The sequence below is a fragment of the Cupressus sempervirens genome, chromosome 9 (genome assembly GCF_028749045.1).
Source record: "Cupressus sempervirens isolate cs-2001-9-10 chromosome 9, ASM2874904v1, whole genome shotgun sequence".
NCBI classification, from domain to species: domain Eukaryota; kingdom Viridiplantae; phylum Streptophyta; class Pinopsida; order Cupressales; family Cupressaceae; genus Cupressus; species Cupressus sempervirens.
The window spans coordinates 668,911,193-669,055,371 of record NC_143126.1 but is presented as its reverse complement, the minus strand read 5'-3'; the positions used below and the strand labels follow the sequence as shown (position 1 = coordinate 669,055,371).

Sequence of the window (144,179 nt, the reverse complement as noted above, 5' to 3'; positions counted from 1 at the left end):
TGACCTATTCTTAAAAAATAATCGGGCTTTAGGAGCACTAGCAACTTCTACCTCTTTATTTTTCTTTTTGTTAATAATGGAGGGTTCATCCTTGTAAAGTATCTTCTTAGTTAATTTAAGAATAGAGGGAGAGGCTTTAGGAGAATTTTTAGATCTAGGGATAACTTACAAAATCCTATGGGTGTTCTTTCCCTTCATCCTACACCTTGGCCTCTAGGGATGACCAACTTGGGTTCTACCCTCTTTAACTACGAAAATTCCTCCCACAACCCAATTTCTTTCTTATTTAATTCTCTTTCAACAATTAATTTTATCAAACCATCATGAGAGACCAACTAATTACTTCTTGATTGTACTAGAGAAGCTTGCTTCTTAATAATGTTAAACAAGAAGTTGGGAAAGTTTACCTATCTATAATCATGTCGTAGGTGAGCCAAATTTTTGAAATGTAAGGCATGTAGGTATTTATAACATCCCTCAGACATGAAATACTGGATACTAAGTGCAACATTTTGGCTAAAATCCATTGTCAAGGATAGCCTTGAAGTTCCTTGTTTCTTATCAATGTCTAATGGTGGGTCCTAGTGTATATTGAATTGTGCCCTAGCCATCTTCAAGTCAAACTCTTTCTCCCAATTTTTTCATTCATGGGGAACCTAGTGACCTTGGCTACCACATCCTCTAAGAACTCAATTCTCAAATCTTTAACCATTGCAACACCATCTCTTAAGGTGGTCATAAATTGAAGAGCTACTTCTTCATTAAATCCATTCAAACTAAGGCAATAATCCAACCATCCCCTTCTCCTAAACATTTCATAACTAATGGCATCTCCCAAAAGAAATTGATGATCAATAGGCTCATTCCTCTATATACCTGCACCCATCATTAATTACAAGTAAGTTATGGAAATACTTTAAGTTCAAAGCTTACTAGATCAACTTTTACAACATTGGCTCTGGTTTTTCAAAAGAATGGTGCATACTTGAGAAGTTAAGTGCACCATATCTCATAATATCCTTTTTGCATCAAATTTCTTTATTTTCACCTGTGTATAGGTTTGTCACCTAAACATGTTTCAAATCATCATTAAAAGTTAATTAACTAGTTTTAATGTCCTTAATTTCATAATGATGCAATTGTAGAAGAACAAGTCACCAACATGTAATATTAAATATGTACTTATTTCTAGTCATCTCAATGCACTTTGAAGGTACATGCAATTTTTTTTTCTTTAAGAATGTCCATTTAAATATTTCCCTCCCACCAACTAAATGAAGGCATGGGTCCCACCTAGCTAGGATAAGAAAGAGTGAACAAATATAAATATTACTGAATTGTTAAAAACCATGAATAAAATAAAATGCATTAAAAGTTACGTAGGAGGTACCTAGAAAATGCTTTAGGAAAGATGTTCTAAGAAGATCTTCAGAATTGATAGAGTAATGGGATGGAATGGTAAGATGGAAGAGAGAAAAGTTGAAGAGGAATGAATGCAAAGAAAATACTTCAAAAATAGTAGGAGTTATTATGAATGTCTTGATCAGTGTTAAGAACTAGCAGCAGTGAGGGTAGAAGACCCAAACTTAATGGCTACAAGAATGATGATATCCTTATTGTGTTGAAATTGTTGTAGAAACTCTTCACATCTAACTATTTATGGTAATTCTTGAGACTATGCCCATTAAAAAGTAGTTTGAAGAGAATAGGATCAATGGTAGCTATAAATCATAAAACACATCTATCTAAGTGTGCAGTTCCTCCCAACCGTCAATAGCATCATTAGGCCATCATGGGCCCTAGCCATCCCTCATGCATAACATCCCAAGCCACCAAAGAGATCATCAATATTAACATAGTAGGAATGTCACTCCTAAAACATACTACATTATATGTAGAAAGCAATCTTACATGCTACAACATATGCATCAGAAATCTAATCATGCAACAGAAGGCATAAGATAAGTAAATAAAATCATCTAACATATGTTAATCACCAATATAAGGATACCTGTCCACCATCATAATCAAGGAGTACATCAGCCATAGTTGTAGACACCTAAAAATCCTTTAGAAAATAAAGTTTTTTTATTTTTTGAAAAAATCTCTGATGGATCATCATTTATTAATTAATTATTACTTTTTAGGAGGCCTGCTTGGGGATTTCATCACCCCTTGGGACGACCTCAACTCCAGCATTCCGACGGAGTATAAAAATTGGGAGGTGAATCCAAAGACAGGTGGAATCAAGATTTTGTCACTCGGGCTAAGCCTCAAGGAACTTTATACCCTTGAGAAGTGAAAGAGGAGAAGTGGGTTACTGCTCCTCTCGGCTGTGTGACATCTTTTTGGTTTCATCTATGGATTTGGGCCTCATGTACCTTGTGTATATCGAGGACTCCCTAGCTAAACCAAATTTCATCCTTGTAGAAAGCTTCCTAGGATGTTGGTGTATTTGACGTGCTTGCTCAAAACTTTTGTTTGCTTGTTTGTTCATAGCTTTTGAATGAATATTTGCCAATTTTGGTCGAAATCCCAAAAAAGCAGAAATCTCCCAGCTCAAGGCATACTTAGCATAGTCATTGCCTTATCAGAAAATCATCCAAGCTGCCCCGCTGCAACCGAATCTATCTAGTTCTTTGCCTTAGAACAATCCCAAATCCAAAGTCCATCCAAATCATCCCCCCAGCCAGCTAGCAACCCAATCCAAAATCACCCAAGATTTTAAAGAGTTGTTGTTACTCTACCAGAGTTTGCTATCCAATCAATCCTACCAATCAACCAATCTCACCAAGGTTATCCCTCTGACAGAGCATTGTCTAGGGTAATCTAGCTTTGTCACTTGCATCCCTCATCACCTTGAGCTAAAGCTTGGGATCCACAAGTGGTCAATCTCGTGTCATTCCCATAGGATCATTAGTCTATCCTCAAGTTGACACAGCCACCACCAAATCTAGCACATAGGAAAGCAAAACTCTCACTTTTTGACAGCATACCCTTGAAGTCTTCCACCCACAAGACAGCCAAAAATCTCTAGCCAATCCTCCTTAGGTCTGTCATGCAACTTTGACTCTCCCTAGGAAATCTTTCATCAGCCAATCCAAAACCTGTGCTTAACCCAAATCCAACCATGAGCTTCCGTGTTCATCCAAACGCAAGACCCCATCCCCATCAAATTCATCATCAAAGCATGAAGTACCAATTCTATCATGATGTGTTTGGTCACATTGTCCTTGCTCCTGCCACCTCCTATTCCAATGATGATGAAAATCTTGTTGACTATGATGGGTATATTGAAAGCCTTAGAAACATTCCCCCAAGCATCCCCCAAAATCCAAGAGTTACTCCAAACTATCTAGTCATGCCATCTGATATTCCAGCTTCCCCTCCATCACCCCATCAAGCAAGCTTCCAATCTTCCACCCCCATCACACTAGCTATTCTTGTCAATCCTCCTCCACCTTCGACACACGAGTCTCTAAGGAATCTCCTAGAGGAAATACAAGAAAAGTCACCTCCAACAGTCGATAAGCCATGTCATCTAATCCAACCATGTGAAGTAGTCAATGATGAAGCTTCCCCATCTATAATATCACCTCCATCTCCCATAGCTATCATCCCCATACCATCCATCAAATTTCTTAAAATCCTTCCACTTCCCGCAAGCATCAAAATCCCACCACCTGTCAAATCCCTCCAAATCCTATCCACATCGCCTCCAAGCATTTTCCAAATCTCTCGTAATGACCCTTATGCATCCATCTTCTACTCACCCATCTCCACTACTAAATCTCCCATCTATCCATCCGCTACCTTTGAAGAATCCATCCCTTCACCTCCTATTGCACCATCCACTCCAAACCAATCCTAACAAGATCCTGCCCAAAAGCATGTTGACATCCCCCAAAGCATAAATGAAGATATCATCATACCATGTCTTCCATCCATAGTGCAATCACCATCTTCTCCATCTCCAAAACCTCAAGCCATATCTCCTCCACTACAAGATATCTTGTCATCCCACCAGCTACATCAAGATCCTATCCTTCCATCTCCCCCGCTCCATGCTTCCATCTTACCACCTATCCAAGCTATTCCACCATCTATAATCTATCCTCTTGGTTCACTTACATTCATCCACGGTGGCCCTCTCTTAGCAGAAGAATTAAGAATAGTATCTCCCCATTGCAATACACCTAATAAATCACTTCTACCATTTTCTGCAAGCAAAAAGTTTCCTCAGCTTGTTCAAATGCTCAATCGATGGCATTACCAAGGTCAAGGTTTAGGACCACAAGAGCAAGGAATCAGAGAGCCTATTACTGCACAAAAAAATCTAGGATTTCATGGTCTTGGATATGTATCCAAAGGCTCACCATCTAAAGGTGTTGGTACACCACACCCCCAAACCAAGCCTATCTCCAAGCCCACCATGCCAACCTCCCATCACTCCTTCAAGAAATCTTACGTCATCCCCCCTCCACCATCTTTGCAACCCAAAACAACCTACCATATCCCCCCTTCATCCACTAAATCCATTTTGGGTCCGTATCTCCCAAAATCTACCATCCTCCATCCTCCTATTAGCCATCATAAAAATCCTATTCCATCCATTCCTATGCAAGATCAACAAAGGCACATATCAGGGCATATCATCCATCATAAACCCCCTACATGCTCTTTCATGTCCTCTCCATCTCACAAAGCTTCTCCTAACCATCTTCCCAAAGCTTACCAAAACAATGTAAATGCCAACTTCAAAATGCATAAAGCTAAAAATCCACATCCTAGGCAATCATATGTCTATTCTAAAAGACATACTCCAAAAAGGCAAAATCCAATCAAAGAATGCAAAACAATGCAAAATCCTATGAAAAGAAAATCCAAAACCATGTGGATCCCCAAGAAAAAAGTTGAAACCCAATGCATAATGAAATCCACTATTGCTAATCCCCCATCTAGTGACTCATGTCCCACATCTCCTAACTCCATCTTGGGTGCCTATATCCCCAAGCACACTTCCACAAATCCTCCATCACGCCTGCATCTACCATCTATCCCCCATATGCTCTTTTCACACCCGTTCCAACATGTGCCAATGTTGCTCTTGCAAGCATCCCCATCTCATGCTCCTTTCTAGCATTTTCATCCCTCTATCTCCTACCATCAATCCCATCTAATCCGATCTATTGCATAAATCACACATCTGGTGTACCAACAGCTAGCAACAAAATTGAACATTCCAAAAGCCAGTGAAAAATCCCAAAAAAGCCAATACAGTTGAAGAAAGCCAAAATCATTCCAGCTAAGTCCAAAGTCAAAAAGTCAAAAAAAAAAAAAAGTAAAGAAAAATAAAGCGTCCACTGGTGAAAACTTGGCAATCCAAGTGCCTTGGACAAGTACCATGATGAAAACTTGGCAAACAAGCATCATGCGTAATCCTTCCATCCCCAGCTTAGCCTATCACCCTCATGCTTTTGGTCATCTCTTGACATCCAACTCCATCTTCCAATCTATCCACCTATCCTCCATCCTCTAGCTTCCATCTCACACCATCCACTAATCTTATGCAGCTTCAGCCAATCATCTCAGCTATCATCCATCTCCCTAGCCCCTTCAACTTTTTCCATCCTAGCTTCAATCCTATCACATCCATCATAAGACTTCCTTCCACATGTTATCTTCTGATTGGGGGCACTATATTCCTTGGATATCTTTTCTTGTCCATCCTCCATTGTCATTGGTATCTAGCTCTAGGCTATCCTCATGCAAACCCAATGTCATCTCTTTGTATCCATCATAATCCTAGCTATCTACCATCCTATCCAGCCATCTCATCCTGCTCCTCTAGCTATCCTTGGTCACCAAATCTCTCATCATCATTGGATGCATCCTACCAAATCCATATCTTTTTCTATCACCCCACCCTTAGCTTTCGCTTCTTGCACAACATCGAACCATCCTGCTATCCTATCATCCTAAGCTTTTGCCTGCTTGTAACTATCTTGGTTAGCTTCAACTTGTAAATATCTTGGTCTGTCATCTTGTACATCCTCTTTAGCTTAGTACCATTGCATCTATCTAGTGTTCGTGTCAGTTCGTCCTTGACCAGCATCTTGCACCCATCGCACATCTTGGTTAGCTATTCCAATGCATCTTTTAGCTAGATTTCCTATCACCAAAGTGTTATCTTTCTTAGTTCAGCTTGCTAGATGCATCACTCATCCAAATCCACCAGCTTAGGTGCTCTCTGATAGGTCCTTGTAGGATATAGCTTTCCTCATGTCTGATCTTGGTCCGTTAGTACCTCGTCCTACCCATCTCGTTGGCAAACGGTTCTCTTTTGGATTTTTGTTTTCTTTTGATTTGGACTCTTCCCTATTAGGTCTTGAAATATCTTTTCCAAGCAATCTCCTTGTTCCCTCCTCAAGGTTGCTACGATCTTCCATATCATGGTATACTATGAATGGGGCAATCAGAGCGTAAGGTCTTGATCATGTCTTTTGTTTGTTTTCTTTTTTGCTTGTGGGTTACCCAGTGTCGTTTCCACACTTCTTCCTCTGGATTCATGTGTGATACTAGGGCAATCTTTGCGTGTTTGTTTTGAGTCAATTTTTCAATCCTCTGGATAGTTGGTAAATAGGCCTTGATGTTCTTGGTAACCTTGGCAATTAACCAATAGTCCTATAGCAAATCTAGTGCTCAACTACATGGTGGTAGTTCTCTTTGAAGTATCCCCCTGCTCAAAAAGCTTCAATGGAATCTCTTCATCTCCATTATCCCCCATCCATATCCAACATCTGTCTCTCCTACCCCAGCTTGTGCAACCGTATGTCTCAGAATCAATCATCACTCTTAGCTTTAGGGATCCACAATCCTAGTCTTAGGGATCCACCAATCCAATAAATCCACCAAGCCTCATCTTTCGAGATCCACAATCCTAGTCCTAGGGAACTCCAAAACCCATCTTCTACCAATCTGACTCTTTGAAATCCTATTGCATTAGCTTTTTTAATCCCCTCATCCATCTCCCTATCCTGGATTCCTTTTTATAGCGCTCCGCTCCTTCATCCTCTGCAATCCTTGAGGTTTTAAGCTTGCTTCCTCTTGTGCATCTGTTTCTCCTTTATCATTCTCCCATAGTGAGAGTTTGAGCTAATTCAACCCCTTCTCTTTGCCAATCTGAGTCTCCTTGCTCATCCCAGATTCTTGTACTTTTCAAGAAGCCATCGACCTTCGCTTTCTCTCCCTGCTGCCTTCTTGAGGGGGCATCTCACAGCCCATTCTCTCCTCTTCTACTCTAGCCTTGGGCATCTTATTTTCTTATCTTTGATGCCATGCCACTTGCGGCATCACATCAAAGAGGGGCAAAATGTAGACACCTAAAAATCTTTTAGAAAATAAAGTTTTTTTATTTTTTGAAAAAATCTCTGATGACATCATCATTTATTAATTATTTATTTAATTAATTAATTAATAAATTTTTATGCCATTAAATCCCTTTATCTTAATTAAAAATATTTAATTAAGGAATCCCTCCCAAAAATGTTTAAATCTTATTTAAACATTATTTCCTTATTTATTAATTATTTAATTAATAAATTGACCAAAAATCCTTTAGAAAATAAAGTATTTTTATTTTCTGAAAAAGTCCTGATGACATCATCATTAATTAATTAATTAATTATTTTTTATGCCATTAAATCCCTTTATCTTAATTAAAAATATTTAATTAAGGAATCCCTCCCAAAAATGTTTAAATCTTATTTAAACATTATTTCCTTATTTATTAATTATTTAATTAATAAATTGACCAAAAATCCTAAAATAAATAATTTATTTATTTTTTGCCCAAAAGTTGGCCAATTTCCTTAAGACCACTAACCTCTTCCAAAATCTTCTAATCCTTCTTTAATTTTGATTAAAGGCTAATCCCATCATTTCTTACCCCTAATCCCAACTCAAAATATTTAATCAAGATTAAATATTAATCCTCATGTTTATTAAAATTATTTTAATAAATATCTCCTCAACCCAAACCCTTGAAATAAATAAAACTTTATTTATTTCATAAAATCTTATCCTAGGAAGTTCTAGACTCTTCTAGAAAGTCTTCATCCTCATCCAAAGCCTAGACTCTTCTAGAAGATGTCTTTAACCCTAATCCTAATCCCCTCCTAACCTTGTCACATTCCCTAAACATGGGTTAAAACTTACTAACCCAAGCCAAAGTTAGCAAATATCTCCTCCTTCACCCACCCTCATTAATTGCAATCCACTTGCCATCCACTTGCCTAGTCCTAAGCCATCTCTAACCCTTCCTCTAATCATTTTTACAACCCTAAGCAAGCTTAAAACCCCCCTAAACCCTCAAATTCGAATTTCATGGTATCTCTCACACATATCCTCAACCACAAAACTTTATAAGGCCCACAAAGTCATAAATGTTCTTACAAAGCACTTATGAAGGGTCTTTATGAAGATTTTATCTCTTGAGCCTCCTTTGTTGACTCATCCTTGCCCTTTCCTCCATCCTCTCACCCTGTGACATGTGTCACTCCCTGATTGGTTGTAAGGAAGCACAATCCATGTGCTCTCCTCTCATGCAATCTAAGCTCTCTATGAGTTTTTTCCCATCCTTGCATCTTAGCCCTCAATTCCTCAAGCCCTTAGCCTATCAATTGGATCCCCTCCCAAGCCATTTTAACACAATCCATGAAGTAAAGTTATAATGCTATTTTGAGAGCCAAATCCATACTAAAGCCATCTATCCACACCAAAAATCCACAATCATCCATTGAAGCCTTTGGAAGCATATTGAGCATACATCCTATCCATTTAGATAAAGCCACTCAACAAGAGAGCTTCTCATTGAGAGAGCCCATTAATGGCTCATATTTTCAATTAAGAGCTCATCTTAGTCTATCTTCAAGTTTATGAATTTTGTTTAGTTTTTAGAAGCTTTATTTAAATTTGGTTTCTATTAGCATACTAACATTGCTCATATACAATAGTATCTCAGATGGATCTCAAATGATAAGACTAAAAAAGCACTACCACCCAACCGTGTGGAACCTAAATGGCCCACTCCCACCGCGTTGAGGAGATAGTCTCAAGACCCAAACAAGATATCAAATCACATAACAAAAGATAAAAAATCACATAACACAAGTACTTTCTAAGTCTAGGAATCTTAAAAGTATACTAACTCAAAGGTTCCAATCACAAACTGACATCTAATCATAAAGGCACAACAAAGACATGTAGGAAACCTACTATGTAAGCGGGAAAGTGTCATCACATGAATCACACTATAATTTATTATCATATATTTTTTCTTATGGATACTTACCTTGTACTTGCATGTGTATGGTTTGCATGTTTGTTTTCTTTTTGTATGGTGTTTCTAATGTGGTTAAGGAAGAAAGTCGTAGTCACCTACTAGTCAAGATCTACACGATCCACCACTTCCTGCCATTGCCTATTTAGCTTAGTATATATATTGTGCTTGTACATGTGTGGGTTTTATGTAGGTTGTAGATACTAGGTATCGACTTCCCTAAATTGCCAGGATGAGCGTACCATATCACATTATCTCAATGGTAAGAGAGGGGAGATAAATTCTCAAGTCCAAATCCCAACCCTTTAAGCCATTTGTCCTAATTGAAAATTAGGACAAGTATCTAAGTCGAGTACCTTCTAAATGCGTCGAATGACATAATTCGTGATATTAACCCTTGACCTAATTTTTTATGTGTTTTGCTATGATGGGTTTTCGTATTTAATTTTATGAGTCTTTGGTGTATTTTTCTATTAATTAAGTCTAATTAAAAGATTTCATTAATGATTTAATTTAATAGAAACTTATTATGATATTTTAATATTTAATTTAATTTAATTAATTGGGAAATTAATTAAATAAAAAGAATCAAATTTGAAGATAAAAGTTATAAGTTTAAATTTGGAATGTGACAATAATTATTTATAGAGGTCATTTTTAATAAGTGCTAAATAATATTATTATTTAAGTTAATAAATATTTTATCAATTAAAGTTTTGAAAATAAATTTAAGAGTGGAAAAGATATTAAAATTATTAAAAGATTCTAGGTCACGTGATGTGTGCATGTGATTAAAATATATTAAGATAAAACAAGTGGATTTAATAAAGTGAGTGCATGAGATTTAAAATTAATTTAAAAATAGTCAAGTGAATATTAAATAAATTAATATGTATTATTTATTCACATAGGAGTATGCAAACTCTTGTGAGTTGTCATGTTGACAACATAGGGGTTTTTACTCTAATTATGCATGTGTTGTCTACAGCACAGGAGTTAGCATACTAATTAAGCACATGGTGTCTAAAACATTCTAGACACCTCATCATCTTTATCTTCTTATCGTGGAAGTTATGTGATTACTTGTCATGCTTATCCCCTAGTTCTTTCTAGACACATTCTAGATGCATCTTAGAGGCCTTTATATAGGGGCTCTCGTAGTGTGTATGGACAAGCTCAAATGCTTCTACAAGTTCATATGCTTCTACAAGAACTCCTAGTCATTTGGGAGGGGTTCGGTTCTTGGAGAAATTGTGAATGTTGGAGAATGAAGGAATTTTTGAAAAGCAGAAGGTTCTAAGAGGAGGAGCTTCTCTACAATTTGTTGAGGCATAGCGAATTAGCATCAGTGTCTAGTTAGGAACTCATGATTATTTTGCATATTTTATTACGCTCTTTCTTTTTCTATCTTCATCATGTCTGTTATGTGTGTCTGAATAATTCTCTATCAATGAACCTTCAATTTTGTAATTTGGATATGCATATTGTTTCATCACATTATAAGAATTAAAATATTATTGCAATCTTCCCTTAATAGAATCAAGATTTTGAAATTGATTTGGGTTTGGGTTTGAATTAAAATAGAATCTTATTGTTATGCATTAGTTTTATATGATTTATTAACTAATCTAATTTAATTTAATTAAGACTAGTTAATAGTAGAAGAAGTGTAATTAATTATTAGTCAATTTAAGTAAATGGATTTTTAAATGAGGGAAAATTAAAAGAAAAGATATTAATAAGTGCTTAGTCGAATTAAATAATTGAATTATTAATGAGATTGATTTTACTTAAAATCAATGAAGATTAGTTTAAATAAATGATTGTCCTTGAAGTGTTTTAAGGAAATTATAAACTAATTGTTTGAAAGTTGATATGTAATATTTTTATGATTTGAATAATGGGAGATGCTCTTGGAATTAAGGGAGTTTCATTTAATTATTAGTAACATTGATTTTAGTAAATAATGCAACAATTTTATTAAAAGTCAATGGGAATTGGTTTAATATTTTTAATAAATAAAAAATTATCGTTTGATTATTTTAGAAAATTGTTTTAAGATAATGGAAGGATAATTCTATGTTTTATTCGAAAAGATAAATGGGTTGACTTGGAGATCAAATGGAGAATCTTATACTCTTGAAATATTCTTGAAACAAAAACTAAAACCTCATATTTCTCTTAACCATGTGATTGCAAAAGCAAACCAAAACATGTGTTTGTATCGTGTTTCTCTATGCTATACATATTTGGGGATTGGGTGGTCCTAGAGTGTTGACCAGTTATAGGATGTCAACCAGAGGCTTGGGATTTATGCAAATGTGATGGCATGTTGATGTTGTATGGTCTCGATTATTTTAAAACCCAACCATGGTAATGTGATTGCATGCTCTACGAGATGTTTGTTTGGCTAAGGCGTATGTATTTGAGATACTAACCTAACCATTTTTGAGTCAATGATTAGTTATACTTGGATTACTTTCTAGTCACCTTAATGGGACTAAAGTGTTTGTTTTTATCTTGATGATGTCATGTTGTGACATATTTTGACTTGACCATTTTTGGAGTCTTTGATCAATATTACTTTGAGATACTTTTTGGTTGCTTGTTGAGAACCAATGGATATTGCAATTATCAGTGATACCTTTAGTTGCCAATAGAGAACTGTTGTGGTCATGATTATTAATGGATTATTTTTAGTTGCTCAAGGAAATTTGATGCTTTTATTGTGGATTATCTTTTGGTATTTTTCCAGCCTCTTGTATAGGACTGTGGTGATTTTGAGATTTATGATTCCATGAGCTTAGGGTAGGTTATCTACTTGTAGTGTTGGGAAGTGACTTGCAATGTGGGCTGGGGCCCTAAGTGGCTGCTAGGGTAACTCATTGTAAGTTGTTTTAACAAGTGAAAAAATTTACACTAAATGAAGATTAAATGAACCTAATAAGATAATTGTTTGTTCTCGCCCATGCCTTGAGTGCTAGTACAGACTAGGATGGGAGTAGAGAGAATGCTTGGTGCGACATTGCATTTTTTAGTATGCCTCGTCAGTACAAGACGATACTAGTGGCCGCACAAGGATCACTAGGGGGTCGGGGTCTATTGAGAGACTACTAGGGTAACTCTAGCGTGATCCTTGTGATGACACTTTCTTGCTTGCATAGTAGGTTTCCTACATGTCTTTGTTGTTCCTCTGGGATTAGATGTTGATTTGTGTTGGAACCCTTCAGTTTGTATACTTTTAGGATTCCTGGACTTAGAGAGTTTTTGTGCTGTGTGATTTGATAACCTATTTGGGACTTGAGATTATCTCCTCAGTGTGGTGTGAGTGGGCCATTTAGGTTCCATGCATTCAGGTGGTAGTGTTTTTTCACTCTTATCATTTGAGATCCGTCTAAGACACAGTGGCTGATGCATTCCTTGTTACCATCTATCTTCATTCTTTTCTTGGATTATGATGATGGACATGTATCCTTATATTGATGATTAACATATGATAGATGATGTAGTTTACTTATCTTATGCCTTATTTTGAATGATTAGATTTCTGATGCATAGGTTGTAGCATATTAGATCACTTTCTGCATATGATGCAATATGTTTTAGGAGTTTTGTCCCTGCGATGATTATACTAATGATCTATTTGGTGACAAGGGATGTTATGCATGGAGGGATGGCTAGGGCCCATGATGCTCTAATGATGCTATTTACGATTGGGAGGAACTGTGCATTTAGATAATTATGTGTTGTGTTTATGATTTATGGCTATCTTTTATGATGGATGTTTATATCTTTTACGATGATGTATCATGTATGAAATGTGGCTCATTTACTTTATAGCATTATGGATCAGAATATGATGATGTACTTTATGTCACATATGTATACTCTTTTAAGACTTTCTTACCCTATGTTATGTACAATGGATGATTCAGCATTCAAAATTTAATTTCCAAGAAGCATTCAAAAGAAATGTGGAATATGCACATTGGACATTCTATTTATTCTTTCATGTGGATGTGGTAGTGGTTAGACTTAGTATTAATTAGATCAAATGTGACTCAACATCTTGAGATCCTTAAGGAATGTAACTTGTTATGAATGTTTTTAGTTGTATGTATTTTATTACTTCTGCTACTATGTGTTTGATATGAATGGTTTATCTTTCATGTTTAAAAGAAAATTTTTTTTGGAAAACTTAGTAAAATTTAAGGTTAATTCTTTTGGATCCCTTGGCAAGGTATTACAAAAAGGCTTAAAAGAATATACATATGTGAAAATGAAGTACATCATCCTATTATAATCCATGATGCAAGTGAAATAAAGTAAATAAAACCAAATTCCATACATGATACATCATCATAGAAGATATAAACATCCATCCTAAAAGATAGCCATAAATCATATAACACATCTATCTAAGTGTGTAGTTCTTCCCAACCCTCAATAGCATCATTAGAACATCGTGGACCCTAGCCATCCCTCGCGCGTAACATCCCAAGCCACCAAAGAGATCATCGATATTAACATAGTAGGAATGTCACTCCTAAAACATTCTACATCATAGGCAGAAAGAAATCTAACATGCTACAACATATGCATTAGAAATCTAATCACGCAAAATAAGGCATAAGATAAGTAAATAACATCATCTAACATATGTTAGTCATCAATATAAGGATACGTGTCCACCATCATAATCAAGGACTGCATCAGCCACAGTGTCTCGAACAGATCTCAAATGGTAAGAGTGAAAAAGCACTACCACCCAACTGTGTGGAACCTAAATGGACCACTCCCACCACGCTGAGGAGATATTCTCAAGACCCAAACAGGATATCAAATCACATAACACAAGATAACAAATCACATAACACAAGTACTTTCTAAGTCCAAGAATCCTAAAAGTATACTAACTCAAAGGTTCCAATCACAAACTGACATCTAATCATAAAAGCACAATAAAGACATGTAGGAAACCTACTATGCAAGCGGGAAAGGTCATCACATGAATCATGCTTGAGTTACCCTGGTAGTCTCTTAATAGACCCTAACCCCCCGGCCACTAGTATTCTCTCATACTGATGAGGCATACTACGGAATGCATGGTCACAACCAAGCATTCTTTCTACTCCCATCCTAGTCTGTACTAGCACTCAAGGCATGGGTGAGAATAAAAAAAATCTTGTTAGGTTCATTTAATCCCCATTTAGTGTAAATGTTTTCACTTATTAAAACAACTTACAATGAGTTACCCTAGTAGCCAATTAGGGCCCCAGCCCCCATTGCAACCCACTTCCTGACAGTACAAGTAGATAACCTATCCTAAGCTCATGGAATCATAAATTTTAAAATCACCATAGTCCTATACAAGTGACTAGAAAATATTAAAAGATAATCCACAATAAGAAAATCAAATATCCACAATATCAAAGATAATCACAATATCCATCAGTCCTCATCGAGCAACCGTATAAACCTCAATATCCATATCAATGATAAATCACCATATCCATTGGTTCTCAATGAGCAACCAAAAAGGCTTTTCAAAGAAAATAATACTGATTGAAGACTCCAAAATGGTCAAGTCAAAACATGTCACAGCATGACAACAACAAGAAATAAATCAACACTCCAGTCGCATCATGGTGACTAGAAAGTAGTCCAAGGATAACTGATCGATGAATAAAAAATGGTTAAGTGTCTCAAATACATACACCTTAGCTTCACACAAGAAGATTGAAAAGAAATAATAGTCAATAAATACAAACATCTCATAGAGCATGCAATCACATTACCATAGTTGGGTCTTAAAAAGATCAAGATCAAGTAACATCAGCATGACATCACATCTCATAACCCCCAAGCCTCTGGTAGATGTCCTAACTGGTCAACACTCTAGGACCACCCAAACCCCAATCATGGATAGCATAAAGAACAAGATACAAACACATATTTTAGTTTGCTTTTGCAATCACATGGTTAAGCCAAATATTAGGTTTCAATTTTTGTTTTCAAGTACATTTCAAGTGTATAAGATTCTTCATTTAATCTCCAAGTCAACCCATTTATCTTTTTAAATAAAACATAGAATTATCCCTCCATTGTTTTAAAACAATTTTCTAAAATAATTAGAAGATAATTATTTACTTATTTAAATCATTGAACTAGTTCCCATTGACTTTTAGATAAAATCAATTGCATTATTTAAAACATTAGAATGACACTTATCAACTTTCAAATAATTAGTTTACAATTTCCTTAAAACACTTCAAGGATAATCATTTATTTAAAATAATCTTCATTCATTTTAAGTAAAATCAATCTCATTAATAATTCATTTATTTAATTCCACTAAACACTTATTAATATCTCTTTTCTTTTAATTTTTCTCTCATTTAAAAATCCATTTGCTAAAATTGACTAACAATTAATTAGACTCCTTCTACTATTAACTAATCTTAATTAAATTTAATTTAATTAGATTAGTTAATAAATAATATAAAACTAATGCATAATAATAAGATTCTATTTTAATTCGAACCCAAAACCAAAAAAAATTCCAGATCTTGATTCTACTACGGAAGATTGCAATACTATTTTTAATTCCCATAGCTGGATGAAACAATATGCATGTCCAAATTCCAAATTATAAAATTGAAGATTCATTCATAAAGAATTATTCAGACACAAATAAAAGACATGAAGAAGATAGAAAAGAAAGAGCATAATAAAATATCTGAAATAATCATGAGTGCCTACCTGGACACTGATGCTAATTCCCTACGCCTAAAAAAAATTGTAGAGAAGCTCCTCCTCTTAGAATGTTCTCCTTTCCGAAAATTTCTTCCTTCTCCAACATTCACAATTCCTCCAAGAACTAAAACCCCCCAAGTGACTAGGAGTGCTTGTAGAAGCATATGAGGATGTCCATACACACTAGGAGAGCCTCTATATAAAGGCCTCTAAGATGCATCTAGAATGTGTCTAGAAAGAACTAAGAGATAAGCATGACAACTAAACACATAACTTCCACAATAAGAAGATAAACATGATGAGGTATCTAGAATGTTGTAGACACCATGTGCTAAAATAATATGCTAACTCCTAAGTGTAGACAACACGTGCCTAATTAGAGTGCAAACTCTTGTGTTGTCAGCATGACAACTTACAAGAGTTTGCATACTCCTATGTGAATAAATATTAAAATAATGCACATTAATTTATTTAATTAAATTTCTTTATTTAATATTCATTTGACTCCTTTTTAAATTAATTTATTAATTTTAAATCTCATGCACTCACTTTATTAAATCCAATTGTTTTATCTTTATATATATATCACATGCACACATCATGCAACCTAGAATATTTTAATAATTTTAATATCTTGTCCACTTTTAAATTTATTTTTGAAACTTAATTGATAAAATATTTATTAACTTAAATAATAATATTATTTAGCATTTACTTTAAAATGAACTCTAAATATATTATTATTAAATTAAATAAATATTATCACGTTCCAAATTTAAACTTATAACTTTTATATTTAAATTTAATTATTTTTATTTAATTAATTTCTCAATTAATTCAATAAAAATAAATATTAAAATACCATATTAACTTTCTATTTAATTACATCATTAATTAAATCTTTTAATTAGACTTAATTAATCAAAAAAAAATACACCAAAAACGCATAAAATGAAATACGAAAACTCATCATAGAAAAACACATACAAATCAAACCAAAAGGGTTAATATCATGAATTACGTCATCCAATGTATTCAGAGGGTACTCAACTCAGATACTTGTCCTAATTTTCAATTAGAACAAATGGCTTAAAGGGTTGGGATTTGGACTTGAAAATTAATCTCCCCTCTCTTACCATTGAGATAATGCGATAGGGTATACTCATCCTGGCAATTCAGGGAAGTCGATACCTGATACCTGCAACCTACATAAAATCCACACATGTATAAGCACAATATATACTAAGCTAAATAGGCAATGGTATGAAGTGGTGCATCATATAGATCCCGACTAGCAGGTGAGTACAACTCTCTTCCTTAACCACATCAAAAATGCCATACAGAAAGAAAACAAACACACACACCATACACATGCAAGTATGGGGTAAGTAACCATAAGAAAACACATATGATAATAAATCATTTAACTAATTATCATCAACAACTACAAACACTAAAATAATCATCATACATACATGAACTATAAAGTACGAAGTAATCTCATCATATAATAAACTGAATGTAAAACAATATTTGATAATCTAAAAACAATGTCACTGTTAATCATCAACATAAAATTAGCCCTAAAAGAGTTTGACAATAATAGCAAAAAATCGAACTAGGGACAAGCACTACATTCACCCCCCTTAAATTAGGTTTACTCCTAGAAGCCAACATGAATGATAATACTCAAGAACTCACTATGTAGGTCCCATCGAACCCTTTCCCTCCTATAGGGGAATATGATTCCATTGATGACACTATAACACACTTAGATAAATATGATTCTGGTTTAATGATAAATCAAAAACCATATTGATCCAACATTTTTTTTTTTTAAAATACTGAAATAGATCTCCTAAATATTCTAAACAAGAGCAACATAATGCTTGCAACGATAATCAAAGGCATACTACATTAAAACATAGATAAAAGATACATGTTTTGAAAATAGTATAAGTTTCAATTTTTAGTTTTTCTCATGTTTAGGTTTTAGTATAATTTTAGTTTTGAAACCTAAGTGTTGAAGTATGAAAACTATGCAAGTAGCAATTTAAGTCGTGTTTTAGCTCAGCTAGTTTCAAGTTTTAGTTTGAAAGAGATACACGTGATAGTTCAAAGTTTTTGTTTTGTTCAACTATTTAACACTAGTGGCATTCCAATATACCCGGAGCTCCCAATGTACAAACTCGGGCTTCGATACCGGATGTAACGCCCCACCAAGGGATCCAAAAAAATTAACCTAAAATTTTACTAAGTTTTCCAAACAATTTAAAAAAATAAAAAATAAAAACAAGAAAGATAATCATATACATCAAACACATAGCAGCTAAACTAATAACATATATACAACTTAAAACATTCATAACAAGTTACATTTATTAAGGATCCCAAGACGTTAAGTCACATTTGATCTAATTAATACTAAGTCTAACCACTACCACATCCACATGAAAGAATAAATAGAAAGTCCAATGTCCATATTACACATTTGTTCCGAAAGCCTCTTGGCAATTAAATTTGGAATGCCCAATCATCCACTATACATGACACAGTGTACGAAAGTGTAGTGTCTACCCCTAGTTCAAATTTTACTATTGTTACTGAAATCTTTTAGGACAATTTATTATATGATGAGATCATTTGCTATTCTATATTTCATGTATGCATGATGATTATTATAGTGTTTGTAGTTATTAATAATGATTAGTTAGATGATTTATTATCATATGTTTTTTCTTATGGATACTTACCCCGTACTTGCATGTGTATGGTGTGCATATTTTTTTTCTTTTTGTATGGTGTTTCTGATGTGGTTAAGGGAGTCGTAGTCACCTACTAGTCAGGATCTACATGACACACCACTTCCTGCCATTGCATGTTTAGCTTAGTATATATATCATGCTTAAACATGTGTGAGTTTTATGTAGGTTGTAGGTACTGGGTATCGACTTTCCTAAATTGCCAAGATGCGTGTACTCTATCACATTATCTCAATGGTAAGAGAGGGGAGATAAATTCTCAAGTCCAAATCCCAACCCTTTAAGCCATTTGTCCTAATTAAAAATTAGGACAAGTATCTAAGTCAAGTACCTTCTAAATGCACCAGATGATGTAATTCATGATATCAAACCTTGGCCTGATTTTGTATGTGTTTTGCTATGATGGATTTTCTTATTTTATTTTATGAGTCTTTGGTGTATTTTTTTATTAATTAAGTCTAATTAAAATATTTAATTAATGATTTAATTTAATAGAAAATTATTATAATATTTTAATATTTAATTTTATTTAATTAATTGGGAAATTAATTAAATAAAAAGAATTAAATTTGAAGATAAAAGTTATAAGTTTAAATTTGGAATGTGACAATAATTATTTATAGAGGTCATTTTTAATAAGTGCTAAATAATATTATTATTTAAGTTAATAAATATTTTATCAATTAAAGTTTCAAAAATAAATTTAAGAGTGGAAAAGATATTAAAATTATTAAAAGATTCTATATCACATGATGTGTGCATGTCATTAAAATATATTAAGATAAACCAAGTGGATTTAAACTTATAACTTTTATCTTTAAATTTAATTCTTTTTATTTAATTAACTTTCCAATTAATTAAATCTTTTAATTAGACTTATTTAATAGAAAAAAATAGACCGAAGACTCGTAAAATAAAATACGAAAATCCATCATAGAAAAACACACACAAATCAAACCAAAAGGGTTAATATCAGAATTACATCATCCAATGTATTCAGAGGGTACTCAACTTAGATAATTGTTCTAATTTTCAATTAGAAAAAATGGCTTAAAGGGTTGGGATTTGAACTTGAGAATTTATCTCCCCTCTCTTACCATTGAGATAATGTGATAGGGTATGCTCATCCTGGCAATTCAGGGAATTCGATACTTGATACTTGCAACCTGCATAAAATTCATGCATGTACAAGCACAATATATACTAAGCTAAACAGGAAATGGTAGGAAGTGGTGCATCGTGTAGATCCCGACTAGCAAGTGACTACGACTCCCTTCCTTAACCACATTAGAAACGCTATACAGAAAGAAAACAAACACACACACCATACACATTCAAGTATGGGGTAAGTATCCATAAGAAAACACATATGATAATAAATCATCTAACTAATTATCATCAACAACTGCAAACACTAAAATAATCATCATACATACATGAACTATAAAGTACCAAGTAATCTCATCATTTAATAAACTGAATGTAAAACAATATCTGATAATGTCAAAACAATGCCACTATTAATCATCAACATAAAATTAGCCCTAAAAGAGTTCGACAATGACAACAACAATTTGAACTAGCGGCAGACACTACATCCACCCCCACTTAAATTAGGCTTACTCCTGGAAGCCTACATGAATGATAATACTAAAGAACTCACTATGTGGGTCCCATAGAACCCTTTCCCTCCTCTAGGGGAATATGATTCCACTGATGACACTACAACACACTTAAAGCAATATGATTCTGATTTAATGATAAATCAAAAATCATATTGATCCAACATTCATTTTTTTAACAAATACTGAAATAGATCTCATAAACACTCTAAAAAAGAGCAACATAATGCTCGCAACAATAATCAAAGGCATACTACCTTAAAACATAGATAAAAGATACATGTTTTGAAAATAGAATAGGTTTCAATTTTTAGTTTTGCTCATGTTTAGGTTTTAGTATAATTGCAGTTTTGAAACCTAAGTGTTGAAGTATGAAAAATATGCAAGTAGCAATTTAAGTCATGTTTTAGCTCACCTAGTTTCAAGTTTTAGTTTGAAAGAGATACACATGATAGTTCAAAGTTTTTGTTTTGTTCAACTAGTTAACACTAGTGGCATTCCAATATACCCAGAGCGCCCAATGTACAAACTTGGGCTCTAATACCAGATGTAACACCTCGCCAAGGGATCCAAAAGAATTAACCTAAAATTTTACTATTTTTCAAACAATTTATTTAAAACAATAAAAAAAAAAGATAATCATATACATCAAACACATAGTAGCAGGAGTAATAACATACATACAACTTAAAACATTCATAACAAGTCACATTCCTTAAGGATCCCAAGACATTGAGTCACATTTGATCTAATTAATACTAAGTCTAATCACTACCACATCCACATAAAATAATAAATAAAAAGTCCAATGTCCATATTACACATTTGTTTCAAATGCCTCTTGGCAATTAAATTTGGAATGCTCAATCATGCACTGTACATGACACAGGGTACGAAAGTGTAGTGCCTGCCCCTAGTTCACATTTTGCTATTGTTGCCGAACTCTTTTAAGACTATTTATTATATGATGATATCATTTTGTATTTTATATTTCATGTATGCATGATGAATATTGCAGTGTTTGCAATTATTAATGATGATTAGTTAGATGATTTATTATCATACGTGTTTTCTTATGGATACTTAACCCATACTTGCATGTGTATGGTGTGCGTGTATATTTTCTTTCTATATGGCATTTCTGATGTGGTTAAGGGAGTCATAGTCACCTGCTAGGCAGGATCTACATGATGCACCACTTCCTACCATTACTTGTTTAGTTTAGTATATATATTGTGCTTGTACATGCCTAATTTTTATGTAGGTTGTAGGTACTAGGTATCGAATTTCCTAAATTGCCAAGATGAGTGTACCCTATCACATTATCTCAATGGTAAGAGAGAGGAGATAAATTCTCAAGTCCAAATCCCAACCCTTTAAGCCATTTGTCCTAATTGAAAATTAGGACAAGTATCTAAGTCAAGTACCTTCTGAATGCGTCAGATGACATATTCATGATATTAACCCTTGGCCCAATTTTGTATGTGTTTTGCTATGATGAGTTTTCGTATTTTATTTTATGAGTCTTTGGTGTATTTTTCTATTAATTAAGTCTAATTAAAAGATTTAATTAATAATTTAATTTAATAGAAAATTATTATGATATTTTAATATTTAATTTTATTTAATTAATTGGTAAATTAATTAAATAAAAAGAATTAAATTTGAAGATAAAAGTTATAAGTTTAAATTTGGAATGTGACAATAATTATTTATAGAGGTCATTTTTAATAAGTGCTAAATAATATTATTATTTAAGTTAATAAATATTTTATCAATTAAAGTTTTGAAAATAAATTTAAGAGTGGAAAATATATTAAAATTATTAAAAGATTCTAGATCACGTGATGCGTGCATGTGATTAAAATATATTAAGATAAAACAAGTGGATTTAATAAAGAGAGTGCATGAGATTTAAAATTAATAAATTAATTTAAAAATAGTCAAGTGAATATTAAATAAATTAATATGCATTATTTGTTCACATAGGAGTATGCAAACTCTTGTGAGTTGTCATGTTGACAACATAGGGGTTTTCACTCTAATTATGCACGTGTTGTCTACAACACAAGATTTAGCATACTAATTAAACACATGGTGTCTACAACATTCTAGACACCTCATCATCTTTATCTTCTTATCGTGGAAGTTATGTGCTTAATTGTCATGCTTATCTCTTAGTTCTTTCTAGACACTTTCTAAATGCATCTTAGAGGCCTTTATATAGGGGCTCTCGTAGTGTGTATGGACAAGCTCAGATGCTTCTATAAGCTCATATGCTTCTACATCCTCATATGCTTCTACAAGCACTCCTAGTCATTTGGGAGGGCTTCAATTCTTGAAAAAATTGTGAATGTTGGAGAAGGATGGAATTTTCGGAAAGGAGAAGGTTCTAAGAGGAAGAGCTTCTCCACAATTTTCTAAGGCATAGCGAATTAGCATTAGTGTCTAGGTAGGAACTCATAATTATTTTGCATATTTTATTACGCTCTTTCTTTTCCTATCTTCATTGTGTCTGTTATGTGTGTTTGAATAATTCTCTATGAATGAATCTTCAATTTTGTAATTCAGGCATGCATATTGTTTGATTGCGTTATAGGAATTAAAATATTATTGCAATCTTCCGTTAGTAGAATCAAGATTTGGAAATTGATTTTGGTTTGGGTTTGAATTAAAATAGAATCTTATTATTATGCATTAGTTTTATATGATTTATTAACTAATCTAATTTAATTTAATTAAGACTAGTTAATAGTAGAAGAAGCGTAATTAATTATTAGTCAATTTAAGTAAATGAATTTTTAAATGAGGGAAAATTAAAAGAAAAGATATTAATAAGTGCTTAGTGGAATTAAATAATTGAATTATTATGAGATTGGTTTTACTTAAAATCAATGAAGATTATTTTAAATAAATGATTGTCCTTGAAGTGTTTTAAGGAAATTGTATACTAATTGTTTGAAAGTTGATAAGTAGTATTTTTATGATTTGAATAATGGGAGATGCTCTTGGAATTAAGGGAGTTTCATTTAATTATTAGTAACATTGATTTTAGTAAATAATGAAACAAGTTTATTAAAAGTCAATGGGAATTGGTTTAATGTTTTTAATAAATAAAAAATTATCTTTTGATTATTTTAGAAAATTATTTTGAGATAATGGAAGGATAGTTCTATGTTTTATTCGAAAAGATAAATGTGTTGACTTGGAGACTAAATGGACAATCTTATACTCTTGAAATATACTTGAAACAAAAACTAAAACCTCATATTTCACTTAACTATGTTATTTCAAAAGGAAACCAAAACATGTGTTTGTATCTTGTTTCTCTATGTTATCCATATTTGGGTATTGGATGGTCCTAGAGTGTTGACCAACTATAGGATGTCAACCAAAGGCTTGGGAGTTATGCAAATGTGATAGCATGTTGATCTTATTTGGTCTTGATTATTTTAAAACCCAACCATTGTAATGTGATGGCATGCTCTACGAGATGTTTGTTTGGCTAAGGTGTATGTATTTGAGATACTGACCTAACCATTTTTTAGTCAATGATCAGTTATACTTGGATTACTTTCTAGTCACCTTAATGGGACTGAAGTGTTTGTTTTGATCTTGATGATATCATGTTGTGACATGTTTTCAATCTACCATTTTCAGAGTCTTCGATCAATATTACTTTGAGATACATTTTGGTTGCTTGTTGAGAACGAATGGATATTGTGATTATCAGTCATACCTTCAGTTGCCAATAGAGAACTGTTCTGGTCATGATTATTAATGGATGCTTTTCAGTTGCTCATAGAGATTTGATGTTGTTATTGTGGATTATCTTTCGGTATTTTTCTAGTCTCTTGTATAGGACTATGGTGATTTTGAGATTTATGATTCCATGAGCTTAGGGTAGGTTATCTACTTGTAGTGTTAGGAAGTGGCTTGCAATGGGTGTTGGAGCCCTAAGTGGCTACTAGGGTAACTCATTATAAGTTGTTTTAACAAGTGAAAAAATTTAGAATATATTGGGATTAAATGAACCTAATAAGATAATTTTTTGTTCTCGCCCATGCTTTAAGTGCTAGTATAGACTAGGATGGGAGTAGAGAGAATGCTTGGTTGTGACCTTACATTTCATAGTATGCCTCGCCAGTATGAGAGGATACTAGTGGCCGCATAGTGATCACTAGAGGGCCAAGGTCTATTGAAAGACTACCAGGGTAACTCTAGCGTGATCTATGCGATGATACTTTCTTGCTTGCATAGTAGGTTTCCTATATGTCTTTGTTGTGCCTCTGGGATTAGATGTCGATTTGTGTTGGAACCCTTGAGTTAGTATACTTTTAGGATTCCTAGAGTTAGAGAGTTTTTTTGCTATGTGATTTGATAACCTATTTAGAACTTGAGATTATCTCCTTAGCATGGTGTGAGTAAGCCATTTAGGTTCCACGCGGTCGGGTGGTATTGCTTTTTCACTCTTATCATTTGAGATCCATCTGAGATACCGTGGCTGATGCATTCCTTGTTAGCATCTATCTTCATTCTATTCTTGGATTATGATGATGGACATGTATCCTTATATTGATGATTAGCATATGATAGATGATGTAGTTTACTTATCTTATGTCTTATTTTGCATGATTAGGTTTCTGATGCATATGTTGTAGAATGTTAGAACATTTTTTGCATATGATGCATTATGTTTTAGGAGTGATGCCCCTACTATGATTATACTGATGATCTATTCAGTGACATGGGATGTTACGCATGGAGGGATGGCTAGGGCCCATGATAGTCTAATGATGCTATTTACGGTTGGGAGGAACCGTGCTTTTAGATAATTATGTGTTGTGTTTATGATTTATGGCTATCTTTTATGCTAGATGTTTATTTCTTTTATGATGATGTATCATGTATGACATGTGGTACTGGACATAATTTGCATCGGTATTTTTGAAAATCTTCTGCAGTCAATTTTGGATTGGGGTTTTAGTGTTTGCATGGTAGGGCCTGGGATTTCTTCTCTGTTGGTGAGAATAGATGGTTCTTATCCAACTATGCATGCAATGCAATCTGAATCATTTTATTCAGGGGAGAGCTCCAAGCTTTAAAAAGTTAATGGTTGTTTTTCGCGTAGCCATGATCGCCCTGTTTTGGTTATTCTTCCAATGGCTATAATGGAGGACATTGATTATTGGACCAAGCAGCTTTGATATGAAAATTTCTTGGAATCCAGATTTCCGTATCCTCTCTTGAGGCATGGATCCGTCGCTCATGGCAGGTGGAAGGCGATATGGAGATTATGTTGGTGGGGAATAGTTATTTTTTTGTTGTATTCTCTTGCATGTCTGATCGGGATCATGTTTTTGAAGGAGGCCCTTATTTCTACAACCATGTGGGGTTATTTGTCAAACATTGGCATTCAGGTTTTAATTCTGCTGAGGATCTCCCTTCAACAGTGCCAGTTTGGGTTTGCTTGTCTCATCTTCCCTTGGAATTTTGGCGTGAAGACATCCTTCGACAAATTGCTGCTTTGTTGGGGAAGCCGACTATGATCGCACATCAATCCCTCGATAAAAAGGTTATTTATTATGCTAGAATTTGTGTTGAAATTAATTTGAATAACCCATTACCAGATTCTTTGGAAATTTGTATGGGGGATTTTTCTTGGGTGCAACAGTTAGATTATGAATCTCTCCCTTTCCGTTGTTGAATTTGTCATGAGTATGGCCATTTACTGTGTCAGTGCCCCTGTAACTCAAGTTTCAAAAGAGTGGATGGTTCTACAGCTGGCAATACTAGTGGTTTGGCAGATACTACAGGGAAAGGACAATCTCATATGGCTAATACTACCAAGGGGATGAATCTGCAAGATGCTATAGGTAAGGCTAAGGCTCAAATGCAGGATAAGGATTGATTTACCCCTGTTCACCCTTGTGCTAAGGGCCATGGTTAAAAGAGGCCTTTGAAAGAAAGATTATCTAATTCAGGTTTTAGCTGCTTTGAGGTGCTAGATAGTATGGTTCTAGAGGAGGGTATTCCTCCTATCTCTTCTGATCCTGTTTTCCCAGATGAGAGATCTGTTCCTAATGATGCTTGTGGGGCATCCCAAGTTGTAGTATATCAGAACTATGAGGTCCCTGTAGCTCCTGTGAAAGAGGCTCTGGTGACTCCTACAGTGTTGGAGGACAATGATGTTGTTTTAGCTGACTTGGTTAAGGATGTGCTACCATTAGGTAAGAGCAAGGGTTCTCCTCTCCCCTTGGGGTTGATGTCTCGACCCTTTAAGTAGGCTTCTTCTACTCCTCCTCTAAGGAGTGGGCGCAAAAAAGACCAAGAGAATATTAAACTCATAGGAGATATATTGATTGAGTCTGGTTCAGTGAAACCTTTGGATTCTCATTTTCCCAATTCTACCCAATGATGATTATTCTCTCATGGAATGTAAGGGGGTTGAATAGCATCCCTAGACAAAAGGCTATTCATAACTTGGTGGTTAATCATAGCCCTAATTTTTTTTGTATCTAAGAGACTAAGCTCTCTGTGTAGTCTATGGTCCAACATGCCTCTAGTATTTGGTCTTGTGGCCAATGCTAGCATGTTGGGGCAACAAGCACTGTGGGTGGTTTAGCTTTATTTTGGGATCCTCAAAAAATTTCTCCTCTTGGCTGGATGTCTTCTCGCTCAACTCTCTCTATGGTAGCTTCTGCTCTAGACTCAAGAGAGGTAATCATGGTTACTAATGTGTATGCACCTATTGATCTTGTGGGAAAGGAGGAACTTTGGGAACATATTCAATATGTTAGAAATTGTCATCCTTATCATCCTTGGGTGTTAGCTGGGGACTTCAATTTAGTTTTAAGTCTGGAGGAGAAACATGGTGGTTTGGCTAGATTGGGGCCTTCTTCTACTCTTCTTCAACAACATATATCTCTTTTTCATCTCTCTGATGTTAAGCCTTCTAATGGTCTCTATACCTAGAATAATCACAGGACTGGTGTTGTTGCTATCTCAGAACGTCTGGATAGATTTCTTGTTTCTTGCTTCTGGGTTAGTGACACCCTTACTATCTCTTTAGAAATCCTTAATTGGAGGGGTTTAGATCATTGGCCAATCAAATTTTTTGCTATAGGGGCTTATGTTCTGAAGCATCCTCCTTTTAAGTTCTAGTTGATGTGGCTTCGGGACTCCTCTCTTCATCATTGTGTTTTCTGTTGGTGGAAAGATGGTCCTCTTGCATATGGTACTGCAATGTTCTCATTTTCTAAAAGGCTTCAATATGTTAAAAGGCAGCTCAAGATATGGAATAGGGAATGCTTTGGGAACCTTCACTTTATGAAGAGGTTTGCTCAAGAAGATCTCGATGTCATCACAAGGGAGATTAGAGATCGAGGTTTCTCAGAGGATCTTGACAAGGCTGAATCTCTTTCTTCTAGAGCTCTGGAAGAATGGGAACTTCGAGAGGAAATTTTTTGGAAGAAAAAGGCTAGAGTTGATTGGCTCCAGGAAGGTGATCGTAACACTACCTTTTTCCATAAAATAGTGCAATCTCGCCAGAATCAGAGCACTATCTCTTCTTTGGTTAATTCTCAAGGTATCCAACTGAATTCCTTGCCAGCTTTGTTCTAGGAGGCTATTTGGTACTTCTCTACCCTTTTCTCTAAGGACTCTCCTCCTGCTGATAATGAAGAAAATCTTATTTTGTCCTGTATTCCTTCCCTTATCACTCAGGAAATGAATGATTATCTCATGCATTCTATTTCTTTGGAAGAGCTGGAGGAGGTGGTCTTTGGCATGCCTAAGGGGAAGGCTCCTAGTCCTGATGGCTTTCCAGTTGAATTCTTTCAAGAATTTTGGGACATCATTAATCATGATTTGTTGGAGGTGGTTAAAGAATCCTATGCTAGCAAGTAGATGCTTCGTGCTTTGAACTCTACATTCTTGACTCTTATTCCTAAGAGAGAGGGTGCTAATCAATTGGAGTTTTTTAGACCAATTTCCTTATGTAATTTGGTTTACAAAGTTATTACTAAGTTGATTGCTAAGAGATTGAAAAGGTGGCTTCCCATTATTATCTCAGAAGAACAAGGTGGTTTTGTTGCTGGCAGACAAATTTTGGATGGGGTGGTTATTGCTACTAAAGCTATTCACTCTATGGCTGCTTCAAGGGAGAGAGCCATGTTTGTTAAGCTGGATATGGCTAAGGCCTATGATAGAGTTAAATGGAGCTTCCTAAGGAGTATTCTTCTTTCTTTTGGATTTAGCTCTGACTGTGTGAGTTGGATTATGAGTTGTCTTACTTCTGCCTCTTTTTCTATTCTTATTAAGGGTCAACCTTCTCAACTATTTGGTGCTTCTAGAGGCCTCCACCAAGGTGACCCTCTCTCCCCATATCTATTCATCATCATGGCTGAAGGCTTGGGCAAATTCATTAAGCATCAAGTGTCCCATAATTCTATTCAAGGCTGGCGGTGGGGTAATTGCTTACCTTCTCTTTCCCATCTTCAATATGTTGATGATTCTGCTCTTGTTGGTCTTGCTAGGATCAAGGAAGCTGAAGCCTTTTGACATGCTCTGGATGTTTATTTGGTAGCTTCAGGCCAGAAAGTTAATGAGTACAATTCTTCCATTTACTTTTTTAACACTCTTGATTCTATTCAGCACAGGATTGTTGGTATCCTACAGTTTCAGATAGGATCACTTCCTTTGACTTATCTTGGCATCCCTATTGCTATTTCCAGGAAACCATGTCTCTTCTGGAAAAATTTTATTACCAAGCTTCAAGATAAGGTAAATCATTGGACTCATAGATGGCTTTCTATTGCTGCCAAAGTTACTCTTCTTCAAGTTGTTATCCAAGCTCTTCCTACTTATCGAAGCATGGTTCACGCTGCACCTATTTACTTTCTCAAGGAGTTTGATGCTCTTTCTCAACAATTCCTTTGGAGTGGTAATTTGTGTAGTACTGAATGGAGCTTAGTTAATTGGGCAACTATTTGTAGGCCTAAAAAGGAGGGTTTTCTTGGTCTTCGATCTGCTCTATTGAGTAGTCAAGCTTTGGCTGCTAAACTTTATTGGTGATGGTGCTCTGGACAACATCAACTTTGGTCTCATATTATCACTCATAAATATTTTCATGGTGTTGATCCTTGCTCTATTTTTGCACTTCCTCTTGAAGGTTGTGGCTCAATGGTTTGGCATACTTTGAAGACAGGTGCGATGTTGGTAAAGAGGGGTCTATTTTGGATATGTAAAGGAGGTTCTCATGCTTTGTTTTGGTCTGATGCTTGGGATGGATTCCCTTCCATTTTATCCATATGCCCTCATCTTCAGCCTCTTTGTGACTCTTTTCTTGCCGTTGGCTAGGATAAAGTGGCTCATTACAAGACTCCTTATAATTTGGGACCTGTTGTTGGTTATAGATGGAAGCATTCTTCTGATTGGCCTCCTGGAGGTATAGACATGGATTGTCAGGAGATTTCTCAAATTTTTGCCTCTAGAGAGTGTTCTTCTTTGCTTGGTCCAGATGTTTTGGCTTGGGGTGGTACCTTGTCTGGTAAATATCATGTCTCTGCTGGGTATCAGGAGATAACTAGACAATTGTTTGGGGACGCTGAGGTCCCTTGGTGGAAGCAAGTTTGGAATAAAGTTTCTTGGTCCAAGTGCAATTTTTTCATGTGGCTAGTGGCTCACAACTATTGTCTTACTTGGGATAATCTTTGTAAACGTGGATTTTAGGGCCCCTCTTATTGTGTTTTGTGTGGTAATGGAGAGGAGTCTTTTCCCACCTGTTCTTCCATTACTCCTATTCTACTCAGATATGGCACCTTTGGTGGAGCGCTTGGGGTTGCTCTTGTCGGTATGCTTCCTCTTTGCCTAAGTTCTGGGCCCACTTGGGTACTACTCCCTCCAAGTCTTCTTTTCTCCATGCTGCTTGGATTGCTGGCCCATCTTTCATGCTTTGGCATATCTGGTTGGAGAGGAATCGTCACATATTCCAAGATGTTTGGCTTGGTTTTTTGCATCTTTGGTGGAAAATATCACATTCTCTTCAGGAAACTATTCTTGTGAAGTGTGAGTTTGATGGGGGTATGGATCCGGTTGATCTTGCTATCTGTAATCCCCTCAATTTTCATCTACAGGATGGGGCTACAACTCATAGGTTTCCTTCTATGTCTAGGAAGCTTCACCATCAAAGGAAGGGTCAGGTTAATCGGGATGGGCACTGGACTCCTCCTCCCTATGGAGTTCTGAAAATTAACACTAATGGTTCTTCCCGTGGGAATCCTGGTCCAGCTGGTATTGGCGAAGTGGCTCGTTGTAGTTCTGGGGATGTTAAATTTTTCTTCTCAATTCATAAGGGTGATTGTACTAAAAATCTCATGGAAGCTTAGGCTATTTTATATGCTATGGAACAGTGTTGCTTGCAGGGATGGAGTAAGATTATCTGTGAGTCTGATTCCTAGGATGTTAGTTGGTAGCTGGCCACTGTTGTTAAGCAGATTCTTTTCTTCTCTTCCTCTTTTCAGTTCATTAGATTCACATATATTCCTCGTGAATGAAATAGAACTGCTAATTGTTTAGCCAAATGGGCATCTAGTCGTGATCCGAGTTGGAATATTAGGGATAGGAGGCAACTATCCTTTGAGATGGTGCAAGAACTTGATGATCTTGTTGCTCAGGATCAAACTCCTTGTCTAGCTCTCCTTGTTGTATTCCTTTCTGTCTTAATAAATTTTTACCCCTCTTTTTGCATGTATGACATGTGGTTCATTTATTTTATTGCATTATGGATCAGAATATGATGATGTACTTTATTTCACATATGTGTACTCTTTTAAGCCTTTCGTACCCTGTGTCATGTACAGTGGATTATTGAGCATTTTGAATTTTATTGCCAAGAGGAATTCAAAACAAATGTGTAATATGGACATTGGACTTTCTATTTATTCTTTCATGTGGATGTGGTGGTGGTTAGACTCAGTATTAATTAGATCAAATGTGACTCAACGTCTTTGGATCCTTAACGAATGTAACTTGTTATGAATGTTTTTAGTTGTATGTATTTTATTACTTATGCTGCTGTTTGTCTAATATGAATGGTTTATCTTTCATGTTTTAAAAAAAATTTAAAAAATGGCAAACTTAGTAAAATTTTAGGTTAATTCTTTTGGATCCCTTGGTGGGGCATTACAGAAAGGCTTAAAAAAATATACATGTGTGAAAATGAAGTACATCATCCTATTCTAATCCATCATGAAAGTGCAATAAAGTAAATGAAACTAAAGTCCATACATGATACATCATCATAGAAGATATAAACATCCATCGTAAAAGATAGCCATAAATCATAAAACACATCTATCTAAGTGCGTGATTCCTCCCAGCCATCAATAACATCATTGGACCATCGTGGAACCTAGCCATCCCTTGTGCGTAACATCCCTAGCCACCAAAGAGATCATTGATACTAACATAGTAGGAATGTCACTCCTAAAACATACTACATCATATACAAAAAGCAATGTAACATGCTACAACATATGCATCAAAAATCTAATCACACAAAATAAGGCATAAGATAAGTAAATAACATCATCTAACATATGTTAATCATCAATATAAGGATACGTGTCCACCATCATAATCAAGGAGTGAATCAGCCACAGTGTCTTGGATGGATCTCAAATGGTAAGAGTGAAAAAACACTACCACCCAACCATGTGGAACGTAAATGGCCCACTCCCACCATGTTGAGGAGATAGTCTCAAGTCCCAAACAAGATATCAAATCACATAACACAAGTACTTTCTATGTCCAGGAATTGTAAAAGTATACTAACTCAAAGGTTCCAATCACAAATTGACATCTAATCCCAAAGGCACAACAAAGACATGTAGGAAACCTACTATGCAAGCGAGAAAGTGTCATCACACGAATCATAATAGAGTTACCCTAGTAGTCTCTCAATAGACCCCTACCCCTTAGTGATGCCTATGCGGCCACTAGTATCCTCTCATACGCATACTACGGAATGCAATGTCACAACCAAGCATTCTCTCTACTCCCATCCTAGTCTATACTAGCACTCAAGGCATGGGCAAGAACAAACAATTATCTTATTAGGTTCATTTAATCCCCATTTAGTGTAAATGTTTTCACTTATTAAAACAACTTACAGAGAATTACCCTAGCAGCCACTTAGGGCCTCGGCCCCCATTGCAAGCCACTTCCCGACACTATAAGTAGATAATGTACCCTAAGCTCATGGAATCATAAATCTCAAAATCATCACAGTCCTATACAAGCCATTGGAAAAATACCAAAAGATAATCCACAATAGGAACATAAAATATCCATAATATCAAAGATAATCACAATATCCATCGGTCCTCATTGAGCAACCACATAAATCTCAATATCCATATCAATCATAAATCACCATATCAATTGGTTCTCAAAGAGCAACCAAAAAGGCATCTCAAAGAAAATAATAGTGATCGAAGACTCCAAAATGGTCGAGTCAAAACATGTCACAACATGACAACAGCAAGAATTAAATAAACACTTTAGTCCCATCATGGTGACTAGAAAGTAGTCCAAGGCTAACTAATCGATGACTCAAAAATGGTTAAGTCAGGTGTCTCAAATACATACACCTTAGCTTCACACAAGAAGACTGGAAAGAAATAACAATCAGTAAACACAAACATCTCATAGAGCATGCCATCACATTACCATAGTTGGGTCTTAATAAGATTGAGATCAAGTAACATTAGCATGACATCAAATCTCATAACCCCTGAGCCTTTGGTAGATGTCCTAACTCATCAACATTCTAGGACCACCCAAACCCCAATCATGGATAGCATAAAGAACAAGATACAAACACATATTTTAGTTTGCTTTCACAATCACATGGTTAAGCCAAATATTAGGTTTCAATTTTTGTTTTTAAGTACATTTCATGTGTATAAGATTCTTCATTTAATCTCCAAGTCTACCCATTTATCTTTTCAAATAAAACATAGAATTATCCCTCCATTGTTGTAAAACAATTTTCTAAAATAATTAGAGGATAATTATTTACTTATTTAAATCATTGAACTAGTTCCCATTGACTTTTAGATAAAATCATTTGCATTATTTAAAACATTAGAATGACACTTATCAACTTTCAAATAATTAGTTTACAATTTCCTTAAAACACTTCAAGGACAATCATTTATTTAAAATAATCTTCATTGATTTTAAGTGAAATCAATCTCATTAATAATTCATTTATTTAATTCCTCTAAACACTTATTAATATCTCTTTTCTTTTAATTTTTCTCTCATTTAAAAATCCATTTGCTAAAATTGACTAATAATTAATTAGACTCCTTCTACTGTTAACTAATCTTAATTAAATTTAATTTAATTGGATTAGTTAACAAATCATATAAAACTAATGCATAATAATAAGATTCTATTTTAATTCGAACCCAAATCTGAAACAATTTCCAAATCTTGATTCTACTATTGAAGATTGCAATAATATTTTAAATACCCATAGCTAGATGAAACAATATGCATGCCCAAATTCCAAATTATAAAATTGAAAATTCATTCATAAAGAATTATTCAGACACACATAATAGACATGAAGAAGACAAGAAAAGAAAGAGCATAATAAAATATGCGAAATAATCATGAGTGCCTACTTAGACACTAATGCTAATTCCATACACCTCAAAAAAATTGTAGAGAAGCTCCTCCTCTTAGAACCTTCTCCTTTCTAAAAATTCCTTCCTTCTCCAACATTTGCAATTCCTCCAAGAACTGAAACCCCCCAAGTGACTAGGAGTGCTTGTAGAAGCATATGAGGATGTCCATACACACTAGGAGAGCCTCTATATAAAGGCCTCTAAGATGCATCTAGAATGTGTCTAGAAAGAACTAAGAGATGAGCATGACAACTAAGCACATAACTTCCACAATAAGAAGATAAACATGATGAGGTATCTAGAATGTTGTAGAAACCGTGTGCTCAAATAATATGCTAACTCCTAAGTATAGACAACACGTGCATAATTAGAGTGCAAACTCCTGTGTTGTCAATATAACAACTTACAAAAATTTGCATACTCCTATGTGAATAAATATTAAAATAATGCACATTAATTTATTTAATTAAATTTCTTTATTTAATTTTCATTTGAATCCTTTTTAAATTATTTTATTAATTTTAAATCTCATTCACTCACTTTATTAAATCCAATTGTTATATATATATATATATATCACATGCACACATCATGCAACCTAGAATATTTTAATAATTTTAATATCTTTTCCATTTTTAAATTTATTTTTGAAACTTAATTGATAAAATATTTATTAACTTAAATAATAATATTATTTAGCATTTACTTTAAAATGAACTCTAAATATATTATTATTAAATTAAATAAATATTATCTCATTCCAAATTTAAACTTATAACTTATAACTTTAAATTTAATTATTTTTATTGAATTAGTTTTCCAATTAATTAAATAAAAACAAATATTAAAATATCATATTAACTTTCCATTTAATTACATCATTAATTAAATCTTTTAATTAGACTTAATTAATAGAAAAAAAAAATACACCAAAGACTCATAAAATAAAATACAAAAAGCCATCATAGCAAAACACATACAAATCAAACCAAAAGGGTTAATATCATGAATTACATCATCCAACGTATTCAGAGGGTACTCAACTCAGATACTTGTCCTAATTTTTAATTAGAACAAACGGCTTAAAGGGTTGGGATTTGGACTTGAGAATTTATCTCCCCTCTCTTACCATTGAGATAATGTAATAGGGTATGCTCATCTTGGCAATTAAGAGAAGTCGATACCCGATACCTGCAACCTACATAAAATCCATGCATGTAGAAGCACAATATATACTAAGCTAAATAGGAAATGGTAGGAAGTGGTGCATCATGTAGATCCCAACTAGTAGGTGACTATGACTCCCTTCCTTAACCACATTAGAAATGCCATACAAAAAGAAAACAAACACACACACCATACACATGCAAGTATGGGGTAAGTATCCATAAAAAAACATATGTAATGCCCCGCCAAGGGATCCAAAGAATTATCCTAGAATTTCACTAAATTTGGTAACATTTTTTTATTTTTTTAAAATTACATGAAAGTAAATACCACATATAAATTATTCACAATAACGGAAGCAATGGAAATGTCCATCTAAAAATAAACATAACATACTTAACAGATTACATTTTTTAAGATCCCTTAATGTGAATTACATACATGTTTCCATCTAGTACAACATCCACATGAAATAATAATGATAAGTCCAATGTACAAATGTCCTTTCTAAATTACATTCCAGAATGCACAATCATCCACTGTACATGTCATAGGGTATGAAGGCTTAAAAGAATATACATATGTGAAATATAGTACATCACTCTATTCTAATCCATGATACATCAAAGTAGAGATAATCACATGATACATCATCATAGAAGACATATACATCCATCATAAAGATCAAAAAAAATAAACTAAGTGCATGGTTCCTCCCAACCGTTAATAGCATCATTAGACCATCATGGGCCCTAGCCATCCCTCCGTGTGTAACATCCCAAATCATCGAAGAGATCATCGGCATTAACATAGTAGGAATGTCACTCCTAATAAATACAACATCATATGTAGAAGTAATCTAACATTCAAATATAAGCATAAGATAACATCATCTAACATATGCTAATCATCAATGAAAGGATACACATCCACCATCATGAAGGACTCTTCAGCCATGATGTCTCAATGAATTTCAAATGATAAGAGTGAAAAATACACTACCACCCGACCGCGTGGTACCTAAGTGGTCCACTCCCACCATGCTGAGGAGATAATCTCAAGTCTCAAACAAGCTATCAAAACCACATACCACAAGTCTCTAAAGTCCTGGAATCCTAAAAGTATACTAACTCAAAGGATCCAATCACAAAACAGACATCTACTTCCCAGAGGCACAGAATGAGATGTAGGAACCTACTATGCAAGTGGAAAAGTGTCATCGCATTTATCTCGTACAAGTTACCTTGGTAGTTACCTAAACTCCACGGGTCCATACAAATCTCATACGGCCACTAGTATCCTCTCATATTGACAAGCCATACTATGGAATACAAGGTTGCAACCATGCGTTCTCACTACTCCCATCCTAGCCTATACAAGCACTCAAGGCATGGGCGAGAACCAAAACTCTTATCTTTTTAGGTTCATTCAGTTAGTATTAAGTGTGAATGTTATCACTTATTAATCCAACTTACAATGAGTTACCCTGGCAACCTCTTAGGGTCCCAACCCCCATTGCAAGCCACTTCCTATCACTACATGCAGATATCCTACCCTAATGCTCATGCTATCATAAACCATCAAAATCACCAAAGAAATTCCATAATAAAATCATCAAATATCCACAATAAGAATCATCAAATATGCATAAAAAGCATCAAATCTCCATGAGCCACATCCATAGAAAATCATGACCACAACAGCTCTCTATTGGCAACTGAAGTATCACTGATAATCAAAGTATCTATTGGTTCTCAATAACCAAAATATGTCTCAATCATATTGATCGAAGACTCCAAAAATGGTTGAGTCAAACATGTCACAACATGACATCATCAAGAATAAATCCACATCTCAGTCCCATCATGGTGACTAGAATATAACCAAGGATAACTAATTGATGAAAAAAATAATGGTTAAGTCAAGGGTCTCAAACATAAGAATCTCAACTTTAACAATCAGTAATCACAACCAATACATAGAGCATACCATCACATAATCATGGTTGAGTTTATAAAGATTGAGAATAAAACATCATCATGAAATCACAATCACATAACCCCCAAGCCTCTGGTAAACATCCTATACTGGTCAACACTAGTCAACCCAAAACCCAAAACAATAGCATAAAGAATACACAATGTAAACACATGTTTTGGTTTTGCTAAGTTTTCAAATTTGAATGTAAAAGTCTCAATTTACGTTTCCCAATTAATATCAAGTGAAGAAATATCACATTTTACCTAACCCATGTATTTGCTTGATAGATCAAAGTTCCTCCATTAGATTCAATTATCTAAATGTTTTTAAGAATATATGTTATATGTTATTCTGGTATTGAGTTATCATTCTTCACTAACTCAAAATTATAAATTTGAGAAAGACTTAAATATTTGATGACCTAGATGTTATAACTTTTAAATTTACCTTAATTAAACCAAATTCTAATTAAGATAAATTTGATTAAGTAAAACCCATATTACTTATTTAAAAATTCTAATTAACTTTGAATGTTAAAATTTCATTAATATTATATATATATATATATATATATATATATATATATATATATATATATATATATATATATATATATATATATATATATATACATATACATATATATACATATACATATATATATACATATATATATATATATATTAATATTATATATACATATATATATCTACATATATATATAATAAATAACATATAACAATATTTACAATTGTTTATATAACAATTAATATAAATTTCTTAATACGAAATTGAATCATGTCAAATCGACATATCACAAAGACGAATACATTTATATCCATGGGCGAGTTTATACTCGCACGACCGCTTATACATACGGCAGTGTCGTGCGGCCTAACTCTGTCGTAGGCCTGTGATGGTAGTCGCAGTACCTGCGACAGCAGTCTTGCTGCCGACGGCGTCTCAAAGAATGGGTCGACTGGTGTAAAAACCCCCGCCCTTTTAAAACAATTTGCATACGGATTTTCACAAATTGTTTATTATGAATGATTTCAAACGTTTTCAAATAACGACTTATCATATATAATTTTTAAGAAATGTTTGCGAATTTCATTTTAAAGGAATTTACATATATATGCAGAATTTAATTATCACAGTATATATATATATATGTGTGTATATATATATAAATAAATATAGATATATATATATATATATGTATATATAGATATATATATATATGTATATATATATATATATATATATATATATATTTATATTTATATATGTATGTTGCAGGTTTAAAAATATGAACATGTATATTTTTTTGCAAAGGCATATACACAATTTATTTAAAGAACTCAATTTTCAGAGTTTTCCCATAACTATTTGGTCTCAAAATTTATCCATTAAATCATCTAACGGTTTTTTACTATGAAATTAAAACCTTGGCCACATTTTCTTTTCAGATCTATGCATATAAAATTCTCAAATAAATTTAAAACTTCCCATATAGAGAATGCATATAATAAAATATGAAATTCCTCAGAAGCCCTATGGAAGACACGAAGAAGACAAGGAAAGCAAGATGCAAAAATAGCATAAGCAAAATCACAAGAATCTACCCAGATTCTGATGCTAATTCGCTCTTTCTCAGAAAACTTGCAAAGCAAGCTCCTCCCTTCTTCAGAGTTCTTGAGTCCTCCAATGCTCCAATTGCTCTCCCACACTATCCACACTATCCACGCTATGTCTAAGCTTCTAGGAATGCCTGAATATATAAAGAGCTCTTAGGAAACCTCTAGAATGGTTCTAGAAATAGCTGGAAGGTGTCACCAACTAAGCATGGGTATTTTCCAACCTTTTTGATGAGCCATAGGGTTGTAGACACCATGTGCTTAATTGATGCACTAACCCCCGTGTTCTTGACACATGAGAAATAGAGAAATGCGTAATTCCCATTCAAGCTTATAACTCCAATTTACTTTTTAAATAATTTCCATTTAAATATTTATAACTTCCATTTTAATTTTTATAACTTTTATTTTAACTTTTATAACTTTTATTATTATTATTTGTTTATTAATTTATTAATATTTTATAATTATTATTTATTTTAATTACTAATTTTCTTTTATTTAATTCTTTTCTCTCAATTAATTCTTCTTTAATTAATTATAATCAAAATATCAAAGATCATGATATTTAATTTTCTCAACTAATTTATTTATTAATTAAATCTATTTGTTGAGACTTAATTAATAGAAAATTCACCATAGACCTCCAAGATAAAATATGAAAACCCATCATAAGACAATTCATACAAAATCAGTCTAAAGGATTAAAAATCATGAAATATGTCATCCAACACATTCAGTGGGTACTCAACTCTGATACTTGTCCTAACTCACTAGGACAAGTGGTTTTAGGGTTTGGGATTTGGACTTGAGAATTTACCTCCCCTCTCTTATAATTGAGATAGTATAATAGGGTATGCTCATCCTGGCAATTCAGGGAAGTCTTTACCCGGTACCTACAACCTGCAAAAAAACCATGCATGTACATACAATATATATTCCTAAGCTAAACAGGCAATGGTAGGAAGTGGTGCATCATGTAGATCCTGACTAAGTAGGTGACTACAACTCCCTTCCTTAACCACATCAAAAATGCCATACAATAAGAAAACACGCACACCATACACATGCAAGTATGGGGTAAGTATCCATAATAAGACACATGAGATAATAAACCATCTAACTGATCATCAACAGTAACTAAAAACAATATAATGATCATCATACACACATGAAATGTAAAGTCTAAATGATCTCATCATATAACAATTGAATCGATAACATAATGTCTGATAGTGTCAAAACAATACCACTAATCCATTAACATAAAGCTAGTCTATCATAGTCTAATAATAATAGCAATAATATGTCCAGAAAAGATGTGAACGAGGGCAGGCACTACATCCACCCCCCCTTGGATTAGGCTTACTCCTGGAAGCCTACAAACAAGTAGGGATATAACTCCCTCGATCTAGCTGCATCCTCCCAAGTAGCTAAAGAATCATCAGTAGGGTCCCATTGGACCCTTACCTGCTCGATGGTTCGACCCCTGAGGGTCAACCCTCGCTGATCCAGAATATGAACCGGCTTCAAAGCCAGCTAACTGTCCTCTACCTGCAACGCATTCCAATCAAGAACATGAACAATATCAGGAATGTACTGCCTAAGCACTGAAACATGGAAAACATCATGAATGCAAGCTGGGCTGGGTGGTAGAGCAAGGCAATAAGTAACTAGGCCAATCCTCTCTAGAATCTCGAATGGTCCCACAAAATGAGGTGCTAGCTTAGAACCCTTTCCATAATGGATCGGACTCTTTTGCGATTGCACTCTCAAGAAAACCTTATCTCCCACTGCAAACTGCTTATTAGTCCTATGAGCATCAACATACTTCTTCTGCCTATCTTGTGCCGTAGTCAAATGCTCATGGATATGCACTACCTGTTGCTCCATATCATGAAGCATCTCAAGACCCAACAAGATGTGATCCTCAAGGTTGTCCCACTCAAGGGTGTACGACAAGGATGACCATATAATGCCTAAAAAGGTGTCATGCCAATAGAACTATGATACCCATTGTTGTAAGAAAACTCCACTAGGTAGAGATAATCCTCCCAATATGTCTTCCTATCCATCACATACATCTGTAACATATCCTCCAAAACCTGATTCACCCTCTCTGTCTGGCCATCAGTCTCTAGATGATATGCCGAACTGAAGTTTAACTGCGCTCCAAGCTCATGCTGCAATGATGTCCAGAATGCAGATGTGAATATAGGATCCCTGTCAAAAATGATCTTTCTAGGAATACCATGTAATCTCACAATGTCACGCATGAAGACATTATCTATAGAAGCTTCTATGTAGGAAGACCTAATGGGTGAAAAATGTGCCACTTTAGTCAACCGATCAATAGTGACCATGATAGCATCATGACGACGAACAGTCATAGGTAATCCTACAATGAAATCCATAGAGATGATATCCCACTTCCAAGAAGGAATGAGATTTGGCTGCAAAAGTCTAGCCAGGTGCTGGTGTTCTACCTTGACTCTTTGACACTCAAAACACCTAGCCACAAAATCAGCAATATCTCACTTTATTCCGGACCAAAAGAACAAACATCTCAAATCAGCATGCATCTTTTTGACACCTGGATGTGCTGAGTACGGTGTACAATGGGCTTATGCTAGAATCAAGGTGCAAAGCTCATCTAGTAATGGCACATAAATCCTCCCCAAATGTCTCAAAAGACCATCTAATTCTGGAACGTAACCTGCAAACTTACCTTCCAATGGTCTTCCTAAATCTATCTCTCTGCACACTTCTTGATACCAAGAATCTGTAGGAAGTGCCTGAAGAATCCGACTCCTCAAATCAACACTAAGAGTCATAGATGATACCACATGTCTCCTGTGACTCAAAGCATCTGCCACCACATTCTCCTTACCTTGAATGTACTTAACCTCAAAATCATACTCACATAGAAACTCCATCCATCGTCTCTGGCGAGCATTCAAATTAGGCTGAGTAAAAATATACTGAAGACTGTAATGATCACTGTGTAGCTCAAATCTGTGCCCCAACAAGAAATGCCTCCATCTTGTCAAAGCATGAGCTACTACTACTAACTCAAGATCATGCGTAGGATAATTTAACTCATAATCCTTGAGCTTGCGTGATTCATACGTTATCACCCATCCATTCTACATCAACACTACCCCAATCCCTTCAAGAGAAGCATCTATAGACACCATGAAATCTCCCTCTAGATCAGGTATTGCTAAAATCGGTGCACTAGTCAAAAGCTCCTTGAGCTTCTAAAATGTTTCCTCACATTTCTTTGTCCACACAAACTTCTTTCCTTTCCTCTGAAGAGAAGTGATAGGATGTGCTATCCTAGAGAAGTTCTGGACAAATTTGCGATAATAATCAGCTAAAACCATGAAACTATGAATCTCTGACATGTTAGTCGCTGTCGACCAATCTATTATCGCCTGAATCTTTGCAGGATCCACTGAAATATCATCACTTGAGATGACATGCCCTAAATACTGAATCTCTGATTTGAACAATTCACACTTAGCTACATTGGCATAAAGCTGATTGTCCCTCAAACATTGCAATACCAACCGCAAGTGCTCCTCATGCTCCTTCTCATTCTTAGAGTATATCAATATATCATCAAGAAAAACAAGTACAAACCTGTCAAGATATGATCAAAATACACCATTCATCAAACTCATGAACACTAATGGAGTGTTAGTCAATCCAAAAGGTACCACTGTGAACTCATAATGCCCATAGCAAGTTCAAAAAGAGGTCTTGTGAATGTCAGCTTCCTTAATGCGAAGCTAGTGGTATCCTGACTTAAGGTCAATCTTGGAGAATATTGTAGCTCCCTTGATCTGATCAAATAAGTCATCAATCCTAAGTAAAGGATACCTGTTCTTAATAGTCACCTTATTCAACTATCTGTAGTCGATACAAAGGTGCAAAGAACCATCTTTCTTCTTCACAAAGAGCACGAGAGCTCCCCATGGTGATACACTAGGTCGAATGCTCCCTTTGGCTAGAAGTTCCTCTAGCTAAAGACGTAGCTCACCCAGTTCCTGTGTAGTCATGCGATAAGGAGCTTTAGAGATAGGCTATGCTCCAGGAATTAGATCAATGCTAAAATCGATATCCCTCTTTGGAGGCATGCCTGGAATCTCACTTGGAAAAACATATGCATACTCATGCAGAATTGGGTGATCTAAAGTCTTCCTCATAGGATCTTCCTCATCAAGATCATTTACCATAACAACAAATACTTGACATCCCTTATGGAAACTTCGCTTCATTTGCATAGCAGAAATCATCCATAGAGATATAGGCCTTGGTATCCCAACTATCTTCACATCATTCCCTTGGTCATCTTGGCACATAATAATCTTCTTCCTCCAATCTATACTGGCTTTATGAGTTCCAAGCCAATCCATGCCTAAAACCACATCATAGGAGCCAAGGGGTATGACTCGAAGATCCACTATAGAAACAAAGCTTCCTAAGCTAAGCCCACACTTATGAACTACAGAGTTCGTGGAGACCTTGATACCTGAGGCTAGTTCCACTTGCCAACCATGATCTTGCTTCACCACATCCAGCTTATACTTAGAAATTATAGATGGTGAAATAAATGAATTTGTAGCTCCTGAATCAAATAATACTGAAAGAGATATACCTCAAATAGCACCTGTGGTCTCAACCATTGTTCCTTGATGATCTTCCTGATGGTGTTCAACTGCTACAAATACTCTATGAGCTCTACTTGCATCACCAACTATAGGCTCTGAAGCTGTAGGCCTAGGTCCTAAAAACTGAGGTGCTCGTTGTGGACACTGAGCTGCATAATGACCAATCTGTCCACATGAAAAACATTCTGTATTCCTGCCAGATCCTCTACCCATAGGTGGTACATTTGATTGCTGACGGTTGTTCCTACTAACAAACGACTGACTACTCTGAGCTGGTTGATTGGGCTAATTTTGTTTATTGCGTTGAGCATTATGGATGTTCTTAAAGTTAGAACCTTTGCCACTACCTTGAGCCTGAGAATTTGATCCCTTTTGCTTTTGCGTCTACTGAGACTACTGCTGAAACTATTTTCCCTTAGAAAAGAAAGGCTTCTTGTTACCACCTGAATTGAAGTTGCCTTTAGATCCTGATGCTAATGGTGCTCCTACAAAACCACCTTGACCAAGGTTGACACTTTGCTCAACAAGGATTGCTTGATGTACCGCATCCTTGAGGGTTTTTGGCTCAAATACTTTGACACCCCCAATAATATGGTTGTTCAAACCCCTAATAAAGTTTTGTGTCAACTAAGCTGAATTTTCATTGAACCCTGAAAAAGACATGAGCTCATAAAACTTACGCTCATACTCGGTCATTAACATAGTGTACTGCTTGAGATTATGAAATTCATCTGCCCTTTACTATTTCCATTCCTCTGGTAGGAATCGTTCACATAAACTCTCTAAGAATAGTTCTCAAGTGACACTGCTCATATCGATCCCCAACTTCTTCTCCTCAATTGTCCACCAAGTGGCCCCAAAATTCTCTAAATTGGTGATCGCAAATCTTGCCTTAACATTGTTGTCAAAATCCTACATAGAAAAAATCCCGTCAAGAGAAATAAGCCACTGCTCAGCCACATAACTAGAACCTTGCCCATTGAAAGGCTTAACCTTGGATCTTGAAAGATCCTTCATCTGAGTGGACACAATGGACCTCTGATGATCCTTTCGAGTACTTCTAGATCTAGGTCTATGCTCTTGTTCTATCTGATGCACTTTAGGCTATTCTTGAATAGGAGGTAGACATTCTAGAATAGTCTGCATCATCTATCTCAGACCAACCTCTTCAGACTCAGCTTGGTCCTCTCTACGACTCTCTTCTTGCTACCTATTAGAGTGCTCTTCCCTGCTCTCTATATGAGCCGATCCCTCATGGGTAGACTCATGGGCACTGACGGCTCTGCCACAACCACGACCTCTTCCATGGCCTCTACTATGGCCTCTAATAGAATACCTAGTCCCAGATACCATCCTACAATAGTAAAAAGTACTATTACAATCAAAAGACACATGTTTGTAATAGACTAAGTTCAGTTCTATGTTTAGGTCTAAGTAAAATTTCAGTTTTGACAAAATATACAAGTAACAATTTAAGTTTTGTTTTCAGTTCCCCTAGTTTCAAGTTGAAGAGATACACTTAATAGTTCAAGTTATAGTTGTTCCAAAATACCCAAAGCTCCCGATGTAGAAACTCAGGCTCTGATACCAAATGTAATGCCCTGCCAAGGGATCCAAAGAATTAACCTAGAATTTCACTAAATTTGGTAACATTTTTTTTTAATTAAAAATTACATGAAAGTAAATACCACATATAACTTATTCACAATAATGGAAGCAATAGCAATGTCTATCTAAAAATAAACATAACATACTTAACAGATTACATTCTTTAAGATCCCTTAACATGAATTACATAGATGTTTCCATCTAGGACAACATCCACATGCCATAATAATGATAACTCCAATGTACAAATGTCCTTTCTAAATTACATTCCAGAATCCACAATCTTTCACTGTACATGTCGCAGGGTATGAAGGCTTAAAAGAATATACATATGTGAAATATAGTACATCACTCTATTCTAATCCATGATACATCAAAGTAGAGATAATCACATGATACATCATCATAGAAGACATATACATCCATCATAAAAAACAAACAAAATAAACTAAGTGCACAGTTCCTTCCAACCATTAATAGCATCATTAGACCATCGTGGGCCCTAGGCATCCCTCCATGCGTAACATCCCAAATCACCGAAGAGATCATCGGCATTAACATAGTAGGAATGTCACTCCTAATAAATACAACATCATATGTAGAAGTAATCTAACATGCAAATATAAGCATAAGATTACATCATCTAACATATGCTAATCATCAATGAAAGGATACACATCTACCATCACGAAGGATGCTTCAGCCATAATGTCTCAATGAATCTCAAATGATAAGAGTGAAAAATACACTACCACCCGACCGCATGGTACCTAAGTGGTCCACTCCCACTGTGCTAAGGAGATAATCTCAAGTCTCAAATAGGCTATCAAAATCACATAGCACAAGTCTCTAAAGTCTAGGAATCCTAAAAGTATACTAACTCAAAGGTTCCAATCACAAAATAGACATCTACTTCCTAGAGGCACACAATGACATGTAGGAACCTACTATGCAAGCGGAAAAGTGTCATCGCATTTATCTCATACAAGTTACCTTGGCAGTTAGCTAAACTTCACGGGTCCATACAGATCTCATGCGGCCACTAGTATTCTCTCATACTGACAAGGCATACTATGGAATGCAAGGTTGCAACCATGCATTGTCACTACTCCCATCCTAGCCTATACAAGCACTCAAGGCATGGGCGAGAACCAAAACTCTTATCTTTTTAGGTTCATTCAGTTAGTATTAAGTGTGAATGTTATCACTTATTAATCCAACTTACAATGAGTTACCCTGGCAACCTCTTAGGGTCTTGGCCCCCATTGCAAGCCACGTCCCATCACTACATGCAAATATCCTACCCTAATGCTCATGGTATCATAAACCATCAAAATCACTAAAGAAAATCCATAATAAAATCATCAAATATCCACAATAAGAATCATCAAATATGCATAAAAGCATCAAATCTCCATGAGCCACATCCATAGAAAATCATGACCACAATAGCTCTCTATTGGCAACTGAAGTATCATTGATAATCAAAGTATATCCATTGGTTCTCAATAACTAAAATATGTCTCAATCATATTGATCAAAGACTCCAAAAATGGTTGAGTCAAACATGTCACAACATGACATCATTAAGAACAAATCCACATCTCAATCCCATCATGGCGACTAGAATATAACCAAGGATAACTGATCAATGACCAAAAATAATGGTTAAGTCAAGGGTCTCAAACATAAGAATCTCAACTTTAACAATCAGTAATCACAACCAATACATAGAGCATTCCATCACATAATCATGGTTGGGTTTATAAAGATCGAGAATAAAACATCATCATGACATCACAATCACATAACCCCCAAGCCTCTAGTAGACATCCTATACTGGTCAACACTAGTCAACCCAAAACCCAAAACAATAGCATAAAGAATACATAATGTAAACACATGTTTTGGTTTTGCTAAGTTTTCAAATTTGAATGTAAAAGTCTCAATTTACATTTCCCAATTAATATCAAGTGGAGAAATATCACATTTTACCTAACCCATGTATTTTCTTGATAGATAAAAGTTTCTCCATTAGATTCAATTATCTGAATGTTTTTAAGAATATACGTTATATGTTATTCTGGTATTGAGTTATCATTCTTCACTAACTCAAAATTATAAATTTGAGAAAGACTTAAATATTTGATGACCTAGATGTTATAACTTTTAAATTTACCTTAATTAGATCAAATTCTAATTAAGATAAATTTGATTAAGTAAAACCTATATTACTTATTTAAAAATTCTAATTAACTTTGAATGTTAAAATTTCATTAATATATATATATATATATATATTAATATTATATATACATATATATATATATATATAATAAATAACATATAACAATATTTACAATTGTTTATATAACAATTAATATAAATTTCTTAATACAAAATCGAATCATGTCAAATCGACATATCACAAAGCCGAACGCATTTATATCCATGGGCGAGTTTATACTCGCACGACCGCTTATACATACGGCAGCGCCGTGCAACCCGCCTCTATCGCAGGCCTACGACAGTAGGCCTGTTGCTGGCGGCTTCTTAGAGAATGGGTCGGGTGGTGTAAAAACCCCCACCCTTTAAAAATAATTCGCATACGAATTTTCAAAAATTGTTTATTATGAACGATTTCAAACGTTTTCAAATAATGACTTATCATATATAATTTTTAAGAAACGTTTATGAATTTCATTGTAAAGGAATTTACATATATATGCAGAATTTAACTATCATAGTATATATATATATGTATGTATATATGTATATATGTAAATATATATGTGTGTATATGTATATATATGTATACATATATATATACATACATATATACATATATATATACATATACATATATATATATGTATATATGTATATGTATATATATATATATGTATACATATATATATATACATATACATATATATATATATACACATATGTATATATGTATATATATGTATATAAGTATATGTATATATATATATGTATATATATATATATACATATACATATATGTATATATATGTATATATGTATATATGTATGTTGCAGGTTTAAAAATATGAACATGTATATTTTTTTGCAAAGGCATATACACAGTTTATTTAAAGAACTAAATTTTCAGAGTTTTCCCATAAGTATTTGGTGTCAAAATTTATCCATTAAATCATCTAATGGTTTTTGGCTATGAAATTAAAACCTTGGCCGCATTTTCTTTTCAGGTCTATGCATATAAAATTCTCAAATAGATTTAAAACTTCCCATATAGAGAATGCATATAATAAAATATGAAATTCCTCAGAAGCCCTATGGAAGACACGAAGAAGACAGGGAAAGCAAGATGCAAAAATAGTATAAGTAAAATCACAAGAATCTACTCAGATTTTGATGCTAATTCTCTCTTTCTCAGAAAACTTGCAGAACAAGCTCCTCCCTTCTTCAGAGTTCTCGAGTCCTCCAATGCTCCAATTGCTCTCCCACGCTGTCCACGCTATCCACGCTATCTCTAAGCTTCCAGGAATGCCTGAATATATAAAGAGCTCTCAGGAAACCTCTAGAATGCTTCTAGAAACAGCTGGAAGGTGTCACCAACTAAGCATGGGTTTTTCCAACCTTTTTGATGAGCCTTAGGGTTGTAGACACCATGTGCTTAATTGATGCACTAACCCCCGTGTTGTTGACACATGAGAAATAGAGAAATGTGTTAATTCCCTTGCAAGCTTATAACTCCAATTTACTTTTCAAATAATTTCCACTTCAATATTTATAACTTCCATTTTAATTTTTATAACTTTTATTTTAATTTTTATAACTTTAATTATTATTATTTGTTTATTAATTTATTAGTATTTTATAATTATTATTTATTTTAATTTCTAATTTTCTTTTATTTAATTCTTTTCTCTCAATTAATTCTTTTTTAATTAATTATAATCAAAATATCAAAGATCATGATATTTAATTTTCTCAAATAATTAATTTATTAATTAAATCTATTTGTTGAGACTTAATTAATAGAAAATTGACCATAGACCTCCAAGATAAAATATGAAAACCCATCATAGGAAAATTCATACAAAATCAGTCTAAAGGATTCAAAATCACGAAATATGTCATCCAATACATTCAGTGGGTACTCAACTCTGATACTTGTCCTAACTCACTAGGACAAATGGTTTTAGGGTTTGGGATTTGGACTTGAGAATTTATCTCCCCTCTCTTATCATTGAGATAGTATAATAGGGTACGTTCATCCTGGCAATTCAGGGAAGTCGATACCCAGTACCTGCAACCTGCAGAAAAAACATGCATGTACATACAATATATATAGTGCTAAGCTAAATAGGCAATGGCAGGAAGTGGTGCATCGTGTAGATCCCGACTAAGCAGGTGACTACGAATCCCTTCCTTAACCACATCAGAAATGCCATACAATAAGAAAATATGCACACCATACACATGCAAGTATGGGGTAAGTATCCATAATAAAACACATGAGATAATAAACCATCTTACTGATCATCAACAATAACTGAAAATAATATAATGATCATCGTACATACATGAAATGTAAAGTCTAAATGATCTCATCATATAACAACTGAATCCATAACATAATGTCTGATAGTGTCAAAATAATACCACTAATCCATTAACATAAAGCTAGTCTATCATAGTCTGATAATAATAGCAATAATATGTCCAGAAAAGATGTGAACGAGGGTAGGCACTACAACATATATGATAATAAATCATCTAACTAATTATCATCAACAACTGCAAACACTAAAATAATCATCATACATACATGAACTATAAAGTACCAAGTAATCTCATCATATAATAAGCTAAATGTAAAACAATATCTGGTAATCTCAAAATAGTTCCACTATTAATCATAAACATAAAACTAGCCCTAAAAAAGTACAACAGTGATAGAAAAAATGTGAACTAGGGGTAGGTACTACATTCCAGATCCCTATTAGTAGCTTCTACTAGATTATTAGCCTAAGGATGACAACATGATGATTTATTATGCCTGATAGTATATTCTTGCATAAGAGAAGCTATCAAATTTGATTTAAACTAAGTCCCTTCATCATATGTCAATTTCCTAGGAATGCCACATCATGTAAATATGGATTAATACAAAAACTTTTCCATGTTGATATCCCTTGGGAGTTTTGTGGGTTTATCTTTCATCCATCTGGTGACATAGTTAGTGCATACTAGAATGTAAGACCTGCCTTGTGAAGTAGGATCAATGGGTCCTATAAAGTGAATCCTCCATTTGTTGAAAGGTGTGATGACTACTTGAGGTTTCATAGGTATTTCATTTGATTTAGTGGGTCATCCCATTAATTGACACCTGTCACATTTCATTGTATATCTTGTTGCATCCTAGTGCAGTCTTGGCCAATATTATCTAGTTGTTAAATTTTGAAAGATGTTCTCTGGGTTGCAAAGTGACCTCCACAAGGCTCATCATGATAGGATTTTAAGAAATCATATGTTTCATCTTCTCTTAAACACCTATGCATGAGTTGATTAGGGCTAGAATAAAATATAAATCCAATAATCCATGAATAATTAAATCTCCTTTTAGCTAGTAGCTTTTTGGATTTTTTCTTATGGTGAGGTAGTTAGAAATATCTTTATACCATGGGTTCTATGCAACCAATAAAAAAAGGTGCTCATCTAGAAAACTATCATCAATGATTGCAAGATGATCATGATAATGTAATTAAGAGAGAAAGTCACCTACTACATTGGCCTTACTAGGTTTATCATCCATGGTGATGTCAAATTCTTGCATGAGCAATAACCATCGAGAAAATCTTCCTAAGATTGTAGGTTTGTTCGCCAAATATTTTATAGAAAAATGGTCAGTGTGAAAAAATATTTGATATCCAATAATGTAATGTGTCAAATTACTAAGGGCATAAATGACCAAAAGTAATTCATTTTCAGTGGCTATGTAATTAAACTCTGCACCTTTCAAATTCTTACTGATGAAATAAATGACATGTTTAATAGATTATGCTTTCTATCCCAAAACATCACTGATAGCATAGTTTGAGGCATCTTTATGAATGTGGAAAGGCATGCCCCGATTGGATCCTCTCAAAAAATGAGTTGTGGTATGAACTTCCTTAAGTTATAGGAAGGATGTTTCACAATAAAATTCCCAAACAAATTCAGGATCCTTTTTTAGAAGGTTGTAGAGAGATGTTGCAAGTTGACTAAAGATTTCAATAAATCTTCTCTAATATCAAGCATGACCAAAAAAGCTACATACATCATTTTTCTTCTTTAGTGTTGGCAAGGTACTGATAACTTCAATCCTTTCTAGATCTACTTGGATGTCCTTTGATGAAATGAAATGGCCTAGGACTACCCCTTCCTCCATCATCATAAAATATGTCTTACTATCCAGAGAAAGGTTATAGTCCTAACATCTTTTTAATATTGTTACTAAATTTTCTATTACTTCTTCAAAAGTAACACCATAAATAGTGAAATCATCTACATAAATCTTCATACAGTTAGCAGAAATATCTAAAAGAATATGGATGATAGCTCATTGAAATGTGGCTTGGGCATTGCACAAGCCTAAAGGTAGTATTGAATAGGCAAATATTTCCAATGGGTAGGTAAAAGTTATATTTTCTTGATCTTCTAGGGCTATTTGAATTTGATTGTAACACTGTAACCATCCAAAAAAGAAAAATACTTTTTACTAGCTAGCTTGTCAAGGACTTGGTCTATAAATGGAAATGGAAAATGGTCCTTCTTGGTGGCTGAATTGAGATCCCCATAATCTATGAAAGCTCACCATTTTCCTTCCTTGAGTACCATGACCAAGGGTGAGACCCATTGACTATCAGAGATGGGTATATAAAACCATCACTTAATAGTTTCTGTCATTCATTCTTAACAATATATTTTAACATAGGACTAACTCTCCTTTGAGGCTCTCTAATAGGTTTGAAGCCAGGGCTGATATAAATCTTGTGAGTGCATAGCATAGGATCTAGTCCTTTTATGTCCATGTAATCCCAAGAAAATACATTTTGATTCTCCTATAGCAACTACAACATAACTTCTTATTGGGAGTGTGATAAGGCATTGTTTACATTCAATTCCTTGCCTCAACCAATTTCCATCTTAATAACCTTATCTTCCATGAATAATTAAGCAATAGAAGAATAATCCATCTCATGATGTAATAATGAATGGAGGAACTATGAAGCATCTGAATGATGTAGTTAACTCAAAGATGGTACAATAGTTTCTAGGATGCATTCAAATTGAGGACACATTGGAGATTCTACTCCATATTCATTCATAACAATGCATGAAATTATTTCATCTTCCTCCTGGGTAGCTATAAATGATTCTCTACCTATCATCATCAACTAATGGATGAAATTGGCTTCTAGATCATCATCACCCAAGTCTGGCCATTTTACTTGGTCATATAGTAACAATGGTTGAGCAGTGGAGTACAAAGTTAGGTTCTTGGTATGAACACCATTGGATATTGTCATCTTTCCAAATTGGAAAGCTATATAAGCATCTACAATGGCTAACCATGGTCTCCTTAAAATTAAAGGATATCCTCCCATATTAGCTTTTGGGGAGAGAACTATAAAATCAAATGGATATTCCTCAAAATTTAGGGTGACTATAAGATCTTTTCTCATCCCATCTAGTTTAATGGTAGTGCTATTAGCAAGTTGAAGGATGGTGGGTGTCTCTCTGAGGCCAATAATATGCAACCTAGATAGTAGCTCCTTTTTCATGACAATAATAGATGCTACTAGGTCAACCAAAGAATTTTGAACTTGGATCCCATGAATAGTAACTGTAGCTATAGGACTCCCTAGGTCAGAGTATTTGGGTATAGTTAATTTCTCTAGTATTAAGTTAGACAAGTGTCCTAGGACATGACTCAATTTTAGATCTTTCTTCTTGCTTCTTGGCTTCTTATGAAATGATTCCTTAATAGCTTTAGTATAGGGAGGGACTTCCTTAATAGCATTCAGTAATGGTATTTTTACTATAATCTATCTTAGATGATTAAGAAAATCAATGACTTCATGGTTCTTCTTGGACTGACCTTATTCTATCAACCTATGGGAAAATTGAGGTTTTTTTGTTATAGGAGAGGTATGCTAATTTTACTCATCTATATGCTCATTTAGAGGATCCTTAACTTCAATTATTATAGGTTTTAGGGGTGCAGGAAAAGTGGTTCCTAATCGTAAGTGAGTATCATTCAATGAGATGGCATAGGTTTGCTATATGTTATTTAGTATTGATCATATTAGGGTTAGGTTGAAATGGTAGTCAGGTCTTCTTGGAAGGAGTATTAGTGGCTATAGAAGGAGGCACTAGAGCTTTCTACTAAGTTGTTGGAATTAGGGTTGGTTGACTAGATTAGATACTCCAATTTTGATGTTGTTACTAACCTTGTTGAGGTTATTGCTAACCTTGTTGAGGTTGCTACTAAAACTGTTGAGGTTGCTACCAACCTTGCTGGGATTATTCCCAACTTCTAGTTGGAAGGAGTATTAATGGATATAGGAGGAGGCATTAGAGATTATTGTTGATTTGGTGGCATAAGGGTTAGTTAACTAGACTAGGTACTCAAATTTTGAGGTTGTTGTTAGACTTTCTGAGGTTGCTACCAACCCTACTGAGGTTGTTTTCAAACTAGGTTGTTGCCTACCCAAGTTTTTGCCAACCCTATTGGGGTTTTTGCCAACTATGATTTCCACAAAAACTAGTATTTTGAATTTTTTTTCTATTTATTATTATTATTATAGCTTTGAAAAAGATCTTGGGGCATACCTTATCTTTGAGCCCATGGCCTTTTTAGAGTGATAAAGAGTACCTCTTCATTTTCATCAATAGCTTTGAACTCAATTGGCATTGGTTGTGTCTCCATACTTGGATTAGACTTACATCTCCAATGCTTTTTCTTTTCTCTACAATGTGGATAGTAGTCAGTCAACATGAAATCAACTTCATCTTTCTTTCTTTGAGTTTGCATGTTATCTAGCTAAGTTGCTACATCATTAATGATGTATTACTTGAAGTGTTATAGTAAATTAGATAAATCCATCTTGGGTACTCCTGAACTACCATTGGACTTATGTGGTAGGTCTCTAAGTCCCCTACCTTTCTTCATAGTAGTTCTGGAATAATTTAGGTAGGTAAAAGGATGAATCTATGTTACCTTTCAAGTCAACCTATATGAATGACTTAATTTGAGTATTTCTATCCAAAAAATAAATTCTCTCAGCCATATTATCTAGATAAATTCATTCTAGCTAAGTTATATATGGTCTCACACTTTTCCAATTGGAAATTTATACTAAGTGCATATTTTATACTAGCTTTGTCCAATTACTAAAGAAATAATATTATTTCATAAAATTGATGTTTCGATATCTCTTACTATTTTTTATGATATTTTTTAGTAAAATAAAAACTCCATTTTATAGAACTCAAAGCCAAGAATATTCTCATATAGAGTTTACAGTGTTTTAATTGGATATAGTTTATAGCAATTAAAAAGTTCTGCAAGCACATATTTAACACTAAAAAAATGTCAATTTTGAGAAAGAAAAAATATTAAATCATATCAAAAAAATTAAAAACTTATATGGCATTCTAGAGGAGAGAGTCCTCTTTTAAAATGTATAATTTATCTTCTATATAGAGTAGATTTTTTTTTTAAAATGTAGTGGGACATGAAAACTACCAATTTTGGGTGAGTTGAAATTTGAATCACTATAAAAGAGAAAATATAAGTCTGAAGTAAATAATTTACTATTGATTGTTCTAGCTATATGTGTTATCTATAACATACTCTAAGTTCAAATAGAACACATTTATTTCCATGATAGTTTTGTGGTTGGAACTAAACCCCTTAATTTTTAGTATTTTTTAGTAACTAAAAAATAATCTATACAAATTTGGATAATATATATCATTTATTATTCCAAATAATTATTAAAAATTTTAATTCTAAACTTCAACCATTTCTAAAAATTTCATTAGTTTACCTCATATTAAAGTTCTAAATAATAATACCAATTTTATATCATTGAAGGCGAACAATTATACTGTTATGAGACTTTTCCTTTACAAAAGGGTGATATAGGCCTATGATTTTACCCAAGCATATACTCTATATCTCAATCCAAGTCTTTTGAGAAATGTCTCATCCTACCATAAGGTCTAGAGCTTCAATGCTTTCTTCATTTACACCTCTTAGAAAAAGATGTCTCTTTGACTTCTCATTCAATTCATGTTGCATGTTACACTCTATGTTGAACTTGAACTAGGGAACATACTCTTCCAACATTTCATCATCCTTTTGTGGCATTTTAAAAATTTTATCTCCTTCTAAATCCCGACCCCTACAATACTCATACTTTGTGAGAATCAGATTTTTCACTGCAAGACAATCTACCACAACTTAGGCACCCAACCCCATGAACCATCTCAAAGTAGCTTCTTTGAGGGTAGAGGGAAACAAATTCAATTTATGGGCATTAGTTATATAGTCATAACTTCTACATAGTATATCAAATTCAAAGAGAAAGGTTTTAGGCTCATCAATTATTAAGCCATAAAACTTGGGAAGTGCAATAGTGGGTATGCTTTTCAAATTTTGGTTGCCTTGCTGAGGAGGGATAGGAAAAGGAAATGTTGGTTGAGATTGAGAAATTCCTAGAGGAAGTACTATTAATGGTGATTGATATATGACAAGATTAAGTGGATTATCTTGGTATTTTGGCTCAACAAAGAGATCATTTAGATGCAAGGATTCATTTGAGGATAAGGGTACTTATTCTTGAGTAGTAGGGAATGGATTTTTAAAAGGTTATTCATTATTCTTGTTGTGTGATTGATTAGGTCTAGGATTAATGATGTCCTCCTAAATATCATGGGGAAGAAATCTCACAAAAGTGTCTTTTCTTCTATGCATGCAAAATATTGAAAAATCTAGTCTAACATAATGACTTCAAGGTTGAATTAGATTGACACCTTCCTAGGAAATGATGTCAAAAAATGTTTCATCAACTCAATACCTTAGTAATAAAGGATTGGACATCCTTCTACATTGACTCCGTGATTAGACAAAATCATGTATTTTCCTAAGAATAAAACACTAACTTCATTTTATTTGTCAATTGAGTAGCCTAAGCTTGAGAGGGTGGCTGCAAAGTTTATTCTCTAATTCCTCTTTAGGTCATTACAACTATAAAAGGAAAGAAATGATGAATTAAACTAAGCTAGGAATTGAAACAACATTTTCCTTAAAGCTTAGAGTAATGCTACAAACAATAAATCTATTCATGCACCTATGCTGGAGGAATAGTTCAATGATTGTGTTATCAATGGTTGTAGCAATAGAAAAAGTCTACTTTGCAAAGAAACAAACAAAGAAATAAAATTTGTTTGAACAAAGCAGTTCACTAACCAAGTGGGCCCCCTTGGATGAGTGAACATAAAAAATCAAGTCTAAAGGTGGAAACTTGAACTCTCTATTCTATTCATTCATAATAAGATATAACATTTAAAAATAAGATTATACACTACTGAATAGAATAATATTCTATCTTCCTTCTAGTCAAAACTAGGAAAAATCCCTTTTCAAGGTTACAACAGAAATTATTTAAAGGAAAGCTATAATAAATTCCTACTCCTACGATCACTCCATCAATGAGGATAAATTATAGTTCATAAATTATACAATAGAAACACTATTAAATGTGCTTAAACTCCTCCAACAATATAGTAGGTTTAGGAAGCTATCTTTCTGCACTATCATAATAAATTTCGTGCTATAATCTGCTTATGTTGTGATTCAATAATCATCTGGTCAGCTTTGACCCAATGCTGAAATGATGTCTTCAAAATGCATGGAAAACACCTATAAAAAATTAAATGCAACAACTTATAAATAAATTTATTCATTTCATTATCAATGTTAGAAAATGTATAATGTTCAAATTATCACTCTTGCACATCCTATGGTTGTAGGAAGGAACCTACCCAAACATAGCATGGATGAGGAATTATTTACAAGCATGTAATATTCCTTCATTAAACCATAGAATGCCATATATTTGAGCAAACACAACATATCTAAACAATCTATACTTCAATCTTCATGTCTTGACATATAGATAGTATATTCATAAAACATAAGTTCTTTTGCTAAACCATAGAGTCATAAATTTTTTCTAGCAAGACAATTATTTAAAAAAAGATAAAAGGTACTCAAAATAATGGCCTTTAGAGTCTCATCAATATTTAAAATCAACTTCACATTGTGTTGTAACTGTGGCACATTTTTTTTATCCTCAATAGTTTTCATTTCAATATTTCAGCATTCAAGTTTTCAAGTTTTCTCTTCATTATATATTTGGTTTATCAATTATTTCATCTTCTTTGATCTAAAATAGATTTAAAATAGTTGCTACAATGATGCAATCACCATCTATCTCCAGATTATGTAAGCACTTGTTGATTATAGAATCTAGATAGATACTAAGAGTTCAAAAGCCATAAACTAAAGATCATGATGTGTGCATCCCACTTTAGGGAAAAATTAGATGTCATATTTTGCATATATTACAATCACTTCCTCAAACTCAACTAAGGTGAACCCATGGAATTATTTAGGTGAATTATGCTGCCCATGGAAGATGAGGCTTGTTGTTGAGCATATTCTATTGTTTCTTATTGCTACTAAAGTGCCTCAAATTGGCATTTCTCTAGCATGCTATGATATCTTACATTCTCTCTAGCCCCAAGTTTTTCCACAGTCTGCCCTCTATAGCTTGATTTATTATTTCAAGGGCTACATTTAGCTGATTTCTTATCCTCTCATTAGCAATAATCTCAAGGAAAAATAGTCCTTTCCACCCTAAAAACCACTTTGTTACTTCATTAAAATAAGGAATTATGTTAAGATAATGGTTGTTGCACACATTGCATAATATTGTTATATTGTATTATTTTATTATGTAATCTTGCACCTAGATGGATGTGCAACATATAAAGATTTTGATGGGATATACTTGATGAGTTGTATTGTAACATAGTGATAATATTTCATGTAATTATTTAATTTCAGGAAAAAGAAATAAATTTCCAATATTAAATGTGGGGTCAAGGGGTTAGGTAGCACATGGTTTATGTAATACCACTTGGTGGTTTTGTGGAATTTTCTACTATATAAGAAACCACAAGGGTAGTTGTTATAGGAGAAGAAAGGAGAAGAAGAAGGCATAAAGGGAAAGAGTTGAGTGGGACAATGATTGATAAGTTAGCCAAGGGAGAATTTGTGAAGGTTGGAAGCATAGCATGGGATGTGTGGATTCATGCTTGTTCACATGGATTGCTCGGTTGTGGCTACAACTTTGAAGGCTTCCATGGTTGTATTGCAGTGGTGGTTTTGCTAAATAATACATGGGGATGGATGCTTTTGGAGGCTAGGTTTATCCCTCAATGAGGATTTCCTAGGGTATATCTTGTGTCACATTTTTGTGGGTATGTTGTCCATTCAATTGTATGTGGATTTAAATTGCATATTTATTTGAGATCTATTATAGGTTATGTGGAAATGATTATATTCTTTGTTTCTAGTTTCCTTACAACTTGAACAAAGCCAATGATACAAAAGCTATTGCCACTTTTGAAAATATGTTGCCTCCAAAATTGCAACCATATGATAAATGGGAATAGCACATGCCTGAGCCATCACCTAATTAAATTAGTCTAGTTGTTGATTAGCTAGGTTGATTACAAATTCATGTAGAATCTTCATCATATTAGGTATGATGAAATGAGCAATCAATAGTTTCCATCTAGTAGAATCAAATAACATTTTCAAAGGTGATAAAATTGCATATGCAGATGCATCACTTGCATGTTATGCATGATATACATTCCTCAATTTATAATGAATGGTTGGATATAAAAGCTCTATATGCTTGCCTAAAAATGGTAACCAAGGATGTAACCATGCATGTATTGAAGTTAATTTGGGCATCACTTTATGATCCAAAATATTATGAAGTACGGATGCTAGTAGTGACTTCTCTCATGTCTCCAGAAAATACATCATAGGTTTAGGGTTGCTTGGCTCCTAGGAATTTGTAGCATAGGTTTTAGGGTAGTAACTCCTTACACTCAACTCTTCACTAAAGTTATTATCATTGCCATAATGACATTACCTCTAAAACATGCAAAGGATGTTGAAGTGGTTCCCAACCATGAAATGCTCTTATAAGCAATGGAAAAGAAAATGCCATGCAATACATGAAAAATTGCACAACTTGCAATATTTATATACACATAATTTTTTTTAAAAAATGTGCTTATTACATATTAGCAAAAGAGAAAAATTGTTCTAGGTGCACATATATTCCTAAATCCAAATAATAAAACAATAAAACTCACTCAGCCTATGCTAAGTGACAAGCGATAACCTAGTTAAATTTGTCTAGTTATTTATTGGTTCAGTTGATTACAAATTTCTATAGAACTATCATCAGATTAGGTACAATAAAATGAACAATTAGCTATTGCCAGCTAGCATGATCAAATACAATTTTCCAATGTGATATAATTCTATATGTAGATGTATGTATGTATGTATATACATATATGTGTATGGATAAATACATACATATACACATTTGTATGTGTCTATGTATGTATATATGTATATATGTATATATAGAGAGAGATCTTGTGGATTGTGATGATCAATGGATATCTAAGATTTTGTTGTCATGCCCTCGTGATCTTTGCATCTCATGACATGCCCTTGTGATATCTATGTATGTATGTATGTCTATAAATATTTATATATGTATGTATATTTGTATATATGTATGTATGTATGTATTTATGTGAATAGAGAGATCTTGGTATGAAAGTAAAACAATAGAACTCACTTAACAGGTAGCATGGCCATAGATGCAATGAAAAATCCTATTTGTAAGTAGATTCCTCTTTATCTCTCTCACTTTTCATGTGTTTATTTCACTTAAACTGTTATTTCTTAGGGGCTTTTTTGTAATATTTGATTCATTTTATGCAAGAGGTGATGAGGACATTCATGGATGTAATCATGTGATGAACTTATCATGAGAAACGAAGATATAATTTCTTGAGATTAGTACAATGCAATGAGGACATTCCAAGTACTTTAAAGATTGATACTTTCTTAAAGATTTTAGATGTTAACGGAGATTTTAGATGTTGGGGGGGTTGGGGCCAAATGAGCTTTCACCTTCACGTGGTTGGCCCTAATTAGTAGAAAATATTACACTATTCTCAAAACTAAGTGAAGATCAATATTAACCTATGGATTTATGAAAACTGCTTGTGTGAATCTCTTGGTTTTAGGCAATGCAAAAGGATGTCATAGTTCAATATAAAATGTCAATTCATATGCATACTATATTAGGCAGAGCTAAAAAAAAATAGGTTTGCATTTTTGTTAGAGGTCTTTAATTAGGTATTTTAAGTTATAGACCATCACAAACATTGTTCGTGATGGTCTATAATTTTAAAAATCTATAGACATGTATATGTGGAGGATCATGGTACGCCAAAAAATGGTGATTTGAAAAATATATAGTTCTGAAATGCCTCAAAGCACTTCGTAATCTATTCCAACTTTTTCCTCTCCATCCCAATGCTAAACAGAAAAAATTAATACTTTTGTAAGGCCTATTATATCTTTTGATATATCAAACCTATATGGTCAACTTTAAAAACGTCCCAAAAATGTGTTTTTGGCTTGCTCTTGTCTAATTTTTACTTCAAACATCTAGCTGATGACTTTTTTTCACCAAAATTTGATGAAATGAAAAGGGTTTCTTAAGAATGTTCTTAGTTTTTCATAAATGTAAGGTTTGTCAAATTATGAGTTCAATAAGTAATTCTAACTTTTTTATAATGGAGTTATGTATAAAGTGTTGACTAACACACTACTTGAAAAATAATTATAACTTTCAAATGGTACAACATCTTTGAAATCCAAAAGATGCATTACATTCTATGTTTCTTCTACTCTAAGGGAGAAAAAAGATTTTTTTCACATTTTTTTAAACTAGTTGGGGTGGTCAAACACAAAAGTATTTTTTCCAAAAATACTAAAGTATAAAATTAATAACTAATTATTAATTTAGAATAAAAATGCTCAAAAATATGTGTCATATCCAAGCATGATTCTACTTCTTATATTTAGAATATTATTAAAAAATATTATGATTTCATTTTGATTAAGGTGGTCAAACATGCATCTGCTTGATATTTTTGTCTTGAAAACTTTGTACTATTGCATTAAAATTCAAAAAATTTACCAATTTTTATTTTTCTTCAGATAAGGCCTAGTATTTTCGAAACTAAATTCAATTTTCAAGAGATTCTTTTGTCTCATATTTTCAATATAAATCTTTTAGTAAGTAGAAATGTGCACATCAAGTTAACATAACTCTGATTTGCTGATTTTTTATTGTCACTTAATAGCATAGTTTGGGTTAACCATGATCTTGTATGTATACCAACCTATTAAATAAATGTAAACATGTTTTTTTTTATTAGCTCCACCTATTGTCCATGGATTTGAACATAGCTACATGCACATTCTCAAGTCAAAGTGGTTGAATCTTATTTTGGATGCGAAAAAAAAATGACATGCACCAGAAGATGGGAAATGTTGTCACTTTTCTTGGTTTGGAACCTTATTTATATTTTAAACATTGATCCTTTCTTAAATATTTTAGATTTTAATGGGGAAATTAGATGCTATGGGGGTGTGGGACCAAATGATCTTCCATCTTCATGTGGTTGGCTGTAATTAATAGAGAATATTAAACTATTTTCAAAACCAAGTGAAGCTCAATAATAACCTACGGTTGCATGACAACTAACTATGTGAATCTACTATGAGCTGTGAGAGCATCATAGTTGTTCAACTTTTGCCACCAATTTTTTTTTATTAATATAGTAAGTCATCACAATTGTGATAGTGAATTCCAATGGCTAGTCGTTGATCTCATAACATTGCTACCACATACCTGTTGCTATTATGATGGACTATTCTAAGGGCTAACTGTCAGTACTACAACATTGATGTCACATACACGTTGCATGTGCAATGACATTTCTAATAGCTAGATGTCACAATTGGGATGGTGAAAAGAACTCTTGGCCTTTATTTGACTCTAATTCTTGATAGCATTAGCTATCACAATTGTGAAATTCACCCCTACTGTGCCAAATTGTAATGGAAAAAGTCTAATGCCCATCCAATGGACCCCCAAAAACTACTAGTGTTTCTTGGGTGATGGGTGGTTGTCACAATTTCTATGGTATGTCATCACAATCTGGGCCCAAATGCAGTAGAAAGAAAAAAGTAATGTTATGACACTTAGTAAAGGAGACTATAATTCATGTTTATTCAAAGTTGAAAACAACAAAATCCAAAAAAAATCATACATCAAACAAAATCCAAAAAAAATCCAAATATCCAATAAAATCTATATACTTAAGAAAAAAATCCCAAACATTTATTCATCTTTATTTTCTATTATGACATTTAGATGTTGCTAACATTCAATCCAATGATCCTCAAAATTATGAGCTGACTGAAGAACAAAATTAGCCCATGTTCCTTGATATGCCTAGAAGGCAGGCAACAAAGGACCACTTTATTGATCTTTATTATGAAATACAAGGATAGTAGGATTATTTTCCCCCATCATAGTTACACCTTGAGGGATCTCAGTCAATCCACCCAAAATATTTTTTCCTTATCTCCATAGAAATCCTAGGTGCTTCACCATAGGCTCTTTCTCTATGTCTTTGGTAGTCTCCTCCATATGTTTGATCTTCTTCTTGACTATCCTTATAATAGAGGGATAAGACACTAACCTCTAGCTTTACCCCTCTCTCAGAGATCCTATCTACTCCAATTTATTATCTTGTCTTGCAAGTTGCATCACACTCTTTGAGAACATTTGCAGCAGGTAGGATCCTCTTTGTCATCCTTAGTTTGATCTTAGGTTAGATCAAGTTGTCCTACCTCAATCAACTCCCAAATTTCTTTCTTCACATCATGATGAGGCAACATATCCCCTAATTCTTTTCGCTTGTGCTTTGCTCTCTTATTCTGTTTCCTCCACCTTCCATTGGTAAATCTTTCACCATCCTCTTCCCCCCATCATCCCTTTTCCTTCTCCACCCTCTAATACAATTTTTGTGAGTGATCTTGAGAATCATCCATGAATTCTTTGTTTAACTAACTCCTCCAAGATTTATCTTGAGAAATTTGAAGGCATTTTTTAATACTTTCTAACTTGTTTATGTAGTTTGATGCATCAACTTCCAGGAGTCATAAATTTTGACTAAGATATGGGTTTTGGCTAGAATTTTATAGGCAGTCATGTCATGAGGATTTATTTCAATTCGAATGAACTTAGCTTGTTAAGTAGCCATTTCAAAAAAAAAATGGGAGCCTAAAATTTCATCTTTACCTCCGAAATTGAGTTTTTTTCCTATTTTATTAGAAAGTTGTTTTTTAAAAATTTGAAATCATACTCTTGATTTTGTAGATTAGTTCAAAATTCATCTTGCCTTAGTTGGGGGCTTTTATTGGGAAAAATTAAGATTCATAAGATGGATTTTGGAAAAATAGAAAATTCTTTTTATTTTAATTTTTTTGCCAAATATGATAATTTTCAGAATTGTAATAAGTAGGCATTTTCTTTCATTGTAAGGGGAATAGAGTTGGAGAAGCTAAATGAATAATATGGTGTTTTGAAAATCTATGTTGTGTTATTATTTTTTGTGTATTATTTTGAAAGGGGGTTGGGCTACATCACACTTCATGATTGTTTATTTATGGAAATGTCTAGAGAAAAATGTAGTTTAAATCTCATCTCACATATTGACTCATTGCCTCTTAATAAAAGTCCAAATCAAGGTAGTTAAGGAAACTCTTGAGCTTTGAATATGACCAGATAATTATTTTTTAAAAAAATCCCATCAAGCATATAAAAAAATAGACACCTTTATTGCCACATGAATCTAATTAGCTAAAAAAAACAAAATCATTCTCATCAAGGGGTCAATCAAACCCACCTTTTTTATTGACGTATCTCATTTCCATGTATTATTCTATTTATTTCATCCCACTATCTCCTCATTTTGATCTTTTTACTACTATACTATATCAAATCACTTCCAATATCCTATCATACTAATATTTCTTATAGTAAATCCTTTTGTAAATATCATAGTTAGTCTATTATATAACCCCTAGAGTTAGTCCTTCTCTTTGTCCAATTGTACATATCTCAATTTTCTCATGTTAGTTCATCTTTGATCACAAATTGAAGTTCTTTTAGTTAGGTGCTTTAGTGAATCCTCATGTGAGATTCCTTTTCATCAACGTGTTATCCTAAAGATTATGGTTTCCAGTCTCATCCTAGTCCTTGATACTACTGATAGGTCTTTGTAGGATGCATCCTTCCCCTTGTCTAATCTTGGTCAGTTAGTATCAAGTCCTACTGGAATGTCTTTGGAAAAAGGTCACCTTTCTAATGGATTTATATTTTCTTTTGATTTGTTTTCTTTTTTATGATTTCAAATTTGGTTGGTAAAACTATTTTTTTAAGTGTTTTCTTTTTTTCCTCCTCAAAATCACCATAGTATTTTACATCATGGTGTGTTGCATGGGGAAATTTGAAAAAAAGGTCTTGATCAGGTCTTTCATTTTTATTTATGATTATGAGTCAATTGAATGTTATCCTTGCATATTCAAAATATGCCATACCTTGTAGTTGAATGGTGTACTTGGAAAATATCATTTACCTATGAGTTACCCAGTGTCATTTCCACTCTAATTCTATTGGAATTCATGTATGATGTCGAGGAGATCCTTGTATTTTTTTCTAGTCAGTCCTATGAAATGTTGGTGACAAGGCCATGATGTTCTATGTAACCTTTATGAGTCTACAATATTTCTATATCAAACTAAGTGCTCAGCTACATGGTAATGCTCCCTTTTAGAGTACCCCATGCTCAAGCTTCAATAGATTTTACTCACCCTCTCCCTTACCAATCATCCCCTAGAAATGCAATCCATTTTTAAGAATCCGACATAATCCAAGATAATAAGTTTATCCATGTAACCCTCTTAAAAATTTCTACATGGTAATGCTCCCCTTCAGAGTACCTCACACTCAAGTTTCAATAGATTTTACTCATCTCCTCCCTTACAATTCATCCCCTAAATGCAATCCATTTTTCAGAATCCCACATAATCCAACAAAATAAGATTTTCCATGTAACCCTCTTAAAAATTGCTAATCAGATTAGTCCTACAATCATGATCTTGCAAATCCTATAGTCCCATCGCATCCAATGGTATTTATACCCTCCCCCACCTTGACCCTAGCTCATCCCACAATCACTATCTTGAGCGTTTATTTTAATAGATGCCCCCACCATTCCCCCACAAACTCAACTTCTTAACCCATGGTTAATATTGTACAAATGGTTTCTTGATGTCTCGTACTCCTGGAGTGAGTGTATGATTCCCTTTTAATAATCTTTTAGTCTTGTACATCCTCCTACTCACCTTATTTTCTCATACTTTTCAAGTCATCATTGAGAATCATTTTCTCTATCCACCACCTTCTCTAGGGGGCATTACACAATCCAATCTCTCCTCTTTTTTAAGACTCGGGAAACTTTGTTTCTTTAAAAATCTTATGTGCGTCATCTATCTTGAAACTTCTACAAAATAGTGATTTCCCAACACTATGTCAAAGAGGGGCCAAATGTAGACACTTTAATATGATTACATCATTTAAGTAATCCTATTTAATCATCTCCTAAGGAATTAATGATTAAGTATTTAATATTTAAGTAATTTTATGTTATCCCCTAGTTAATTAATTAATTTAATTAATCGTAGTCCAATTGATAAATTTAAATGACAACCAATAGTCTAATTTGTTAATTAAATGCCCCTTCTATTAAATAAAATAATTGCACTATACCTATTTTATTTAATTCTAACTCACCTTATTCTATTAAATTAAATAATCACACTATATACCTATTTTGTTTAATTATAAATCCCCCTTTCTATTAAATAACCCCTTTAATAAATTCCTCAAACATAAACTAACCCTTAATCTAGTCCTAACTCTTGGGTTCTAACTCAACCCAACCCAATCATCCATGCTAAGATTATTTAAGTAAATAATTAAACTCATTTAATTAAATGACCCGCTCACATTTGTCTAACATGTCCACTTGCTTCATAATCCCCCTCTAGTCCAGGACTACCCTCACCCTAATCATTTGCATAACCCAAAGTATGAGGATTAATAAATACTAATCCAAACCTAAACCTAAACCTTATCTTATCCACACACTCACAAAATAAATTATCAAAATATCCCTTACATATTACTTTACATCCCTTACATATTCCCTTACATCTCTTCCATATTCCTTACACCCTTAATACATTCCTTACACCTTTTATGCATCCCTTACATATTCCCTTACTCCTACTACATATCCGTTACAACCCTTAATTATTCCCCTACATCCCTTACATATTCCTGATACCCCTATCCTCTTCACATTCTCCAAAATGAACTTTATATTCATCTTCACTCTACCCTTCAAAAACCATGGTAAGTCTTGAACCTTATCCCAACCCTTGGAAAAATCCTATAAATAGAGTTTTCTACCCTTCACAAATTATCCACCACTTGAGTATTTCTATCATGCTAATTTTCAATCCAATCTATTGAGAAGAAACATCATTACGAAGAAATATATCCAATTCATTTAATCTTGAGCATCCAGCATTTGAGCACACATCCCATCTTTCAGACACATTGACACACCAAAGGGAAGATTGCTTGGTTTAAGAGGTTTTCATGTTCTTAGGCTATTTGGAATTTTAGTTCTCTTTTGTCCAATCACATATGTGGCTTAATTCTCTTGTTTTGAATTCTTTAGTTAATCTAATGCTTATAAACACTAGTTTTATCTCTTATACTATGTACTTCCACCAATTCTTCTTCATGTTTGAAGGAATCCTCCTGAATTCCTTTGACCCAAACCTTTGCACTTTGAGTAGTCTGCTTTATCATGTCAATACCATATACTACTTTAGTTGAAACACCTATCAAAGGGACAAAGGATGGACTTTCCTCTCTTACTAGATAAGGCAAGGTGTTGATGTACTGGCACAAGACTTTAATTTCTCCTTTCTATTTTTAGCATCCATGTTCTACTTTCTTTAGTCTATGCTTTAAAGACTATCTAAAGTCATCAAATTCTTCTAATATTTTTTCCTAGGAGGCACGACCAAGATTTATCTCTGTAACATTTTATTCATTTAGGGCATTCCAATTTTCACTCTTTTTGACTATAGAAGTTCCAATCTACAATATTCTAGACCCTGATACTCCTCTCACAATATTAGTGAATATTTTTTCTTTCTCTTTCTCTTTTGATCAAGTTTCTCAATCTAAAATATCTTATAGTCCAATTGTTAGGTCAACGTCCTTTTGTTGACTCATCTAAATTTGTTGCCTCAACCATTCTAGAATGGGTATACTTTAGTCCCCTTGAATCATGAGCTTTCTTTCCTTTTGACTACTTGAATGTTGATCTCCTCTTCACCTCCTATACTCTCCACCATTACTTCAGGAACAACAACTTTTCCATTTGAAATATGTATTTCTACTATAAGAGCCTCTTCCTCTAGTAGACCAACTTTGGATTCCATCATTTCTTGCTCTAAGATTTTACCAAGAATTTCCACTATAGCTATATCTCCCCTCTCCATTTCATGGACTTGTCATAAGAATTTATACTTAATCTATCATAAACTGGCCTATCCAAATTTTCTTCTTGCTCAGAACTCCTTATGCTTGTCTTCACTTCTTGCCTTTCAAACATTTCTATCTCTTGAACATCAGGAATGTGGCTCAGAGAAGAGGGAACATTTAAATGTTTTTTTTTTTTTCTTATTTTGAAGCTCTTGGATGAATTTCTCATTCCTAGGATGCTTCTCTTGAGATACCTTTTGCCTTTTCTTGTTTCCTATGTCCTCTGATAGAGTTCCTCTTTCTTCAAAAGTCCCTTCATATATTTGTCCTAATCTACCATCCCTTAGTGGTCGGACACCAAGTAACCTATATGTGAATCCGATATGGCTCAATGAATTTTGCTGGGAAATTTAAAATTCCAACCCATTTTGGAGGGAAAACCGGGTTTGAGAGTTATAGCTTATGATTTATAAATTATTTTAGTTATATTAATATGTAAAGATATATATATATATATATATATATATAATAACGTAATGTAAAGATATAAGATATAATCTATTAATATATAATAATATATTATATTATTCTTATTATAATCTATAAATATAATTTATATTATTATTATTTTTACTAAATATAATCATGTAATATTTTCATTAAATATAATATGTATTATATATTATTATATTAATATGTATGATATAAATATATATGAGTCAAACGGGGTCATAGGTTGACTTATGACCCTCTTTAACCCATTAAATAACGACATATTAGAATCGTTCTTATGGGTCGAAGGGGGTCATAGGTTGACCTATGACCCTCTTCAACCCATTAGATGACCACATATGTCCCAAGGGGTCTTAGGACCCCTAAGGACATATTAGAATAATTCATATGGGTCAAAGGGGGTCATAGGTTGACCTATGAACCCCTTCGATCCATTACATGATGACATATGTCGCTAGGGGTCCTAAGACCCCTAAGCACATATTAGAAATGTCCCCTAGGGACATATATCATCATTTAATGGGTTGAAGAGGTTCATAGGTCACCTTATGACCTCATTTGATCCATATAAACGATTCTAATATGTCCCTAGGAGTCCTAGAACCCCTAAGGACATATGTGGTCATGTAAAGGGTCGAAAGGGGTTAAAGGTCAACCTATGACCCCCTTCGACCCATAAGAATGATTTTAATATGTCTCTAGGGGTCTTAGGACTGCTAGGAACATATGTCGTCATTTAATGGGTCAAAGGGGGTCATAAGTCAACCTATGACCTCCTTTGACTCATATATATTAATAATATACATATATCTTAATAACATACATATTAATATAATAATATATATTAATAACATATATATATAATGTTATTAAATATATTAATAACATATATATATAATGTTATTAAATATATTAATAACATATATATATATAATGTTATTAAATATATTAATAACATACATATTAATATAATAATATATAATACATATTATATATATATATAATACATATTATATATATATAATATGTTACGTTATTATACATATATTATATTATTATACATATTAATATGTATAATAACAGTGATTCTCATATGTCACTAGGGGTCCTAGGGACACATGTCGTCATGTAATGGATCAAAGGGGGTGATAGGTCAACCTATGACCACTTTTGACCCATATGAACAATTCTACTATGTCTGTAGGGATTCTAGGACCCCTAGGGACATATGTCATCATTTAATGGGTTGTGGGGGGTCATAGGTCACCCTATGACCCCCTTTGACCCACATTAACAATTCTAATATGTCTATAGAGGTCCTAGGACCCTTAGGGACATATGTCATCATTTAATGAGTCAAAGTCCTTTGATCCATAATAACATATGTCATCATGTAATGTGTCGAAGGCCGTCATAGGTCAACCTATGACCCCCTATGATCCATAAGACTGATTCTAATATGTCCCTAGGGTTCTTAGGGACATATGTTGTCATGTAATGGGTCAAAAGGGTTGATAGGTTAACCTATGACCCTCTTTGACCCATATGAACAATTCTAATATGTCCCTAGGGGTCCTAGGACCCCTAGGGACATATGTTGCCATTTAATGAGTCGAAGGAGATCATAGGTCAACCTATGACCCCTTTTGACCTATATGAACAATTCTAATATGTCCCTAGGGGACTTACGACCCCTACAAACATATGTTATCATTTGATGAATCAAAGGGGGTCATAGGGTGATTCATTTAGGACCCCTAAAGACATATTAGAATTGTTCATCTGGTCAAAGGGGGTCATAGGTTCACCCCATGACCTCCTTTGACCCATTAAATGATGACATATGTCCCTAGGGGTCCTAAGACCCCTAAGGACATATTAGAATTATTCATATGGGTCAAAGGGGGTCAGAGGGAGACCTATGATCTCTTTTGACCAATTAAATGATGACATATGTCCCTAAGGGTCCTAGGAACCCTAGGGACATATTAGAATGGTTAATATGGGTCAAAAGGTGTCATATGGTGACCTAAGACCCTCTTTGACACATTAAATGATGACATATGCCCCTAAGGGTCCTAGGACCCATAGGGACATATTAAAATTGTTCATATGGGTCAAAGGGAGTCATAAGGTGACCTATAACACCCTTCCCGTAAGGGTGCTAGGACTCCTAGGGACATATTAAAATTGTTCATATGGATCAAAGGGGGTCATAGGGTGACCTATGACCCCTTTTGACCCATTAAATGATGACATATGTCCCTAAGGGTCCTAAGACCCCTAGGGATGTATTAGAATTGTTCATATGGGTCAAATAGGGTCATAGGGTGAACTATGACCCCCTTTGACCCATTAAATGATGACATATGTCCCTAGGGGTCCTATGACCCCTAGGGACATATCAAAATTGTTCATATGGGTCACCCTATGACCCCTTTTGACATATTAAATAATGACACATGTTCCTAGGGGTGCTAAGACTGCTAGGGATGTATTAAGATTGTTCATATGGATCAAAGCGGGTCATAGGCTGACCTATGACCCCTTTTGACCCATTAAATGACAACATATGTCCCTATGGGTGCTAGGACCCCTACGGACATATTAGAAATATTGATATGGATCAAAGGGGGTCATAGGGTGAGCTATCACTCCCTTTGATTCATTAAATGATGACATATGTCCCTAGGGGTCATAGGACCCTTAGGGATGTATTAGAATTGTTCATATGGATCAAAGGGTGTCATAGGGTGACCTATAACCTCTCACGATCTATTAAATGATGACATATCTCCCTAGGGGTTCTAAGACCCCTAGGGACATATTATAATGGTTAATATGGTTCAAAAAGGGTCATAGGGTGACCTATGACCCCCTTTGACCCATTAAATGATGACATATGTCCTTAAGGGTCCTAGGACCCCTAGGGACATATTAGAATTGTTAATATGGGTCAAAACGGGTCATAGGGTGACCTATGATACCCTTTGACCTATTAAATGATGACATTTGTCTCTAAGGGTCCTGAGACCCATAAGGACATATTAGAATTGTTCATATGGGTCAAAAGGGGTCATAGGGTGACTTATGACCCCCTTTGTCCTATTAAATGATGACATATGTAGCTGCAGGTTTTAGGACTCCTAAGGACATATTAAAATTGTTCATATTCGTCAAAGGAGGTCATAGGTCATCCTATGACTCCCTTTGACCCATTAAATGACAACATATGTCCCTAGGAGTCCTAAGACCCGTAGAGAAATATTATAATTGTTCATATGGGTCAAAGGGGGTCATCAGGTGACCTATGACCCCCTTTGACCCATTAAATGATGACATATGTACCTCAAGATCCTAGGACCCCTACGGACATATTAGAATTATTCATGTTGGTCAAAGTGGGTACCCATTAAATGATGACATATGTATATAGGGGTCTTAGGACCCCTAAGAACATATTAGAATTGTTCATATAGTTCAAAGGGGGTCATAGAGTGATCGATGACCCCTTTTGACCTATTAAATGATGACATATGTTCCTAGGAATCCTAGGACCCGTAGGGACGTATTAGAATTGTTCATATGGCTCAAAGAGGGTCATAGGGTGACCTATGACCCCTTTTGACCCATTAAATGATTACATATGTCCTTAGGGGTCCTAAGACACCTAGAAACGTACTAAATTTTTTATATGGGTCAAAGAGGGTCATAGGGTGACCTATCAGCCCCTTTCACCCATTCAATGATGACATATGTCCTTAAGGGTACTAGGACCCCTATGGATGTACTAGTATTTTTCATATGGGTCATAGAGGGTCATAGGGTGACTTATAACCCCCCACTACCTATTAAATGATGACATATATCCCCATGGGTCCTAGGACCCCTCGGGTCATATTATAATGGTTAATATGGGTCAAAGAGGGTCATAGGGTGACCTATGACCCCCTTTGACCCATTAAATGATGACATATGTCTATAGGGGTCCTAAGACACCTAGAGACATATTAGAATTGTTTATATGGGTCAAAGGGGGTCATAGGATGACCTATGATCCCATTTGACCATTTAAATGACAACATATGTCCCTAGGGGTACTATGACCCTTAGAGACATATTAGAATGGTTAATATGGGTCAAAGGGGGTCATAGGTTGACCTATGACACTTTTTGACCTATTAAATGATGACATTTGTCCTTAGGGCCCCTAGAAACATATTAGAATTGTTCATATGGGTCAAAGGGAATCATAGGGTGACCTATGACCCCCTTTGACCCATTAAATGATGATATATGTCCCTAGGGGTCCTATGACCCCTAGTGACGTATTAAAATTGTTCATATGGGTCAAAGGGAGTCATAGGTCAACCTATGACCCCCTTTGACCCGTTAAATGATGACATATGTTCCTAGGGGACACCCCTAGGGATATATTAGAATGGTTAATATCGGTCACCCTATGAGCCCCTTTGATCTAGTAAATGATGACATATGTTCCTAAGGGTCCTAGGACCCCTAAGGATGTATTAAATTTTTTCATAAGGGTCAAACGTCGTCATAGGGTGACCTATGACCCCCTTTGACTGATTAAATGAGGACATATGTCCCTAGATGTCTTAAGACCCTTAGGGACATATTAGAATTGTTCATATGGGTCAAAGGGGGTCATAGGGTGACCTATGACCCCCTTTGACCCATTAAATGAGGACATATGTCCTTAGACCTCCTCGAACATCGAGGGACATATTAGAATTATTCATATGGGTGAAAGGGGTTCATAGCATGACCTATGACCCCCTTTGACCCATGAGATGATGACATATGTCCCTAGGGGTCCTAGAACCCCTAGGGACATATTAGAATTGTTCATATGGGTCAAAGGGGGTTATAGGATGACCTATGATCCTTTTTGACCTATTAAATGACAACACATGTCTGTAGTGGTCCAAGAACCTCTAGGGACGTGTTAGAATTATTCATATGGGTCAAAGGGGGTCATAGCGTGACCTATGACCCCCTTTGATCTATTAAATGACAACATGTCTCTATGGGTGCTAGGACCCCTAAGGACGTATTAGAAATGTTTATATGGGTCAAAGGGGGTGATAGTTTGACCTATGAGCCCCTTTGATCCATTAAATGACAACATATGTCTCTAGAGGTCGCAGGACACCTAAGGACATATTAGAATTGTTCATATTAGTCAAAGGGGGTCATAGGGTGACGTATGACCCCCTTTGACCCATTAATTAATGACATATGTAGTATACTATATATATATACTATCTATACGATATTTATATACTATTAATACTATTATAACATAATAATAATAATATAAATAAACACTAAATATTAATAGTATTATATCTATAGCAATAATAATAATACTATTATAGCTATAATATATATTTATATATACTATTGTAGCCTAATAATAATAATATAAATAAATACTAAATATTAATACTATAGCTATAATAATAATATATTTATTAATACTCTTATAGCTCTCATACTATATATTAATACTAATAAACCAAAGTCGGTTTCCCTCCAATAATTATTGTAATATTAATACTATTATAGCAAAGGTTGTTTTCCCTCCAAATGTGATTGGAGAAAATCAAATATTCAATCTGAAATTGGATATTTTTCCTGGCACCAATTTTCAACATATCCCTATCCCTATAGACCCGACAGCATCACTTTTTTAGTTTCTTTTTCATGATTTTTGCAAAAAAGAGCATTTTGGGGCCCAACCAATTGAAAAAAATTCAAAAATATAACCTTAAGCATTCCAATTTGTCATCTGAATGGGGTGCAGCAGTCATCGAAAGGATAAATGCAAAAGGAATATATCCAATGAAGGCATCATGACATATAGAGAAAGAGACAAAATGGAACACTCAAGAAAAAGACAAGGTATGCTAAATATCAGTCAAGTTGATGATGAATTAGTCGAAGGTGAAATCATAGAGTCAGATAATGAATATGTACAGTTGGCGAATGAAAATGTACCTATTGAAAACAATAATGCCGAAATTAAAAATTTAGAGAATGAAAATTTTGAAGATGAAATGCTACCAATTCATAATCCAAATTGCATAATTGACCATGTCGAACATGACAATGCACAGGAATCTAATGCACAAGAACGTTACATATCTCCTAATTATAATCGACATGAAGGTTCTAAAACACCAAAATAGATAATTGAAATTGATAAAATGATTATTACTAGTTTGGAAGGGAAAAAATTAGAAAGAACCTTTTGGTTATGGGCTTCAAGACTATATCAGATATTTTTCGGCAACAAGACAGTGGTAGAGCAATGTCAGCTTTTCATGCACTTATTAAAGATGTAAAAGATGAGACCTATGATTTCCAAATTGAAGATTCGTGTCAATAAAAAGTTGCAAAGAAATTCCATTATTGTGAAGAATCTTTTTAGTGCTCTTAATAACATTGGAAAAAATAACAGAGAGAAGGATAACAGAGTTGCTCGAAGGGTTATTACAACCTCTTTGGTAAGTCATCATTTGAGAAAGGGTAGATATATGAGACAAAATTTTATTGATTTGAATCTAAATTGTACTACTTTGAGAAGAGCACTTAGTCGATGAGAGAAAATTGACGATCCTATTTAAAATGAAACATGGGCATTTGGTGGGAGACTTCCACGTTTTGATAAGAAGCTATCCAATGATGTGAAGGAAGAAATTACACAATTTTGGCACTCTAACTCACGAGTATCACCCAATGCTAAAGACGTGTTAAAGTTGAGAATTGGCATTAGAGGCCACACACCACATCCTCTTTCTAATCTTGTTCTCATCTTCAACATTTTCTTAAAAATTCTCATTGTGAACTTTATGTAGTTACTTTGATCCTACTGCTATCATGATCTTGTTGTAGGGATCAAAATTAGGCCTTTTTGGATAAAGTGGAAGACAAAAGAAGTTTGGCTCATCTTATGATATCTATGTAGCCTTCAAACTTGGGCATACCTTTTTTTTTCCTTCTCCTATGGAAATTGGGAACTGCAATCCCAACTTCTTCTTCACTTTATGAATTTTGTTCAAGACCATCTTATCTTTTGGGTACTTGGGAAGCTTGTATGGCTATAAGGAAAATACTTGAACTCAAATGTATGTAAAGGTAGAAAATTGGATGAACTAGATGCCATAATCTTTCACCAACTTTATCACCCCAACTGGCAATCTCATATATAGACTCTTTTATAGTGTTCTCACTATACATATAGAAAATGCATTAATAACCCTTATGTAATCATCTTTTAGATATTAACGCAACTGCAAGTAGCATTTATAAACTTTTAGGTTTTGGGTTCCACTTCTAATCGATCCTTTGCATCATAGTCCATCATAATTCATCCTCCATAGAAGTATACAAGTGATGTAAGAGCTCATATAAACTTATGTGTGTTCTCTAGATTCATCAATTATACATTAAGGTTATCACTTATGAACCTAGCCCAATCTAGCCTGTCACATTCTTCTTTCACCTATGGGTATGTGCAAGATCACGGTGTACCAAACTATGGCCTTAAGTGGCAGTGAAAAATTAGCAAAATTAGGTTTATGTCAACTTGACACATAATTTTGAAATGGTTATGTACTTTATATCAAAAACTTGTAAGAAAATAATCTATAAGAAATTGAATGTAGTTTCTAAAATACCAGGCCTTATCAGGAGAAAAAAATAATTAATTGGTCAAAAGTTTGAATTTTAATGCAGTACTAAGAAAATTTTAAGGCGAAAATAAAAAGTAGGTGTATGTCTAACCACCTTAATCAAAATCAAATCATAATATTTTTTTAATATAATTATAGATATGAAAAGTAGACTCATGCTCGGATGTGATGCATATTTTTCGGTATTTTTATTCCAAATAAATAATTAACTATGAATTTTCTACCAAAAAATTTTCAAAAGAAAAAGTCTCGTGTCTAACCACCCTAACTAATAGAAAATTTTACCAAATTTGATTTAATTTTTTTTTTCTTATACTAGCTGAAGTATAGAATGTGACGCAACTTTTAGATTTGAAAAATGTTATACCGTTTGAAAGTTATAGCTATTTTTAATTCAGTATGTCAATCAGCACTTTACAATTATCTTCATTGATAATTAACTAATAAATACTTATCGAACTCAGAATTTGACAAAAATCAGATTTATGGAATCTAGAGATCGATATTAAAAAACCTTTTTCATTTTATTCAATTTCGATCAAAATAAAATTGTCAGACGACTACCCGAAGTCTGAGTATCACTAAAACCCTCTTCAAACAGTATTTACCAAGCCTAATCAGATATCCGATTTGAAATTAGATATCCGATATGTTGAGGTGGGAAAATTTAAAATCTCAACCCATTTTGGAGAGAAAATTGGGTTTAAACATCACAACTTATTATTTTTAAATTATTTCACTTATATTACTATGTAAAGATGTATTTTAATATATTATATATATATATAATAACGTAATGTAAAGATATAAGATATAATCTAACAATATATACTAATATATTATGTTAATCTTATTACAATCTATAAATATAATTTATATTATTATTACTTTAACTAAATATAATAAAATAATTTTTATATATATAAAATACGTATTATATATTATTATATTAATATGTATGTTATTAATATATATATAATAACGTAATATTTTCATTAAATATAATATGTATTATATATTATTATATTAATATGTATAATAATATATTATATATATAATAACATAATATTTTCATTAAATATAATAAAGTAATACATATATATATGTTATTAATCTATATATAATAACATAATATTTTTATTAAATATAATAATGTAATACACACACACACACACACACACACACACACACACATGTTATTAATAGATATGTATATTATTAATATATATGAGTCAAAGGGGGTCATAGGTAAACCATTGACCCCTTTTGATGCATTAAACGACAACATATGTCCTTAGGGGTCCTAAGAGCCCTAGGGACATATTACAATAGTTAATATGAGTCAAAGGGGGTCATAAGGTGACCTATGACCCCTTTTGATCAATTAAATGATAATATATGTCCCTACGAGTCCTAGGACTCTGAGGGACATATTTGAATCGTTCATATGGGTCAAAGGGGGTCATAGGGTGACCTAGGACCCCTAAGGACATATTTGAATGGGTAATATGGGTCAAAGGGGGTCATAGGTCCCTTTGACCCATTAAATCATGACATATGTCCCTAAGGGTTCTAAGACCCCTAGGGACATATTCGAATGGGTAATATGGGTCAAAGGGGGTCATAGGGTGACCTATGAATCACTTTGACCAATTAAACGACAACATATGTCTCTAGGGGTCTTAGAACCCTTAGAGACATATTCGAATGGGTGATATAGGTCAAAGGGGGTCATAGGGTGACCTATGACCCTCTTTGACCCATTAAACAACAACATATGTTGCTACAGGTCCTCGGACCCCTAGGAACATATTCGAATGGGTCATATGGGTCAAAGGGGGTTTTGACTCATATAAATGATTCAAATATGTTGCTAAGGGTCCTAGGACCCCTAGGGACATATTTGAATCGTTCATATGGGTCAAGGTGGTCATAGATGACCTATGACCCCCTTTGACCCATTAAATGACAACATATGTCTCTAGGGGTCCTAGCATCCCTAGGGATATATTTGAATTGTTCATATGGGTCAAAGGGGGTCATAGGGTGACCTATTACCCCCTTTGACCCATTAAACAATGACATATGTCTGTAGGGGTCCTATAACCACTAAGGACATATTCAAATCGTTCATATGGGTCAAAGGGGGTCATCGGGTGACCTATGACACCCTTTGACCCATTAAATGACGAAATATGTCCTTAGGGGTCCTAGGACCCCTAGGGACATATTCAAATCGTTCATATAGGTCAAAGGGGGTCATATGGTGACCTATGACCCCCTTTGACCCATTAAAAGATGACATACCCCTTTGACCCATATGAACGATTCGAATATGTCCCTAGGGATCTTAAGACCCTTAGAGAAATATTCAAATGGTTCATATGGGTCAGAGGGGGTCATAGGGTGACCTATGATGCCCTTTGACCCATTAAACGATGGCATATGTCCTTAGGGGTCTTGGGACCCCTAAGGACATATTCGAATCGTTCATATGGGTGAAAGGGGGTCATAGGGTGCCCTATGATCCTCTTTGACCCATTAAATGATGACATATGTCGCTAAGGGTCCTAGGGACATATTCGAATGGGCCATATGGGTCAAAGGGGGTCATAGGTCACCCTATTACCCCCTTTGACCCATTAAACGATGACATATGTCCCTAGACCCCTAGGGACATTTTTGAATCGTTCATATGGGTCAAAGGGGGTCATAGAGTGCCTTATGACACCCTTTGACCCATTAAACAATGACATATGTCCCTAGGGGTCCTAGGATCCATAAGGACATATTTGAATCATTCATATGGGTCAAAGGGGGTCATAGGGTGACCGATGACCCCCTTTGACCCATTAAACGACAACATATGTCCTTTGGAGTTCTAGGACCCCTAGGGACATATTCGAATGAGTAATATGGGTCAAAGGGGGTCATAGGGTGACCTATGACTCTCTTTGACCCATTAAACGACAACATATGTCTTTAGGGGTCCTAGAAGCCCTAGGGACATATTCAAATGGGTAATATGGGTCGAAAGGGGTCATAGGGTGACCTATGACTCTCTTTGACCCAATAAACGACAACATATGTCGCTAAGGGTCCTTAGACCCCTAAGAACATATTCGAATGGGTTATATGGGTCAAAGAGGATCATAGGGTGACCTATGACCCCTTTTGACCCATTAAACGATGACATATGTCTCTAGGGGTCCTAGAACCCCTAAGGACATATTCGAATTGTTCATATGGGTCAAAGGGGCTAATAGGTTGACCTATGACCCCCTTTGACCCATTAAATGATGATATATGTCCCTAGGGGTCTTGGAACCCCTAGGGACATATTCGAATCGTTTAAATGGGTCAAAGGGGGTCATAGGGTGACCTATGACTCCCTTTGACCCATTAAATGATGACATATGTTACTAGGGGTTCTAAGACACCTAGGGACATATTCAAATGGGTAATATGGGTCAAAGGGGTCATAGGGTGACCTATGACTCTCTTTGACCCATTAAACAACAACATATGTCTCTAGGGTTCCTAGAACTCCTAGGGACATATTCAATGGGTAATATGGGTCAAAGGGGGTCATAAGTTGACCTATGACCCTCTTTGACCCATTAAATGACAACATATGTCACTAGGGGTCCTCGGGCTCCTAGGAACATATTCGAATGGGTCATATGGGTCAAAGGGGGTCATAGAGTGACCTATGACCCCCTTTGACCCATTAAATGATGACATATGTCTCTAGGGGTCCTAGAACCTCTAGGGACATATTCAAATTGTTCATATGGGTCAAAGGGGGTCATAGGGTGACTATGAACAATACTAGATACTAAATTAATATGTATATCATTGTGCACATAAATGACAAAAATATATATCAAAATACATGTATCCATAGACAAAATTTTACACAAATATATATCAAAGATCATGTATCCATAGACAAAGTACTCAAATATATATATATATATATATATATATATATATATATATATATATATATATATATATATATATATATATATATATATATATATATATATATATATATATATATATCAAAATACATAGATCCATATACAAATTGTGGCTGATCCTGCCATCAAAATGTGTATAATATCAATGTTTATGTATACAATGTGGCATATGCCATCTCAAAATATCTCCTGATGCATCCTACGAAAACTATACTATCCTAGGGTGTTGATGGATGATCAAAATGCAGCCTCTTTGCTGCACTAGGTGGATCAGATGCCTCCTACATAAACAAAAAAGGAAAACCCAAAGTTAGACTACTAAATTTATATGATTCTACGTATCTAACATTGAATTACTCAAATGCATAATGATCATTTCCATAATGGAGATTAATACTATCAAAATTTCATAATAAATACCTCTCTCATCAACCTCCTACCCCGGTCAGGAGTCCTCTCATATGCCCTCGGCAATGCTGGTACCTCTCTGATTGTGGGCTGTATATGTTCAAATACCTTTGTTAGATGAATCTACAATTTAAACTATAACATTATAATTCATAGCATGCTAAATTTATAACATATTTAATCATGAATTCAAACTACAACTTACTATTATAGGCTCCTCCTCAGGAGTGAGTGGCCGCGACCATCAAATCTACATAACTGTCCCGTCGAACCTCATGTGCACTAGGAGTCTCCTATGAGATACAAAATAGTAGTTGTTAATATGACGAAAATTAGTTTTGAATTTATTTATTAAGATAAGTGATGCAGGAGCATCCCATGCTCGTCAAGGGAACATTGAAGATCCAAGGCATTACAGAGGTCATGGAACATCTCTTGAAGTCAATTAGGCAATCCTTGACAATTATGGCTCATGGAAGCATACAAAGTTATAATGTTGGACTCATATGTGGAAAAAAGTTATAATTGGGCATGAGATAGGATTTTAGGATTTCATATGGTAGATGAGTCATTTGATAGGTTCATGTAGGTTTTCATGATCATATCTTGTCATTAGACAAGTCAAAACGTTCTCGAATTGAGTTTTGGGGTTTGAACAAGCAGGCCCTGGTTTTTAAGCCATTTTAAGAGGTTTTGAAGTTTGGGTGTTTAGGAGTGTGACCAAGACCCATAATCTAGAAAATCCTTAGTGTGCTGGTCCCTTTGTTGAAGCCTTGGAGTGTCTAATTCCTCCTTGTGTGTCCTAGAGTTGAAAGGTACATAAGTGGTGTCTAGAGATTTCTTGGTGAGGAAAGAAAGAGAATCAGTGAGTTGGCTCTTAGGAAGGAAGAAAACTTGTTGTGAAAATGCCTCCTAAAAATGAAATGGCTAGAGAACTTGAAGAATTGAGAGAAGAGTTGGCAAAAGAGAAAAGAGATAGGAGAGAACTTGAAGCATCTAGAGTGAGGGAAGAAAGACAGATGAGAAGAGAGAGGCTAAAGCTTATTGCAAGGATAGAATCCTTAGAAAAGGAAAGGCAAGAACCTAGAGGAGAAGAGGTTAGAGGAAGAAATCATGGAGAGAACCATGAAGAAGAAGAGGTTGGTTATGCAAGGCAAGAGCATGAGACAATAGATGATCCTGAAGAAAGGAGATTTATGAGAATCATTAAGGCAGTACAAGGTAATGGTGGGAAGAACCATATTGATTTTCCAATATACTAGGGTAAAATGGATAGTGAAGAAGTGCTAGGCTGGATAGAGGCCCTTGAGAACTACTTTGATCTTGAAGACATAAAGGCAGATAAGAAGGTAAAAGTAGCAAGAACAAGACTGAGAGGAACATCACTCACTTGGTGAACTAGTGTTCAGAATGAGAGAGAGGAAAGGTGGTGCAGGGCACCTAACCTATGTGGTAGGGGGGAACAAGTATCTATGTTGCCGGACACCTTGCCACTCCATGAAAGTGAGGATTCAAGTAGATTAGGAAGTTGGAATAAAGGTTTGGTCCATATTTTACAAGTTGGTCTATGTTTTGTAATAAAGGCACATGTAAGGCCCACAAGCATTTTGGTGTGGTTATAAACTAAGTGACTCCATGGGACCAAAAGGCCTTAGAATAGGGTATTTAGAGTCTAAAAAATATTAGCAAAAAGTGGTTGTTTTTTTGTTTTATGTTTGGGAATGCCTATATCGTTGTTCCAATGGTCATGTAGACATTTATATATGTCATATGTGATCTCAGTTGAAAGGGGGAGATCAGAGTGTACGATGGTTTGGAGAAAAAATAATAAAAACTTCAATTTTTTGGAAATTTACTGGTAATCGCTCGGCTATTATGCTAGTACAAATCTATACAGAACTTTTATGATTTTTAAGTGTATGAAATAATGTAGGGGTGAGTTTGAAAACTTTTGGTTTTGGTTTGATGCAAAAAGGAGCTAGGGTTTAAAAGTTATCTGCATTTTAGTAGAAGGTGGTCCGAAAAGCCTTGTTGCCTAGACCCTTCCACAAATGCATCCCTAACTTGCATTCCCACTAGTGGCACCCTCTAAAACTGAGGGATATTCAAGTTAGGAGACTAGGCAACATAATACCAGAGGTTGGAGGCCTGGAGAGAAGGGAAACTATTTTTCCAAGTCGGCCCTAGGTCAAGCAAGCCCATGTGGTGACAGTCATGGTTGCAAGCACTTTTGATCAGTTTGAGTGTTGTAGTTGGATGCATTGACTATGTTGGAGATTTCCTTAAGTGTTTTGGGTCTTGGGAACCCACCTTTTCCATTCTTCCTTGAAGCCCTAGCCTAACTTGATCAACTAGGCCTAGGTACCAAGAAGCAGTTTGGAGGGTGCTAGAGCAAGATCAACCCAAAAGCTTTTGGATTCTTAGTAGGTGCCAAGAAGGGTGTTTGGACCTATGGAGAAGTCCCTATGCTATTAAGGGATACTGGGAGAAAAGTGAAAAGAAGCTAATTGGAAGGCTACAAGGTTTGTAGGCCGAGAAGTGCAAAGGTGTGTTGGGAGTTTGGTGGAACCAAACAAATTGATGAGTTTGGGTTGGAATAGTATGTCCATGATTGTCTCCATTTATGGTGATAGTTGGTGAGGCTTTTGAAGTGGGATTGCCTTGTTTGGCTTGGAGGTTCAGTATACCCAGAGTGGGTAAGAGGACTTGTGAGAAGTCCTAGAATCCTAAGTTGGATTGTGACAGCCATTTATTGGCTTGTGAAAGGTAGTTGCTGCAAACTCTGCATCAAAAGGGGATTGAATAAAATTTCAAATTAGGAAAGAATGAAGACCATGGTGAGAAATCAATTCTTGCCATCTGATTTAGCAATCCAAATTTAAAGATAAGAAGGAAAAATTTGAAATAGAGGGATATGGATGTCATGTCCTATACTAAGAAATTCCATACCCTGAGTATTAGGGGAGGACTGGAAGATGAAGATGAGAAGGTGGCTAGATACATTAATGGCCTCAAGTACAATATTCAAGATGAAATAGGATTGAATGTACCAAGGACACTTGGAGAACGTTTTTAGTTGGCAATCCGGGCAGAGGAGAAGTTGAAAAGAAAGAATGAGAGGCAAGAAAATCAGAGAGGAGGTGGAACAATGAGAGGAAGAGGTGTAAGAAGTTAGTTTGACACTTCAAACAATCAAGAAAAAGATAAAGGAAAAAAGATTACATCTGAGACAAGAGGAAGTTTTAGGGGAGGAAGATTTGGAAGTGGAAGAGGTAATACTGTTTTCACAGGTAAATGCTTCACATGTGGAGGAGTAGGCAATCAATCCTACAAGTGCCCTGAGAAAGGTGTGGATTTCAGGAAGGAGGAGAGGAGAGTCACCTTGACCCAAGGAGAAGAGGAAGAGAAGAAGTACGATAATGTAGACCCTAAATTTGAAGGAGAACCTTTGATGGTGAGAAGAAGACCATAAATATAGCAACAAAAGGAGACCAGACCATCCATTTTTAGGACATATTGCATGAGCCATGGTAGGATTTGTAAGATGATAATAGACTCTAGTTCCTTTGATGATTTAGTGTCTTATGAAATGGTAAATAAACTAGGATTGAATAAGTGTCCTATTGATAGACCATATAGGGCATTTTGGGTCAGTGATGCACAAAATATTGTTTTAAGGGAGCAAGCAATAGTGGATTTCTCTATAGGAGAATGTAAAAGATCAAGCTATATCTGATCACATTCTAATGACATGTTGCCATGTAATCCTTGGAAGGCCTTGGCAAGCCTCAAGGAACACTATTCATTTTGGCTCATCAAATGTTTATATAGTACACAAAGATGGTGTGAAGTTTAAGCTAAATCCTTTGACTGGTCATGATGAGGAAAGGGTTATTTGTTTTGGCAAGAAAGAGTTTGTGGACTTGCAAGAGTAGAGGGAGAGTAAACATGATATGATAGATCTGCCACTGAAGCCATCTCTTTTGGTTATGAAGGATGAGATTGTTCAAGACAAAACTCAGAATTATGCTTACAAGCAGACAGTGATAGCAAAAGGAGTGATGATAGGAATAGTATGGTGTCCTTTGGTGACGAGAGTGAACAAAGAAGTGAACATATCCATGGAGGATAAGAGACAAGGTCAGAATGACCTCAGACAACAAGTTATTGAGCCTTTGTCAAGGATAAAACATGACTGTTCACAATCAACAGGCAGTAAGGTTACCATGACTGGTAACAAGAATCCAATGCTTTTTGTTTCTAATGATTTGTATGTAGATGTGCAGGGTAATACATTACAGGTGCAAAGTTGCAAACATCCCTCTAGAAGGATGGGAGGAAAGAAGATAGTACCCCTTAACTCTTGGGACAAGAGTTGCTTTGAAGGTGGGGTGTTTGGTGCAGGGGCACCTATTAAATCATCTAAGAGAGCCTTGGTACCAGATGAAGATAGAGGATCAAAGACATCATTGATTGTAGATTGGGATATATTAAAACCAATAATAGAATTATGTAATAAACAATGTACTTTGAAAGACAAAAGTCATAAAAGTCCTAGTAAGGACATAAGGGCAACATGATGTAAAATGGCCAAAAGAGCCATATGGCGTAGTCTTAGGATAGTTTCATACTTAGTTTCATTTAATAAATCCATATGAACAATTTTGAGTCAATGGAATAGTTTAGAAAGTTAGGGAATACATAAAAACTATAGTTTGAAATTTGAATTTCAAATTCAAACGGTCATATTAGTTTTGGAGGGAAAGTAGTAATTTGGTATTTGGTTGATTAAATAAACCTTTGTAACCAACTTGGTCAGTTGGACAGGTGCATATAAGCCTATTTAAGTTGTAATGAACATATGCAAGACCTGAATCATTATTGGTATGGAAAAAATCACAAAAATTGTATAGAACAACAATCATACTTTCCTTTGCATCAATTAAAAAAATAAAAAATAAATGATACTTATACATACAATGGGGCTCTCTATACAAATGAAAATCCCTGATGATCTAGGACGCCGAATCTGTACAGGCTCATCGCCAGTAGCCACACCCTATATACAATAAAGAATGTAATTAAATGAGATTACCACAAAAATTTTACAAGAATGCATCAATATTTAATCAATTAAAAAACATCTAATTACTTTTCCTTTGTCAATGCATTCTGGCTCACCCCCCACACTTTGTCCCCCCAGGGTAGGTCGTATCTGCAAGATAAAAGAAAGATTAGCAACCATATATGCTACAATATCAAATAGAAAAAAAAATGTGAACACAACATAATGTACCATAGATGTCTCAAGGCCAAATGAAATGGCCGAGAGTATAGCATCATCTATCTGTCTGAGCTCCTCCTCGATCATCAACTAAACATGAATGAAGATCACATACATGTAAAAGTCAGTATGGCTTAAAAATTAAAATTAGTCTATTATAAAAACTAACTTTAAATCACATGTCATAACAAAAAAATGTATACATGTACCGACATCAAAGGATTCCATGCCTCTGCATTCCCCTCCTCTCTCGCATCAGGGTCTGTAGCCTCTGCACGTGCATCTAGTGTATCCTTGTCTAATAAAAAATGATACTCAGGAAGATCACCTATGGGACCTAGGAAAATATTCTTGCATTTAATGCAAGTGTGAGGCACACAAACGTGTGATGAGCTAGCCGATGATGAACTGGCACCAACATCATCAACACGAGGAGGCAGGACTGACCTAGCCTGAGATATCATTAGGCTACTCAGCCATTCAAGGGGGAGAGATATCAGGGGGGGAGGAAGTGCCAAGTTTCTTCTACTGGGAAGAGGGTCTATCTTGAGGAGCTCCTAGTCCTAAGCCCATGTTGGGCTTCATGCTCCAATAGTTCACTTTAAGTTTCAACACAAATTTTGCATATAATTTTCTAAGGAAATAAAATGGTATGTCTAAATTTCCATGTGGAGGGATATCAAAGACCATCCACCAATGGTCCCAAAAATTTGCATGTATGGCATCATTTGTGCACCATTTAATCGATAGTTTGGTTTTTTTTAGGTCAACTGGTATACCCATTTTTTGGTTAGCAAAAAGGCTAGCCAAATCATCTTTTGTTATGTTGAGGGCCGCAACCTCATCATAATCCAAACCATCATCAAACATCTAGTGCATTTCGTCATGCCAACAAAGAGTGACATTTTGTTGGTTTGTAAGGGTTTCAATGTTATCCACTATGGTGTTTAACGTGGATAACATAGGAGCCAGTGCAGGTACATTATTGTTTGTTCTATGCAAATCTCTCAACTCAGTGAGATTTTCATTTATCAAATCCTCGATTCGAAGAGGGTTTTGAGGAGGTAGAGGATCATTTGGTGGAGGGTTTTGTGGGGATACTGGATCGTTTGGTGGTGGGTTACGAGAAATATTATTCCCTGCCTCAGTGTCATCATTTTGATCGGCCATTCCTATTGAATTGTAAAATGTAATATATATTTAAAAAAAATCTAAATTTTAACCATTTTTGTCAAAAAAACCCTAGATTCAACTAAAACAAACAAAATCATGTTAAAATCTATTAAATTTAGGTTAAAATGAGTCAAGGGGGGGGCATACCTGATATCTAATATCCGATCTCATATCTGATATCCGAACTGCTATGGTAATACTGGCCCCAAATTCGCGTAAAATGAGGGCCCGTGGGTCTGTGATTTTATTTAATCCAATGTACAAGTATCGGATATTTGATACTATATTGAATATCCGATATGGCACAATAACATAAAATGAGTACAATATATGTAATATAACATATAATATATAATATATATTACATTTTATATATTTTTATATTATATTTTATATTTATTATATTAATTTACTATATATTACAATATAAAATATTATATTATATAATGATATTATTATTATATTATATTATTATAATTTATAATATATTATACTTTTTTATTATATATTATATTATAAGATATTACTTTTTATTATTATATTATATCTTATATATATATAATATTACATTACTATATATTATAATATATGAAATATTATATTATATTATTATAATATAATATGTTATTATAATATAATACATTATAATATTATTATTATATCTTATTATTATTTAATAATAATATTATATTAAATAATAATATCATATTAAATAATAATAATATCATGAAGTAAATATTAATATTAAATAATAATAATAATATTAAATAATATATTATACTATTATATGATTATAATTATTAGTCAAATATTTGATTTAAAATCGGATATTCAATATTATCGGATATCCGATGTCAAATCAGATATCCGATATCATATCAGATATCTGATAAGGCTTGGCTTAACCTTCTAGGTTTGGTTCCTAGATAGGTAAAAAAAAGTTAGAGTAGATTTTGAAGCGCTTTTAGGCATCTTCAAACTCTCTTTTTTCCACATCACCACTTTTTGGCACACCATGATCTTGCACATACCCCTATTCAACATAGTACCACATCAAAGATTCAAATCTATTAGAATGAGGCATGTCAAATATATGACTTAGCATCATGATCATGTTGCTATACTCCTTCTACAAGTTGATTCATACTATTTCCTGAGGCATATTGAAATGATGTGATCTATTATTTTAAAATTATCACTTTAGTTGAGTATTTCCTCACAAAAATGGATTCTAGAGGTTTAGATTCTAAGTGTTTGCTCCTATGTCTTTGTAACTATCCTTGGGTGAGAAAGAATACCAAATGCTCTAGAAATGGATTTTATAGATTGTAAGAATTTACCTTAGGGCAAGATTCACCCAAGATTGTAGAACTCAACACAAGCACAATTGTAGACCAAAAATGGATATGATCAATTACTTAGAGTATGTCCTAATACATTTCTCTATTTCATATGTACAAATACATTAGGAGTGTCTATATATAAAGGCCTCTTAGGAAGCACCTAGAATGTCCCTAGAAACAACTAGGATATAAGATAAGCATTGACAACTAAGCACAACCCTTATCCAAAATTCTAGATGAGTGGATAAGAATGAAAAGGCTGTAGACACTATGTGTTGTAGACAACATGTGCATAAAATAGGTGTGAACTCCTATGTTGTCAATATGGTGACTAATAAATAAATATTAAAATAATGCATTAAACTAAGTAAACTTAAGTAAGTTTAAATAGTAAATAATTATTTACACCAACACCCCCCCTAAAGTGCAACTTAGGGGAATGCCCTTAAGCTTATGAGAACTAGGATGAAATGCATGATGAATCCCAGCTACTAGGCCATTTTAGGTAGTCATGTACATAATGAAGACACAATCTCTTATAAAGTGGGGCAAGAGGGAAAACCTCATGGAAAAAACTCTCCCCCAAAAGAGAGAGATGAAAATGGATGCATGGATGGATGGAGTAATCAAGACCCCCCCATTATGACATACATCCAGTATATACAATAGAGAAATGAGAAGAACAAAACCTCATAAGAGGAAAAAGTCCCCCCCCCCCCATAAGAAAGAAGAGGAAGAGAGACAAGGTAGTCCACTTCCCCAAATGAAGAATGTATATTAGTGAAATACACTCCAAGATAGAAGCTAATCGATGACCTTTGAATGATGTTGCTCCCGTTTGGAAGAAACAAATGCAAGGGTGCAAAGGAGATGCATGCCAAATATGGAGAAAGGATCTCGATGATGTAAGGTATGTTTGAAACCTATTTAGGTTTCCCTGTATCGATATTGATGATTGCTTCCTCCAAAATTGTTGAGAAGAAGTGTAGATCAAAGAAGGAGTGATGTAGAACCTATTTCAGAAAACTAATAGCCTTCTCAACTAATAAAGAGACCTCTGGCAATTTCTATAGATAGGTATCCATAATCATGCCAACCTATAAAGATTGATCATGTAGAGAATGGACATGAGGGTTAGGGTAAATGCTCACAACAACTATAGAAGGATCATCCTCAACAAAGAGGTTTGGTATATCATCAAAGAATTCCTCCATATCTACTATGTGTGACTCCATGAACAAACCTGAAATGTTAGTCGAGAAGCCATCATCAAGAAGACAAAGTGTACCCTATTATGCTAAAGTACATGAGTTTGTCACTATGGTAGTGAATGAATTATTTGCCTAAACAAGGAGACGAATATTATCTAAGACCAACAAGAGTTGGAGGTATGATCTCATATGAAGAGGATGTAGCTACAATTGGAGGTAAAAGATCTTTTAGGAATGGAGGAATGTTTGGATCTCCATACTTCTCCCAAAGATACATCCAAATATCATGTGGAGATAATATCATTGCAACTAGCTTATAATCTTCAGAACCTATGATATGATTGTAGATCTAAAAAGTACATTAAAAAATGCACTTTCAAAAAAAATGGAATCTATTTGTGTCTAGATGAGCTTGTACTGAGCATTTGAGGTAGAAAAAATTGTGATTTTGGAGTTGCGAAAAAATTCAAGAACTAAGATCTCAAACCATTGGCACCAATGTATAGATCACAAAATTCTATTCTAAAACAAAAAAAATTGCTCACAAAAAAGAGTCTGTATGAGGGAGATATCACTATTTGAAATTTTTTGTTGTTGTTATTTTTCCTAAATCATTATCGCACCTCCAAAAATCAAATGGCTCTAGATTTCACCTCGGATGTCCAATTTTGGTGAAACAAAAGTCAATTTGGGGGTTTTTTGACCTTCTGAATGTGATGCAAATATTTGATTTGCACCGACAAGCACCAATTTTCACCTGCAATAAATCTCTCCTATAGCCCAATGGTAAAAAAAAAATGGAAAATAATGCAAATCCAAAAAAATAGCAGAGATGTAGATGAAAAAATGTAGATCTAAAAATTAAATGTACAAATCTGAAATGATCATACCTAAATTGCAAATCATGCCTTCAGGTGCTGATTTGCAAAAAAAAAAGCCTCACAATTGACTTTGGCCTAGGGCAGACAACTTTATAGCTGATTTTCACCGAATCAGCATTCTAGATGCAATGGGGAGGTCAAATCTGACTCGACACTCTCAATTTCTCTAGTGCTCTAAATTTGAGCCTTGGTGATGAAGCAAGAAGATGGTCTCAAATGGCTTTGTGAAGAGATATTCTCCAAGAGCTTTGATACCATGTAAGAATTTTCTTTAGGCCAAGATTCACCCGAGATCGTATAACTCAACACAAGAAAAACTATAGACCAAAAATGGATATGATCAATTACTCAGAGTATGTCCTAATACATTGCTCTATTCAGTATGTACAAACACAAGAGGAGTGCCTGTATATAAAGGCCTCTCAAGAAGCACCTAGAATGTCTTTAGAAACAACCAAGAGATAAGATAAGCATTGATAACTAAGCACACACCTTATCCAACATTATAGATGAGTGGATAAGAATGAGAAGGTTGTACAGACCATGCGCTTAATTAGTGTGCTAACTCTTGTATTGTCGAGAACATGTGCATAAAAGAGGTGTGGACTCCTATGTTGTCAACATGAAAACTCACAAGAGTATGCATACTCCTAGGTGACTAATAAACAAATATTAAAATAATGCATTAACCTAAGTAAACTTAAGTAAGTGTAAATAGTAAATACTTATTTACGCCAACAGAGATAAATCTATAAGAATATTTTATTCGGAATCCTTAATAGTTTTGTCCCTAGGACTATAGTTATTGGTGCATTCCATAATCAACCATGGATGTTGAAAGGAAGGAGGGAAACTAGGTGCAACAAGAATTTTGTCTCTCACAATTCTAATAGCTAGGTGTGTAGGATAATGGTCATGATATTGAAACATTTTTTGAATCAACTCTTTCAAATCAAGGTTGTTGAGGCTAGTATCTCTAATTTCTACCAACTTTGATGTGATTTTGGATTAGAGGTAAAATATTCTCCTTTCATTTTTTATAAATAGCCCTTGCATTTACCCTTTTCCTTGGGGTTCTACCATTCTTTCCTTCTACAAACAAAAAATGTCCATACATAGGAATATGAAGAAAAAGAACTAAAAAGTAGAGACATTTTCTCTAAAGAACAAAGGTTTTTGAAATTTGTTAAAATTTCTATATTTTTCCCAAGATTCACAAAGTTTTCTCCAAATTAATAAAATATTTCGTTCTAATGAAATTTGAAATCTTTCTTTACTAATTCCAAGAAAACTTCGTTACTCTCTCCTCAACACTCCAAAAAGAATCCTCCCAATTTCTCAAAAATTTTCTTCCTTTCTCAATTTCCTCTTCAAATTCATGTGTGAGAAGGAATGAATGAATGTGTTGACTATATAAGTCATACCCATAAAAACACTATCTTTAAAATTGTATGCTAGAAGTAGGTAGTTTCTTTAATTGACCACCAAGACTCCCCTTTTTTGTCCCACTTGCCATTTTTTTCCTCATTTTTTGAAAGATTTCCTATTTTATGCATTCAGCTCCATGATGAAGCTATGTCCTCATTTGTCCAATTTTGATTTTTTGGAATTAATTAATTAAAATGTATATTTATTTAATTTTCATGTTTAATGTAAACATTAGATTTTAGTTTACCCTTTTTTTCAATATTTATTTTGAATTATTTTTCAAAAAAATAAGAAAAAAATTAACAAAAATTAGTATTTAAACTTTTCGTCCTAGGGTATGTGTAGGATCATGGTGCACCAAACTATGGCCTTAAGTGGCAGTGAAAAATCAGCAAATAAGTGTTATGTCAACTTGACACATAATTTTGAATTGGTTATGAAATTTATATCAAAAAGTTGTAAGAAAATAATCTGTAGGAAATTGAATTTAGTTTCTAAACTACTAGGCCTTATCAGGAGAGAAAAAAAATTCATTGGTCAAAAGTTTGAATTTTAATGCAGTAGTATGAAAATTTTAGGAAAAAAATAAAAAGTAAGTGTATGTCTGACCACCTTAATCAAAATCAAATGATAATATTTTTTTAATATAATTATAGATATGAAAAGTAGACTCATGTGCGGATGTGATGCATATTGTTTGGTATTTATATTCCAAATAAATAATTAAATATGAATTTTCTACCAAAACTTTTTCAAAGAAAAAAAGTCTCATGTCTGACCACCTTAACTAATAGAAAATTTTACCAAATTTAATTAATTTATTTTTTCTTATACTAGGCAAAGCATAGAATGTGATGCAACTTTTAGATTTAAAAAATGTTATACCATTTGAAAGTTATAGATATTTTTCAATCAGTATGTCAATCAACACTTTATAATAATCTTCATTGATAATTAACTAATAAATACTTACCAAGCTCAAAATTTGATAGAAATTATATCGATAGAATCTCGAGAGCAATATTAAAAAACTCTTTTCGTTTCATTCAATTTTGATCAAAATAACATTGTCAGACAGCTACCTAAAGTCTAAGTATCACAAAAACATTCTTCAAACATGTCTTTTGGGTTGACTAGGTAGGCTTGGTAAATACCAAGCCTAATCAAATATCCAATTTCAAATCCGATATCTGATTTCAAATTAGATATACGATATGACTCGAAGAATTTTGATAAGAAATTTAAAATCTCAACCCATTTTGGAGGGAAAATCGGGTTTAAGAGTTATAGCTTATGATTTATAAATTATTTTAGTTATATTACTATGTAAAGATGTCTTTTAATATTGTATATATAATAACGTAATGTAAAGATATAAGATATAATCTATTAATATATAATAATATATTACGTTAATCTTATTATAATCTATAAATATAATTTATATTATTATTTTTACTAAATATAATAATGTAATATTTTCATTAAATATAATATGTATTATATTTTATTATATTATATGCTATTATATTAATATGTATGTTATTAATATATATGAGTCAAACAGGGCCATAGGTTGACTTATGACTCCCTTTGACCTATTAAATAATGACATATTAGAATCATTCTTATGGGTCGAAGGGGGTCATAGGTTGACCTATGACCCCCTTAACCCATTACATGACCACATATGTCCCTAGGGGTCCTAGGGCCCCTAGAGATATATTAGAATCGTTCATATGGGTCAAAGGGGGTGATAGGTTGACCTATGAACCCCTTCGACCCATTACATGACGACATATGTCGCTAGGGGTCCTAGGATGCGTAAGCACATATTAGAAATGACCCCTAGGGACATATGTTGTCATTTAATGGATTGAAGGGGTTCATAGGTCACCCTATGACCCCCTTTGACCCATATGAATGATTCTAAAATGTCCCTAGGGGTCCTAGAACCCCTAGGGACATATGTGCTCATGTAATGGGTCGAAAGGGGTCATAGGTCAACCTATGACCCCGTTTGACCCATAAGAACGATTCTAATATGTCTCTAGGGGTCCTAGAACCTCTAGGGACATATGTCATCATTTAATGGGTCAAAGGGGGTCATAGGTCAACCTATGACCCCCTTTGACTCATATATATTAATAATATAGATATATCTTAATAACATAGATATTAATATAATAATATATATTAATAACATATATATATATATATATATAATGTTATTATATATATTAATAACATACATATTAATATAATAATATATAATACATATTATATATATATAATATGTTAAGTTTTTATACATATATTATATTATTATACATATTAATATAATAATATAAAATACATATTATATTTCATAAAAATTTACGTTATTATATATATATTAATAACATACATATTAATATGTATAATAAGAGTGATTCTCATATGTCCCTAGGGGTCCTAGGGACATATGTCATCATATAATGGGTCAAAGGGGGTGATAGGTCAACCTATGACCTCCTTTGACCCATTTGAACAATTCTAATATTTTCCTAGGGGTTTTAGGACTCTTAGGGACATATGTCATCATTTAATGGGTCGTGGGGGGTCATAGGTCACCCTATGACCCCCTTTGACCCATATTAACAATTTTAATATGTCCATAGGGGTCTTAGGACCCCTAGGGACATATGTCATTATTTAATGAGTCGAAGTCATTTGACCCATAATAACATATGTCATCATGTAATGTGTCAAAGTGGGCCATAGGTCAACCTATTACCCCATATGACCCATAAGAGTGATTCTCATATGTCCCTAAGGTTCTTAAGGACATATGTTGTCACGTAATGCATCAAAGAGGGTGATAGGTCAACCTATGACCCCCTATGACCCATATGAACAATTCTAATATGTCCCTAGGGGTCTTAGGACCCCTACATACATATGTCATCATTTAATGGGTCGAAGGGGATCATAGGTCAATCTATGACCCCCTTTGACCCATATGAACAATTCTAATATGTCCCTAGGGGACCTACAACCCCTAGGGACATATGTCATCATTTAATGGATCAAAGTTCTATGACCCCCTTTCATTCATTCAAAACCCCTAGGGACATATTATAATTGTTTATATGGTCAAAGGGGGTCATAAGTTCACCCCATGACTTCCTTTGACCCATTAAATGATGACATATGTCCCTAGGGGTCCTAGGACCCCTATGGACATATTAGAATTGTTCATATGGGTCAAAAGGGGTCATAGGGTGACCTATAACCCTGTTTGACCAATTAAATGATGACATGTGTCCCTAGGGGTCTTAGGGACCCTAGGGACATATTAGAATGGTTAATATGGGTCAAAGGGGGTCATAGTGTGACCAATGACACCTTTTGACCCGTTAAATGATGAAATATGTCTGTAAGGCTCATAGGACCCCTACGGACATATTAGAATTGTTCATATGGGTCAAAGGAAGTCATAGGGTGACTTATGACCACTTGTCCCTAGGGGTCCTCGGACCAAAGAATCCAACAAGAATAATCCATTCTAATTACTTAAGCATTTAATAATGATTGATTACTCTGCATTAAAAAGGCATTTAAAACACATAAGCAAACACAGTCATAAACATGACGAACCACTGCTACAGGAACCTAGTCCAGTGTAGCATGGTAATAGTACACAGTGCAATCTTTGCACACACCTCAGGGTAATCATAGAACAACCTCATGATACCACATCGATCCTAGTAACCACTGGCGCAAACCTTAGTGAACCAAAAATCACATCATAATCTCAAAGATCAGTCAAAAGCATAAATAAAGCAACTGATAAGGAAACATAAATCCAAACACCTCAACGGTGTAGACCACTCAGGGTCACAATCATGATCCATCACAACAAAAGATCAGCAAGGTTGCATCCATCAGGATGACTTACAGAAGTCAAATGGGAGAGGCACTACATCATCCTCCCCAAAGACTAGGCTTACTCCTGGAAGCGTACAATCCAAGAATAGAAACCAAAACACACAAGAACCAAAATCAAAAGCGAGCAATGGGAATGAGTCAAGAAACTCTCTACAAGTCAAACCCAAATCACTCCAACATTCTCAAACCATCATGTTAACCCCCAAATTGGTTAACGACGAGAGAATGGGTGTCACACAGACACAAGGTCCTCCAACAAGGAACCTTCTATGCACTAGGAAAAACCAACTAGCCATAAAAACAACAATACAAGGTAAGGAACAAGCCACTCTACCTTGTCAATAGGTGCCCAACCATAACATGCACCAACCACATGACCACAAAACCAGGTCAAAACACTAAGCACTTCCAAAAAAAGTTGGAATCATGGGGAATAACCATCCCAAACTTCCCAAGAATACTATCATGTCACAGATGATCATTCTGGAATCCACGTAAACTCACCCTTAGAACAAGGAGGATGAAAGTTTACCAAAAAAAGGACACACTCCAAAAGACTGCTCACCACCAAGCATAGGAGCACAACACCTCACCAAGGCACAAAAGCTCAACTACCACTGGAAACTAGGGTAACATAATCCAACCAGATAAGATATCACCTTTCCACAAGGTTACACAGACTTTCGTCAGTGGACACAATTATGAAATGTTTGCATTCCAACTCACGAGATGGTAACATGTGTCCAACGATACCATGTCCCTCTAGCACCATGCTAGGAAAACTACACCCAAACTATCGCTAAACTCAATCTCTAGCCTCAAGTCAATAGTTAAAGAGAAAGCTTGACTGAGACAGTCCACATGAAGATATACACTTAGGGAGAAGGATACTACAGAGTATTAGGACTGAGAGGGAGTCTCTCTCTCAACCTCTACACTAACCAGTCCATGATGCATTAGGAAACTCACAATTTCACCAACCATCAACATACTCACCAGAAAACACTAAATGAGCTAGTGGCATAACCACACTAGCCTACTCTCACAAGAGAGAAGAGGATATGGAGATGCACCCAAGTCAACATCCAGAAAGGAGAATGTAGACTCATCAAAGAACTGAGTCACTCTCAAATGATAAGGCAACATCAACCCTGAGAAAGGAATGCTCACAAACCACACCACCTCACAAGGGCGATTCAGTGCAATAGGAAACACAAAAAAAACCCCAAGCATGAACCCCAACAAGTACCTAGTAGATTATGAAGACAAGATACTCTTCCATTATGAATAACATAAGGAGTTAAACTTCTCCAATGGCCATAAATACGATATGTCATGATTGAATTGGCCTCTACTCAAAAAGATACTTGGAACATCAATCAACAACTCCAGAAGCCATAGCTTTTACATCCGGACTTGGATTGAATCCATTTGAAAAGCATCGAAAAGATATCGACAAGGACTACAACATGAAGAAGCTAAAAGAGACCTAAGATCTACGATCTGAGCCACCACTCAAATCAAAAGAACAAAGACAAAACCAACAGCCTTGGTCACCAAGACAAGCAATGGATGCAATGTCCAAATCCACACAAGAGCACACATGCCCAAAACAACATAAGGCATGGAATGAAAGGTAAATCACACATTGAAACCATCATTACTTTTCTTTCATTAATTCATTAATTAAGCATAACATAAGCACTAATGCATAATGAACTGAAAGATTTTCAAGCAAGGGTCCAAGAATCACCATAAAACAAGTACATACCTTTCAATTTCTTTCAAAAATAACATTAAGTTTAATCACCATTTAAACCATTCAGTTACAATAAAAACTTTAGATCTAACAAAGACACACTAGCATGTTCTCCATGATATTATCCCTTGAACGTACTAGTAGAGATTTGAGATGAACATGATAGAGTCACAACACACAACTAGGCAGCAGTAAAACACATCCAGAATAGTCATCATGAAACAAAATAAAAAGCCCAAATGGGAGAATTGCCAATTCCAATAGTAAGTACCAAAAAGAGTTCATTTCAACAATAAGTCAAATGTGACAACTGCCACAAAGAGAGCAATAGATAAAATTTGATGACTACTCCAAGAGAGGAAAATACTAAAAACTAATGCTAGCCCAACAACATGAGGAAAGTACCTCCGGCCAAATAAAATAAGGCATCAAAAAAATCACATTACAGGTGATGACTGAGTACAGTCACACAAGAGGGATAAATCACCACACAATGCTAAGGAATACATCATCCTAGCAATGTTAGAGAACACACTCACACACATCAAATAGTATACCATCAATAATCTCATGCATATGAAAAAAACAAAAATTTCCATGCAATGCAACATTTAGATATCCATCAAATTAATACAGTTTTACATAAGCTTAAGTACAATCAAATTGGGGACTTAAGTCATTAACCCAAGGATATAATGCAAAACTACTACTTTGCAATGATTCACAATAAACACTCATTTTCAATGAAAGGAACCATTTTATCATTATAACAACAAAATAAAGAATCACAAATAAGATTCATTCATCAACTTACAATCAGGAGAAAATAGGGAAACAATGCACCTAACCCCACAAGGAGAAACAAGACGAGGCACACAAGCCAACACATGGAAACCAATCAGTGGCTCCATCCAAAAAGGGTCACACACGCAACCAACCAAACAAGGCACATCGATCCCACCTACAAGGCTAGGAAGACTCACTTCCTTCTCCACACACTACTCTAGTTGCCTCTATTGGACAAGCGAGTCCATCACAAGTAGATACCAAAGCAACAAGATCACGAGTTCTCACCAAGACACTCGCACTCAACCAATGCAACAACAACTACAAGGGCAACATAACATAGAGATCCCAATGTTTGAACATGGGCTCTGATACCAGATGTAGTGCCCCACCCAAAGATCCTTGGAAACAAGGATTCAAATCAAGCCAAGATAATTTTTTTTTACAAGTATGAATGCACAAGACAACATCATACAAGGATCACAAAGATCGCAAAGGAAGACTTCAATACAATCTCGACAACCAATGAATCTCCAAACGCCACTACTCAACTGACACACCCAAACAAAAGCCAACAACCACCACAACAAGATGAGGGCACAAGAAATGACCACTCATCAACAAAACACCAAGTTGGGGTAAAATGTAGAATTCCAAAATTTGGCTAAGCCTAAAATCTTGAAGCCCTGAAAATTGGCTAAGTCTAGATTTTTGAAGCCCTGAAATTTCCTAGAATCCATAACTTATCTCCGAGAGGTCTGAAACCTATCTCAAACGATTTGTCGCATATATTAAAATATATCTTAAGTATAAGAAATGAAATTAAATATATGTCAAATTATACTTAAATGATATATTTAAACCCCAAGAGACTAAAACAGAAACACAAAAACTCGATTTTAAGAGAAACCATCAAAATTCAAAATGCAACAGCATAGGGTCGAAGAACATCCAAAAGGGTATCCAAAACCACTCTCAAAAAGATTAGATCACAAAGAAAATTTCCCACTGATGGCATGCGCAGGTTTTTCACAAAAATTGTGCGACACTTTTTACTAAGGGAGGGCGATACTTCTTCTTAAGGCGTGCGACACTCTTCCAGTGTCGTACGACATTTCTTAATAAGACATGTGACACTTTTCAGCATCGTATGACATTTCTCAAAAAGGCGTGTGACACTCTTCCAGTGTCATACGAAATTTCTCAAGAAGGCATGCGATACTTTACAGTGTTGTACGACATAGTTTGCATGGGCATGCGATACTTTTTAAAGTGTCCCACCATGTTGAACAAATGTCGCCCATAGAAAACAAAAACACTCCTAGAAGCAAAAAGAACCAAAATGGAGCAAAGAACCTCCACACCAGGGAATACCGGATCCACAAAGGCTTGAGGAATGAACACTCGAGTGTAAGAACAACACAGAATGAATAACATCAAACCATCTAAACTACAACAGCAAAGAACATGCTGAAATAAACATCAAAGAGCTCAAAAGCAACATTTCAGAACTAAACAACCAAATAAGTGCATGGTTCCTCCCAACCGTCAATAGCATCATAAGACCATCGTGGATCCTAGCCATCCCCCGTGCGTAACATCCCAAGCCACCAACCAGATCATCGGTATTGTCGTAATAGGGACGTCACTACTAAAAACATGCAACAATATAAGCATAAGGAAATCTAACATGCTAGTGATAACACATAACATAATCCTACAGTAGATAACATCACCTATCACATGCTAAACAACAGTAAGCAACAGATATACTACTAAAGCAAATCACATCATCTAATCATATGCTAAACATCATAATAAGGGAATGCACCAAATAGAATAACATCATCTAAACATGATATACAAGCATCCCAATGAAAGCATAAATCATAACAAAGCATACTTCAGAACCCAAAGTACCAAGTGAAGACATCCAACGACAGTCGCATTAGGACAAATGATCGTCTCTGTACACCGATCCCTAGCAATGGTGAAGGTAACTATGCCTCCCAAACACATGGCACCCGTAGGTCCACACCCGTCGTGCTGAAGGAGATAATGATCCAACCACAAACACACAAAAGAACATCCATGGCTAACACTTACGCCAGACAGTATGATGACTGAATCCAAGACATAGATAATGCATAAACTACAGGTCCTGGTCAGACACGTCAATGGGCTACTACATAGGGACTAACATCATGGAGAGTCGCTTGGCATCAACAAACCTAAGCTAGTATAGGCAGCTACTCTTCTCAACAGAAGGTGCACAACCTAGGGCAGCTACTCTTCACAACGGAAGGCGCACAACCCACACATTTTAATTATCTTGTATTTATTACCACCCAAAGTTTTAATTTAATTATCACTTATATAAAACTTCCTCTGCCAACCGGGAAGTAGTCACCAGGTTACAGGATAGAAGCCCCCTCCATATGCTACCCTACCCTACCCATGCTCATCCTATGACAAGAGCCCGTGGCCAGGCATACTCCCATCCCAACCCCAATGATCATAACTTTCGGAAGTACCATGGAAGATCGAGCCTCACAAGTCACTCGATAAATGTACACGAACATACTCATGTGTGGCGCACCACCATCATGAAGATCATAAAAAAAAGGACAGGAATGAGAACACAATGCAAAGAAAACACCCAACTGAAAGCAACATGGAAACGACGAATTCTACATGAATCCCAAAGCCAATAAAATCATACATCATAAAATCACTCAACTGGCCTCAATCTAAGAGTATGGATTCTACACGAATTCCAATGATGTAACAAGACCAAACATCGTGAACTCACTCAACCGGCCTCAATCTAAGAGTATGGATTCTACATGAATCCTAGCATTCATCAAACAAAAGCAAAGGTCCAACAAAAACAATAACAAGTATAAAATCACTCAACCGAACACAATGTCGGGAGTACGGATGCAACACGCATCCCAATACAACGTAAAAGTGTAAAAGTGGTTTGACTGATATCCAAATGGATCATCAAGGTCCACGGCCCACATTGTGCCAAGAAAACCTAAGAAAATAAGGTGGCACACAAAACAAGGTAAAAACTCTAAAAACTTGAAAAACTTCAAAATTAAAACCCATTTGGCCTTTGGGTTTAAAAATCCCAAAATCCAAAAAATAAATGAAATCGGACACCGTATGCAAAAACGACCAGCATAATGGTGTAAAACTCCAAACCCTCATCCCAAAAAATAGGAAAATGTTCATACCCACCCAACCAGGTAGAACTAACATACAGAAACAAAGGGGAACACTAGTTCTCAGCCTCCAAACAAACGACTACCAAAAACAGAAGCAGAAATGGAGCAGAAACAATAAAATAGGAAAGCCCTACCTCACAGCCAAAAGGGCAAAACGGGAATCTCAACCATAAAATAAATATCTCGCAGAAGTAGCTGAAAATCGCGGCAATCCAAGGTTTCCCCAAGCTAGATCCAACGAGCCCAACCTCGCAACGATCCCATGCCCATAGCTCCCACAACAAACAAAACAATAAATCCTCATGAAGAGGATTTTGGGTTTTACTCTCCAAATTTCCAATTTGAAAGTGAGAAGTGAGGAATTAAATTCCTCTTTGGATATTTATTCACTTTTCGGGTGAATAATCGATTAGGGCATTTAACTAGCCAATCTAGTTAAACCCTGAATCGACCCAAACAAAAATAGGGTATTCCTATAAATAGGAATTCATCTATGGCAAAGCTGCCAGAAATTAAAATAAATCAATTAAAAGGCCTGAAAACCCAAAAACACATAAATCTCCTTAATAACTTTTGCGACAATGTGAACCTCTAAATGCATAGACACGCTTAATGGTCTAATCAAATGATGCAAATGAGTTCGGATTTAATAATCATCGAAAGGTTTAAATTAAACATTTTAATTAAGGATACGTTGACCATACAAAGGCGACATTGGTAAAATATGAACGGCTGAATCACTAACTCCATGTGCCACTGCCAGGGATACAATCTTACATACTAAACAACATGATCAAGTGCAATTGCATATAATAACATAGCCGAAGCAATAAATGTATTAAATCACCTAATTTAACTATTTATTTAATTATATTAAAATAATCTATTTACATCACTCACGTTCGCAAAAGGCATAGCAACGCAGGAATGAAGTAAATAACCATAGCATTAAATCCATCATATAGCGAAATCAGAGGTATGTCCAAATACCAAATAACTAGATAACCAGATATCATCATAAAACACATTGTCATCTCAAAATGGCATCATCATGCAATATGATTAACTGAACAACATAGTAGTCTAATATCTATGATACTAGAATCAAAGAGTAATGTCTAACCCTCGGGTCCACTCAAATGTAAAACATCACATAAGAACAGATATCTCTAGATCAAAATAAAACAAGGTAAAAATCCGTAGCACATAACCAAAGAATCCAACAAGAATAATCCATTCTAATTACTTAAGCATTTAATAATGATTGATTACTCTGCATTAAAAAGGAATTTAAAACACATAAGCAAACACAGTCATAAACATGATGAACCATTGCTACAGGAACATAGTCTAGTGTAGCATGGTAATAGTACACAGTGCAATCTCTGCACACACCTCAGGGTAATCATAGAACAACCTCATGATACCACATCGATCCTGGTAACCACTAGCACAAACCTCAGTGAACCAAAAATCACATCATAATCTCAAAGATCAGTCAAAAGCATAAACAAAGCAACTGATAAGGAAACATAAATCCAAACACCTCAACGGTGTAGACCACTCAGGGTCACAATCATGATCCATCACAACAAAAGATCAGCAAGGTTGCATCCATCAAGATGACTTACAGAAGTCAAATGGGAGAGGCACTACACTTTCATTGATGGACATGTGTTGGGCCATAATGAGCTTGAATCTGCACTATGAATCATGAAATTAAAAACTTGCACTGTTTGACACCAGTTGTACTGAAATTAAACCATCGAACTATATTTTTGAATCACCGAATCTGCATTTTGAACCTTTGGATTTTGAGATTAAAATTGTATTTTGCATGTGCACTTTCAGACTAATTTTGTCATGTTCAAAATCCAAGGACAAAAAACACACGAAATCTTTTTTTTTCTTAATGGTTATCACACTGCTAAGTTCGATAAATTTGTTTTCATAAGTTAAAGCATAGGTACACAGATGTAATTGTTTGAGTAATAAATTAAATGATTATAGATGTAATTATTTTGATACATTTGAAAACAAAAAGAACTTCTAATTAATACAACATTACATCCATAATTAATCTTTAATAGAACACTAAGATACTACAAACTAATTAATATTTAAAACTAAAACTAAACTACATTATAAAACTAAAAGTAACAACTAACTATTAATTTAACATACAATTTTAAAGTTACTATCCTATATACTTAAACTAAACCAAAACTAAATTAAAACATTAATAACCAAAACTAATATTACTTTATTAATACTAATGCTAATTAAAATTTTAATCTAACTTAAATTTTTAACAAAACAAAAGAAACTATATTTAAAACCACTAACTAAATTTAAAACTTCACTTATACAAAATTCCAAATCTAAAAAGCTGCTAACCTATCCTACTATCCCCCCTTACATCCCTTAACCCGAAATACAATCTACCCCACACCTAAAAGCCTTCCCCCCCTCCCCCGCATCCACATCACAAGCCTGCATCCAAAGTGGGTTATATGATGTACAACTTGAGTTGGCCTAGTGGTGGAGAACTTGTACTCTTGAAAGAGAGGTTACAAGTTCAAATCCCACTAGGGGGTAGGGTATGTATGACTCGTTTGTAGTGCCAAGCGCCTCTTGAAAAAGAGTACGAGGTTGTCCCATATCATTGTCACCATATGTAAACCCAAAAACTATGGCATAGTGTCGTGGACTATAAAACTCACTTACTTACTTACTTAAAACAAGAATGAAGAGGTTTTTTTTTTTAAGAAAGAAACTTAATGCATTAGACCTTGGGTTCCCATATTTACACATCACATCATGTCACTTGCCTTTGGGCATTTCCTCAAATTCCCTGTGCATACCCATGATTTGCATTCGCTGACCAAGGCAAGATGGAGGGTAAGAAATTTAAAACTTTAGACAAACTACCCACCATAAATGCTCTGCCTCCCAATTTCCACAAAGAAATTAGTTTGCAAGGAATGACATGACAACCATGTCAGGTCGACCAGGGATATGTGCCACTTATGTCAGCCTTGTTTTGCAATTTGCCTAGAATTATCCAAGGGGTGGTTATGACATAGGCCAAAGGGGAAAAGAAATAAGTGAGTGAAGATTAATGTTATAAAGTTTTGTAGTTGGGGATTTTAGAGTAGACTTAAGATAGATATTTATTTTTGAGCATTTATTTATTTGTTTATAATTTATTTTTGATAGTAATTGAATTTAGCAATGAATTTTCAAAAGAATCAAATAGGAATATTTTCTATTGCAAGAGGGGGTTAATTCTTTTGTTTTTCATACAATTTTTTTTTTTTTGAAGTGTTAAAATTTTCAAACTTGTTTAATTTTCTAAGAGGAATTTTTTTTTTTAAGTGTCCAATTTTTTAAAGAAATTTATTTTTATAACAAGAGGTGCATATTTATTTATTTTCTTCTTTCTAATTGAATTTGCTAAACACTTAGTTAAACTAAAAAATTGAATAATTTGTTTTTTTTAACAACAATGTAATATTGTTTTGTCTCTCAATAATCACGAAGATGAATCGAAGTCACAAACATAGTAGGATTTTTTTTGCCTTAACATAATTGAACTTGAGATTTGCATAATTGAACATCAGACAACATGCATATAATTGAAAATACAAGAATCTCATAAGCAAGGATATTACTCCAACATTATTTTATTGACCACTTAATTCAAAGGCTCTACCAGGAAAGAACTAGGAAGAAAACTGACATCGTTGCCACTTCATCAATACATTTAAATATATTTTACACAGGTTTTCAATCCTAAGGAGAAATCTCCTCAACATAACTGAATTTCAATAACAAGTTGAATTTCCTTCTTGTCCCTTAACAAGGGATCCATTTCAAATTCGACAATACATCACGGTGATCATGGAGAGAAAAAAAACTGACCAGAAGACAACTAATCGTAACACGAAGACAAAATTAGACATTCACTCCCATACTGAATTTTCACAATAGGTTCAACATTGAACCAAACTAGGGAGAAGGTGGATTTTTCCAATAAGAGCTGTCAAACACAATACCAAAATAATTTCCCTATCAGGGATATAAACTCAAGAACTTTTGTTCTTCCATTCTTACATGTCAAAACTCATACATGGTTTGTGCTGACAAGTAGGGGCCTATAACACCCTACCCTCTCTCCCTCTTCTCGTCCTGAGTAAAGACTCTACACGGTTGGAGTCCAACTGAAGAACTTCCCCCATACATAGCCACTTCTACCCTATCCAAAGGTGAGTAATACGGATACACCCATACAATCCCTTTGAAAATTCAAAAAAAATACTAGTACATTCACACTTTTTTTTCTACCAAAGCTATGAATTTTTTTTATTTTTTATTTTTCATTCCCACGTTGGTCGAAAATTAAAAATAATTGCCCGATTTGGTCAAAATTTTGACCAACGTAAGTTTTCCCAAGTTGGTCAAAATTTTGACCAACTTGAAAATCACATTATGAAATTATAAAAAAATGACCTTATGTTTCAATTTTATGTTGAAAATTGTAGTTTTCTTGGGGCTTCATTCGCGTAGGTAGTTTTGGCTTCATTCACGTAGGTAGCTTTGCTTGGGTTCTTTCGTGCATTGGGGAAGTAGTTTTGTTGGGGCTTCTTTTCCATAATAATGATGCTCATCTTTTGTATTGATTCATTGTGGTTGCATATATATCATCTACCTGGACGTTAAATCCTATCAAGTTTTTATCAGGGATTGTGATATCATCGTGGAAATTTTAAGGTTCTCGATCAGTCATCATTTCTAATGGGTTTTTATGAATCTGGGCTTAGATCTATTTCTATGCATTTTCTATAACTATTTATGGGCTTTAATCTGCAATGTGAGACGCTTATTTTGTTTGTAGGTAATTTAAATAGGAAGCATTTTCTATCGCTAATGTTTGAGAGTTTGTTTTATAAATGATATCTAAGTTTATTATTATCAATATGCATGAAATATTATAATAGGAGAATATTATCAATATGCATGAAATCTTTAGGATCATACAAGATTTTCTTTCATCTAGAGTTGCATAGGTGTTGAAACTCCTTTATTATATACAGGTTGTTGCTGGAACTAATTGTTTGAAAACATCATAATGTGGGTTATTTTCATATTGCAACATTGTTAGCCAATCAGAAAAGATGTAGATTTGAAATCTATTTCACTTTTTTTTTCATCCTAAATTAAAATACATCTAAATTATTAATAGTCATTTTTTGTGTTTCAGGTGCAATTTATCAAATAACACCCTTTTTGATATGTCTTTTGAGTTAGTCCCTTGCTCAAACAATAAATTAAAAGATCATTTTATCGTAGGGCCTTGAAGTCAGAAGTGGAGACCTACCATAGCCTATCATGCTCACAAAGGGCCAAGAGTTTACTATCACAATCAAAAGAGAAGTGGGCTCTGAGACTATGTAAGCGTGAATTATGATGATTTTGTGAATGATGTGGAGAAGGAGACACACTACTTGTTGATGGTACGTTCTCTTATGTTGGCTTGAAAATTCATTTATTAGCTGAAATGAATAGAGTTACTAATGTTATTCATAGCATTTTCATAGCTTTCTATTTCTTATCGTTATTTGAATTTCTCTAGGGGGGGTGATGTCACTGCAAGTGAAGTCAAAAACATCAGATTCTATAATTTGTGAAGTAATCAATGGAGGAGAGCTTAAATCACAATGACACTTAAATGTGCATGGAAAAAGTGCTACCCTGCCTTCCATTATAGGTTAATCTTGACCATTTTATCAACTCTCAGGCATGCATAGAAAATTAGATTTTTGTTGCTTATTGACATGTACATCTCAATCTGCTTCTTTCTCAGGGACTTTGATTTCATTGTGATTTCCTTTTTTTGTACCTAATATTGATTGATTGAAGTTACCTAGAATATAATTGAATGATATGTTTATCAATCTTGAAATATGTTTAATATTTGTATTTTCTTTTTTCTTGTATATGTGATGAGTTGTTTTGACCAACACAGCATCTGAGATAGCTTAATTTGGTATTTGATAAAATCTATTTCTTGTCTTTTTTTTCGTAGATAAAGATTGGGATGATATTAAATTTGGAGTTGAGAATGGCATATACTATTATGTTGTTTCCTTTGTTAAAGATGCTAAGGTGGTGCATGAGTTGAAAGATTACCTTAAAAGTAAACCTTTGAAGCAAAATTTTAACTTTCCAGTGTAATATAATCCTTTGCAAACAATATTGGGCTTGATATTGCATATTCCCTTAATTTATATTTTAAATCAGAATTTAAAAAGTGATAAAATATCAATGCATTTGTATTTGTAATTATGTGAAGATTGTGGTGCAGATATCCATGTGACTGTGAAGATTGAAAGTGCCGATTCAATACCAAATCTTCATTCAATTCTTTCTGCATCAGATCGGGTAAGTACAGTCTCCCTAGATCAAATTTTTTAGTTGGATAAGTTGTTACTTTATGATTGGTGATATTGCTTTGAATGGGGTTAATAAATTATGTGAAGTCATGCTTGTCAAGCATTATATAGAAAGTTAAATTCACATGCTACTTTGTTTACTATTTAGTCATGCATGTATTTGTTTGGATGTTGGCACATTTCCATTGTTGGTTTTTGATGGTTTTTGTGCGGCTTTGATGTGAAATAAAAAATATAAAAGCTTTACTTGTGAGTATGTTATAATCTTCTTTAAATTGTTGGCAAGGACTATGAGCTTCAGTAAAGATGTTTTTAAATCAATTTTTTTGATTGTCTATCATTTAGTGAAGTTAACTAGAATGCGACCATCATTTAGGTACCTGACTAATTCCTAGCTATTGAGTTTTTAGATTGTAGTTTCCTCATAGAGCTCAGGATGGTTCTATCAAGAAATGAGAGAGCAAAACTTAAACATGGACACTAATATATAAATTGACACTTTGAAAGGAGGGATAAATATATTCTTTATGCTATAATTTTCACATGAAATCAATTAATATGATTTTTTTTTCCTGTGTGAGTAAAATTTGTGAGGCCATATAGCCTTTGGAGAATTTTCTAAATGTGACATAAGTTGGTTAAAATGGCATAACTCTCAACTATGAAAATCTTGACATCTTCCTCATTCTGAGACTATTTGCTTCTGATGGGCATTTTTATGTCATCACAACTTCTCATAATTGATTGCACTAGGTACATTCCCATGAAAGACTTGTTGGTATCTTATGCTTAGGAAATTTTAGGGTATGTATTTAAACATGGCATTCTCTTCAGATTCTACTGTTGTAATTCATAAATTTGACATTAGTTCAATCTCATAAATTATGCCTTTGTTATCTTTGTCCTCTCCATCTTTTAGCTTCACAAAAAAAGGCTTAGAAGTTGTGAACTATCAAGAAACCTTTTTCTATGAGAGGAAATGCACTTTTCCAATTCCTAACAGAGATGTTGTGTCATGCAAGGGCTATGGGTATTTTTGTGCAGTTGTCATACCATGCATGGGAAAAGATCTTCTATTTGCCATAATTTTTGTCAGTGTTGCCTTGAGAAGAATTTAGGGTTAGCTTTAGGTTCATTCTAGCTCTGATTCCATCTTGTTGCCTTTTGTTTAGGTATGAGATGCCAGATTTTGAATACATAGGATATAAACTAGGTTTTAAAAGCTAAGAAACATTGTCTTACAAGTTAGATTTCAACAGCTAAGAAACAATGATCTTATTGTTAGTCCCTGCCGCCCATAGGCAGGGACTAATGTTTTCATTGCACTTTTCAATTATTAGTTGCCTCGAGACTAGAGTGAATGTTAAAACAATCCCACTAAAATCCTCCTCCGCCGTGCATTTTCATTTACCATTATTTTCCAGTTCGATTTTCCCTCTGTTTCTATTGGTTTTGAATGACTTTCCTGGTAGTCTTTTAAATTTTGTTTCTATAAATTAATCCACTAAAATGAAAACCCACCTTCTACCTATCATATGCACAACTTGCAAGACATCCCTTGTGCATGTTTCGCTGCAATTACTTCTCTGATATGGGTCCCTTCATTGTCGTGGCATGTGCTCGTTTTCTCAAAATGGGCGTCATTGATTTGGGCTTACAGCTGCACACCCTTTACTTCTTCTATTTAATGGTATGAGATTTATTTTTTATTTTCTTTTTTCCAGATTGTAACTACCAAAGCCTAGCATAGTTCTTGCAATTCTCATCTGTGGTTAGTTTTTTGAATTATTTTCATTTGTTCGTCTGCAATCTCACATGATTTACAGTAGACATTTTCATATTTTCCCTGGTTTTTAGGAGCTTGCTCAGGGTTCATTCTCTAAAATATTTTTTGACACCATCGATTTATGTGGTCTTCTTCTCTTACTTTGTCTGTTAGGGCTCAATTTCTTTATGTCTATTTCTTATGTTTCATCATCTAACCATGTTTATGTTTTGTCTAGACTGTAGCCTCTAAATCAATGCATCCATTGTCATAGCAACCATGGCTGATATCATGAAACATATGGCATTTGTGCAGAGCCTTCACTCATAGCATAGTAGCTCTTATACTCAACACCTTCTTTCCCTTTCATCTCAAGGAAAAAGATTTCGTTCATGGGGTTAAAATAGGGCAAAAACAGAGAACGTCTCTAAAAGCTCATTGTGCAGTTCTCTAATCTTGTCTGAACACCATTGTTCTCATATTATGACTCCATGTTCTTAATTGAATGCTAAATCAAGAAAGGCCAAAAAAAACCCATCATACTTGAGACCTGAGATGGGGCATCCCATCCTTCCCATCCTTCATTGAAGCAAGTACAGAGGACACTAAATCTTGGAAAAAAAACTTTTGTGGGTTTGGGCAGAATAAATGCGAGTAAAAAATGGCTCACAAAAATGTTTAGAATGATCATGAGGTGTCACAAGAACTTTTGCATAGGAGAATAGATGCATAGCTAACCAAAAATGACTTTTTCTTCCTTCACAAAACCCTCTTCATGAAAAGCAGTGATTTGTAGGGAAAAAAGGGCTGAAAAACCCTCGATACTGCTTTTCAAAACCTTTCAAAATTGTAGAGGCTTCACAAAATGAAAAAAATAATTAAATTTTTTTAAATTGCTCAAATTTTAGTAAAAAATTTCATCATTTTAATAGACGCTTGTGGTTATCCTTGGTCCACATGAGAACCTAGATTGAAGATTTGATCATATGTATAGACCATAATCAATGGATAAATTTCAAACCTGCCTTTGTTCCTTTACATGTCTATTTTCTTGTGAGTGTTAATGCCCATGTACAACGTTATTTTCTTCATCCTCTTCATCCTTTTCAAAACATGATATGGTCAATTTCCAAAATCAAGCTTACTTTAATGATTCACCATCTGTTAGGTTCCCATTACATTTCTAATTTCAATCAATTTTTTTAAATTGCTAGCAGCAGAACTAAATATTGGTGAACTTTTATTGCTGTGTAGATTATATCTGCCATTTGTGGAGGCATTATAGATCTCTCCTTTCATGCAGTGGGCTATAATGGAAAATTTTGAATTGTTTGCTCACAACTTCATACTCGATAAGTTCTATCACTAATTTGTATAGTTGGCCCAATTTGAAATCATACATTCTATTAATGTCATTTGTGCCTTTATGGAAAGACAACATTTTGTACATGTTTAAAAAAATGCAATTCATCCCCAGGCTATGATATACTTCCCAGACAATAGTACATTTATTTATTCAATAACAATCCTCGCTAATATTTTTGAAGTCTACACATTTAATAAGAAAAAAGACAAATTGAATTTGGCAAACTGGTTCTGGAGAGATCACACCCTGAGCCACCACAAAAAATCTAATTTATAACTCTCTTTACTTTTCTTATGATTCTATGAAGTCTTATCAAATATTAAATGTACAAGGACCTCATGTATGTGTAAGAAACATAGCTACTGAAGTTGATAATTTGTATTAAGAGATGTAGTGAAAATATCAAAGGTGCATATCAATGTTGGAACCCCCATCAAGTGGTGGAGAAGGTAGACCATTCTCATCACCTTTGATATCTTTTGGACAAATAGAGTCAAGAGATGCACCTGGAAAGAGAAAATAACAACAAAAATGCACAATGCAACTGTAGTTAGAGAACCAATAGTCTTCATCCATATATAGCTCAACTAAAAAGTGTTCTTCGCAGCACTCTCTATTCTCTTTGGCCATCCATAAGGATTCCCCTATACATTGTTTGGCCATTGGCAAGGATTCCCCTATAGACTATTCCAAATTGGCCTTGAGTCTTACTTTCCTCTTAAGCACTTTTCTAGTATTATTTTGATGCTCATACAATCACTCTTATCAAAGGCACAACTAATGCCTCGATCCACTTTTAATTTTTATACATAGTAAAATAGTTTCCACTAAATTGTTTTGTTTTAATTGGGTACTGTCCCTGCATGATTTAGAGTCAACAGGTGCTTGTGCTATTTTTTAATAGATCCATTTGGTTGTATGTTCTGGCTGATGCTTTTCCCTATTCACTATTTTTCTCAACTTCTTTTCTTTAGTAACTACGTGCATTTTTGTTTCCCCATTTATCACTTGTGGATGTTTAGAAAATTCTTTTCTTTATCCTGTGCATTGTTTTTTTTCCACCAATTTTCAGTTTCATGCTATATATAAATCTGACCATGAAAACCACTAGCTTGATATGGAAATTTGTTGTTCAAACATATTAGTGTAAAATTTGAACTTCAAATAAGTTTTTGATCATTAAATATTTCACTATTTTGTATCCAGTGTTCCTTAGTATGCGTGTTTGTTGATATTAAGGCACTAAAAGCAGTGCATTGGATGAGAAACGATAATAGCCATTTCAGCAGCAACAACAACAAGGTTCATCAACTATTATATCACCAACATTTGCAGATCAGCCAAGAATAGATTACAAAAGAATGTTTTTACTTGTCCACATTATTACCTTTCCACGAATCTGTACATGATATTAACCAAAATAAAGAATTTAGGTGTCCACTACCACATCAATTCACACAAAATATTCAAATAGCAATCCAAAAGCCATCTAAGGTATGAAATACATGGCAATGTTCCCCCGCTAAGAAGGGAGAGAGAAAATTATAGGTGAAGGTGCTCCTTTATTATTACCCCATCTCAAATAGGCTCATATTCACAACACACAGGAGGCTCTGACCACCTTCACAATTGGAGCTTTGAACATTGGTAAATTTGTTCCAATAGATACAAATTATGAGTATGTAAAATGTAAACACATTATGGAAGATTTTCATACCCTTGGATAAATACTAGAAGGGTATAACATCTGGGTGCTTCCATTTTGTTTGATTACTTCTCTGAAATTTAGTTAGTGTGTTGATGGTTGGCTCACATTCTTTTTAATCATGACAGCCTTATTTTCTTGATACTTTTTCTATATTTTTTTATTTGATAAAAATCACGAAGGATCTTACATGTTTTTGTTTTCTGTAGACTGTTCATGCTACCAATATTTATTCAACCTTTCCATCTACAAAATTTCAAGTAAGTCATCCATTGCCATAGCCTTGCAATTTTCCAAAAAGGATGTTTCTATACATGCTTTGTACATGCATGGTATTCATAGTTGAGTTCATTTGTAAATACAATAGACAACATAAGTATTACAACATCTTTTATAATTGCAAACACTTTCTCTGCAACAACCTTCTATTTGCTTAAATCTGATATTTCTAAGACCTCCTCAGCCTTAACAATTAATATGTCATCAAAGAGATCACGCCAAACAAAACAGAACCTACAAACTCCTATCATAGTAGAGTCATATAAGTCATCTAAATTAGCTTCCCAACTAGATATACTATCAATTGATCAAGCTCTAGAAAACCACCATTACTTCCATATTAATTCATTCAACTACATTGTTGGTGACTGTTTGTTTGACACAATACACGTCTTGCTTCATGGGCAATATATAGCAGATGAGCTTCGCAATGGACTCATAAGCTATTTCTTGGAATCCCTACACAATGGTTGTGCTATTGCTCCACGATGCTTACAACATGAACTACACCCATCAATACTATATGACTTGCACGACATACATGATCCAACCACCTACTTACGTAGGATGTGAATTTCAGTAGCAAGAACAAATCTAGCTGGTGAAACAGGACTTTTGGGTGACACATTTTGCATTCATTGGCTAGGACGATGGTTGAAACTCCCTATATGCCTCTAGTCATTAATGCATAGGAAACCATATCTACATTTTAATACAGATGCACCTCATCCGCTACTATCAATACTTTTCCATGACACTAATCCGACAGCAGGGCATTATGAGCCTATTATTTCAAGGAAAAGTATACATAATGCCCAACAAAACCCCCGACTAGAAATCCCCATTATACATTGCACTATAGAGAACACTTCAAACATTATTAGTCAAACTTTTACCAACATTAACCTCTCTCGGCTTAGCACATTCAGTGCTCCACGTGGCGAGAGCATGTTTGCTACTATAGCCTTCCTAGCTGACAATCAGTTTGACGCAATGGCTTTATGATTATTCACAGTGCAGTCATTGGCTAATGCTATAAAAATTTAGGGTACCATTGCCACATCATGCTTTAGATCATTGCAACACCCTCATACAATGAATGGTCCTCTTGAACAAATACAAGTACTGATATCTAAGATTGGGATTCCATATTCTACAAGTGGCCTTGAAGGATCTGAATGTTGTTTACTATGGTTATCCCACAAATTCCAGCTAACCATCTATGTAGGGTTAGCATCTCAACAACCACAACCTCATATATATTGTAATTGCTAAGAACCAAAGAGATGTATTAACTTAGTTTGTTTCCCCAATAATTCAGGCCATTGTCATTACAAGCCATTAAATGATGTAGTTACCAATTCTTCTACATAACAAGGTACTTACAAAAATGTTGTATCAAGCATGCCCAAAGTACAAATTCCAAAAGTGCGTTCAATAGAGTCTATTGCCCATCATTCATTACGTTTGTTAAAAACAACAATCCGCAACAAGGACACAAACAAAATGCAACTAGCACAAGATAAACCTATTGCACCCAACAAATTTGGAAATAAAAAACACTCCCCTATACAAGGGAAAATAAAAACCACCTTTCATAGGCCAAGGCGTATTCACTACCTTGCTAAAGCTACACATGCAAGCACCACAAACAATGTAGTTAACAAATCCACAAATCGATCAGGCTATACCTACGTAGCCTTCATGATGTACCCATGCAATCATGCACTCTCTATGAAATGGTATGCTTCCACAAGGACCTATACAAGGTCGATGATGCATTAGTACATGAATTATCATTCATATCTATTTCAACTAACACGAAATCGATTTCATTAGGCCAAGCTATTTGCAAGCAATGTATAGATTCTGTGACACTTGGTAAAGTCCCTATCTTTGCATCGCCATACAACATGCAACACAATACATGAATCGATTCTATTTATGGCTTGACCACATTAGAAGAAAGATTAGTCTCACTTCGAATTGCTTTTGCACAAATTTGACAACTAGGATACAAAAGGGCACAATACGGATTAAATGGTACAATCATCAATGTGCTTTTGTATTTTGATAAAGTCTAGAAAGCATTGCCTAAACAAATGGACAAAGCTAGAACAATAGTAGTCCGGCTAAAGCACAAGTTAGAATACGAAAGTGCTTATGCACAAGGCAATGTTTTCCCTGCACGTGTTATACATGTCTTAGCAGAGCTATCAAAAACATCACTTAGTTTAGTTTATTTATGACAAGCATTTACACATTGCTTGCATGCGAATGGTCATAGCCACCTTCATTTTTAGCCACACTCATTCAAGTTATGCATGTATTGATTTTTTCATGGTATTTGTATGTTGTTTAGGATTCTAACAGTTGTCTCTTCCTTCCTCTTCTTTAGGCTATGGTAGCTCAAGGGGATCTTGGAGCAGAGCTTCCTATCGAGAAAGTTCCTTTACTCCAAGTAATTTTATAGAGTTTTTTTATCATCAGTTAAAATGTTACACATATCAATGAAATTCATTTCTTGAACTTTGTGTTTGTAACCATTCTTATGAAGGAAGAAGAATATATTATATAATATATAAATTCTTCTAGTTCTTTAGATCCTTGTGGTTTGATTCATGATGTGGAGGTTAGCTAAAGAGTTATTTGAAGCTCTAATAAACAATAATTTGGTCCAGATTAGCAAATGTCTTTCTTTGTAATTTCTCAGTATAGAAAATGATAAAGATATTTTTTAATTTCTCAGGATACTAGTAGGGAAAAAGTGAGCAACATAATGGCAACTCAAAAATGTGGAAAAATCCCTCCTCTGCATGCCCACCCCCCATCTTCTATCATAAGAGAAATAACTGATTTTTAAAACTTTTAAAGCCATCCTAATTGCATAGAGGTTGAACAAATGAAAGTAAACAAAAACTGCACACCGTGAGTTTTGAAATATTAATTTTTTCTTGTTAATTTTGAGATCACTAATTATGGATAGTTGTAACATAAATCTCTTTAACACTGTTACGGAATAACTCTGCCAGAATGATAAAGGACAAACATGTTGGAAAGTATGACAATTCACCCAACGCCAACTCGAGTAGAGGTTTTAGACATTGCTATTGCTGTACGAGAAGGTGCAGATGCTATCATGCTTTCAGGAGAAACAACACATGGAAAGTATGTATTTCTTTTGACAAAATTAAAGTTTTGGATTTCTTTTTTTGGAAGGCACAGTTCAAGAAGATTTTGAATGAGTTTCATTTCTCCATGCTACTTCTGTCAAGCTATGAATGTCATGCACACTGTTGCATCACACTGAAGCGACTACATTGAAAGAAGCACCTCCTGCTAACCTTGGTCGTGCTTTCAAGGTTGGCAAAAGACATTTATAATTGACATTATTTTCTTAAAAATGTGTATAGCCTCTGAATGAGAAACTCAATCTTTTATTTGAGAGTGAAATGATGCTCACCTGCTTAAGGAATTTCAATTTTCCAGAGACATATGAGTGAGATGTTTGCTTTCCATGCAACGATGATGTCAAACACTCTTGGAACCTCAATCGTGATGTTTACTAGGACTGGGTTTATGGCTACTTTACTTAGCCATTATCGGCCTTCTAGCACAATATTTGCCTTTACAAATCAGTATGCATCTTGGCCATTATCTTGCACTACAGTTTTATGCTAATCATCTTGTAATCAAGTTATTTTTTCAAATGATTTGCATGGAAAGCTTATTGTTTGTATTTTTTTAATCTGTCTTGCTCTCTTTAATCTATGCAATTTCTTGATTTGCAAGTTAGGCATTTCTTTGACTAAATTTGTTGATCATATTGTTCTGTGGGTACAGAGAAAGAGTAAAATAGAGGCTTGCTTTATATTGGGGTATAAAACCAATATACATTCCATTCTCTGATGATGCCGAGGAGACCTTTTCCAAGGCTTTGTCAATATTGCAGGTAAATAAGATTTTAGCAGACTGCTTGTTTCTATAGTGGTGTCTTGTGGTAATTGTGATTTGACTAGAACGACTCTGCATAATTTATCGGATGAAAATGAGTATAACTGAAATGTTAAGGTCTAAAGATCATTTGTTTTATTTTAATTGATTACAGATTACAACCGTGGATGAGGCAAAGCAGTTTTACCCTCTTTTCGGCCTGCGAGCCAACATAGCTCTGATTTTCTCAGGGTAAACTCTGAAGTACTTTTTGAATCTTCAGGAGAACCTGGGAGTTGGTGTGGATGGTTGGGCAGTCTCCTTGAAGGGAATGATGAGCATTGTGGTGGTTCTGGGGCTTGCCATTTCTGGAATTTACTGGGGGGTAAATAAATATGTAGTGGATGATCCTACACTTCCCAGGGCAGAAGCTTATAAAATGAAGGTATGCTTCAATTGAAATTAAGCATCCAATGAATTTGTAGGGTTGACACTAATGTTTTTTTGTATTCTCTAAACACTTGCCATGTCTAATGACTAAAGTGGTACCAAAAAGTAAAACACAAAAAAACATTTTCAACTTTACAAAATTCTCTTTTAGCAAAGATGATGCATCTCAATAAGATTCCTGACCATCATTGGAGAGAAGCCACTACAACTTCCTTGTTACAGCCCAGACAAGCAAACAATCATCTTCATATTTAACTAAGACAAGACTGATTTACTCTCTAGAGAAGACATAACGGTTCACAGAAGACACTAGTAATTAATACATTTATTTTGTAGGATTTCTATTCCTCTTTTCGAGGAGCTAGAGAAAGTTGATATCACATTTATTTTGATGACATTGAGTTGAACTATGACATTTTGGAACTAAATTTTTTTTCTAACTGGATTATCTCTTGCAGTTCAACAACATTTTGAATGTGATTTTCTCATCACCAGCAACAGTTCCTAGATTTGTAGCAATAGTACTGGATAGCACTTTGCATGTACATGAGAGTTCAACAAGGAAACATGGCAACCATTGACAAAACCCATTAAAAATATAATTTGAGCTGTCCAAGAATAGAGGAACACTTGCAAAACTGGAAACCATAGAGACCCTAAAAACTGGTCAACACTAGTAGGACATCATGGTGTAAAAACAGGGTCCTTCTCTCTTATTTAATCGCAGTGTGGTCTCTCTAGAAGGTCATGTTAAGACAAATGATTGCACAACACATGATGTATATATAGACATGAATCTACTAGGCTCGTTTCTTATAATTTTCAAGCTGATTTTTCTTATAAGCAGAGCAACATGTTGGGTAGTTTTTTTTTACGAGTTGAAAGGGAGAACACAAAGTAGGGGTCAGAATTCTGGAACCATGGTTCGATGGATTGCCCACAATTTCTCCAAAATCATGGTCCATTGCCAATCATGGTAAAACTAAAATATGTATGTCATAGTACATTTTTAGTCTGAGTTAGTATTGCTTTTAGAGCTTCTACATGATTAATGCTGTTAACATCAACTCCTTAATTAACATATGTAGTTACTGACAGATGGGAAATCCCTATGTTGAAGTAATTGAAGAGCAATGAGATTCTACCCAAGCAGCCAAGGGCAAAGCAATGGAGGCAATGTCAAATGGTATAAACTCTTTGCTAATAGAATCCATAGAGTGGCTGTCATATATTATTTCTGGAAGGGTATCACATAGATTGCCTTTTGCATTTGTTCTAATCTCAGAGTTTCTCAGGTGATTTGGAAGAGGCTATAAACCATCTTATAGATCATTGGTGATTGTGTCACTTCTTATAGGATCATTGATTGCCAAGGAGGTCTCCCCAACACAAAATCCTCAACTGGCTTTGCACTTGGCCCTAACTACAACATTCTTTGCTAGGATTTTTCAAGCAAGCATGGGCATTTTTAGGTTGATGATTTACATGTCTTATAATGCAATAATGTCACTATGCAAGCCTCTCAATTTCTGTCCTTCATAGGATTCTTCTTTTATAGAGAAGATACATGTGACTGTACATAATTGAGTGGGAGGCTTGCACTAAAAACTTGTGTATTCAATGGTTTTAACAAGTCCCATATTTCTATTTTTAGTTATGTAATTCTTCTTATTTGGGATGGCATGAGAAAGTCATATTGATTTATATAACTATTTAAAGTTCATGGACAACACTAGAATCTTTTTCAGTGGAGCCAAAAAGCTCGTTTTGGTCACTAATAGTATGTGTCACATCATTTATGATTCTACTATAGGTTGGGATTCATTATAGACTTTCTATCACATGAAATTATCTGTGGGTTTCATGGCTGGAGCAGCCACTGTTGTTTCTCTCCAACAGCTAAAAGGCATTCTTGGTCTTCAACATTTTACTACAGAAACATAGTGTCTGCCATGAGATCAGTATGGGGACAAATTCACAAGGTATGTTTATATGTAATGAATCAGCAACCTCGTGTTTTAAATACATCTGGAGTAAAGAATTCGTTCTTGAATAAAGTATATTGCCAACATATTGTTATTTTCTTCTTGTAATTGTATCGATGTGCAGTGGAGGTGGGAGACCATAGTGCTTGGAATATGCTTTCTCTCTTTTCTACTCATCACTTGTCCAATTTTTAGTATTATAACATAACTTTGTGATTCTCTTTCATTTTTCTATCCATATAATACCTAGCCTTCATAACGACAAGAAGAAACAACACGGAATGACTGATGTCTGATATGGTGTTGATCTATTTTTCATTCTTGTGGGTTGATCTGACAGAGTAAGAAAAATCCTAAGCTCTTCTGGATATCAGCAGCTACTCCTCTGACATCTATAATTCTTAGTAGCGTGCTGGTGTTCGCTACACATGCTGATAAACATGGGGTTGAGATTGTATGAGTTTCTATCACCAACTATTCTATACTATCTTGTATTTGTTTCTACACAATGTGTTCAATTCACTCACGTTTAAGTATGGTAGAATGAATCACTTATCAAATCACTTATTATTATGATCTGTACATGTTCAGTATCACAACCCAAAAGATACTATTAATTTAGCGAGTTTGAAACACAATGGGTATGGAACAATTTGTTTGATATTATGTCTAATTGTTGTTCTAAACATGATTTTTTGGTCCTGAAATGCATGTTTCTTTTACTAATGTTTTTGTGGGTGGCTTGAAATAGGTTGGTCACTTAAAAAGTGGTTTGAACCCATTGACCACTGAATTCTTTGTTTTCGAGGCCAAATATTTAAAGACCCTTGTGAAGGTAGGACTAATAATTGGTATCATCACGCTCACTATAAGAGCTAATCCCTTGAATTATGTTCATTGGTTGGTAATTTATTACCTCTGGCTGATTTAAATGAGTCCCATGCAAGAAGGAATAGCAGTTGGCTGAACTTTTGCACTGTTCAAGAACTACAATATTGATGGCAATAAAGAGATGATTGCCATTGGTATGATGAACTTGTAGGTTCATGCACATCTTGCTACATCACAACTGGTAATTACTGCAACACATTTAATTTGTTGAGTTAAAAAACATTATATGACTACTCTGTGTCTTTATTGCATTCAAAGCATGAAATTTAGTATTGGTCCTAAGTTTTTATAGCAATCAAACCATGGATTTTGTATTGATTCTAAGACTTTACATTATTCAAACCATGGATTCTAATGTTAATTCTAGGTTTTTATGGCATTCAAAACATGAACTGTAGAAGAATTTATATGGTCTGAAGGGATGCTGCCCCACACTTCTTGTGACCACCCTTGTAGTCAAATGTTGTTCTTGGACTCCTAGGATATTACTATTGGGTAAAGCTTAAATGGTCTTGAATTTGTTTGTTTGCTTTTGCTATTTGGAGTTCTGGGTTTCTAAAATATCTCAACAATGAAAAAGAATGTGCTGACCAACTCTCTAGTAGGTTCCTTTTAATTGGGTACTTCACATGGGTTGCTAGACCGCAAGGTGCTTCCTTTATTCAGCAAGTGGCGAGTGCTTAACTTTGAGAACCTTGCGGTCTCATTGTTCTTGTCTTCACGCTTCTCAATCTTCTGATCAAGCACCAAAATCTCTGATGTAGGGCCAATGCTTAACCAGTGGATGAGGACAAAAAGGTGATTGAGGATGTAAATAAAGATATACATTATGCAATTGATGCATCAATTGTAAGAATTATGAAGAGTAGAAAAGTTTTAGCACACCAACAACTTGTTATGGAGTGCATTGAGAACTTGGACGGATACTCAAGGTGAATTGCCTGATTGGATGCTAGATACTTTTGTTTGCATCACTAGTACTTTAGATTTTCTTTCTATATTCCCACAATGAATGGGCTTATACCTGTGTGAATTTGTAAAAAGTGGTCTTTTCTTTTTTCAATAGATTGTCCTTTATCTGTAAGAAAATGATATACCTAGATAAGTAGGCATATTAATTTATCTTCATAGGCATATTGGCGACTATTTGATGTACTTTTTCCACTTTGTAGTGTGTATTTTATGTCTATGGTCCTAATGCGATCATATTTGGCATGGCGGTTCTTTGGAAAGGGAGAAGATCCTAGTAGTGGCAAGCCCAAACTTCAGATTGTTGTTCCTTCTATGACTTTTGGTGGAGCATTAATAAGTTTTGTACTGTCCCCAGTAGAGTTGATAAAGGTAACAAGAACTAGACTTTGTATCTAATGTATGCATATAAATTGAACTCTAGAATCCATACCATTGACTATTTTTTGTTTTGCAGTGTAGATTGCAAGTTCAAGAGAATGACAACAGGCAACTGAACAAGCATCAGTAGATATATGCTGGGCCTTTGGACTGTGGACTGCAAACTCTTAGAAATGAAAGGGTAAGGTGTTAAATTGTTGTTACTATTTGGTATGTAGTTGTAGACATGCAATATAAATGCTTCACGTGGTATCCTTCATTATACAAGATACTATTTGATTGTTTCATTGGTGCATAATTTTCTAGGTACAATATTTGTTTCATGGTGGCCTAACTACTGTTTTAGGGAGTCTATTTGAAACACAGTTTTCTTCAGTACTTATGAATTGAATCATTATCATATGCTTTCACTTATTAGCACACATGATAAGGTGAATGCCCAAATGAATTCCTAGTCTTCTCAATTTGTCAACTATTCTTCTAAAGTTTTTATAGAAGCAGGAGTTGGAGTTGTCTCTGGTGGGCTTGCAGGAATTGAGGTATGTAACCTTAATGTTGGAATTTCAATTTAAGTATTTAAACTTAGTTTTTGCAGATCAAATGTGTGCAACAAAACTTGTAATTTGCTTTGAAGTTTTGGTTAGCTGTTTTGACTCTTGATGTTGCAAAAACCCATATTCAAACAGCTCCAAATATTAATGCTAGCAGAAATCCTATACACACAATCAGGATGGGAGGACATAAAATTTCATTTTTACATGGACTCCACTCTAGAAAAAATGTTTTAAAATTAATTTTTCAAAAAGATTTTGACTAGGCTTTTACAAAGCTATTGGATTCTTATGATAGCAATTAGGATATCTTTTAGGATTGATGGTTGGATTATTGAATTGGGTTAATTCATTTATTTGCATCTTTTCTTGTGTTTTGGATAAAAAATTTATCATTCACAATACTAACACCAATTGTTTGCATGTTTATTTTATAGTGGGCATATAGAATGTTTTAATTAAAAGATTAAAATTTAAATATTCAAATACCACAGGACTTAGCTTCTGTCTTTTTATCTAGGATCTATTCTACTAAGTAGTCTGAGATAACCAATAGATGAATTTAAAAGCAATAAGTGCTCATATTAATGAACATAAAACTATTTCCCAATTCTATGTTTGGCAGATTTATAGAGAACTCAGTTTTAGAGGATTTTATGCTGTCTTGGGGCCTACATTGGTGAGAGCTTTCCCTGCTAATGCTACAACTATCGTCACTTGGGAACTTACAACAAATTTAATGGGGGTGAAACGGTAGTAAGAGAATTACCTTTAGAGATGAATGGGTTTATACCTGTGTGAATTTGTAAAAAGTGGTCTTTTCTTTTTTCAGTAGATTGTCCTTTATCCGTAAGAAAATGATATACTTGGATAAGTAGGCATATTGACATAACTAGGAATTGGCATTATGTCATCGGACTCAGTCAACAATATATTTGTACCATGTATAGTGCAATGTAATGGTATTGTTCATACAATGTTGATATTTACTCAAGAGGACTATTTTTATTTAGTTTTATTTGCCAAGTTTCATTTTTAGTTTGATTTTGTGCCGGTGACACTTTAGACTCAAATGCCTACAAATGCTTCATGCAGTGTCTAGTCTTAAGCCCTAATCACTAGGCAAGCTCCTAGCTCTTATTACAGTTTGCTTACTGCAATGTCACATCTAGTTTGCATGTGATTCTACTGACCTAAAGGATCCTTAACCACAAACAACAGTAGTCTCCTCTACCCAAGATAATATAAATTTGTTTGGATTTAAACAAGAAAATTGCAACATCATTATTATTGAGAATTTGTGTTTGCTCAGAAACTTCTTATCTAAGAAAGCCTTCCTAAGGGTTATGAGCTTGTCTATTTCTCCTTTACGTCAAAGGTTCAATGTGAGTATGTTGCTAAGAGCCTGCCCAATGTTACAAATGTAAAGTGAACTAGTTTTTTATTGTCTCTTTTATTAGAGTAGATTTACCTATGGGGTGTAGAGCACATGGAGAGCTTGCCTACTTATTTAGAGTTTTGTTTCTCATCCTTTTCCTAAAATATCATATCAAAGAAAATACAAAGAGCTCACACAAGTTTGTATGATTCTCTTTCTAATTTTGGCAGATAGAAAACTATTATGGCTTGAGACTATGTTCAACATAATTTACAACCTCAACAAGAGTTGGAATCCCAGTTTTATACATATGTGGCATTGGTTGTAGTAACAAGAATATCACTACATCATCTGGATATATTCAACAAATCAATATGCATATCCGGCAATATTGGCTTGCCATTAGATGAAATTTCATGGAAGCAATCAATAAAATAGTTCAAATGCCTTACCTATGATTCCACATTTTGCATGCATGTCTACTAGGGTAGTTGCAACTTAAACAAATATATTCTCTCAATATATCTATTTTGTGCATATCCAGCAACCATGGCTTTTGATGACCACTTTACGTTTAGGCATCTTGTCAAATAGTTCACATGACTTATCTATGCTTCCATTTTGCAAGCATGTCTCCCAAGGCAAATGCTACTACTTCATCTACACTGTCTGAAAAAATCCTTTATGCTTTGATGGATTCCTATAGCTTATCCCAAAGCTCTCATTCAACAATTATGATATGATCAATCAAGAGGAAACAGTTGAGAGCTTAGAGTGACCCAATTTTTAGATGATCATATGAAATGAAATGGGCATGCAAGTAGAAAGAAACTAGAAAGACATTGTGTATAGTTGAAGGCATGAAATGGAGGGTTTTGGAGCATTCAGCACAGAGACTCAGCATTGAGTACACATCATCATTCAAGATCAAATGGTTGTGTGTGATTATATGTATAATGAATAATAAAGGAGGGAATCGAACCCTCCTTGAGGCTCACACTTGTTGAGGTCCACTATAGGAAGGGCCCTTCTTGTGAAATTGTTGTCTAAAACCTTTCTAATGAGATAATGCGTTATGAGCTCTTCATTAGTGGGATGGAACATGAATCTAAGAGGTAGTTGTGCATCACCCATATCATGATTGTAACTAAAGTTAAGAGCCTCTATTATTGAGCTATCTTCCCTATTACCCTTATTCATTTCCTTTGCTATGGGAAATAGGGAAGAGAATTCAATAATAGAGGCTCTTAACTTTAGTTACAGTCATGATATGGGTGATGCACAACTACTTCCTGGATTCACGTTCCATCGTACTAATGAAGAGCTCATAACACATTATCTCATTAGAAAGGTTTTTGACAACAATTTCATAAGAAGGGCCATTGTTGAAGTGGACCTCAACAAGTGTAGGCCTTAAAAAAAATTTGACCAAGCATTGGTAGAAATTTTGACCAATGCTTGGCAATTTTCTACCAAGCATTGGTTGAAATTTTGACTAATGCTTGGCTATTTTTGATGAATCATTGATCAAAATTTCAACCAATGCTTAGCAATTTTCTACCAAGAATTGGTCAAAATTTTGACCAATGCTTGGCTATTTTTGACCAATCATTGGTCAAAATTTTGACCAATGCTTCGCAATTTTTGACCAAGAATTGGTCAAAATTTTGACCAATGCTTGGCAAAACTTGTGCCAACATATTTCAAAGGTTTCGACCAATGCATTGGTCAAAATTTTGATCAGAAAATTATCGACCAATGGGTTGGTCGAACTTGGTCGAGATTTGGTCAAAAATTGGGTCAAAATTTCAACCAATAATGGTCAAAAAATGACCTCAAATGTACTAGTGAAAAAAAAAGGAAAGACATTTTAAGAAACCCTATTTCAAACCCTCCCAACATACTCAACACAGATACAAAACATACATAATTAATAAAATTGAAACATGAAGCACAACATGAACAAAATGAGGTGAAGTATTCCTACCTTCAAATTTTAGGTTATGGTAATGAACAAGTTTGAGAAGAGCTTGCTTTCCTCTCCTTCTCCTTCAATTCTAAAATCCCCTCTAAAACTAGAGGTTGGGTGAACACTCAAAACCCTCTCAAAATTGCTTCTAAATAAGATCCTAAACTCAACCACCTGAAAATACATGTAATAACTCTGCCCCTTGCCCAAAACTTCTAGAGGTTTCTAAACTCAACTAGAACTAATGCTAACCTCAAGGTGGAGTTAAAGTCATCCAACTCATGATGAAAATTATCAATTTTCGCAATAAAGCAAAAATAGGGTTTTTGAGTGACCATAAAAGTCAAGAAAAGGAGTTAGGGAGGTGGAAAACGCCCCAACCCATACCCATACCCCTTGGGTATCAGGATTTCATGATTTTAGGCATTACATATTAATTTGAGACCTAACAAATGCTAGAAATTTTTAGGAAAATCTAACAACCTTCAAAATGTAGATTAAACACTAATGTAGATTAGGGGTAATTAATCTTGATTAAAACCTAGTTAGCAAAGAGGTCACTAACTTAGTCCAACTTAGATCTTTGGGTTGTTCGGTTAACCCTAACTATCATGCTGGAATGCATATACAATTCATGAGTGTCAAGTGACACTACAAAAGCACTGTTACAAAACATTAACATTTATTGATTAGAAAATAATACATTCATTCAATGCACAATATGAATAAAATACAAATAGCAAGGTTTGCATCCTTCATCAGATTTAACCTTGGTTTTTGCAAACAATACCTGGGGTTCAGTTTCGTTTCTTCGTTTAGATTTCTTGGCTAAATATCCTGCAAACTCATTGCATACATCAATAGCTCAAGAAAATCACATGCATATATGTATATAATATATCAAGGAAATCACATAAATCAAACATCCATCTTTCAAATAATCAATTGTTTATTTTGTTCCACTCATATTCTCAATCATTAAAGTTGCATAAATAAAGTGTTAATTCTGTATTCACTTCATCAAAATACATGTTCATAAAACATTAAATGATGAAATAAAATATTTGAAAGTAAACATCACACAACAAAAAATAAAATAATATGTTTAGTGTATTTGATATTGTGTCGACATATCGTGTCATGAGTATCAAAATGATAATGTATCAACTATGCTATGATGGGTCAGGGTGAGGCCTCACATCCTCCCCTAGTAGGCATGAACTTCCTCCTAGAGTTCATAAAAAAGATAAGGTTACTGAGATCAAAAATGTGTTTCATCCTCCCATGGAGCTGTGACCTCATCATAACAATCGCACTAGACCCTAACCTGATCCAACTCTTAGCCTTGAAGAGCTAGGATCCATCGAGGAATAATATGGATAGGCTCCAGTGCTAGCTACCCATCTGACTCCACCTACAAAGCATCTCAATCTATAATATGAGACCCATCATAAATGTATCCTCTAAGTAAACACATCATTAATGTGTGACAGGCTAGGTGGCAAAGCTAAATGCTATGCAACTAGTCTAATCCTCTCTAGGTGGCAAAGCTAAATGGCATGCAACTAGTCTAATCCTCTCTAGGATCTTGAACGGTCCAACGAATGGAGGTGCCAACTTAGAGCCCTTTCTGAATTGAATCAGACTCTTGTGTAGTCACACCCTCAAGAAAACTCTATCTCCAACCTGATACTCTCGATCTACCCTCTTCGCATTAGCATGCTTCTTCTACCTATCTTGTGCCTCTCTCAGGTGCCATCTAATCAAGGTCACCTAGTACTTCATCTCTTTGACTAACTAAGGGCCAATAGATACTTGATCCTTGATCCTATCTCAACTCAAGGGTGTTCTGCATGGTCTTCCATATAAGGCCTCATAAGGTAGCATATCTATGGAGGAATGGTGCCCATTGTTATAGACAAACTCAACAAGATGTAGGTATTCCTCCCATTTGACTTGATGGTCCATCACATACATATGTAACATGTCCTCCAAAACTTGATTCACTCACTTGGTCTAACTGTCAGTCTGAGGATGGTACACTATACTGAAATTGAGCCTAGTGCCCAAAGCTACCAGTAACTGTCTCCAAAAGGATAAACTGAAGAATGAGTCTCTATCAAAGATGATCTTATAGGGGATGCCATGAAGTCTGAAAATTTTCCACAAGAACACCTAATCTATGTCTCCTGCTGTGTATGTAGTAGGCATGGGTGAGAAATGGGCACCCTTGGTCAACATGTCAACTATTACCAAAATGACATCATGGTGGCAAGATGACATGCAGAGACCAACAATAAAATCCATAGATATAGCATCCCACTTATACTCTACAATCTCATGAGGTTGAAGAAGCCCATCAGGATGCCAGTGATCTACCTTCACCCTTTGACACTTGAGGCATCTCACAACTATGCTAGCAATTTTCACTCTCATGCCTAGCCAGTGATATAATTGCCTTAGATTTGCATGTAACTTCTTAACAACAGGGTGTGCTGCATAAGGTGTTGTATGAGCCTCAAGTACAATGAGCTCATGCAAACCCCCAATGGAAGGTACATACATATGTCCTCTATGACAAAAAAGTCCATCGGACTCCAAAGAATACTCTAAATACCTCATTTCTAAGGTTCTTTTAGAATGCACTATCTAACTAACTTCTGCATAAAGCTCATCTACTAGCAAGTGTTGTAGGATCCGCTCGCTCAAGTCAGTGCAAGTAGTCACAGATGAAAGCTAATGGCACCTTCTACTTAAGACATCTACAACAAAATTCTCCTTTCCCTTGATGTAATGAACATAAAAATCATACTCATAGAGGAACTCCATCCACCTTCTTTGCCTAGCATTAAGGTTTGGCTGCATAAATATATATTGCAAGCTCTGGTGGTCAGAATGAAGTTCAAATCTATGACTTAGAAGGAAGTTTCACCACCTCACTAAAGCATGAACCACTGTCACAAGCTCTAGGTCATGAGTAGGGTAATTGAGTTCATGAGTCTTCAACTTTCTAGACTTAAAGGAAATAGGTCATGCAGCCTACATAAGGACTGCCCCTGTACCATCTAAAGATGCATCTGTGCACACCACAAAATTCATAGAAGGATCTAGCACTGAAAGAATTGGTGCACTCATGAGGGCTCTCTTGAGCTCTTGAAAAGCTCTATCACACTTCTCTTTCCACTCATATTTCTTCCCCTTCTTTCAAAGAGATGTGATTGGGTGTGCTAATCTAGAGAATCATGCAATGACGCATCAATAATATCTTGCTAGTCCCATAAAGCTCCTCACTTTAGTGACACTGGTGGGTGCTAGCTAATCCATGATGGCCTGAATCTTTGATGGATCTACTGAGACACCATCACCTAAAATGACATGACCCAAATAATTTATCTCAGCTCTATTGAATGCACACTTCGATAATTGCCAAACAATTGATTCTATCTCAACATTTGCAATACCTATCTCAGGTGCTCTTCATGCTCCTTCTCATCATGAGAATATATCAAAATTTCATCCAGGAAAATAACCACAAACTTATCCAAAAATGTACAAAATACTCCATTCATGAGACTCATGAATATAGCTGGAGCATTCATGAGGCCAAATGGTACCACGGTAAACTCATAGTGACCATACCTAGTATGAAAAGCAATATTGGGGATATCACTATCCACAATTCTCAACTAATGATAACCTGACTTCAAATCAATCTTTGAAAATACTTGGGCACCTTATAACTGATCGAAGAGATCATCAATTCTGAGAAGAGGATATTAGTTCTTGATGGTCACTTTGTTCAATTCTCAATAATCAATACACAACCTAGGTGATCCATCCTTCTTCTTTATGAAGATCACTGGTGCACCCCAAGGTGAGACACTAGATCAAATATGCCCCTTCTTCAAGATTTCCTCCAACTAAGTCTTTAGTTCACTGAACTCACGAGTAATCATCCTATACCATGCTCTCAATACTGGCTCGACTCTTAGCATAAGATCAATATGAAAATCCACTATTCTAGGTGGAGGCATACTAGGGAGCTCTAAAGGAAACACATTTGAAAACTCCTGTAGGATTGGAAAATCATTAAGGGATGGCTCTCCCTCTAAATCTTCCTCTCTATCACTAATGGTGATAGCGAACAACTGACATCCCTTTCACATGCACCATCTAAGCTGCATAGTAGAAATCATAAAAAGGGATACAGGTGTCTTTACTCCAAAGATCACTATAGAGAACCCATCTTCATCCCCACATTCCACTTTCTTCTATCAAAAATCCATCTTGGCATTGTGGGCATAAAGCCAATCCATGCCAAGGACTACATCATAAGGACCTAGAAGGGTAATGCATAGATCAAACATCATAGAAATGTCTCCAATCTACATCTGGCAATCATGCACCATGGAACTAACTAACACTCTAGCTCCTGAGGCTAATTCTACTTCGCAACTAACATCCTATCTAACTGCCACTATCCCACAATGCTCCACTACATATGGAGATTACAAAGAGTCAGCAGCTCTAAAATCAAATAAAACTACAACCATACAACCCTATATAATACTTGTAGCCTCAATAACCATGGCTTGATGCTCAGCCTGGAGGTTGTCAACCACTACAAAAATTCTATGAGATCTACCCATTTCTCCAACTATTAGCTCTGAAAAAGCTCCTCTCTGGCCACCGGATGACTATCCCTATAGACACTCTCTAGCTATATGACCCAGGCCACCACAAGTGTAGCATGGTAGTATAAGATCATGCACCTTGTGATCCAGACTGCTATGGGCCTCCTAACCTACTAGATCCACTATATCCACCCCTAAGAGATTACTGAGTCTTCACTAACTATGAATGTGGGGCATATACCTTTTGATCCTATTTGGGACCCTGTGATTGCCACTGCTTGGGCTTGGAGCCCTGATAACCTTGTGAAGGTTTCTGCTACTATTGCTATGGTTTCTTCTACTGAGACTTTTGGCCCTTAGAGGACATTGCCATATAGTTCTAATTCCCTTTCAAAGGGGGTTTCTACTGGGTAGAGTTTCAGTTCTAAGACTAATCTCATGACTCTTGTCTAACAACTAGTGCTATCTCAACTAACTGTCTAAAGGTGGTAGGGAAGGCCAAATGAATTAGACCTTGGATTGAGAAATTCAGTCCCATAATGAAGCGATGCACTCACACTTTCTCATCCTTCATGTATTCAACATAAGGAAGGATTTCAAGAAACCCGCTCTCATATAAAGCTACTATGAGACCCCTTTGATATAGAGAATGAAATTCCTTTATTTGCTTCTATCTGAAGTGCTCTGACAAGTACCCCTCCCAGAATCTCTCCAAGAATGACTCCCATGTTTGGGTATCCATCCTCACTCCTCCTATAGTCTCCTCTTGATGCCACCAATTGAAGGCATCACCTCTCAACTAATGGACTGCTAGATGTGCCTTCATATTACTTCCAACATAATCCAAAGCACCATTGTAGACTCTGTAACCAAGCCTCTGCTACTATCCTCTCTATGAAATCGGTAAAGAATGGTGGCCTAAGTCGTATCAACTCTCTAATATCATCTCCTATATGTCTAGGAGGTCTATCAAGTGGTGGTCCTTTTTGATGTATCAACTCACCCTTATGCTCGCCCTGCCCCTCTACTTGCCTCGGTGAGGGACTCCTACTCCTCTCTACCTTTGACCCCACCTCCTCTAGGTCTCTCTGCTTCCCTTTCAGAAATATGCTACCTTGGCTGCACTATAGGTAGTATCCTCTACTAGATTACACCAATCAATGTCTAAAAGGCATCCAAAATATCCTAATTTGGGTTCGGTGGTAGTGGTGGAGGTGGAGGTGGTGGTGGTGGTGGTGGAGGTGGTGGTACATCCTCCTATTCTGCTCTACCACCTCTTGCCCTACGACCTCTTCCTCATCAGTTGCTTCAAGTAACATGAGGCATCCTACACAATTTAAAGTTTAGTTTAAGTTTCAGAAGCATAATGGTTTTAGATTCCTAGTGTTGAAACATAGGCTCTGATATGAAAAATGTCATGCCCAAAATCCAAGGGCAAAAAACACATGAAATCCCTTTTTTTTTAATGGTTATCACACTACTAAGTTTGATAAGTTTGTTTTCATAAGGTAAGCATAGGTACACAACAAGACACACAGGTTCACCTATTAAAAACTTGACTTTCCAATGAGGTTTAAAATTGATGAGTAGAAAAACATCGTTAAATTTTTATATTCGTTATTAGAATGATTTTTACATTTGTTTTATTTCATTTTAGGATATTAATGAATAGTATATTTAAATTGTTTGAGTAATAATTTAAATGATTACAGATCTAATTATTTCGAAACATTTGAAAAAAAAAAACTTCTAATTAATACAACATTACATCCATAATTAATTTTTATTTAAAGTTTATACTAATTACAATTTTATTTAAACCTATAAGTATTTAAAAAAAAAATTCTAATGAAAATAATAAAACACTAACATACTGAGGACTAATTAATATTTAAAACTAAAACTAAATTACTTTATAAAACTAAAGTAACAACTAACTACTAATTAAACATACAATTTTAAAGTTACAATCCTATATACTTAAACTAAACCAAAACTAATATTACTTTATTAATACTAATACTAATTAAAACTTTATTCTAACTTCAATTTTAAACAAAACAAAAAAAACTATATTTAAAACTTCACTTTTACAAAATTCCAAATCTCAAAAGCTACTAACCTATCCTACTATTCCCTCGTACATCACTTAACCTGAAATACAATCTACCCCATGCCTATAAACCTTCCCAAGCCTACATCCAAAGCGAGCTGTACAATAAAGAAAACAAGATGGAAGAAGTCCTTTTTTAGAAAGAAACTTAGGCCCCATTTGGCAAGCGGAATACGAGTAGAATACGGATTAGTAAATGCCAAAAAAATTGTATGTCGTGTTTGGTTGCACCGAATGGGTTTTAAGAACTGGGTTTGGTATTCTATTTTTCCCAGCAAAATAGGCTTATCCTACTCCACAAAAATAGGTGGAATAGGAATAACTATTCCTATTCCAACGTTGCCTATTCCAAATTTAATAAAGTCGTTGGGTTCGTCGCTCATGTTGCTGATGACTTAAAACAAGTTTTTGCCTTTTCGTCGAGTCCGCCTGAGATTTTTCCCCAACGCATCTGCGCCACAAGGTTTCCCCAACGTTCGTCGTCTGCAACCTTTGGAATGCAATATTGAAGCTTTTCATTGCAACATTGTTGTTGCCCATTGCCATCGTCTTCGTATAACAGGTATTTGTTTTATTTTTTCTACCATTTTTTCTAAGGGACGAAACCCTAGCCCGCAAGTCAATTTTGATTTTCCTACAAAATGTATGTGGGTAGTGGAAACAAGTCTTTGATTTTTCCTGGTAGAAAAATATGATTGTGAAAAATATGATTTTTTATAAGAAAATAATCAGCATTGTGCTATCTTCCCAATGTATAGATAATAGTTTTTTGAGCCCGCAGCTAGGATTCTAGTTTTAAAATTGTACATATTGTTTCATATTATAAATCTGAATATCCCAAGTCTCTCACCTTCTCAAGTGCTTGCAATGCTCTTTCTAACTTCATTCCACGTCCTTTGTTAAAACTGATGTGAAACCCGATGACCATGCCATTCCTTTTTGGTAGCTACCAATCGCCTCCCTGTAAACAATTTTTTTTTAATACACTTTAGAGAAATCATGTTCATCATTGCCTCAATTTAAATGGCTTGGAGGTCTTTTATCAAGGCAAAATCTGTCGTAGACTGAGGGTCAAGTTTGACAGGTTTAATTTTTCCATTTTAATCTATACCAGTTCATTTTTTCTTAAGCGAGCCGGTCTAGGGTTTAGGGTTTACAGTACACAATTATTGCCTGCTGGTTTTTTTTGCTCAAAATAGCATAGAAACATCATCATCACTTTAATAACTCACATATAAATTTGTCGACACCAAAGGGATGTGTATTTACAAACACATTCAACTAACATTTAGAAAACTGCATTTGGTAGAGGACCCATTTTTTCATTATTTCGATTGCTAACATTTAATTGACCATGTATATATATGGAGTAGTCTTTGGTAAAATTCATTGAATAGGGTTTTAATATTCATTGAAAAAGGTTTTAATATTATGTTAATAATGCCTAGACATATTAAAACGATGAGTTTTAAAATTGTACATCATGTTTCATATTAATTTAGACTGTTATAATTGTACAGTCAATAGATAATCAGCTTCAGTATTAGTTATTGGTACCAGATTGATTTTTTGTTTTAGAATTAGTTTTGTGAGCCCAATAGGAACTTGTATAATTGTCCCTTATTCATCTGAATGGGTGATACAATGTACATCTTCTAAAAAATCAATACACTAGCAGTTCTTTGTGCAGATGTCTGAAAATGCACTTCAGCCAAGGCAGCAGTAATATTGCTCCTGATGATCCTTCTCGCCTAATTTGACACATATACCTTATCTCATCTTCCATGCACTGTTAAATCTATTTTCTCACAACAATAAAGTTTTCTCTTCCCTATTTTCTAACAGCATTATAGTTCTGTTCTACAGTCACATTTTTTGTTTTTGGCAATATTATAGAGTTTGAATGCAGAGGAGATTGTATACTCATAGTATTACTTATCGCAATTACATAATGATTTATCTATCACAGCTAAAAAATAATTACTAGTGTGACTTTCATCGCACAATGGTGTTCAGGCTCCTTTAAATATGTATAACATTATTTTCATCGCATCTATTTATACCAATGAAGTCATAACTTGCTTTGGTCAACACATAATACCACTTTCCTTACCTAGTTGTCTGAGTTATGTTTGAAAAATCTGAAAGAAATGACACTTCTTTCACTTAGATCATCTGATGCCAAGACCATTAACCCAATTCCCTGTGGAGTCCCTTCAATATTTGTTCCCCTGTTGCACAACTTTTGGGCATTGGTGAAAACATCTGTCCTCCACTATTTCATAGACATGGTCTTCAACCTTATTATGTAAGGTAAATTCAACTTCCATATCAACCTGTACACAAAGTGGGACATTTTTATAGTAGATTTTATGTCATTTTCGAGAATAAGATCATTTATTTATAGACATTCTTAGCTCTCTCATCCTAAGAGATCATTGAATATGATCCAAAATGTTGATACTAATAAACTCACAGAATATTACCCAATCTTACCCAAAAAGGTGAATATAAGATCATTTAACTACATTAATATAAAAGATTATTTTTTTAGTAAAAGGAAACTCATTTTGAGATTTTTTTCTTAGAAGGAAAGATATCCTTCTCCTGTTATCAAAGTAGTATAAATCTCTTTCAAAACTTCTGAGTGCAGATCTCAAATTTTTTGACATTTTTAGATTTCATCCATAGATCTTATTGGGTTATAAAAGCAAACTTCAAGTCAAGAACATAGTATTCATAGTTATTAACTTATAAGAGTAGATTTCAAGTCAAGAACATAGTAGAGTCCATTTAGTAAAAGAAAATACCAAAATCCTATTCATGGTAACAAATTTCATTGGCAATGTTGGAATCATCAATTATTCAACATTTATTTTGAGAAACTCTTTTTAACTACTTTTAGTCAGTTTATGTGGATAAACTCTTTTTTACTACATTGTATAAGAAAGGTATATGGATCATAATAACTCCATTAAAATGTTATAGGGAATTCAATGGATCCTACTACTAAAGTACAAGTTTATGGAAGCATTGTTAGGAAGATCACACTCTTGCGTATATATTCCATTTTGCTTGCAACCCAAGCGGTATTCATAGTAACATCATCAGAAGATGCTAAAAGACAAAGGCGAAAGAGAAGAAGGGTTGCTTGTCATTTTTATAAACGTATTATCTATTCCAATGAGACAGATTGCCATGACCAAATATGAATGTCTAGAGGAGCATTCTTCAAACTTGCCAATATTTTAAGGGGAAAGGGAGCATTAAAGATACGATAAACATGAAATTGGAAGAACAACTAGTTATGTTCCTACATACTCTTGGCCACAATCTAAGGAATCATAAGATTGGCCATAACTTTGGTCACTCAAGAGAGACAGTGAGTCACCACTTCCATAAGGTCTTGAAGGCTATTATATCACTCCATACTAGTTACTTTTTGCCCCCTTCTCCAAACACTCCTCCAAAAATTATTGGGAAGGACCGTTTTGATCCATACTTCAAGGTAAATCTCATATTGTCATGTATTTTGTTGCTTGAGTCTATTGCTACATATTTGACAATAATATTTCTTACACTAGGACTGTATTGGAGCAATTGATGGAACCCATAAACCAGTTACCATTGATGTCGACAACCAAGCAAAATATCGTGATAGAAAAGGCCACCTATAACAAAATGTAATGGGTGTCTGTTCATTTGACTACAAGTTTCAGTATGTTCTTACTGGTTGGGAAGGCTCAGCTATAGATAGCCATATTCTTGCTTTGGCTCTAACAAGAGTAGATCCACTACTAGTCCCCCCAGGTATATTTAAATCATTATTTTAATGATTATATATTCATTATTGTCAACCATAGTTTTTATGCTATTTCCAATATATAATATCCTTTTTCCTTTTTATAGGAAAATTCTATTTAGTTGATGCCAGCTATCCAAATGTTCCTAGATTTCTTGGGCCTTATCGGTGTACACGATACCACCTCAAAGAGTTTTGCAGAGCAAACCCAATCAATAGTGCTCACGAGCTATTTAACCACCGACACTCCTCTCTTAGGAATGTGATTGAGCGCACATTTGGTATTTTGAAGCAACGTTTTCCTATCTTGAGGCATGCGACATCCTACAGTATTGCGAGTCAAACAAAGATCGTGTTAGCATGTTGCATACTAAAAAATTTCATTACAATAGAGGATGGTGTTCCACATGATATAGAAATTGAAGAGGATGATGATCGTGATGGGATAAGCATGCCAATTCTTGAAAGTTATGGGATGAGTCAACAAGATAGAGATGATTGGGGAAATTTTCGAGATGAAATAGCACAAAGGATGTGGGAGGACTATAGATCTCGACATTAGCTATGATTTTTACTAGCATTTACACTTTTTTCCTCACTTTTGAACAGCAACAATACTTGAATTATGAATCAGAATTATTGTTACTCTTTCATATTGTTGATTGAGTGATTTAAATTTGTGATTTATGAAATACAAATCAGAATTATTGTTATGCACTAGATTGTTGATTGAGTGATTTAAAATTGTGATTTATGAGTTACAAATCAGAATTATTGTTATGCACTAAACTGTTGAGTGAGTGATTTAAAACTGTGATTTATGAGTTGCAAATCAAAATTGTTGTTATGATTTCAAATAGCTGATTGAGTGATTTAAAACTGTGATCTATGAATTGCGAATCACAATTATTGTTATGCTTTAATTTATGATTAAATTTATGCATTAATTTTTATTTAAAACTATGATTTATGAATTGTGAATTACATTTTTCATGGTTCGTCTATGTATTATATCAATGGTTCTCCACACACTCTAACAACTCATTATTACTAACAACTCGTAACTTATTGCAAGTTTTGCAGCGATATAACAGCTGCCTTTCTCAAAGGTGAAAATGTCTTTCACTAATATATTGACGAGCATACATGAGGATGTTCGTATGCCCCCCACTACCACCCCTATTTCTACCCCCATTGCCACCCCTGTTTCTACCCCCATTTCTACCCTTGTTGGTAGTTCTTCTAGAAGTCCAAAAGTGGTATGGACGAGAGAGATGGAGAGGAAATTTCTTTACTTGCTCCTTGAGCAAGTTTCTCTAGGAAGGAAAGGTGAAGGAGGGTTCAGAAAAGAAGCGTGGACAACAATAGAGAGGAGATTTAATGAAGATTTAAAGTTGAATCTTGGAAGAGATAACTTTAAAAATAAGTTGAAAACATGGATGTCGGTGTATAGAGTAATGAAAGAGCTACAAAATACTAGTGGTTTTGCTTGGAATGAGACAAAATAGTGCATGGATGCTGATGATAGTGTCTGGGATGAACTTTTGAAGGTAATGTCCTCTTCAAAGTCATGTCTTGTTCTAATTAGAAAAAATATCTAATTATTTAATTTTACCAATGTGTAGAGAAATGAATTTAGGATTGCAAGAGTGTATAGGAGGCATCCATTCACCTATTTTAATGATCTAGCAGTCATTGTGGGAAATGACATGGTGGAAGGAAATGTAGCTGCAACGACTCAAGATGTTGAAGATGGTAACCTCTTGGATGAGGCTATTGATTTGGGTGATGATGAGGATTTAAATATGCCTCTGAATGTTGTTGATGATGAAGATTACCTTCAGCCAAATCAGTCCACTACATCCACTAGAAACAATCCTTCCATGCCAATGACAAGGAGGGCAAAGAGGAAGAAGGCAAGCATGGCCACTTCTTTGGACGCAATATCTGAAAACATTTGTAAAGTACAAGAGGGAATCAATAGGTCACACACCATCAAATTTGATAAAGAGGATACTAAGAAAGAGGCAGTAGATTTATTTGCTACCTTGAAAGCCATCCCTGGAATCAATCGGGACACTATGACTGTTGCATTTGATGCTTTTATGCAAGAACCAAAAAGAGCTATTTGGTTCTTACAGATGGATGACTTAGCAAGCGAAGATTATATTTGATATAAATTTGGAGGATTGTAATGGTTTTATATTAGATATTAGAAACAAACATTTTAACTGTCAGTTTTTTTCTTTCAAGCTGAAAGACATCGTCATCTTTGGTATTGAACTACTGATCTATATAACTCTAGTTTCTCATTACAAAAGTTTATTATTATTGTTTATAGAATGGTTTATTATTATTAATGATTATTTTTGTGTTGATGATATTCAGATATTGCTTTCAGGATTTCAATTTGAAGGTAATGTTGATGCCAGTCCTGTTATATTTATATGTTGATGCTGATGTTGATCCTTTAATATTTATATGTTGATGCTGATGCTGATCCTTTAATATTTATATGTTGATGTTGATTTTGATCCTTTGATATTTATATGTTAATATTTAACTTTGTGCATAAGCATAAGTATAGAACAGTAAGCTCTTTCTCCAATAGCCCTAGTATAGGAAATCACAACCACCAAGACTGAAACCCAAATGTGAAAAAATTAGGAATGACAATAAGAAATGAAGACCCCCTATACTAGAGCTACCAGCCATTTCAAATCCTTCCTCAAAGTTCATAGCAACCTCCAAGATCATAGAACACACCCAAGTATCTTTACCATTTTCTTATGCCCGTAAAGATGAATGGCTCCAAAATAGAACTTGATAGAAATCATCTGATAGCATAAACATATGCAAAAGAGAAGGTAGAGTCCTCCATGCTACAAGACATAACAATCATTTTTTGAATGCAACCTTTATTTATATACCCCAAATAAATCCTTGCTCAAACTTCTCAACTAGTCACAAATCAATTATAGGAAGCTTCAACTTTAATGTTGCACCAAAGCTTCAACTCACAAACTGCTCTCTAGATTTGACACCAAAGCTTAAACTCACACCAATATTTAAGAAATGTTGCACCAAGCTTATTTGACCAATAAATCCATGGCAATACCTTTCTCTAAGCCAACTTGAATTCACAGTGGCAATAGCAATACAAAATCCATTGCTAAAAGGAGACACCATGAATGCCAATGGCCTCACTACACCATTGTATCAGACAAAAATGACATCTACCAATCCGAAAACTTTAAACAAAATCTAAATGATCACTGCTTCATTATTTACAAGGAAAAAGTAGATTGACAATGTTGAGATTCCTATCACAAGCTTTCGCACTATTACAAGGAATAAGAGGAAAGTTCTATTTTGAAAATGTTGTGGAATATACAATAAATTAGTTCAAGTGTCTAAGTATGGCTTGTTTATTTAGGTATGCTAGATATCAAAACATATTGCATCAGTTACTAAACCTACAAATTGTACTGGGATAAGAATGATAATGGGGTAAGTCATCACTACTGGAAATCTGCTTATCTTGGACATCAGTATGATTTGACTGGTTAATATTAACTTGAATCTGGAACCCACTGTAGTTACTATGATTATGAATACAAGTAATGATTCAATGTGATTCTGGGTAGATCGTTGTTCCTTCCATGATTATATTTACCATTAGTGGTCTGATTCATGTTTGCTAATATTGGTTTCGAGATTTCATTTCAAAGGTAATGTTGATTCTATTTTGGGATTTCATTTCAAAGGCATATGGTAATGTTCATATTTATATGGTAATGTTCATACTTATATTCATATGTTGATGTTGTTTATACTTGGTCATATCTATATGGTAATGTTCAGATTTATATGATGTTGTTTATACTTAGTCATATTTATATGGTAATGTTCAGATTTATATGATGCTATTTGTACTTAGTCATATTTATATGATAATGTTTAGATTTATATTTATATGTTGATGCTGTTTATACTTAGTCATATTTATATGGTAATGTTCAGATTTTGGTCTAAAGATACATTACTTGCAGCACTTCCTTGGCTTTGTATTAGTCACAAAACTCAGAATTTTCCCCCTTCAATGATTGTGAATAACAACATAGAAGGTAATGTTCAATTTTTTGTCTAAAGATGCCTTATTTGCAGCCCTTTCTTGACTTTGTATCAATCACAAAACTCGGGATTTTCCCCCCTTCAATGATTGTGAATGACAACATATAGGGTAATGTTCAGATTTTGGTCAAATTTGTGTCACTTTGATTGAGTAAACCACCTAATAAAATATCAAGTATTTATCTATTTTGCAGGGTTGTGTTTTTTTAATTTAGCTATAGCTTTCAATGTCATCATAGAGGAGTTTCACTGAGGAAGTAGTTGACCAAATCTTGTATGTATTTTCATTTGAAATTTTAACTCGAGATATTATTTTCTTATTAGATCTTTATAATTCTAGTGAATTTTCCATTTCAGTCAAGTTTGATGATGAAGAATGATTTATGCAACTTAGTTTCAAGGTTAAAATTAATACAATTAATCAATGGACGTAAGCTTCTATAAGGAATGTTTCTTAAATAATATATCTTGCTAATTGAATGTTTCATTTTATTTGTATTTGTTCATATTTTATATAGGATTGATGGATTTGAACTTGCCAATGTGTGAGTGTGGTGTTGGCCATGTAGTGCTAAAGACCTCGCACACAACAACTAATCCGGAGTGTAAATTCCTTTGTTGTCCAAATGGAAAAAAGGTTATCACTAATTTTTGCTGTATGTTTAGTTTTTTTTCGTATCAACTAGTTGTTATGGAGACTACTAATTTAGATTTTTTATTGTAGGGGGATGGTGGATGTTGTTTCTTCCAGTGGGTCGATGATGTCTCATCGACATCTACCATAGCTAAATCTGTAGCTCCTGAAAGTACTGATTGCAAGTTGTGCAAGGTCAAAGAGAGTGAAAACATGTATCTTCGAGGCATGTTGGGAGTAATAATTGTTTCCATATTACTAGTCTGTTGGGACCATATGCGTTAAAAAGTCTTGTAAAAGGGTTTCAGGGACCCTTCAAAACCTGTTTTTCTTAGTAAAAAATTTGAACATTGTGAGCCATGTTTTATGTTTTTTAATAGAAATGGTGGACATATTTAATAACAATTTGACTATTTTTTTTGTTTGAAACTTGTGTTTGATTGTATTGTGGTGACGAATTCTGTTAAAATGACGAATAAATTATAATAGTTGAAAAAATAATCTTTAAAAAAATAAAAGTAATACTAGTTTCATTACTATTTCAATTAATTGTAATTTTTAAAAAAAAATATTATAATTAAAAAATTATCTTTAAAAAAAGGCAATACTAGTTTCATTACTATTTCAATTGATTATCTCTTATTTAAAAAAAAAAATTCATAATTTAAAAATTGAAAAAATAATTTTTAAAATAAAAGTAATACTAGTTTTATTACTATTTAAATTGATTGATAGTAATTTTTTTAAAAAATTATAATTTAAAATAATTTAAAATAATTTAAAATAAAATAAAAGCAATACTAGTTTCATTACTATTTTGATTGTCAATTCATAATTTAAAAATTGAAAAAAAGTAATCCAAATCAATCAAATGTATAAATTAAAATATTAAATAACAATAAAAAATTATCTTATTTTAAAATAATCTTTAAAAAAATAAAAGTAATCCAAATCAATCAAATGTATAAATTAAATTATTAAATAACAATAAAGAATTATCTTATTTAAAAATAATCTTAAAAAAAAAAAGTAATCCAAATCAATCAAATGTATAAATTAAATCATTAAATAACAATAAAAAACTATCTTATTCCATTTTTGCTTTTGCACAACCAAACAGAGGTTATGCGTATTCCCTATCAAATTTAGGTGAACCAAATAGAGAATAGGAATACATATTCCAATTTTGTATTCCTGGAATAACAAACCCGAAATAAGTATTCCTATTCTTGTATTCCTATTCCGCTCACCAAACGGGCCCTTAATGCATTAGATCTTGGGTTCCCATCTTTACACATCACTTGCCTTTGGGAATTTCCCCAAATTCCCCACGCATACCCATGATTTGCATTCGCTGACCAAGGCAAGATGGAGGGTAAGAAATTTAAAACTTTAGATAAACTGCCCACCATAAATACTCTGCCTCCCCCAATTTCCATAAAGAAATTGATTTACAAGGAATGACATGACAACCATGTTAGGTCAACTAGGGGTACGTGCCACTTAGGTTAGCCCCCTTTTGAAATTTGCCTAGAATTATGCAAGGGGTAGTTATGACGTAGGCCAAAGGGGAAAAGTAATAAGCGAGTGAAGATTCATGTTATAAAGTTTTGTAATTGGGGATTTTAGGGTAGACTTAGGATAGATATTTAATTTTATGCATTTATTTATTTGTTTATAATTTATTTTTGATAGTAATTGAATTTAGCAATGAAGTTTCAAAAGAATCAAATAGGAATATTCTCTATTTCAAGAGGGGGTTAATTCCTTTTTTTTTCATACAAAAGCAAGAGAGCTTTTACTCCTAGGATGAGATTTTTTTCTTTTCTAAGTGTCAAAATTTTCAAACTTATTTAATTCTCCAAGAGGAATATATATATATATATTTTTTCTTAAGTGTCCAAGTTTTGAAAGCAATTTACTTTTATAGCAAGAGGTGTATATTTATTTTATTTTCTTCTTTCTAATTGAATTAGCTAAACACCTAGTTAAACTAAGAAATTGAATAATTTTTTTTTTTTAACATCAATGTAAGATTGTTTTGTCTCTCAATAATCATGAAGATGAATCAAAGTCCCAAAGATAACATAATTTTTTTTTTTACCTTAACATATTTGAACTCGAGATTTTCATAATTGAACATCACCATTTTATCTACTTTTTAGTACATGCATATAACTAAAAATACAAGAATCTCATAAGCAAAGATATTACTCCAACATTATTTTACTGGCCACCTAATTCAAAGGCTCTGCCAAGAAAGAACCAAGAAGAAAATCCGACATCATTGCCATTTCATCAATAATTTTAAATACATTTTACATAGGTTTTCAATCTTGAGGAGAAATCTCCTCAACATAACTAAATTTAAATTACAAATTGAATTTATTTCTTGGCTCTTAAGGGATCCATTTCAAATTCTGCAATACATCATGGTGATGGTGGAGAGAATAGGAACTAACCAGCAGATAACCAATCAAAACATGAAGACAAAATCAAACATTCAGTCCCATACTAGGTTTTCACAACATGTTCGACATTGAACCAAACTAGGGAGAAGGTGGATTTTTCCAACAGGAGACATCAAACACAACACCAAAACAGTTTCCCTATCGGGGCTATAAACATAAGAACCTTTATTCTTCCATTCTTATATGCCAAAACTCATATGTGGTTTGTGCTGACGAGTAGGGGCCCATAACATCCTACCCTCTCTCCTTCTTCTCATCTTGAGAAGAGACTCTACACTGTTGGAGTCCAATTAAAGACCTCCCCCCATACATGGCCACTTCTGCCCTATCTGAGGGTGAGTAATGCCAATACACCCATACAATCCCTTTGAAAATTCAAAACAAAACATAAAGGAAAGACATTTTAAGAAACCTATTTCAAACCCTCCCAACATACTTAACACACACACAAAATGTACATAATCAATAAAACTGAAACATGAAGCACA

The 144,179-nt window shown here is 34.4% G+C and overlaps 1 pseudogene; it reads left to right on the top strand.

Moving 5' to 3' along the window:
• The first annotated feature begins 47,657 nt into the window (after positions 1-47,657).
• Positions 47,658-138,626, top strand: LOC149540517 (pyruvate kinase isozyme G, chloroplastic-like; annotated as a pseudogene).
• Positions 138,627-144,179: the final 5,553 nt, after the last annotated feature.